We start from the raw sequence: 125,441 nt of genomic DNA, 5'->3' as shown, positions 1-125,441 counted from the left end.
AAATTCCCTGTACATTTTTCTGATATTTACTTTTTGAACTTATCTTTAAATCTATTTCTGCTGCACAGCAGAGATAGAATGGTCATCATGTACAGGACAGTAAGGTTTTCTGTGAGACACAGGGCCAAGTATTGAGTATTCAACCTGAGTAATGAATCCATTTAGCAAAAAGAATAAATAATAATCATAAATGACTGGCTGATTCAATAGACATTGAAGTTAACTCCTTTTGCTGTCAATAGTCACTGGATCATAACTATGATCCTGCCATTTCCCTTTCCAAATGCATGCTTTTACCTTCAACAAAAGAATTTAGATTATGTCTTACTGAAATTCCATTATATAGGTGTATAGAACAATTTTAGCAATTAATTTCATGTATGTACACCTATGTATGTTGCAACTTATAGTGAATTATATTGAAACTTTATCAATCAGTGACTTTCTTTTTTCTTTTCCATTTGATACTGTGGTCTCATTTTTGTAAAAGTAATCAATTTAAGAGCATGAAATTATTACTTTGTGCTCTTCTATCTATGGATACTCATCTAACAATTTTTGGTTCAATGTTTTTGTAAATATTCTTTATATTTTGTGATGTATTGTAACAATATTCTGGATGAAAAAGGCTCCCTAACTTCTGAAAATATATGATAGCTGCAATTCTTCAGAGATAAAACACACACGTTAAAATACTTTTTGGTTAGGTATGGAAATAAGTAACTAAAATGTTCTGAGTTTTATTCAGTATACATCCTTTCTTAGGACTGTTTACCATATAGATAAATTTCTTAGAGAATTTATTAGTTAACAGCTAGAAGATTTGGGAACTTTGGCACTGGAGATGTGTGAAAATCAGTAAAGAAGCACTGAGAGACTATAAATATTTTCTCTCATCATGCTGCTTTTTCCTAATGCCCCATCAGGGTGCATTCAGCCCTCAGGGTTTCCCACCACAACATATCATGGTATCCATGAACATACTCACATTCCCTCCTTTGAAAGCAGGTGAGGATATGGTGTGTCCAGCCCCTGGGCAGTGCTCTGACCTGAACATTTTTGGAGCCCTCCTCTGTAGGTCCTGCATATTAGCAGGAGGAAACCCAGTGGCACAGCTTATGAATAGGGCTTTATACACCAAGCAGGTGAGCACGACCTCAGCACTGGTGAGGATGAAGTTAAAAGCTGCACTGTAAGAAACAAACCCTGGAAAAGCCAGGAGTCATTGCCAGGGGTAAAAGAACCACAGGGTTCCCACAGCAGTATCAGTGGGAATTGAGTGCAGTGACCCACGTGGACAGATTCCAGCTAATGTAGCTTACCAGAACCTGTGAGGGGAACTGTATTTTCATCGTCCAGCCTCTTCCTCATTCTGGCTATGAATACTACTGATCTGAGCTGCCATATTCATGCTAGAAAACTGCTAGCAAAGACTGAAGAAATAAACAAAAGCTTGGAAAATGCAGAGCATTTTTCCTTTGATACAACAGTTCATCAATGCAAGAACGCTGGTTGTAATTTTGATAAAATTTCCAGTCTGTATTAGGTAAAGACCAAATGAAAATGGGCACAGCTTATTCCCAAGGGTTAATTTCAGACATGAAAAAAACTGTCTCAATTCTCCATGGATTTCTGAGAAGCCTATGGCAGAATTATCAATGGAGAAATTTTTTGGTTGAAGTTACCAAGATGATAGGTATCCTCAGACAATGGTTATTACTTAAAATGAATCTAGATCAGACCCTCAGTGAACTTTAGGAAATACATTAAGGTCCCTTTATTTCACTGTGTGATAATTATTTAGGAAAGGACATAGCTATCACAAGGTGGAAGAATTACATACCAGTTTGACTCCCTGTTGCAGTCACTTGGATTTAAACTGCATTATACAGGGATTTTTGACAGAGAAGAGAGGAAGGTAAGAGAGGAACCAGTGTGATTTATAGAAAATAAAACAGGTTCACCCATTTCCTAGTTACGGTCATTAACAGTGGTATAATTGTGCATAATCATTGGTCCCATTCCCAGTGTACATTCCTAGAGGCTAACTAAACTTCACATCTGCATAGAAATTTAGATGCAAATATGAATTGTGTTCACTGGTATGACGAGTGTAAAGTAAACAAAGGGTATTTCTATTTTATATTTAAGGTTGAGAAACCTATTTTGTGAACAGCATGCTATCAGCAAAGACTTCACAGTTATTAAGTAACTGCGAAAGGACATGGTCAGGTCAATGATGGGTAAGGAAAAAGCCATCTATAAAGAGCACAGCAGTGTTGGGATATTGATAGGCACTTGTGGTTGTCCCCATCTGGGAAAACTGCAATAATTCTCTCTCTATATCATGATTTCTGTGTTTTAAAACAAAACAGAAAGGGTTGTGGAGGGAAGGAAAAAGAATCTGAATGCCAAGCAGTAATTTGAGGATGAAGAATACAGAAAAGTTAGAGCAAAATTGATGGTTTAATTTCTCATCCTTATTCTACTGAAGAATTAAATTTGCAAGGTCATGTTGCGGCTTATTCAGTAAGAGGCATATCAGTGAAGGTAACTGGATTCAGATGAGTTCCCACCCAAGAGATATTTAAAGTGAGTTCCCTAAATATATGTACAAAACAGCGTTGTCTAGACTCATGTTGCATATTAAATCAAACCTTGAATTCCAGGAGTTAAAGGACCTTATTGTAGGTCCTTAGCAAAAAATCTAACCTGAGCTCTGAGATCCACCTTCCCAGATTTACTTAATGAGATAACACTGTATTTCATTTGCTATGACTTCCCTGTACTTTATTCTTTTGTTACTTTTTAAATTCTCCACCAATACTTGTAACAGCAGAAGTTTGCTTTATAAAATTCCCATGGCTCACTAATACATAGTCATGGTAAAACAAACATGAAAAGTACTGGTTACCTGTAACCAGGCCTGTGCATCTACTGAACATACTGGATGAGAACTTTTTAAAATTCCTTTATTTAAAACATAGCTTATTTCAGGTGTGTTTGCAATCAAATGTAGGAAGGAAAATTCAGAACACAGAAGAAACAGATGAAGGAGAATGGAATTACTGTAGAAAAGTTCTTCTAGGAAAATTTCTGAAAAATCTGTACTGTAAATTTTTTCAGGTGCTAATAAACTTTCCCTATTACCCTTCACATTTTTATTTTACTAGTTTTCTTGACTCTTTCACTGCATGGCAGAGAAAGCTATCATTTTGGATCTTTTGAACTTCTTTAGAAATGTCTGTCAGATGGTTTTGATTGAATTTGTTGCTAACAGCTCACAGCCTTAGCTTTAGGAATCCAACTGTGATATGTAAAAGTGGTCACTCAGAATTTTTCTTTTAGCCAAATGACCAGTTTACAAAGTCCTAAATGATTCAGTTTTTGTTTGATTTTGTTTGTTTTGTTTTTTTTTTCCCCAAACCTGTCTAGAACTGCTGGTATAAGTGCAGCCTGGATATGAGCAATATGTACACTGCACCCAGATTTTTATCTTCTTTCAAAACCAAATTCATATTAACCTCTGAATGGAAAGCAGAATCCATGTAACATTGAAATGTTAGGTAGGAGGGAAAATATCCATCAGCTTTATTGCTCTGTAACAGCTCCTAATATGCCCTTGTATGGTTGAAACAACATGAAACTTTAGCATAGTTAATGGAAAATAAAACACAAATACACATGGAAGGCAAAATGTGATTACTTCTGTAAGGGGACAGAAAAGATCCCAGACTTTCTTACCTTAACACACCTGTGATTTAGCAATGCACATCCATAACCCTCAGTACTGACTGTTTGGGAAGCATCTGGGAAAGTACTGCTGTATCAAGCACAAATTTTCCCATCCTGTAAGCTTCAAAATCTTAAATTTTTCTTTAGAATAGATAAAATTATGCCCTACATAAATGTCTCCCTCCGCAAACCTGTGTCACTACATCAACATCTAGAAAGAGCTTTTTCCTTCTGGAAAGTGCTGTTTGATCAAACAAATAATTTGAAATATTTACAGAAAACCCATTGGTTAATGCATTCAGCTTTTCAAATCTCATGCTTGTTTGTGAAACCATGGTACAACAGTTCCTCTCCTTTTCATCAAAACCCACTTGTCAAATCCCACGAGCCTTAATTTTGATTATTCTTTGTGGCTCATCTGGTCCATGTGTGCACCATATTTCATGTACTGCATGTCGACACACTGATGTCTTTAGCACAGGGCCTCACTCCTTTGCCATAGGACTCCTTTTGTACACTGTGGCACATGTGAACAACATATTACAAATAAAAAATATAAGAAGCGTACTGGACAAAATTAAGACCCTGTGAAAACCATAAACTATTTTGAGTAGCTTGTTATAGGCCAGTTCACTACCCAAAATGACATTTTAATACAAAAGCTTAAATGCCATCCTGGTACACTTTTTATCAACTGGATCCTTTTATTCTAAAAATACTGCTTTTAGAAAATGAAGAGAAAACAGCTGGGGAAGGTGAGTTCTGTTTTGGTACATAAGTTGAATTCCGAGCATTGGGAAAATATTTATCACCCTAAAAGAGGAGCAATAAGTCCTTTTGTCTATGAGGAGAAGCAGTCTGAAAGCAGTATCCCAGCTTGTACAGGTTCAGGGCTTTGCCTTGTCAAGGTCAGACAAACATTTAGCAAATAGCTTTGAAAAACAAGCAGTTGGGAAGGACAAAAGAAACAGAATGATTGCACTTCTTTAGACACCTTGCAAACAATGAGGAGTCAATTTTATAGGAATACTTGGTGTAAAAATTTTAATCTTAAAAATGTTATACCCATTTGGTCTTGTATATACGGCAATCTGGTTTTCCATTTCTTTTAAAGAAAAATGAAAACATTGAAGTGGGGTTATAGCAGCTTCTTTAATTTTTTTTCTTTATTTTAAATTATGCTTATTCACCCATACATTCTCTCTCTGAGTATTCATTTAGAAGGAAGATTTTGCAATAGTCACATTTAATTTATCAGGGTGCAATAATTTGTGTTTCCCAATCATCTTGCAGACTTTGGTTCATTATACTATTGTTTCACATGAGTAAGTTAGCAAAGTTTGGATTGATTGACTCTAATTAACTAAAACTGGTTCCAGGCTGTGCATCTATTGTCATGGTAGCTAGCCACAAAGCCCCAAACTGTTCAGTAATGGCAATATAACGTACTATCGATATGAAAACTCCGGCAAATGTTTAATGTTGGGCTTGTCAGCAAATGAAAATAGCAATAACAGAGGAGGGAGAAAAGGGACATTAGGACAAGCATGTCTCAGAAGGCTTGGAGAAAATGCAGCCTTTCAGAGCTGCTGGTTCTCTGATCTTTTCACTTATTGTCATATCGGCCTCCAACGTGGAAAGAAATGCAAACCAAACTTACACACTGCTCTGTAAAAATGAACCCAAAATTCTAGACTGAAGTAAGACCTCTTGAATAATGTATGTGGACTTCTCCCTTTGATTTTTTATATGCAAATGCATTTTCCCTTGGTTTTGTTAGTCCACTTGCGTGAAGTCTGAATCTATTCTCTGCTTATTACCACCAAAGAGAATCTAACCAATATTAAATGCATCCCATACACACGACATGGTTGCATTGAAAGCTTAGGATAATAAGTAAATATTCCTTTCTTTGCTTGGTCTTAAGAATCCAGCTGAAATTTAGCATAATTAATGAGGACCTCAAAGGATGAGCTGCCATTGCTAGCAGAGGTGTACAGCACCTCAGCACGTCCAGAATGTGCAAGTCTGAAAGCGTAAAAGCTTCATTCCATCTTTATACCATAGACCCAGGAATAAAGATGCCTCACCTGAAATACCAACCTCTGTATATTGCCGCATGGAAAATGATGCTTAGGAGAACAGTCTTGAAGAGCCAATGTCAAACACAGAAGCTTGGGAATTCCAGGACTGCTTTCCTTTTCTTGAACTCCAATGTCTTGCCTGGGAGCCATTTCTAAGAGAAGACCTGTGGCACGCAGTGTTTACTACTCCCAAGGAGCAATTCCTTAGTGTGATATTAAGTCCTTACTGTGCTACATGGGCCTGTCTTTCCTATTTTCAAAGCATGTGATTCACACCATGATTCAAGAATAGATAAGCCATTCATTTCCCATTTTTCTATGTCCTGTAATTGCAGGACCTGTCTCTTTGCCATGGGAAGTGCACTCTCCCTTCTACAGACACTTCGTCCCAGCCTTGCACTATTTGCAGCATCTGCAGCCTGTGCCTGAGTGGAGATGGCTTCCTCCAAGGTACCTGGGGGTTCTGCAGGAGGGTCACCCCATCACCTGCCCCGGCCCCAGCTGCTCTGAGGCTGAGCCCCCCTGAGCACCCTGGCTGCCTCCCATCTCCAACCCTTTTCCAGGCAAATATCCCCTGCTTTCCCATTTGCCAAAATAAGGACTTGTTTTTTATGGCAAGACTGCTTTAAACCTTTAACACAGATAGTCATCTGGGTGAGAGGCACCTCCAGTTTTTCCAAAGTGGCACAACTCATCACAGGCTGTTTCCAAGAAGCTCTTTGCAGTTTCCTTTCTTCCCCAGCCTGGACAGAGGGATTGAGACCAAGGCTCACAGGCAGGAGTCGTGTGGAGCCTTTAGGTCCTGTTGGGTGTAGGCACACAGCTCCAATCAGCTTTGGTACAATTTACAACCCTGGGAGTGATGGAATTGGGTCCCAGAGCCTGGTGCCACCCCGCTCTGACTCACTGTGCACCTCCAGGCAAGACATTTAACACCAGGCTGTGATACCTCTCATTGCACTACACATTACACCAAAAAGGGGCTCGAGGAAGTCAATGGAGCTACTTGTGGAGCGCTTGTACTTAGTAAGTGTGTCACAATCTGGCCTTCGCTTAAGTTTCCCCTTTTATAGGAAATTACAGACTCATTTCCAAGGTTGTGGGGCTTAATTAGTTTATGTTTGCAAAACACATCTTATTGCTGGTGAAAAGAAATAACCATTATGATGATGATGATGTGTTCAGTGCATGGCAAGGTCTTGGGTCTGTCTAGGTTTTGCTTCATTTATTCTGTATAAAATAAGATTTAAAAAAATAAAATTAAAAAAAAAGTCTTTCCTTTGCAATTATTTGAAAACCTATTTCTAACAATGGTGCATTCAGTCTTCAGTCAGAACTGTTAGGGGACAAACCACCCTCCCCCCCCCAAAAAAAAAAAATCTTCTGCAAAGCTCCCCAGAGCTTGAGTCTATGGCACAAATCCAGTTGCCACTGCAGGGTGATGGAGACTGACCAGCCACAGCAAAGCTGTGATGTGAATGTGGTTGAGATGGACTTGTTGTCTGACACTTTCCCAAACATGAATGCCTTTCCCTTTCCTGCACTCAGAATATATGCTTTTTTAACCCTAAGATGCATCATATCTTTAAAACTTGGCATTAGCAAACAGGGTTTTTTTCATCAGCTGTAATAATTTTTTTTAATTCTGTTTTTTGTTGGGGTTTTTTGTTTTTTTAATCCAAGTATGGTTCTCATGGTGTAGTAAATGACATTAGGCTTTTGTAAATTCTTGCAGAATATAACAGATCATTGATTTTATAACACAGTCACTGCTTTTGCATTCTGATGAGATTATTAGTAGCAGCCTAGAATACAACATCCCTGCATACTGTTAGTTAAAAAAAATAAAAGTTTACTAAATGGTCTCTTGTCAACTGTATCTGAAAATCATTATAGTATCTCTGGTTTCCTTTACGTGGAGGGCTTCTTCTGTCAGCTGTTGGGTTACATCAGTATGAAGTTACAGAATTATTGCAGGGATGCTGTTTATTTCTCTTTAGCTGTTTGTTTTTCTACAGAAAACCAGTTTTTTTAAGTATTTATAAATTGATTGTAAAAATTGTTCACACGCTCAAGGCATGCAATATTGTATCTCAGCTCAGCAAACGTATTTTTCCTTTTGTACTTTAACTGAAATTATATTAGACATTTTTATCTCATGTCAAAGCAAACACAAATCAAGCCATTTTCTGATCTTTTCACACATCCTGTGTTGTAACCTCAAAGCAGGTTCATTTGCCAATGAAGACATGAACCATCTGATCTTTCAGGCCAAATTCCCTCTCTTCCACCCTGCACTGCAGTTCCCTGTTGTACATCCAGTGTGTAGCTGCCCCCAGCTGTGAGCTGGTGACCCACACATAACAGCAACACAGGACCATGCTTCAGACCCTGCTCACCGGGCAGAGGGGAAGGGAGGATTTAAGCTCGCATATATTTTTAACAGGCTAAAATGTTGGAATTAAAATCCAGCAGCTGGCCTGCAGCATTTTCTCTGCTTCCATACTGTTATTAACATACATCTGTATTAGCACCATGACAGTCCACTCTACAAATTGATACAATACCAAATAAAGAGCCTGCACTCTGCACTGTAATGACTCTACAGGAGCCATTACATCTGATGTAGTCAATATTATACATTTTTAAAAAATGTATGAATGCATATTTAACTGAGAGATCTGATCTGCTCCAGCAGTTCTGGTCTATCAGAAACATAAAAAGCATTTTAAAAAACTGCTTGCATACATTTTACATTTTTACCTGAGAAGCTGAATGCAGGGATGTATTTTATTTTCTGTGTCTGCCCATGACATGTTTGTTTCAAAACAAAACTAAGTGGAAAAGCTGATGAAGACTGGTGTCTGTTGCCTCATAGTGCCACCTCCAGTGTCCCCATTCCCTTTGCACCTCTCTCCAGCAGCTTTTGCTCCATGTCCCTGTGGGTACCTTTGCTGTTTGAGCAGGCGTGAGGAGTGAGCATCTCAGCAGAGCATCACTGAGCCTGTGCTGTTTTACACCACTGCAGCTGAGGGCTGTGCCACCAGCCGCACATGCCCAGGGTGAGCTGCATGTGCTGCATGCACCTACGTACATGTGCACAGAAAGCAGAGGGTGTTGAGGTGCCACAGCACTCACAGGCCACCTGAGGTGCACAAGGAGAGGGTGAGAGGCAGGGGACCTCAGCTGTAAAATCCTGGTAGATACATCTCTCTCTCAAATGAGATCACACCCCTTGGTTTTACAGACAGAGCAAATGCTGCTGTGGCCCTGCATTCATGGCACAGGGGCAGCTTCATCTGGGAAGCTGATTTTGGGATGCCACAAGTTTCTCCAGGCTGGGGTCTGGGTTTGAGCACAGGGCCATTGGAGGTTTCCCCTCGGTTTTGCAGACACTGCTTGTGGGAGGCACTGAACATGCTGCATTTCCCCCCTGCACCTGCTGGCCTGTTTTTTGTGTTGAGAGCAGAAGACACAAAAGTTCAGCCATCCTCACCATGAGACACTGAGTGGAAAGAAGTGGTAAAGAGAAAAGACACGTACTTATATTTTGGAAAAGCGACCTTTGCTTTATCACCACCCTGCAAATATTTACATATTAGAAATACAAGCAAGCAGCCTCATTCCCTTTCCCACCTGTATCTGCATGCATAGGTGTCCCCATACTCTCACAGACTAATGCAGAACATGACTGGCTTAACTCTGAGAATTCCTGGGGACTTTCAGGCACTCTTTGTCCCCAGGAAGCATTCCTCCCTCTCACCCTTGCAGCCCTCTTTGGCTTCCTCCTTGACACCTTTACAGAGCTCTGACATTCACACACACGTGCATGAAGAACTAAGTAGTGCAATCTGTAGAAGAGCACACCTTATTAATTACCCCTATTCATCCATGGAGATGGATGTAGTTTTGAGGCTAAATATAGCTTGCCTGCAGAGCGAGGATTTGGACTGCAATGTCACCAACATTGCCAGCTCTGTGGCAAATCTTACTCATAGATTTTCCCTGAAAGCACTGGTTCCCGGATTTGGGTGGTGATGTGAGCAGCTTGGGCTTCTAAACAAAAGCTGGTTTCTGTCACATGCATCTGTGGTTTGAGAACATGTAGCTGAGAGGCTCTGGCACTGCAGTATTAAGAGTCAGATCTGCTTAGTTGTGTCTGTAGTTGTGGTTGTTTTATCAGGCATCATGTGGAGGTTGTTTTATCAGGCATCATTCCATACAGGTGGAAGCCAAGTGTATACTGTGGGCAAAGCAGGCTGGTAAAAGCATCTCTTCAAACATGTACAAAGGTGTATTTCAGAACAGCCTGGATAGCAATAGCAGCTCTAGGTGTTTCAGAGGCTGTGGGTATATGTGGATTTCAGAGAAGCAATCGGTGACAGTAGGGGTTTTGGGGCAGTTTTAAGTGGAAAGGCAGTTTCTTGTTACCCTGCACTTCTTTGCTTCTTGGGTGAGAGGCTCTGGGTGTAGAATACTGTTAAGAATGTCCTGTGTTAATAATAAAATAAAAAGTGCTGAATGTTTGCTCAGTACTGTCTAAGACCAAAGTACGACTGAGGGAGGTTCAACACAGAGATGGATACCAGCTTAAACAAGTGAAAACTCAGGACACCACAGAAGAAATATATTTTACAAACTGTCCCTGACCTCAGAGTTATCTTCCTTTCTCTTAACAGAAGGGAAATTCAGTGTGCAAATATTATTAAAGAAGAAATGTATGAAATAATGAGGAATCATTTCTGTCAAATGGATATAAGATGCTAATTGGTGATGTGCTGAATCCCAGAGATGCTTGACATTCAAAAAGTGAGTGAAGTACGGCAGAGCATTTGTATAGGCCATCTGGAGATGTACACCATACTCTACACTTGATGAGAAAGTGGCATCAAACTGAAATTTCTGATTCCAAGACCTAAATATGCATCAATCCAGGCTTCAAATTTCATAGATTGCTGGGAAGATCATGGATAAACAGCAATCTGGCACATTTCTGACTAGAGTGAGAAAAATGCTTTCTGCTTCCTCCTTACAAAATTATTAAAGATTTGAAGACCATCCATAAACTTTAGTTGCAAAAACTTTAGAGGTCACATTCCCGTTTACACACATTTCTGTCTCCTGGGGTAATTTGACTGTGAAATCCCTGTGCAGACAGTGGGATATCCAAAACTCCGTATCAGCAATCAATGGCACTGTTACAGAAGAAATATCATGCACAGCACAGTCAGAAACCTCATACGAACCTGCATGGTGATGTCCTCAGTTCTTCCATGACTTCAGGATTTCTCTGGTAAGAGAACAAAACCAGTGTAAAAGAAGGTAGTAATAGTATTTGTTGAACACCCTCTTCACTGGTTTTAATCCCTAACACAGGGCACTAAAGAATTTTTGGTTTTGCTACAAGTAGCTGTTACAAGGCACTTACACAGCTTATATAAACCTTAAGATGATCCAGATGGTAGTGTCGGAGACATTACATTGCAGAAGCACACATTGCTACTTACTTTGTACACTTCCATCAGATCTTTGCAGTGCAGGCAGCCCTACAGGCTATAAATGTCCTGAATACACTGTGTTAGATGCTGCCCCAACACAGAGCTGAGTGAATCACAGCCCAGAGAACCTGCAAGCCGAGAAGAGAGAGGCAGCACATGGCTGGAGGGTGCATGGAGGGGGACTTTCAGGTGAAGGCAAGGCAGAGCACTCAGCACAGCAGCTGTAGAACCTGTGCCAATTTTTATAGGTACCTGAGAGGAAAAAAAAAAAGAGAACAACTTAAAGAAAACGAAGAAGTGAATCTGCTGATGTTTGTGTAGTGCTCTTCCCATACCTGAAGATAGCAACAGAGAAAATGAGGTAGTGCTTGCTAAGATATGGCAGCTGGGTGTGTGGGAGCTCATTGGATGGGCCAGGGAGCAGTCAACATCTCACAGGGCCAAGGACATACAGGACATCATGGATTTGTTTGGAAGGCAGAAATTCTGAGAAAATTACATGGATACAGGTTTAGAGATGGCATTGGCCCATGTACAAAGAGCAGTGTCAAAGCTGGCCCAGGCCACAGTGACCAACATCATGATGATGGTGTAGATAAAAACCAGAGCAAGCAGGGAGACATTTGAAGGAAAAAATAAGATCTCTGATTTTGTCATCTGAGCCTTGAACTGGTGGCTAGTTATCCTTAAGGAGATATCAGAAAAGCAGGCAGTATGAAGGATCTGTCTTAGAGATGTGTGAAGGACTGAAAGACAAATTTGTTTGGCCAGGAAAGATGAACAAGAGATCATCTGAGGGAGACAAGGAACTTTTAGAGGAAATCTGAAAGAAGAAGAAAGAGGTCAAAGGCAAAGGAGACTGCAATGAAAGCAGAGGAGCTGCAGGAGATTTCAGGATAGTGCAGTTAAAACTGCTGCCATTGACAGTGCCAGAAAATGGGCCTGAAATCTAGTTACTCCTTAGCCAAAATATTCTTCTCTCCCCACCTCCAAAAGACTGTCATGCTGGCTGGAAAACGGTGTGAGCTTTTACTCTTTGTGCACTCGTGCTGCCCTCACCATGGCACCTGGGCTATGCCAATTCATTAGGGTGAGGTGTGAGGCTAGAGAGCAAAAGAGTGGGGAAAGAACAGGCCTTAAGCAGATTAATCAAGTTCTTTCAGCAGCTGTCAGTAAGACTAGATTGCACAAGAGTAAGCAATATAAATACACAGCAGACTGAATGTGCCATTTCCAGGTGTGTCTGAAGTTGCTCCAGTGTGCTCCTGCTTAGCCAACCAGCCTTTCAATGTTCCCTCTCATTGTCTTGCAAGCTTCCTCAACAAGGTCCATATCTTACATTCATTCTGCCTTATAGAATGGCTTTGCATGGGATGAAGATACAGAAAAAAACAATTTCCACCATCTGCATTGATTCCCAGGGACAGAAATCCAACAGTCCAGCAAAGTCTTAAGTAAACATATGAAAAGCATGGCATGCGACCTTTGTTACTCCATGCAGATCTTTAGAAGCAACATGCAGAAAGGACAGTGTGTTTCTTTTCTAGCCTAGTTGAAGGCCCAGGACAAAGTGCTCAGATCTTTTCACTTGTGCAGGATTTAGGCATGCTGGGGATCCTGGCCTCACAGGCTAGAAATACTTTTCCTAGTATATATTGGGCAAATATATATACTGAGTATATACTAGGTGAGTACCACATCAGCAGCAGAAGGCTGCACAGTCCCCCTCAGGCTCTGGTGCTATCCTTGTGTTGATGATGTCCAGCTCCCTCCCAATCTGCTAGATCAAGGTCTAATCCTCTTCTACACACAGACCAGGTCTGTAGGAGCACATCTCCAGAGATCACCTTGCCTACTCCTCTGCCACAAGACAGAGGAGTAAAACCAGAAAAAAAAAAAAAAAAAAAAAAAAAAAAAACAACACTGGAAAATTTTCCTGACCTCTTCTTTAAAATTCCTCAGTGGTGGCAACTCCATAATTTACTTGAAAATTTTGTAACCACATTTCACTGCTCTTGTTTCCAGAAAGATTTTCCCCAACATCAAAATGTCATCTTCGTTAATACCTGTTGAATTTAGCACTTCCTGTCCTACTAATTAGGTTATACCCTTAGTATTAGGCTTTGATCATTTATTGTTAACACAGATTTAAATGGATTTATAGAGTTGTCAGACACGGTATTAGTGAACAACTTCCAATTGGATAATTAATCATTGCCTCTGTTTTCTGTTATTGTGATTCCAATTCTGCATGTGTATACATGATTGATTTTTAGACACACAAATGGTCCCATTAAAGACAATGACACTTGTGGATTTACAGCTGAGCACGTACTTACAGTTTTGCAGAGTCAGGATGTGGTATTAACCATGTTGTTCCATTAAAATCCTCTAATTTCAGTCCTGGAATTCAGTTATCTCAGGTCATAGGTAGTCCTTAAAACTAGAAGTGCTGAAAAGTCATTATTGATATTCACTACTTTTAGAAGTCAGTAACTGGTTTATGGCTACATCAAAATTATTATAGTGGTGATACTGTCTTGACAGACCATATTGTTATATCCAGGATAGTGTATGCAAAAATAACTTACAAAGTGTTTGTACCCCTAAAATATTTTTATAAATATTATCTACTAGAGGTTTTAAATATTGTTTCATAGCAGTTTCAAATTACAGTAAAAATTTTTGAAAATAAATATATTAGTAAAGACTGGTTTGACCAAGACAAAAATATTATTAGGTTATAACCTCAAATTAGCAAAGTGTTTGACTTTGAAATCTGCATTATTTTGCCCATTCCATGGTTTTAGTTAAGAAATACTCAGACTATTTAGGGATGTTGCTGAGAGAAGTTATTAAAAAGTTATTAAAAACCCATTCTGTTGCTATTTGAGTGAAGACTACAGTTCTATAATGAAATTGCACTAGCTGAATGATCTATTTATTGTCTTTTGTTAAAATCTTATCTGAAATTTTGAATTTCTCGAGAATCCTGGGTTCTTAATGCTGGTGAAATTTGTTCAATTCATAATTTTGTGACAGATGCTACAAATGCTTACAAGATTAGATGAGGTACAGATCCCTTGCTCCCAGCATGAGGATATGAGAGTTAAACTCCACAGCGGAAAATAAAATCCTGGAGAACAACAGGGATGTACCTGAAAACAGCCCTGATTATCCTTGGAGGGGGCTCAGTGACTCCTCAGAAAATGTACACCCTGGGATTGGAAAATTGCTAGAAAGGTTAAAGAACTGTTGATCTAAAGGCTGGCTTATGCAGGGCTTGGGATATAACTCAGAGGTTTCAATGCAGAGAAAGCGTCTGCCAGCACACACAAGAAGCTGCAAGAACTTGTGTTTCTGCTGCTTTTCGCTTCTCTGGTTTCAAAAGCAGGTGAAACCCTTGCCAGCAAGGAGGGACACTACCACAGCAAGAAGCAAGGAGCCAGATCTCTCCTAACCTCCTCAGGTCTGGGAGATGAGAGCACGTGGGCAGTGTTGTTTTCTGCACATTAAGGATGGGCAGCTGCTGGGGAACTGCTTTTGCTGGGGAACTGCTCCGTTCTGCTCAGCCTCAGCTCCGAGGCAGCCAAGGGCACCAGGCAAAAGACAATGTGCATTTCCCTCAGTTTCAGGATGTATCTCTGTTGATGCACTGAGATGTGTGTGCCTGTGCTGAGCTTTAGAAAGCACACGAACAGACTATGCTGTTAGTCTCTCAGAGCCTCAAGGCACAGAAGTCTCACGGCACAAAAGCACCTCACTACTCTCCTGCAGATCCAGGATGCTCCCATCAGGCAAAAATGCTACAGCCCTTTGCCTTGAATGGTGTTAAGCAGGTCACTCAGGCTAAGGAATTAGAAGGACTGACTGCTGCCCTCCTCTTTGTGCAGCACGGATGGTGGCAGCAGGACACGCTGAATCTGCTGCAGAGTAGCTTGGGCTGAGCTCTTCACTTTCCTGACAATTAGACTGGAAACCATACTAAGCTGATCATCTGCTCCCCTGATTACCTCACCGCAGGAAAGAGCTGGGGTGAGAGGGAGAAAATGCCCTTTCTCTAGGGCCCTTCTCTGCCCCACAGGTACTCTGGGACTTTCCACCACTGTCAGGCAGGAGGGGATACTACCCTGCCCAGTTGATCTACCCGTGTAAAATAGCAAACAAAGACCATATTTGCTTCTGTACCACCTTAGCAGCAAATGCTCTTGTTCTGGCCACAAATGACTTTGCTCTCGTAAGTCTCAGGTGCTACTTGTGATGCTGTGATGATTTTTTTGCCTTTTCTTTTATACCCCTTTTATACCTTTTTATAGCTTTTATATTCTTAGGGGGGGGGTTTTGCCTACATTCTTGGACTTGTTTGTCAAATATTTTAGAAGCTTCATAGTGAGGGATCAGTGTGCCCCAGACCCCAAAGTCCTCTCCAGAACACATTCTGTAAACCAAGATAGAACCATCCAGGGGAAGGTTCCTCGGGGAGGGGGCTCACTTGAGCCTCTCATTGGGGAATTTTTGATAGATATGCTAATTAGTAAGACCTATAATGTTATACCAGATCTTTTGTGTGTGTGTGCATTGCAGTGTGCATGGAGGTGCATTCAACCTGGACGTGGTGCACCTAAGGATCCTTAAAATAAATACCGAGGTAAAACCCCTTTTTCCCTTCTAACTGTGTTTGATTCTTGATTTTAAGACCAGGAAAAGGCATCACTTGGAGGGTGCAGCATCTCAGGTTTCCCTCTGGGCTCAGTAGAACCACAAGCAAAGATCCTCCATGTACTTACAAGGCTGAAAGAGTGAAATAACACGATGTCTTGCACAGGGTTTGGTAGAGCCCACGTCCTTCCATGAGCTGTCTGCCAGTGGGGCGTGGGTCTGCCAGCACCTGCCAGCTCACCAGCTTGTCTGCAGGACTCTGTCTTTCCATCACAATCACTGCACAGGATGCAAAAATGCCATGGGGGCCACCAAGTACAACAGAAGCCCTGGCACTGTCCCCCCTCCAGGAAAGCACTGCCCCCAGCAGCACTGAAAATGCCTGTCCTGTCTGCTCCGCAGCAATGCCAACCCCATGGGAATGCAGTGCTTGCCAGGCAGATGTCCTATCCTACCCTGACATTTACAATCTTGCTTTTATCCATGGCTTTCAATGTTGAGATGGCCATGACTGCTGCCTCCATCTCCCTCAGCAATATGCCATCTTAGCTTTCCTTAGTCTGATGCTAACATCCCCTGTGAGAAAGGGGTAAAGTTTGGGGGAAAAAAACAGGCATGAAACGGAGAAGGATAACTGGTATTGTCTATTAAGGACAATATACAAAACTGCATGAATGTGACACTGAAGGTGTGAATGCAAAAGGGTGGGTGAACAAGCAATTTTAAACAAGCAATACATAATGTATTAAGTTGTAAAGTGGCTATACAAAATACTCTGTCTGACATCACCTCTGTTCACGGATTACTTCGGTGCACATAGTTGGGGCCAGAAAGAGAATCACTTGGAGATCTCTGTTAGAATTTCTTCTTCTTTCACCATTGCTCTATCTGCTTTTATTCTGATGTCATTTATACTTGTCTTTTTCTTGGCAATAGTGACACATCATCCATACAAGGTGCAAAAACAAAACAGTCTCCCAGCTTTAGATACCAATGCTCACTAATAAACATCTGAGATTTTTTGAGTTGTGCAGTGCTATGTGCTTCATTTGGATATGTTGGATCCAACCTTGCTTTGGTTAAGGAGGTGTTTAATTAAAAGGACAAAATGTTAGCAATTCAGTAAATATCACATCAATTTAAAATAGTGTAATTACTAAATGTGCACTAATGAAAGATTCATAAATTGCACTCATAGTCGTTATTTTAAAGATTGCTTAGCTCTTATGAATGATTATGCAGTGGTTCCAGTTTGTCTTATTTTGTGGCAGCTTCCCTGTTCATCAGCAGCCATCACACTGCAGCATTTGGGGTACAGCAGCCCCTGCACTCTGGCTGCTGTTTACACCTTGGCACTGCCGTGCTGCCTGCAGCATTCCCCAGGCTGCCTGCAGGACCCTTCCGAGCGCGCCAGCCACGCTCCCGCTGCTCCCAGCAGTGCTGTGTGGAGCCGCCGTTGTGAGCAGTGGTAACGCCTGCAGGTGAGGAGAGGATCCTGAAGGTGCTACAGTGGCATCATCATGAGGGTGAGGCACTTATGTATGGGTTTCTTAATGCTTGTCTTCTGGAAAAATCTGACATAGTGATGCCCCTTTTCACAGGGTGTTTACATCACCCTATGACATCCTAGAAGTGTGAGCTATAAATGCTGCTTGGTTCAATAGGTTAGCTCTTCAGTTCTCCAAAATTTAAATAATTCTGTAGTAAATCCCATCTGTTATTCAGCGCAATTTCTTTGAATCCCATTGGTTTCACCCCTATTATCTTCTCCAAGTTCCACTGCTCATGGTGAGTCAGCATGGTCTAAAAGGCTGAGTGCGAAGAGCCAGAAATGAGACATTTTTCCAGGAGGAAAAGTACATAAGCAGGATGTCCTTTCTAGATGCTGAGTTAGGGAATTTTATCTCGCTTAGCTAAATTCCCCTTGCAGTTTCTGGTAGGTGCAAAATTTTTCTTTATGTTCTGTCATAAACTCCTCTTCTGTTCTGCACTGCTGAATACTTACCTCCAGCTCCAGGTTGCATTTCAGTGGTAAGCAGAGTCATATTGGTTTGTGTCTCTCTTTTTTTTTGTATATGGTTGGAAGTCCTTCTCCATAAAAGGTGCTGCATAAAGTGTAAACTATATTTTAGTATTATGAGCACCATCACTTGCAGGGGAAGCTCTAAATATATTTCACACTCGTTGTAGCCTATCAAATTAATGTAATGATGAACATTAAGGCCTTTCAGAAATCAGCTGAAGGATGTAATTTTTTTTCTCAAATTCATAGAGAATGGAATAAATCCACATGCAGAGATTGTCCAAAAAGCCCCATCTTAGTCTCCTTAAGATCTCTCTCTAAGATTTTTGTTGCGCTTGTTCTTTTCCTTACAAAGTATGAAAAGACAGGTAGCAGTACTAGGTTTACACTCTGGCCAGGTTGATGGCAGAAAAAGTCACCTCTGGAATTCTTCAGTACAATTTTCAAAGGTGGAGACGTGGTGTTGGGTTTGGGGGAGGAGGGTGGGGTTCGTAAATTGGATGTATTCAAATCTGTGAGATTTGGATAAAAAAAGACCTCATCATCCATTCATGACGAAGATGGAGCTGGTCTCTTACTTCATGGTGAGAGGACAGGAGACGACAGGGACAAGCTGAAAATACGATATCATCACACTGATACAAGGAGGAAAATTTCCCCAGGAGCACATGGAGGCAGCACCACAGGCTGCCCAGGGGGCTTGTGCAGTGCCCATCCCTGGAGCTCTGCAAGACTCGACAAGAGAAATCCCCAACCAGCTGATTGGAGCTCGTGGTTGATCCTGCTTGAAGACAGTTGGGTGAGGACCATGCTGAGGTCCCTTCTAGCCTGAATTATCCTATGACTCTATAGAGATCTTCCTGGCAGAAGCAGTAACTCAACTGCATCAATAATTATGGCTAAACAGACTGCCACATCATGTTTACAAAAAATTGTTTTCTGGGATTGGGAAGATTTCTGAATAATTTTCTTTCTAAAATCTCTTTTTGCAATTTGTCCAAACTTGCTAAGAAAAAAAGTTTTCCTGTGGGATGAAAAAGAAACTGTTAGGAAATTGGTTTGCATCGAAAGGGGGGGATGGCTAGAAGAAAATCAAACATCGGGTGCTCAGCAGGTACTAATTGGGTGGTTAGTTGTGAAGAAACTGTTTCCCTCAGGTACTGAGATAAGGCAGCACACAAATGACTTGAAATATGGATGTGACCCAATACCTCCCTTTTAATTCAATCTTTTTCCAGCCCATCGCTGGAATTTACACAACGTTTTATTGACTATGGTATCAGAAGCTATCAATTTGCTGCAGCCTCATAAAAATAAAATAGTGATACAGAAGAGAAACTGCTGTGTCAGACACACTTCAGCTATTCCCAGCTTTCCTCACCCCTTCATCTACCCTCTCATCATAAACATCACCATTCTGTTTGCCTCTTGCTTCTTCTAACCATTAAAACAGGGAACCAAAACCACAGCCCATAGGCTGTTAACATAAGATCCAGAAATGTGTCAAATATTTGGTGTCTGAAATATTTCTTGGCTCCAACTAGTAGGAAGGAAGAAACAAGCAAGCAAATAGCATAAAATCAGGTGTGTCTGTGGGCAAGAGAGAGATAAAAGCAGGGCTATATATTTAAAATGGAGCAAGAGTGTTGTATCACACAATGATTGCTATGGTAATTACCCATTTTAACACATATTAGTGCAAGCAGCTGTGCAAAATTCATATAAGTGGTGAAACATAAGTAATACTCTTTAAAAAAATTACAAGGTTTTTTTTTCAATGAGTTAAATGCATTTCGCTTATTGTGCTTGATCCCTTTTGACATTATTGTCTCACAGGGACCAGTAACAGGATGCACAATAATTACTTACCTCTTGGTTTAATTCCATGTGTATTATAAATAATTTGTTTGGTGGATTCAGCAGTAATTTTTGGAACAATATCTTTGTTTTGGCCCTGAAAATCAGCAATACTGGTGCTGTTTACCGCACAACATGCATGGTCACACATCAAAGACAGAGCATTTAACAAAAGAAATAAGATAGCTTGGATTTGAAGTTATAATGCCTCTGTTGTAACTGTGCAAAGCGACTCTGGTAAAATATACTTAGTGGTGGGAGCTGCAGGTATTTGGACAAAAATTATGGCCCTGTGTGGCTTGAAGCCATGAGGACACCACAACATACTATCTTCCATAAAGAGACAAAATGTTTGGGACAAAATACAGATGAGATCCTAAAAACTGCAATCTTCCCCAGGAAGTTTCAAGTCATTCACTATGGCATTTGCTGACGAGAATTGTTCCCGTAAGTATATGCCCAAAGAGATAAACTTTATGCTGTATGCCAACTTTATGATGTGATAAAAGTTTGTGTTTGAGGTACCTTACTGATTATCTATTAGGTGGAAGAAAAAGAATAAAACAACCAATTAAACAGTAGTTCTTGTGTCTATCTTAGCTAACCTGGTAATTGAAAAATGGCCCCCATTTTTCCCTCCCCCACCCATTTCCATGTAGCATTTCAAGAACTCTGTCCAAGAGTATCACTATATGAAAAAAAAACATCATCTCAAAATTATTAAAATCTCTGTGGGAATTCATGATTAATTTTAAGGCCTGGCAGATTAAAATACATTATTATGTACACTCTAGTGCATCCTTTCAGATATTTTCAGAATCTGATTTTGCTCTCTTGATACACACCAATGATTCTACATGTATCTAGTAGATTGCAAGGAATAGATTAGCATTAAAGAGGCAGTATTGTGTTGTTAGGTTGCTGTGTGTAACTTGTGCTCATACATTAAGAAAAATGTAGCTGGCATTCCCTTGGACATGACCAGACCCCTTAAAAAAAAAGGAGAGAATTATTAGTAGTTGGTTGTAATGCATTTGTAGAGCACTTCTGAAATTCTGACCTTTAGTACATTAACTGGCTGTTTTTACCCAGCTCCCAGGCAGAGTAAGATCTACAGTACCCTGCTTAGGAAATGGAAATAATGGACTTATTAGTAGCACTTGTTAAACTTTCAATTCCTGAACATTCTACCTTTAGCTCTGGACCTAGCTTTCCAATGATTCTATTGTTCTAAACAGCAAAATCAACAGCATTCAACATCAGGAAGACAGAAAAAGGTGGGTTTAATTTGGGACAGACTGATCATTTGCTCATTAGTGCAAAGTCGCTCATTCACAGTTTAGCTTCATGAATGTTAAGGTTCCTGCTTCGGCCCCAGCAGCTGTTTCATTTCTGACTAGAAATCTGAAGACCCATTTAGCATCAATGTTCCATCATTCAGAAACATCTTTATCCTCCATCCTGACAAGGTAAGTAGAAGTTTTCTCATATAATTCTGATGCAATTATCTTTGACGCTCTTCCTCGTTCCACCCACAGCTTGGCCTCAACCTGTGTGAGTTGTGGGCACATAGACAGGACAAAGGACACTGACAGCCTTATGGCTGACACTGCAGTTCCCTGTTTATACACTCAGACACCTCATGGGGATCAGGATCAGCCCCAGCTGACCAGTCATCACAGTTTCCATCTTTTTCCCTGGCTCTGTTATGAAGATGTTCCCTCTCTTTCACGAATTTTCTCCCCAGATACTGCACATATGGCTTTGCTGAAATTACTGGGGTTTTGCACCCATTGTCCCATCAATCAGACCCTCCTGCAACAGAGATCTCTGCAGGTCATTATTTAACATGGCCACAAATGTCACGCCATCTGCAAACTCTTTCGTAATGATTTTATCTTTTCTTCCATGTCACTGATAATGTTGAATGATAGACAGCCAAGAACCAGTACCTGCAGAACCCTTATAGCAACCACAAACACAGGCAGTGGGGATTGTTCCTTATAACTACATCTCAAGATGTATCTGCTAACCAGTTTTAATGCATTTAACAGAAGCAACACTGATTTTCTATTGCTGTACTGTGTTAATCAAAATATTTTGAATAACCAAGTAGAATACTTTACAAAACCTATGTATACTACCTCAATATAATTATCAGTTAAATTAGCAATCTCATAAACATCTTGTAAAGTTAGTTTTACAAGAACTGTTTTCTCTAAAACCATGTTAATTGTCACTAGTTAAACTACGTTATCTATCAATCAAATTCTCTGTCAATAGTCCCATGTCAGAGCTCAGGACTAACATCAGACTGAGAGGCTTGGAGCTAATGGGACCACAGTATTTTCTCTGCTTTAACCACTGGCACAATGCTGCCTTTCTGTTTCTCCTCTGCAACACCCTGCTTGCTTCAAAAACTACTGAAAATCAATCCAAAGAAACAAATCTAAATAAAACATCTAAATAATCTACATGAAACACCTGATGATTTTAAATATTTAGCTTTCACAATGGCTGTCTATCATCAGCATTACATATTGTTGGGAATGCTGAGAAACTGTTCAGCAACAGTTTCCTATCATTTGGATATAGATCTACATTTTTCCCCTAAATGAAAAAAAGACAACTTTTGAATGCTTCCACCATTTTGTATTATAAATTTTTATTCTAAGAGCTTCATCTTCTTCTTTATAAACACCCTGCAAATCAAATTCTTTTTATTCTTTTAAGTCTAAAAAGATTATTCTTTTATTTTTCTTTTAACTCTTTTATCCATAAATTTCCTCTTGTTCACTGGCTTGGATTCAGGTTTTTTTTTCATTTTCTGCTTAATGTATGTTCATTACTATTGGCATCTCATTTTCTAACTTTTTCTTTTTTGTTTCAGTATTAATAGTGCTTATATTTCCATGCTTTCTTAACTCATATAGCCTTTTTTTCTGGACTTATGTGAATTTGGTGAGATAACAATTTCTCAAACAGTTTGCAGCAATCATTCATATTTTTCTGCTTTAATTACACAGCTCAGATATTTTAGGCTGTGTAAAATACACCTTTTCTAAAGCAACAAACAGATGTATTGGGGGGTTAGGCTGTATTCTGTTTTCACATAACAAACACGGCCAATTTACAATCCTGAGCAGTTGTCGGATTTTATTTCAGACATAAATTTCTCTTCTTCTATTAGATGAATTCCTGTATAACTTTCACCATGTTGGATACAACCAATATGAGCTTTTTTGTTGTTTGGGAAGTAATGAAGCTGTCATCCATGCTTTTAAAAAATTACAAGGCCATTTTAGTTCTACCAGCTAGATACTTCCCGCACACGTCAATCCCATTGAAATCTGTTCATGTAATATAGCTTTTTTCATCCTACATCTTATATGAAGAAAGATGTCTAAAGGAATGACCATCCCACTCTCTTGTGTGATTTAGTAGTCCAGAGAAGTTGCCAATTGTCACTTCATCTTATTCCTTACTCAGAAACATTTGAGATTATTTCCTTCAGAGCTGCCAATGACTCAGAAGCAAGTACTGGTGTAGTTGATGCAGAGTGCTTTTCTTCCTGTTCCTTTGCTCATCTGGCTCTTCCTAAACAAAAAACAAACAAACCAAAAAAACCCCAACCAGTCAACCAAAAACCCCACTAAAAACACCCCAAAAAAACTCAAACACCAAAAAGCCTGCAAACAAACCTTAACATAACAGGAATTAAATTCTATTTCATAATAATCACTCAGTCAAATAAAAGAGTTATTTGGTAAGGGGACTGGGTTTGAAAATCACAGTTGCTATACTAATTCACAGAAACATTTCCTACATAGCATTACTTATAGACTCAGCATTCCCAGACCAGGAGGACTGTCCAACATGTGCTTTCATCTCAGTGCAGAAAGACATAAACAATAGCAAAATGCAAGACAGTGCAGAATCAGGCTAAAATGAGGGTAAATTACACACACTGTTGTTTTCAAAGGTGGCTCCCTCTCCAAGTGGCTCAGTCCCTGGCATCTGAGCAGTATGAGAGCATCTGCACTATCAGAGGCACTGCACATACCATGCCCACTGTAACTTACGAAGATCTCTTAGGCTGGAATTCACTCCCTCCTCTCTCAGCCTTAGGTGCCTCTGAGGTAGAAGTCAAGCACTGGCCATGTGGGCTGCACCTCTGGTCCCTACTCATGAGCCCAAATTAGAGGCTGGTTTTGCTAGTGTGGCTATTTCCTTCCCTACACCTCAACACACCTGCTTCTATGAAAGTGGTGAGAATAGTGGGTGTGGAGAGAGAATTCTGTGAGGGCTGTGACATCCTATGGGACACGTGCTGTAAAAATACCATTATGGGACATACTCCTGCAGCTCCATTGGTACCTTCTGAAAAATGTACTGTGTTGCCTGCTGTGAGGGTCAGGAGCACTGACGAAACTTAGCATCTTGTAGACACTGACCTATTGTCAAATATTACTTTTTGTTCATTGGTTTGGTTCATTGTTTGTTTGCTTCCCCTTACCTTGCAGATGAGTTATGTTTGTTTCTTAGTGCAGCTCTGAAGAAAATCTCTCCTTCCTCTGCCACCTGTCTAGTTGCCTGAATCTTGGAGTTCAGTTGGGCAGCCTCAGGATTTTCAAAAATCCCCACAGCTAAGCAGATAGTAGAGGTAGGGCAGCTTTATGTCCTGTCACCCTCCCATAATTACCTGGTTGACTGGATGGGCAAAGGGAAATAACCTGCACCTCTTCAATCAGAGAAATAATGCACATATCTTTTAAAAAGGGTTGGAGAAATTACTCTGCAAGGCATCATACCTTGGGTTAGAACAAATTTTTGACACTTGCTCACTACCCTGATCTGAGACTTGCATCCCTACTACAGTTTTGCTTAATGAGAAGCTAACGAGCCTGGGCTGGTGCAGTATCCTGTGCCACAGGGCTCATCACCTCACCAGCAACCACAGCAGAAACAGAGAATGAGGAAAAACAATGAAATGGCAGGGCAGTGATACAAGATCAGATTCTGTTTTCCCTCCTAGACACAGGAGAGAAAACAGAATAGTATCAACAAACAGAGGTAGTGGTCACTTCTTGAGATGTATCTGAAGGTTTGTTTTGGAGGTAAACTTCAAAATAACTGAAAAGCTCTTTCCTTTCTTTTTATTTTCTTGATTATGTGGGTCAGAGACTGAAGAAATGTATGCAAGAAAGTAAGAGGCAAAACTGAATGCAATTAGTCACAAAATGGAAATGAAGATTTCAAAGAGAATCGCATGAGAATCAGTCAATAATGCTTACAATCACTTTAATTTCTAAACTGAATAACTGGTGTTGGTGAATATTTTACTGCCTTTGAAACCCTTTTTTACTAAAAAAAACCCCAAACCTGCAAGAACTCAAGCAGTTTGCAGCCTGCATTCTTTCCTCAAAACATAAATGGCAGAATTTTTCCTGTGTCAAAAAACCCAAACCATCTCACTTCACCATCTGTCCACTGCACCTCAACAGCAGGACTCTCTCAACTTCAAAGAGACCTCCTCTTCCTGACAAACATGTGAGACCACAGCTTCTCCACAAAGCTGCCCATGTCTGGGTGGGAGGTACCACTATTTTGTGCTGCTGCTTTGCACCAAAACTGAACCTCAGTTTTGTCTGCCAGGTAGGAAGAAGATTAAATATACAGCATCTGCAGTGACTCAATAGGTACATTTAGTGCTCAGCAGCTTAAATATCCCCATAAGGAATTTCATCCTGGGTACTTATTCACCAGTGACCCAGATGGACTAAAGAGGAACCTGGGCATGGAGGAGGTCAGGGTGTGGAAGTTATAGTACTCATGTCAGGAGGTGATCAGAAAGCTGATGCTGTGCACTTTCCTGCTCCTCAGTGAACTGATTCACTCTGAATGGTTCATTTATTTATGTGACCATCTAGGGGGAAAAAGTCTTTAATTGCAGGCTCCATAATGTGTTCTTCACATTAAATTCCAAAGTGCTGATTTCAGTGGATTCTGTTTAGAGGTCCATATAGTTTTGTTGGTGAACTGTACTCATTCTTTAACTCTCTTGGTTTTGTTGACATTATATTCTTTACAACGCTATAAATCACCTTTGGAATGAGGCTAAATACTGCTAACCCCTTTGTACAGAGGAAAAACAAGTTATGACACTAAAAAACATAATATACATCTGCCCCAGTACAATCTCTGTAGGGATAAAGTATAACTAAATATAGAAATGAGAACTGAATTCTATATTTTGAAGTAAAGATCACCTTCTTTAGACCTAGTATGCCATATTTTGGCAAAGGTAGATATATTTCTTTCTCTCATCCTTCTTTCCACCCTTGAGCAAGTTGGAGTTTTTTGCCCCCAAAGACATTATCTTTCCATGTCTTCTGACTGTGCTTTTGTAGCTGTTGTTATAATAAGCAGGAATAACAGTGCAAAAAAGGCCATCCAAATGCTTGCTGTCTTTCATTACATCCAGAGATCAGTCTCAAGAGTGCAGAGACCTTCATGAGGTCTAAACCAAAAAGATCGGTCTTGGAAGACAGCTTTTCCCAATGTTAGAGATTAGTTCTTCAGGAAGTAAACTCATGTCAAGGATTTATCTGACACAAGTGTGTTTTTTATGTGAGTAAATTTGCTCACATCTCTTTTCCAGAAACCCAGGTGTTGTGTATGACACACAACTCATCGTCTAGGTTGTGAACTACATTTTAACCCTCTTTCAGAGATGCTAAACTCATGGATGATGGTGAAAAACAGTAAGGTGAACTTGCCTTGCAGCTAAGATTTTAAAAGCATAATAACTCTACTTTTTAGATAGTCAGAACTTAGTGAACCATTGAAAGTGACCCAGTTCATTGAGCAGAGCTGAACAGATGGAATTCCAGCCTCGCCATGCTTGGGTGATTCTCTGAACAATACAAAATCTTCCTTCAAATCTGTCTCCCCCAAACTTCCTGCCTCATGCACATAATATTTTTGTATGTTTTGGTCACTTGTCAGTTCAGCTCACCATGTTTTGGGATAGAGTAGGTGACAATTTATTGGCCTATTGTTTGGGTTTTTTCCTTAGAGCTTCTAAAACTTTGGCTTTTTTGTTTCAGGCTTTAAAAAACAAACAGAAATGATCCTATAGTATGGTCTTTGTTGGAAAATGTCTCACCAGGCTCTGGTCCCTGAAATGCAGTGGCTATTTTCCCTTTTTTTCAATTGACTTTCCTACCATTGAATGCTGACAAAACATACTTACTGCACTTTTGTGATTTACAGCAAGCCTCTTGCTCAGCAGCTCTAAAGGACATGGTGGCCCTGTGGCCACCAAACAGAAAACACCAGTACTACCTGTGAGCTGGCTGCTGCACCAGGGAAATGAGAGGTAAGGAAGTAATTTTGGAAAAAGTAAGAAATAAATGCAATCAGAAGGCTGCCATCACTTTCTATGGGACAAGAGCAGAGAAAGGTGATGGATGGAAGGCTTAGGGTAAGGTATTGATTTGCTAAATCAGTGCTGAGCATGGCAGAGACCTATTCCTGGAGCTGCAGTATTGTATGTTCTCCTAAAGAGCAAAGTGTCCAGGGCTCTGGTGCTCATGGACTGACAGAAATAAGCAAGCCTGGGTGAGGTGGGCTTCAAGCTAAGCACAGGAAGATGTGCTCAGAAGTACTGTAGGGTATAAATCTTCCACCATGCCTGAACACCTTGGAAAACGATCTCCATTTCAGATTCATTTTGAAGTGCCTGTAGCAAGCTCCCCACTCCTCCTGCTTAGAAAAGTAATAGAGTCTCAGTGTTTGTTTCTTTTTTAGTAAGCTGAGGGTTGATTGAACAGATTTTGGTGTCCTGATTTTGCCTGGGATAGACTTTCTTTTTTCTCAGTAGCTGGTACAGTGCTCTGTTTTGAATTCAGTATGAGAATAATGTTGATAACACGCTGATGTTTTAGTTGCTGCTAAGTAGTGCTTACCTTGAGTACTTAGTTGCCAGTTGGGGTTAAACTGTGACACTTGGGAGAAGAAGGACTCATACTAGTACATCAAAGGGTAACTAAGAAAAAACAGCCTGCTGAAGCCATTCAGCCTGGACTGTATCAGATCACATAGCTGTGGCATGAATAGGGAAATACTCATCCACTGTGCAAGGAAAAGGCATCATCTGTAATAGAAAGGTGACTAAAACGCAAGAAAAATAGCATGGTCTGGGCAGGCACAGAGAAGGGCTGTAAGGCTGGTTGGGGGAATGAAGATCTTTTTGTATGTGAGACCAAAAGGTACTCATTTTTTGTAAAAAACAAAGGCTTTGAAGAGATACTTCCCCGCTGGATGTGTGCATCCATAAGGCAAGTAAAAAGAGAAACACAGCGATGGAGAAGAGTCTACAGGATAGCGTAGGTAGAAGCACACTTGGGTATAGGCTGATTAGGAGGCTTCTACTCAACTAGAAGGTGGCTCTGAAACATTTGAAGAAGGTTTACTACCTTCCTGCTAAATTGGGGTAAGCCAGACCAAGCAGAGCTCAGTGGGTATATCTGGCATGGCTTCACATAAGGAGGGACTCCCTGACCAAGGGGTCATTTCCCAGGTAAAGATGCCTGCACTTGTAACTAGTACTTGGTATTTATCCTAGGAGAAATATCTATGAAAAGAGACAAAATCTCTCCTCTTTTCCCCGTTGGTGTGATGGCCCTCTCCCAAGGCAGTACAGCCAGGTCTGTCATCTACCTTTGCTATAGCCATTTAGCAAATGAAGGGTTGTTACTCAAATTCTTTTCACCTGCACCTTGTTCACTGACTTTTCTTTAACACATCCCTGAAGCCTCTCTGTGTGGTAAAGGGGGACAGTAGAGGTACTTGTAATCTATTAACCACAGCACCAATAACAGGGGTGATAACAGCGTCCTTGGCATGTGGGCACATTCCCTATCTTCCTGGAAAGGTTTTAACCAATTTGTACAAGTGCCTCCTTCTTCTGTTTCTCTGTGTGCATACACCAGTTGGGTTACAGACAGCTCTGCTGCATGCAAGTGGCTGCAGCCACACCTGTAATGGCCCTGTTCATCACACAGACTTGGTCAGCAGCCCTTCCTCAGACAGGCACCCAGTGCTGAGTCATGAGCACACCTGCTGCTTTCCAGAGAGCTGGCACAGGTACCTGCTGTATTACCTCCTGGGTGAACAAAAGAAGGGAAATAAAATGCAAAGAACTTACTGATCATCAAAAATAGTAACTCACATGAGAGGAGTTCTCCTCTGGTAGCTGTCAGCTCAGACTATAGAGCACTGGAGGATGCTCCAGTGGCTGGGTGAGGTTTGTATCCATCCCCTGAATTCAGCAAGTACTGCTGTTTGGGATTTACTAATGCTAGGTGAGCCACACCATAACCCTGTGGCAGGCAAAGATCACACAGGTTTGTCACCATACACTGACCAGATGGGACGCTGGGGTAGCCTGACTCCTGCCTCACAGAACCATTTTCTGTCCTGTCTCAGCTGGGACAATTGCCAGCAGGCTCTCCTGGCTACATGGCTCCATGCAGCCCCTGAACCTTGCAGCAGGCACCCTGGAGTCCAGGGACAGCCATCCCCTGGCCCCCACCACCAGCACAGGTGGAGTTTGACTCGCTGGCTCATAACCCCTTTGATGGGCTGCCCTCACTGGGCAGAGGGTGGGGCAGGCACTGCCGACCCCCCTGGTCTAGAGCACCTTCCCCTCTTGGTAGGATGCACGTTCTCTGCTGAAGGCAAATAATCTTTGTTAAGCCTCTGCCCTAGCCACAGTGGCATCCATTTAACCAATAGAGAGAGGCAAATAGCAATCATCTTGTGTGATCCAGCGGGAAGCTGGACAAGGAGAAACTATTCACAGCATATTAATGCCTCGCTTGAGCCTAGTAAGTGTTATAATTAGGTGGCATTAATTAGTGCTGGAAAAGACTGTCATGTTTTATACCAAACCTTTGGCTTAAAGATAGGAACAGAATAGTTTTCTTGAAAAAAATTCCATGTATATTTTCTTGTTTTACTAGTAAGGATTTTTAATCAGTTGAATGAACTTGTATGTACTAGTTAACTTTGCTGGAGTTTAGTGGTTGTATTTAAAGCAGATTTTATCCTAGAATGATATTAATTTGATAGGATCCCTGATCTGTAAAACCATTGGTTATCTTGGTCTCTCCTGATAAGAAAAAAAAAGTGCCGAGGGTTTCCAGTTGGTGAGCACATTTGGGCAGAATCTTTCACACGTCACAAATTGCAGATGGGAGGCAGTGATCTCGAACATGCAGTCACATTGCGTGACCATCTGACACCTTCCATTTAGAAAAATAATACTTTCCTCACAGCATACGCTCCCTGCTGCAACCAGCACCAAAAATTATGCCTGGGAGAGCTGTTCCTCCTAGACTAAGGTCTTAAATATTTCTTAGGCTGCTTTTAAAAGATTCATGCAGCAGCACCACCTCACTCACATCCTGCTAAACCAGAGAAAATACTGAAATTCTTCCCCAGACGGTGTTAATCACAAAATAGATGAAAAGAACAAAAGGGGGAAAAAGACAGCAGGAAAATTATGTACTCACACTAGCAGAGTGAACAATGGAAGGCTCTTGTTGTATGTGTAATTCAAACATGCCCATGTAAAACAATGCATGGAGTTATTTCCTATTGCTACCAGTTTCTCAGCTGCATAAAATCCCATAACTATGTGTAAGGTAAGCTTTCAAATGCCCTGGTTTTGTGAATAATTCCTTTTGACAATGTGGTGTACTGATGCTCATTCATTTGAAATAGCAATGACCATTTCAGGGTGTCCTTTGCTATATTGAGGTGTCAGTAGTGATAAAAAAAATCTTTACTGTTTAAGGACAAAGCCATGTGAATTTAAAGGGTGACATCTCACACTAGCCTATTGTGTCCTCTTTGTCACTATGTCCCAATAAAAAATCAAGAATAAAAATTAACCAACACTCATTCTTTCTGCCCAAATTACAAGGCTGACTAGGAACATATATGTTAACCCATGTTATTATCTTCTGTAGCTTGGCGTGACCTGAAACAGGAGGCAGCTCCTTCTGTTCTACCTGAAGAGTGTAATCTTAAAGACTTGACCATGTTTTCCTATTCATCTGCCTAGCAGATGTGCCCCACAGCAGCCAAGTACTTAATTTCTGCAGTGTCTTCCTTCCCTCACCACCATTTCAGTCTCTGAGTGCCACTGAGATCCATGAAAAGGAGGCGCCTGTTTAGCTGTTAGAATGTGGGTGTTTTCCTAGAGGGTGGGGCACTGGTTGGTTGTTGTACTGGTGGCATTTACCAAACTGATGGAAGGGCAAACATCTCATCTCATTTTGTACAGGGATATGCTGCTCTGGCTGCTGTGAATGTTATGTGAGCCACAGCAAAGCCCTGCAAGGACCTCTCACATCCACCTAGCAGGGCTAAATCAGGACCTAGGGCATGTCTCTGCCCAACAACCTAGCAGGGACTCTGCCAGCCCCCGGCAGTTTTATTGGCAGTTCTGTGTCACTGCAGATTTCTGGCTGTTTGGGCCATTCTGAACCCCCCGTGGAGAAATATGGGTGTTGCAAACACCCACCATGCAGAAATAGCAATTAGTGTCTGCCACCATGGGCCAGGTGTGAGCTCAGGGATCAGAGAGGAAAGGCTCTATCTCCTTTTCTGTCTTCTGGCACATCTAGAAGAAGTGCCAGAAGCACTGGTGAGGCCACACCTAGACAGTGATGAGGTTGCAGCTTGAGGGCTCTGTCCAGATCTGGGCACTCACTACAGGAAAGACATTGAGGTGCTGGAGCATGTCCCGAGGAGGGCAGTGGAGCTGGGCAAGGGTCTAGAGAGCGCCATGTAAGAGAGATGGGGTTGTTTAGTCTGGAGAAAAGGAGGCTCGGGGGAGACCTTATCACTATCTACAACTGCCTGAAAGGTGGCATCCAGGTGGGGGTTGGTGTCTTTCCACTGACAACCAGCAACAGGATGAAAGGACATAGCCTCACACTGGACTGGGTGGGATCAGGTTGGATATCAGGAAAAGGTAGTTAAGCTCTGGAACGGGCAGTGTAGGAAGTTGGAGTCACCATCCCTGGAAGCTGTTAAGAAATGACTGGATGTGGCTCTTAGTGCTGTGGTTTAGTTGGCATGGTCGTGTTCAATCAAAGGTAGGACTTATCTTGGAGATCTTTTCCAACCTTCATGGTTCTATGATTCTATGATCTTTTCAATGCCCCAAGCCCTGAACTGGCTCTTTGAGACATTAAATTCTCCAAGCTCCTGTCTTGTACTTGCCTGCCCAAGCCTCCACAGACTTCCTCCTTCCCATGGCATCCTCTCCTGCAAGGTCTTCCTTGCTATGCTGCAGCTGTGTGAAGACTCTGTGCTGCTTTCACAAGGCACACAGGACTTCTGGGCACGGTGTTACCCACTGCCTCTCTCCTGGTAGAAGAAGGTGAGCTCCCTCCCGGGCAAAGCAATGTGTGCTGCACCTCTAGTGCATGCAGTGTGCAGTTAGCGTGTCTGCACCAGGATCTACAGGCGAGGGAAGCACTGTGCATGGAAGCTGGGAGGACAAGGAAGCATGGCAAACAGCCAAGATGGGCATGAGGGAGATGTGCAGCTGCCTCCCTCCTCCTCCAGCCCCCAGCGTGGATGTGCACACCATCGTGGCCAGTGCCAGCGTGTCTCTGTGCTCCCTTTCAGGTGGGTGCCCCTGTGTGGTGTTTGGCTACACAGAGGCCCCTCCTGCCCCTTCCACCACCAGCCTTGCTGGATGTGCTGGTGCCTCCTGGTCCCACAATGAGCTGCTCCATCTACCCATGTGGTCACAGACTGCCTTTCACACCTCGTGGAGAACAGGGGTTGCTGTTTTAGGGTGTTGCAGACTGGTTCACTTTCGGCACCAAGACAAAATTCTTCCCCTTGGAGCTAAAAATGTCTGATCCTGAAGCGTCTCCCTCCTTGGACTATTTAAACAGAATACAGACTTAAACCTCTCATTTTAACAGCTTATAGGCATCTATATAGATCACCACAGACTGTGACTTGCCTTGCGAGGATTACAGGCCTCAGGCTTTCTTCCCAAAAGCAAAGATCAAGTGGTGTTCCTAATGTCCATCACAGGAAGAAAAAAATCTAATGACTTTCCAGAATAATCTCCCCAGTGGTAGTACTGCCTGCAGGAGGAGGCCTGGGGATACTCAGAATGGGAGCCAAGTCCTCCCTGTGGCTCAGGACAGCCTACATTATTTTGGGGCAGATGGCTGAATACCCAAACCCCGGACTTTTCCACCTTGAATCCCACTTTTCTGACCTATTAGATTAAAAGTTGTGACCTGCTTCTTATATCTCATCCTTGTGCCTGCCAGGAGTCATCACTGTGTCTGGATCAGTAAGGCTGAGCCAACTGGTGAACTTGTCTCATTATCTCCTCGCCGAAAACTTACAAGCGTTACTTATTCTTGGATACTTGTAATTTTTATGCTTTTCCTACCCAGAAGATTAGCTCAGGCATAGCAGAGCTCAGAGCACAAACCCATCTTTTGGCATTAACTTATCCTGGGCTGGCTGTCATTTTACAGTACTTGCACAAAAAGAGTAACTAGCAACAGCACTTACAAATCATAGATTATATTGTATTGGTTTATCTCATATTGTTTGCCTTAAATTTATATTGTGCTTTAAATGTCACCCATTAAAATTATTAGGGCAAGGTTTGCCCTCAGTTTACAGCCCCTCTCCCCAGCAGCTCATAAGAGAAGCTGCTTCACAGTTGTCCTCAGCTCATTTTAATCATGCCGTAGAAGTCAGAGAGAGTGTCCAGAGAGTTGTAACACAGCCTGGAGCTGTTTCACTTCTGGACAAGATTTCACTTTGTAAACCCAGGTACCAAACCAGGCAAAGTGCCTTAGAAATATGCATTTCCTTTCATTTAACCCCACCCTAAATCCTTGACTTCTATTTGGGTGCAGTGATGCAAAAGTAGATAAGGGAACAAAAAGCCCCACCTTGTCTTTGGCAATAGGTTTTTCTGAGTTCCCATCTAAGCCTAAGGAAGACCATTCCTTTTTTTAGGAGAGTACTTTAATTAATGTATTCCTTCTGAGTGTTGTTCTTCTGTCTCATGTGTTGCTTTGCATTTTCCTGTCTGCCCTCACATTTCCTCTAAAACACAGTTCTTAAATAGCTTCAGCCGTGCATACAGAACTTTCCGTGGATGTTCTTAATCTGTGAAAACAAGATCTGCAGCAGAGACAGTAATGCAGCCCTAAGCACAGAGATGCCAGTGACACTTCTTCAGTGCCTTTAAACTGGTGAATGTGATCTTATTTTGGCTAGTGACAAATCCCAGTGATGAAATGTCAGCAGTGTTTACACAGAAGTCAGACAGTGCAAAATTAACCCTTTCCAGCACTGTTCTCAGGGTAAAACAAAGCTGTTGTTTCGTTCTGTAAGAATCAGGCTGGCAGAAAAGAAGGAAAGTGGTATGGAAGAATTGCCAAAGGCCCATGTGGGGAGGGTCAGTAGAGACCGTGCGAAGCTGGCCATGCTCTGTGTTACAAACTGAACAAGCTATGAGTTTCTTTTGAGTTGTCCTGGGCAGAGTTTTCCAGACACACCTAATGAGGGCAATGTCACAATTTGTGCAGATTTCCTTAATGTGAATTTGAACCAAAATCACAGCTATCTTCCAAGATCATCTTTGCCATTACATACCTGGTGTCCAGGTCTCTCCACTTCTGTAGGACACTTTAGGTGTGATACAAAGCTGGACAAAGTTTAAGTGCAAAACTTGAGATATATTTTGCCATTTAACACTCTGAATGCTCATTAACAGCACGGGTGGTGGTCTAGGGACATAAAGGCAGACAGCAAAAAAGGAGGAAATTGGATCCTTCTGTTAAAGGTCCTGACTTGTGTTGAGCATTAGGTCTACAGTGCATATCATATCACTACCATGACTGAAAAAGTCCTGAAGCAGGGGATATGCAGGAGCAGGGAGTGGGTAGCCAGAGCTGAGCGAGCCAGCAAGTGGCAAGATGGGTGGAATATATAAGTGGTAGTAAAGCACTAACACTTCCCCTGCAAAGAAGCATGTCAAAAGGCCTTGGAGGAAATGGGACCTGAAGATCCAGTTGTAAGAGACAGTGGAGATGTCCAAGTGGAGAGAGTTGAAGGCATCTCTGCAAGGGGAAACAGCAGGTGACAGGTACAATGGTGCCCAAAGTGAGGTCCAAATACAGAGGGAGGCAGGAGAGGCAAAAAGCAAAATTAATTGTGGAGTAACGAGGCAGATGAGAACTTTTCGTAATGGCAACAGCAGGAAAAAAAACCACAAGAAAAAAAGTGGATTTTAGGAGTGTTAGTGGGTAAAAGGGTAGAACTACTCCTTTCCTTGGCCTGGGAGAGCAGAGAAGACACTGTAGGTGTCTATGATGGGGAAGAACAAGGAGATGGCAGTAGACCAGGCACGCTGAGGAAAGATTCCTCTACTGTCTCACACCTCTTGCTAGAGATGGACATGGAGCTCTGGCAAGAGCTTCATCTGGAAACTGCACTGGAAAATCACAGAGCCTCTCCCATACTGCAGTAGATGTAGTTTGTGTCACCCTGAGGTCAGGAAATAACAGAGGCAAAGGATGCCTGGCACAAATCTGGCAAACTGGGAGGCAGAAAACCTTGTGCAAACTTAATGTTTTATTGTTGCTAACCAAAATAGCTGTAAAGGTAAACTGAAAGAACAGGTCAGCTTTGAGCTTATGTGCACAGCAATACACAAAGGATTACAGACTTTGTTGCTTTCTTGTTGGCTTTGTTTGAGGCAAACAGGAGTGCTAGCTGTGCCTGAGAATCTGCCTGCACAGGTAAGGGAGGAAAGTATTAATGAGGAAAAAGTACTTAGTCAGAGCTATTAACCTGTCTCTTTCAGAGATTTTTATTACAGAAGAAACACCTTTCCTCTTCCAGATGTGCTGAGTAATTCAAGTTCTTCTGGAAGTTTAAGGCAGGTGCAGACATTCAGCTGCTTTGAAAATTATATTGTATCGTACACACCACATGAGCTCTGTCCTTAAAACACTGCTCAAACACAACTGCCCTATGGCTCTTGATTCTGAAATGCAAGCTGAATTAAACATAACCACCAAAGACAGACTTACTATGGCCTGTGTCTCAGCTCATGCTTTGGCAAAATGCAGGTACCTTTTACACACAGACAAGTAAGATAAGGCATAAAACTTCATACCTGATGCAAGACACTCTGAAAAGCCCAAAAACAGTGAGAAGAAAGAAAATTAGCAGGAGGGCTCTGAATGTTTGCTTCCTGGCACAGTTTTCCTCTTTTAGGAATTTGGTTTAGGTTTCAAATGCCCCTTATAGAGACAGAAACTGCAGTCCTGTTCCTGAGGTTTTAAAGTAGCCAAACTCCTCTCTCCTTGCTTTTTGGTCATTGGCTGTGCTCTTTGGAGGCCATTTCATCATGTTGTAAGGTAAGACAAGACTGTGACCCAGATTCTGTTCTCTTGGGTGCTGTGGCTCAGCTGTATATACTAATGTTGCTTGGGGTTTCACTGTTTCCACCCTTCCTACTGTTCTGGTAAATTTGATTTCCCACTGCAGCACATAAAGAGCAACAATACATGCTCCGAGGCATCATCTCACACCTCTTTGTCCTCAGCCATGAGAAAGAGTCCCTTTTAAAAGCACTTTGCTTGCATTCATCTGCCTTCTGCTCTTCTTTATATTATTTAACATTTTCATTGCATTTTCCTATGATTTTTTTCCCCAAGACCTTAGATAAACCACAGAACACTAAACAGACTTGCAGTCACTTCCCAGGACAAGAAAAGCTAAGGGTCAGATGAAGGAGAAAACATGACTTCAAGGTAGACCTATAAAACCTTGTTCATTTCAGGGGCAGCACGGGAGTCTGCAGTAGAGATGTCTGCCTAGCAGCTGGTTGCCATGTCCTACAAACACTTCTCCTGCTGGAAGCATGTTGGAAGGCATTTTAAGGGCAGTGCCGGCTAAGGAGAGTCAGCCCAACAGTCAGCATGGAGAGATCACTGGAGTCCTGAATACAGAATAATTCCAGAAGGATCCTTTTATATTTCACGTGACACAGTATTCCTCGGAATTTCATAGTGCTTTAATCAAACAGCAGTATCTCACGTGCATGTGGTGGTGTACAATTTTTCACCAGTTCCTCAGAGGCTCTTCCCTGTCCCACTCGACTTCTTAACTCAAGGGCAAGCAACTGGAATTTCATATCCCTTACACTTGTCAATTGAGAGGACACATTATTGCCTGCACCTCTTGCTGGTTACTTATGGAGCAGGCAGAACAAAACAAGCACAGGTCCAGGCATGGCTTGAGAGGAAAATCCCCCTCTTTGGAGCTGTGGCCACCTCACTTATTGTGATGAGAGACAATAATGATGCTATAAATGAAACAGACAGTGCAGTGCTGACAACGTTGGTCCTGAGAAAGGGATAAAGGATTTGAAAAGGTTCTGAAGTATTTTCCAAAGGAATCACTTTGCCCATGCCAGAAAAGACAGAAACGTGGCGACAGCAGTGGTAGCACGCTAGAGCTGGGGAATTACAGCTCACCGCTTCATTCCAGGGTCTGAAAGGGTCGTATGACCACCTGATTCCATTTCAGCAAATCATCTTCTATGCAAAGCTTGTGTCTGTTTGTTGTTCCTTTCTCAGCGGCACAAGAGATGCTTCTGAATGTGCATGTCTGCCCCACACTAATATATTTTAAAGGCTTTAAGTTTTATGCTCGACATTTTCTCTGCGTGAAGTCCCTTTCTTCAGACAACTCAAGAATACTTTGCAAATATTTTTATTGTAATTCTGGTGGCCACAGCATAGGGAGCATTCAGAAGGACGCAGCTCACTGGACTGGAGCGATGGGGAGGGTGGAATTCAGCCCCCCGCATGCATCACCAGGCTGTGCCCTGCCAAGCTTTCTCCTGCCTTGCCTCCTTGGAGCTGCCCTGTGCTGCTGAGTTAAAACAAAACTGCAGCCGTATTATGGGGGCCAACAATGTGGAGGTACAGTGGAGAAGCACTTGTCACCATGAATAAACAGTGAAATGGGGGGTTTTTTTAAAGTTGCTTAATTCTGCTTGGCATTTCTGAGCCCAGCATTGAAAGCATCCATCTTGTTAAAAAGTGATGTCATTTGTGACAGTAGTAGTATTAGAAGAGACTGCAAATGAGTTTCCAACCTGCTCTAATAATGATTTAACAACCAGGAAAGTAATCAATATTTTAGGGATAAATTTTTGACCGTGCCTTTAGTAGACTCCATTTTTGCCCATACAGAACTGTGTCTACAGATGTGCTGGTGAAAATATCTGAGTGCATGTGTGAAAAATGTACATGGGAAATATTACACCTGCACCACTTACAGCCCAGCACTGAGTTTATACTGTGGATTCATAAAGTGAATCAAAAATCCCTTTGTCTGTACCCAGTCTCTGATAAAACCAATCCTACCTATCTGTCTGATGAATCCACAAAATAAATATTATACCTGTTTTCTCTTACATATTTTTGTGTTTAAAACAGCCAAAAAAAGCTGGCGAGTTTTTGATATAGTGCAATATCTAGCACAAGACACCAAAATGTCATTTGCTTGATAGAATTGGATGACATTTGAATTTCACATCCTGGTCACAAAATGAGATTATGGCATTCTAAAGTGCTCGGGTAATTGATGGGCAGATGCTTTTTTTAAAAAAGTGGATTATCCAAATGGAATGGTTTACAAAGGAAAAAAAAGGAAAGAAGCTCAGTTTTCTTTGTTTTTCATGCTGATTCATTCCATAGCTATGCCACTAAGAACAGAAGCCTTTCAAATGGCTTTGGGGTCTTGTTTGTTTGCTTGTTTTGGTTGAGTGAATTGTTTTTACACAATTTCACTCCTACATAAGAAATATTCTTATAAGACTATTTAATCATAGAGAAAGTTCCTGAAAAGGTAGGTGTGGAATCTATGTCCTCCCTTCTTGTGAGAAATAGACTAATATTTTCTGGACTAAGTAATAATTAGGTTAGTTAGTCTTAAATTAGTCAATATTTTAACTGAAATGTGCTCTGAAATTTTTAAACCTATGTCACTCAAAATCAGTATTCCCCTCAAAAATATTGGTCCTGCAGCAAAATGCTCTGTATGACCTCGGTTCCCTGAGGTTATTTTTAATATATCACCAAGATAGATGAGTTTACTTTATGCTCCAAAATATTCATGTTATTATTTAGAGTAAGTCATACTAATGCTAATAGTAGCATCATGAACTTTGGTTGCTTTATAAGAAGCTTAAAAAGAAGCTTAGATGATCTTTTAGATAATTAGAAAATAATTAGACACAGAATATCCAAATAGGTCGATTTCTAAGGGCCTTGTTTCATGTATGTTCAATTCATTAAGTCACATTCCCACTTTGAAGTTAATGGGAGTCTCTTTACCTACAGCACCACAGGATTTGACCTAAGGTTGTGGATGCCACAATACTGATGAAAAATTTTGCCAGCTTTTTTCTCACAAATAAAGTCCTTGTGGATATTTGTCCCGTGAATGACTCCTGGTTATAATTTTAAATATCTTGTTTATGTCTAGCAAGAATACTAGCCACATTTTCTTTTTAGAGCACATGTGATAAAGACACCTTTGGAAACCAATTCTCAGCTCACCTGGAACTGGATTGGGGTCTATTTTTAGTGGCAAAGCAATTGGATTATACCACACAGGGGCTCAGAACTTCAAAACTTGACATCATATACGATTTTACAGGTGTAAAAGAACCAAATGACTTTTTCCTTTCATTTTAATTCAGACATTTTCAATCGGGAAGTGGCCCAGCTGTCATAAAACACAACAAGGGAAGCCAAGATGGCATGGAGAGGTTTATGTTGTGGAGGCTGGGAGGGCAGGGATGGGGTGGGAGAGCTCCTGGGGAGCTGCTGGAGTCCCCACCTGAGCAGAAAGCCTGGTCCAGACTGCAAGCTGCAGGTGTGCACTTCTGGGCCAGGCGTGGTGGAAAGTGCCACGTGTGACAGGAAAGGGATGTGGCTGTGGGTGGTGCTGTGCACCTCTGTTGCTGTGTGGTGCTCAGCTTTGTGAGGGGAGAAGGGGGTCCTTCACCTGCAGGACAGATGTCAGGTGGAGCAGCATTTCCTAGCCAGTGGCAGGAATTTCTAGGGAGGTGGGGAACAGCTGTGGATAGAGCACAGCGTGTGAAATGGAGTCCCACTGCAAGGGACAACAAGTGAAAATTGGGAAACGCCAACACTGGGATTTTGCTTAAGTGATATGCTACACTAAAAGCTATCTCTGTTGGGGAATCTGAGATGGAAGTTGACAGTAAGAGTCCCAGAAAGCTGAACATTTCCTTTCCTCTGGTCTTTAATATAAATTTATCTCAGATTTGATTAGAAACCAGACCTGTAGGAAAAGGAATATGCATTTTCTGACTACCATTCACTAATCCTCATACAACAACGACTATGACCCTACTAGTCATTCCAGATATTACTGACTTGGAGGATCTGTGTGTCCATAAAAGTGTGCATCTGTGAGAGAAGATATGTGAGATAGTCTGTACTCCCATCCCTAGCACAAAGCATGAGCCCAAGATTTCTAAGCTGACAGATTCTGAAATCTGTGAAGTAGAGGAAATACTTCATTGGGCATGGTGCAGAGAGAACCTTTTGGGAAGTAGAAAGGTTTAGGCAGGATGTCACAGGTATGAAGACAGATGTTTCAGTTGTCCTTATGAGCATGTTTCCAGTAATTTAAGTGGGTGTCTACTTGTACTCTTGCAAAGTAAAGCCTTCAATGAAGCAGGCTGGAGCAGCTGCTGGGAGGAGCAAATAGCCCATGCAGGCTTCAGTGTGGTGTCTTTTTCTCCTACCAATCAATCAGGCTCAGCAGCCAAGCAGGGCATACCAGTGCATACCAGGGCATCCATGCTGGGATGCGAGATGACTTGGGAACCCTTGGTGTTCTGTGATGCTGAGGAGGCTCCAGCATCCCACTGAATGAGAGAGCAATGCCAGGCATAAGGTGTTGCACTGGTGAGCTACTCAAGACACACACAAAAGGAGAATGAAAATAAATCTTGGCTCTCCACATTGGGCTGGTGTGGCTATCCAGTCAACTTAACACTGGAGTAGGATGTTCCAGTCAGCTGGAGTCTTATTCCTCCCCTGAAGAGCCCTGAAAACAGTTATATTGAAATAAACCTGACCAGAACATATGCCAGAAAAGGTTTCCACTGGAATATATTACTTCCATGACTTGATATCTTCCTACAAAAATTGTCCCAGGGGTCTTCACTAGCTTTCCCATTTTATTTTCCGAATGTGTGAACCCAGATCCTCCCAAAGCTACCCATTTGCCCATGTTCCCTCAGTCTACCAAGCAAAACATTTGCAAATCACTTTGCTAAACCAGAATTTTTAACAAATTTTTCTTCTGTGTGAAATGAAACAACAATCCTATACCCCAGCCAGCACCCGTTTGGAAATTTTCATTTTTATTTGTAATAAGAAATATTCTGAAATATGTAAGGAGGCAAACAAAGATATTTCAGATGTTTTTATTCTTAATATTTCCATCATGTATGTGTTCTTAGAAAGGAAGAGGAGTGGGTATGAAGAGGAGTATCACATCACACAGATCTAGGGGCTCACTGAAGGGCAGACAACACTGCGGAGAGGAGAGAGCCACAGGACTATACAAACATACACCATTAGTTACAGGCTGCAACATTCATGACAGGGTCCTGCCGTCTGATTTTGTTGAAGATGTGCTCAGCCTTTGAAAGCCTGAAAAGTACAGGAGCAGTGGGGACAACTGGTTTAACGATTACAGGACAGTACCACCACATCACATGTTCTTGGTCCTTGGTCTGACCCCAACTCCTGACCTGTTATGCAACTGTAAGCAAATTCTTTTACTGTTTCAGTCCAAATCCTGCAGTCTGCATCCAGGCAAAACAGTCCTTGCAATAAAATTCTGTCTTGCTGGAGGTTTTATGGGTAACCACAATAACACTGTTTTCTTCCTCTTGCCCACAGCAAGATCTTCTGGTACCACAGTCCCCTGAGGGACAAGGCTAAATGTGCCATGATTTGGCAACAGGCTGTGATCAAAATCAAATCTAACACCAGTGTATAGCAGTGGTGACCCACTTTCACTCTTTATTTTCTCCTCTCCTCTGTGGTTCTCAAAAATCACTTGCCTCTAGCATTGTCACTTCTTTAACTCCCAGCCTAGAAGATCTGCTGTGCCAGAGCACCCCATGACTCAGAGAGATCCAAAAAGCCTGAGCTTAGCAGCATGCCTACTGAACTGAGACAAATAAGATGAGCAGGTCAGTCTGACGAGCTAATCAGAACTCTCCTCTAGGAAAGATTATGCTTCCAGGACATACTCCACATATTGCAGAAAGCATGTGGAATAGTGCCAAGGCAGAGATACCAACTCCAGCATAACCCACGTTCCCTCAGTCTTGCACATCCTCAAGGACAGTTTTTGACCTAACACTACAAACCTTTAGAAGTATAAAATATCTTCCCTTCCTTCTCAGTGGGGGAGTGTTTCTCATCCCATCCTTTTCTCTGGTCCCAACACTGGGGATTCTGCAGCTACTAAAAAAATGTCTCCAAGTGCCTGAGACAAAGTAGGTACAAGACAGGCCCTCTGATACTCCTCAGTTCTCCATGTGAACCCACAAAGCCTGTATTTGTGACCCTACTGAGTCTTGGAAGGTTACTTAGCTATGGCAATAGAACTGAAGTTATTACTTCCCTGTCTGAGGCAGGAAGAGCACATGCTGTGACAGAAGAGCTGCAGACGGCACCTATTGAGTCTGTACAGCTTCATGAACATCATTTCAACTTCAATTCCAGTAACATTACCTAGACAAACATTCTCAAGCCTGAAACTCATCGTTCTTCTCTCTATTTTTTTCTTAATCACCCTGTGGCACATTTCTCAGTCTTGAAAGCACAACAGAAGATCTCTGTTGAAAGAGCAAATAAACTGCTGATTTACACTCCCATGTTTTCTAATCTGAGCTCGTCTTACCTAGACAACCATATAACGCTTACTGTTTATCAGTAGTCCTGTTCAAATATAAAAAATACAGCATATTGGCTAACTGGTGCTCTGGGACTGACCCACTGTTCACACCTAGCAGCAGTCATATCCATTCCGTGCATGGTCTGGCCTTGTGGGGCTTTGGGAAAATGGCAGAGAACTGATGAATAGCAGCCCTCTTCTGCTGTGGTGTATAATGACCCACATACTGCTGGTTAACAGATTTCTGAACCCCTTTAGAAAAACAAAAATTACACAGCCCTTCTAAGAAGAGCCATTAAATGACATAGCAGGATCTTGTTTTGCTTTGCTTCTCTTATGTTTTGCTTAGGAGAATTAGTGCTAAGTCTCCATTTCCGAATTTTGAAGATTGCTGTTTTGCTTTGGGTCACAAGTGAAACAGCCATTTTTAGTTCCACCCTTCTTTACAATTTTTGCACTGGACAGGAATAGTAAGACTTTGCATACTGATACCCACATGCTAAGGAGAGATCTGTAAGAAGAATAATGCTGTTCTTACCTGCGATAGGGCTTTTTAAGAAGACTCACCTACCACTGTTCTTTGGTTGTTGTAGTGCCAAATTTACATGCAGGTCTAACACTGAAAACAAATAAGCAGTGGCTTGTGTGTGCGTGTGGTGTGTGCAGTGCAGCAGATACTGGGGCAGATCGTCAGCTGGTGTAAATCAGCCTAGGTCCATTGACTTTAATGGAAACTTGCCAACTTACCCCAGCTGAGAATCTGATTATTGTTTTGCAACTTCTTGCATTAAAGATAAGCATTCACACTCTGCTCTGTTACACTGGTGTAAATGGGAGTAACTTCACTGAAGACTCGAGTCTTGCAAGAGGTGCCTTACCCGAAAAGCAGAATTCAGTTCCAAAATTTTTGACGGTTAAACCATTTAATCTCTACTACATTTCATTCTCCCTTTTTCCTTAAAAAAAAAGAAAAAAAAGTAAGAAGGAAAAAATATCCATCTGTCATGGAAAATCTCAACTAAATTTTTTTTTCTCTCACTCTCATTTCCAGGCTTTGTGCAAATAGTTTATTTGATTTGACACCTACTGCACAAAAGGTTGCCCCTTCTGTTCTATCTAAGCTGGTATCAAGAAAAGAGAGAGAAAAATCGCACAGCTGGTAATACAGAGAACCCAAAAATATACAAAGACGTACCAGAGGGAATAGTCATCAACATAAAGTGAACAAGCACCCAGACTATTGATTACATGCTGCTCACAGAACACTAGGCATTTCTGCCAACTTCTTTCCACTCTTACGCTGAGCTGCAGACAGCATGTTGTACTTTGCATCATCAGTTTTGATGAATAATGCACTGATAAACACTGCAGCCAATATTCTGGAGGAGCTGAGAAGCCAGATGTCATCTGGACCTCCAATAGTTTTAACCCTGGGTCTCTGACAGACACTGAAATAAACACTAGACATGCACTGCAGAATGGGCAATGCCCAAATGTGAGGTTAGGCACAATATTACACTGGCAGGTGTATGAAAAATGAAGGGACACTGTAATCCTTTCACTAACAACTTCCCGAGGTACTGAGACAGTGAGAAGGCAGCACCCTGGTGTGAGCTGCTCACTGGAAACACCCGTCAGGTGCAGCATCCCTGTGTGAGTAGGGGTGCCTGGACAAAAGGAATGCCATTATCTGTGTCAGCTTGGCCCTGCAAGCTGCTGCTGGCTCCACGTTGAAGGGACTGAGCGAGGGGCTTGGCAGATTTAGCCCCTGGAGGAAGCAGGATCCTCGTTCGGAAACACGGATGAGTTCCTCCCATGGCTGCGGGTTGGATGTGTTAGGATGTTAGCATGGCAATCAGCTGGGCATCCTAGCAATACACCAGAGTCTTTCTGCTCACGGGCAGTAACTTGTAGCAAGGGTTCTCAAGCCCTTAAGCTTTATTTGGTTTTATTTTTCCCAGTATCCTCACCAGCGAGGCTCAACTGTTTTAAGCACAGGCCCCTTAGGCCCCCCCAGTAAGGCCACTGCTCAGGGGACCTTGAGACCTGTGAAGGTTTCATTTCAGTGAGTCTCAGCAGCACCAGGTTCCATCCAAAATCTCACCCAGTTTAGCAATATCAGCAGTGAGATTATGCAGTTTTGGAAGTAAACTATTCTACCCACCCACCTCAATAATCTAAGATCTCAGCATGCCATGTAAGAGTAAAACTCACTTTTTTTTAATAAATGAGGGGAGAGGCTCTCTCTTTCTCAGAATTACAGTGTAAAGGGCTGATTGCTAACTCGAAATTCTGTTTAAGGAAGATCTGCTTATATAAAAAGCCAAATTAGGCTCTCAAAGGCTGAGTGTATGCCTAAGAAATGGAAGAGTGGTTTCTCTCTGCTGGCACTGCAACACTGCTAGGGTCAGGAAGCCCCCTCATGGTTTGCTCACCAGGAGGAGGGTTGTATTATTTGAAGCATCCTAAATGTTCTGCTTTATTTTACCGCCAGAATTTTCCAAGAAAAACTGCCTGTCGAAAAGAATATATGTGGCTTAAATATGGAAGTGCTTTTCCTCTATTTACATTCACAACTTTCTTTTGCACCTGAGTAACCATAGTTGGCAAATTCTCTAAGACAAGCCCTATTGCCACATTGAGGGGAAATCCAAAAATAGGTAATGTGCTCCTTATAATGGTATTTCTTTTCCATTCAGCTTGTCAAATAATTGACAAATCTGAAGCATGAATAAGGACCTCTTAAAGGTATGACATAATCCAGAAAGAAAACTGGCATGCACATGAGAAGTGGTAAAAACAAAGTAGTAGATCAGGAAACGGTTACATAGATAAGGGGTAAGCTGTAAAAAGGCAGAGGCAGTGACTACAGTGGAATTTCAATTATACTGACATTGATGGGCATAGCAGTAGTGGAGTCATTAAGGATGGATGCGTGTTTCTGAGTGCAGTACCAAACAGTTTTTTCGGTTTGAGGAGCAATCAACAAGACCAGGGGCTATTTTGGACTTAGTCCAAGGAAATGAGACTAGGTGAAATGAATAATATGGAAGATAATAAACCCTTAGGGCTAGGTAATAATATTATCACATTGGAAGCACTTCTGAAAATATTTGTGAATGGTTATAAAAGTACAATAATTCTGAGGACAGAATGAGTTGTAGAAAGTTGATTGGAATCAACTGTTTGTGGACAATAATGGAAAAGCATGCAGTATTTAAGAAATGGAGAGACTGCTATTTCTATTCAGTTTATTAAAATCAAAGTCAAAATGATAGCAAAAACAAGCTAATGTGGCCTAAAAAAATGTAATAAAGGTATCAAAATGCTTTTCTTATTTAAAAGGCCAGGCATCCTTGAAAAATGGGAAGGTTTGGCAGTTTTAAAATGAATGAGAACAACATCGAGAGAATACCAACAATGAATAATATCCATTAAATATTTCAATCAAGACTGAAGCCAAGTTGCTCAAGTGTATGCATGCAATGTAAATGGCAAAGAAGAAGAAGAAAAAAAAGAAAGATGATAGTGAAACATGGAGCACTCATTTGTATCTATTTCCACAAATAAAAGGACCAGTGCTCAGCCTTTTATTCTGAGAGTAGCTCCTGTGGCTACGGCAGAGCAAGGACAGGAGATGGGGCTATTTAGGGAGTGCACCCTTAAGGAAGCTGCTGGCAGTAGGAAACCAGGATAACTACTTTCATACAGAAGGGTCTGATCCCACTCTTGTGGTGCTTAAGACCACTTAGAAGTGGATGCATAAGAGCTGGCACAGGGTCTACCCTGGCAAAATGGGGGCTATTCTCACTTGCCATGACAACATGGAAGATTCAAGAGGAAGAAGTGTATCTTGATCCATACAAATTACTCTGAATGGTTAAATGGTCAGAGATGTGGTTCAAGCACACACATTTCGTTTCACAGAGATGCAGCCAGGTACTCTGCCTCTCCTTGGGTGGCCGCTGCATCCAGGTGGCGGGTGCTGTAACATTTCCCAGTAAGCAAACTCAGCCCTTCCCAATTTACCTACGCTTTCAGCTGCCATTTCTGAGCAAACTGGATCTTCTCCTAAACACCACAGTTTCTCATACTAGAGAGGTCCCTTTTCCTTCTGCTCAACTAGTGGTGGGGGGGGCCAGAGCCATCTGGCTAAATCTTAATCTGGGAAGGACCAGGAAGGTGTTGCCTGATAAGAGACACAGCAGAGAGATGGACAGAGAGCAGGCACTTGTGAAAACAGGAGGCTGTGTGGTGGGTGAAGGGGAATGTGCTGAGGGAGGTACTTTGAGTTTTCCCGAGGAGAAACAGGGTGCCCTTGGTGAGAGCGTGCTGCAGTCAGCAGAGAGCCTGGCCAGGCAGAGCCCAGGCTGGTCATGCCTGGCTAAGCAGCACTTCGTGCCCCTGTAGGGATGTGTTGTTCAGCTGGCAGCATCTCCTGCTGCTATACACAGCCTGTGACAGAGGCTGCTGCTTCTCTCTGGGAAGGAGATACCAGAGCCTTCCTTCTTCCTTCCCCACAGTCCACATCTCAGCCCACATTTCTCAGCCACATTTCTCAGCACACATCACCAGCCAGCTACACCATGAAGCTGAAATCCAACCTCCTCCAGGATCCAGAAAGGCTGGAATTACTTATCTCAGTTCAAACTTGAAAAGTAGAGAGCTCAAGATGCCAGGGTGCATATTATATCCCAGATTTCAAAGCAGGCCTCATGGCTAGCATCCAAGCTCCAAGCAACTCTTCCGATTTTACAGCGTGCTTAAGCTGAGGACAAAATGGTGACTTTTCCTCTGCTGCACTGATGACTATCAAACAGACTAAGAATCTAAAAAAATACCAATTTAATTGTGGGGTTTTCCCTTCACCTACAAGTTTTGACCTCCAGGCTCTCCAAGTACCTTCAGAACAAAAGACTGTCATGTTATTTCAAATATAAAGATGAAAAGTTGTTGATTTTGTCCAGCTACATGTTGTGGTAATGAACCCAGCACAAATTAAGCTTACCAAGTCCCCAAGTAGATGGGGACCTTCTAGTTTTGTGTTGGGGTGTGAAATGTGTCCAGATATGAGCAAAGAACACTCCTTTGTGTGATATCCTTCACCCATCTCTTTGGAGAGAGAGGATGGCAGAGTGTGGAACTAGAGTTTAGTGCATGAATCCTCTCCCCCGAAGCCCCTTGGCACCTATCAAGCATTGAGCATCCCCCACCTCTCCCCACAGCCTCCTCTCCCTGCAGCTGCTGCACCACTGATTCAAATGCCTCACTGGAGCTTGCAGGACCCCTACTAGCCTCTACTCTAAGCTGGCCTAAGGAGATGGTTCACACTGTGCTCACAAAACCCACAAAACTCAGTGGAAATTTCAGCCCTGAGATAATGATCCAAATTTCCATGAGCCCATAAAGCATTCTAAAAAATTAGCAGGGAGAGTGTAAGATCATGCATACCTGTGCAGAATTACTTGTCACCTAGTCAGGGAAGCAGAGAGGAGGATGTAAAAGGAGGAGGTAAGTGCAACAGCAGGGCTACATTTCTCTCTCTAGAAAATTCAGAACTATGGAGGTGCAAACAACTGTTCCCAAGAAAGATGGATACCTTTTTTTATAAGTAAAGTCTGGAGAAAACAAGACTGGCAGTGATCCATGAGACCCTGGAAAGCTCAAATAAGGATGTTCTCCTTTTCTCAAAGCAACCATATAAATGAGGAACAAAGAAAGAATTGCATAACTACAGAAACCAGACTAAATTATTATTTTCATTTTTAAAAAATTCTACCGCACAGCCTGGCCACGAAGAAGAGCAAGCCCCAGCCTTTGTGGCAGTGGAACCTGCCACATATTTGCCCTGGGTAATGAGCTCAGAGGAGGAGATTTGAAAGAAGACTTTGCATTGTTCGAGGAGGCTCTGGAGCAGAGGGAGGGTGGAATTCCATCTGTTCACTTCCGCGCGGTTCAGTGAGCTGCTTCACTTTTAATGGTTCACTAGGCTGTGACACTTAGCAGAAATTACGGTAAATGTTTTTTAAAACCTTTACATTATCATTTAAGAAGCCGCATGACAAGATCACTGAAAAGCTAACCCTTTGATCTCTGTCTCTTGTGAGGTTTTTTTGTCTGATAATGGAGACAATGTACCATGTGCTATTGAGGCTGGATAATGTGTTGATGCGCATACGTTCACTTTGTCCCCTCTCCTAATGACATTCTCTATGGGGTTTTTTTGTGTGCCATTGCAAAAAAAAAAAGCAGACTTTTGCCCTTATAATCTATAGTCACCTCGGCAGTTCCCATATAGCTCTCAGCACGTTAGGAGAGCTGACAAACAGCTCGCACTCCAGCTCAGATAGGAAGTACCCCATGTTACCGATCAGGTGGAATTCCACTTTGCCTGCTTGAGTGACTCTGTGAACAATGTAAATCATTAAGTAAGGCTTTGAAACAGGGCAGAAAGGTGATGGGGGAAGGGAGCCCTGTATCTGGTGCTTGTCCAATATAATTTCACAGGAGGACTGTTTATTTTCCGTAAACCTTAGAAGAAGACCAAGTGGTGGTCAACAAACTCGGTTTAACTTGAACACTGGGACAGGAACTCATGGTAAATGCTTGTACTCTTCTGTGTTTAATCAGCATTTAGGACATTTTTTTCTCCTTACATTTTCTCCTTTCCATCAGAGTTTTCAGCACTTTATTGGTCTTTTCCATCTGGAGAAAAGTCTATGGAGTGCCTAGAAGACTTGGAGGAGCCATTTGGATGTCTTCACTGCTGCAGAAATTGGCAAGAAGCACCAAGAGAAAATCTTTATCTTTCTGCAAAAAAGAGAAACAAGTACAGATGAAGTCAGGCTCCCCACAGATCCATGGCTCACAAAGCTCTCTGCTGCCTTTGCCCTAGTCAAAGGGAAAGATTCACAGCTTCTTCAGACAGATAACACTCCCCCATTAACTACACTGCACGGGCAGCATGTCTCAAAAACAGGCAGTCTGAAAAACAAATATAAGCTAGAAATTCCAGACCTTAGAGATCATTCTTATGTTTTCAGACCTTCGAGAATTAAATATTAAAGACTGTTTTAGTGTTGGGGACAACTATGCACAGGTTCAGAAACACTTTTATGCTTTTGTCAGTTGTGTCTGATCCCAGCCTTGGGCATGAGTTCACAGCATGAATTCAAGCCATCCACTATGAGAAGATATTCCATAGGAAGTAGATATCTCAGAGACATGAGTTCTGAACTGGGATGGTGTCCACAACACTAACTTCCTTCTGTTCACATTTTACCAAGGAGCATTGTTGTCAGCACAATTTGCAAGTAGGAATTTGGCCACCACAAGGGAAAATTCTGTGGCAAAATATAGTTAAATGAACCAGTGAATTCTTGCTATATCTCTGCTACTTTGTTGACCCTCTTGATGAAAAATGCCCATTTTCCTCCTACAGGGGTGAATCTGCCAGAAAAACAAAAGGATGGTCAGACCATTAATGAAAAGCCTGATAACTACTTGCTGAGAAGAGACAAAGAGAGGTCACCAGAGAGGGAGAAGCAAGGAAAGGCTCCAGCTGAATTTCAGGTGGAAGAACATGATACTTTGGATAAACTGGTAGTAATGAAAAGGAAGGAAGTAGATGGGCTGGCTGGGATTCCAGCTATGAGTATCTTAATATTGTCCCCTCTAGCTGCTGACTTGGGTAACGTACTAGTGACCTTGAGAAATTGCCTGGTATCTAAAACAGCACAAACACATTCAACAGAATCAATAAGCTAAATGTTGGTACTACAGGTCTGTTTGTATTGCTCCCACCATCACCTCGGTGCTGCCCTTTGCCCATGATCTGAGATCAACCACACAGCTCAGGAGCATCTAGGCTGGGGAAGCCCCCACACAGCACAGCTCATAACCTCTGGCTGTCTCTGATTTGTCTCAAGAGGGCACAGAGATAGCAAGACACCCCCTCCTACCCTCCCTCAACTGTGCTGAAATGTAATTTCAGATATTTCTTTTCAAGAAGGCAGCAAGTCTTTTCCCCTTGAAGTTTTCTTCCCCTCTTGGGGATTTGCAAAAGCTCATTTGAACTCCAATGTCCCTGTGTTGGTGCAATGGCCAGTGAATGCTTTATTTTGCAGGGACATGCTGCCTCTCAAACTAAACAGAGAATCCTTCCTGCAGATATATCCCTGTCTCGTGAAATTGGAAAAGCATGGGCAATATAGAGCAAATAAATCTATCTGCATGTGGACTTTGACTGGTATCAAACTGGCTCATTTATTGCCACAACTCTTTGCTGGGAGATTTTTGTTCTGCTGTAGAGCTGCTAAATTCCCCTTGAGTACTATTAGTGTTGCTGTTTTTTATGTCTCTCTCCATGACACTACTCAATGCAAGTTATAATTAACTCAGAGAAAGTAGAAGGGGATGGACTCTGTCTGTTTAGGGGGAGATGGGTACAGATTGGGAAAAGATAATGCCAAATAACCTTTGTGCTTTCTCGTATCCCCTGAACCTTGATTATTTTTAGACCTCACCTTTCTACTGAGAAGCAGCCAAAAGCCTGTTGTCCGCTGCAAACTGCAGCAATCAGGACTGATTTTCAGGGCTGAGGGAGGACTCGAATAACTTGACTTTTAAGACCTTTGTACTGGCCTTTTGCACAAGACTAGTTTTTAGCGTTGGAGAAATACAGAAGCCACCCCTGGCTGAGCTCTTTGTATCAAAGGGGAAAATGTGTCTGTTTTCCAGCAACACTGGACAGTCTGGAGACCAATTTACTGCTTAACTACTAAAGATTTAAACACCAAACACAGGACCTACACTACTCCCATAGATCCCCACGTATGTGTAGGCACACACAAGCTGAAGGGCTCTTATGCAGCTGAGGGGTGCAATGGTAGGTTGAGAGACGGTAGCACAGGATTTCTGAAGGTGCATGCACATAAAGAGGAGCCTGGCAAAGTTTCTTGCATTTCTTAAAGTACTGAATTGTGGAAGAATAAAAGGGTAGAAAAACTAGCAAACTAGTGATCATACATGCTTTGGACATAGAAATTATTCCCCTGGCAGCAAACAGTGAGTGCTAACATGGTCTTTGTGCTCAGCTCACAGAATCTTTGGAAGCTGACAAGAAAAAATAAAGTGTCCTCAGTGACTCTGACGTCTCTCCTGGAGGTAAATTCAGCCATAAGCAACTTTAAATAGCTGAGTAAACCTACCGAGTTCAGCAGGACACTTTCATGTGCACATTACTCACATGGTCTCAGTAATGCACACTCACAGTCTAAATAGTTGATACTTTTCAACTATTCCAAAAAAGTGAGTTTCTGAACCAAGAAGCCATTTGAATAACTAGTGTGTTATTTTGATCTGCATTCTAATTTGAAAGCTCATCATTATTTACATGATAAATATAAACGGTGCATTTGGAGTTGTTGTAGTCCATCATGTAAATCCGTATTTAAGTATTATGAAAAAGAGGATTTGTGACTCAGTAGATCATATTAGCTGTAGAGCAGTTATTCCTTTTGATCAAATCTATTTTCTTACTGCCCAATGTGCATCAAGTCTGTGATAAAAACCCCTTATGACATATTTACTGCTGTGTGAAATGATGTGGTCATTTTTAATTTCTTTGCTTTTTCCTATAATATTCTAAGCAGCTTGGCATTCATGGAGGAGAACAGCAGTCTTACTCTAGGTGGCCCTACTTTGATCTCAGCTAGATGACCATTAGCAATGAGCTCCCATAGGTTTAACAAAGATTCCTAGAAATACTTTCCCCCTCACTCGATGATGCCTGTGATGTTCTGTGAGCATGTCCTCCCCCCCAAAAAAAACCCCACGCCCACTCCATATACTCCTTTCCCAGCCAGAAAACATCAACTTTCTACTCTCATTTCCCTTGTTTTGTGCCATTATCCCACTGATCCACCAGCCTTGTTCACCCCAATAGCCTGGTAGCACCTAGAGCTGGTCTCCTTGCCCTGCAACTCTTTCGCGAAACTGATTCAGTAGAAATGAGCTTGGTGGTCTCCTGTCACCACTGCTCCCTGGGGCACTTAGTGCTCCTGCCAACACTGACTCTACAGCAGTGGCTCAGACAACCACTGGGTCTGCACTACCAGAGGAATAGGCAGTCAAGAGGCACACCCATTTTCCTTCTGTTCTTCCCAGACAGGCAGATGAAGGTATCTCCCACATGCTGAAAAATCTCTACAGCTGGTGCGGAAAGAAGGGACAACCTCTTCTAGCTGGTGCACAGCAGCACTACATGCTTTTCTTGCCTCATGCTGGGCCAAAAAGACCAATTTCATTCTTCTTGCTGCTGTTGTCTTTGTGGCATCAAATACATGTGCATTCAGAGGAGGCTTTCAGTGTAAACCAGAGAGATCAGCCTTAGCATTCGACCATTGCTTCCTGTTTCCACCCTCAGCCTCCTGCAGCAGAAGGACTCTGTTCTTTCCACTCTCTCCAGTTCAAGGCTTGTTTTGCCAACAAAGGGATAACAAACTTCAGCCCAGATCATCAAAGATTTCTAGAAACCTACACACTTCAGAAAGCCAATGCTTTGTTATTAAAACTGAGATTATCTGTATAAAGCCCCAATGGTTGTTGCTGATAGCCAAAGCTTGTAAAAGACGCCCAGAAATCCTGTTTCCATCTGATATGAGGACAGCAAAAAGTGGGGTCCCATCCAATGCACCCCTGCGTGTTTTGACCTTCTTGAGCGAAATCTGAAGCAGTCTGAAGCTGGAAGACAGGTCAGAGAATACTGAAGGAAGATGGAAAAGGCAAGACAAATGAAATGTTAGAGTAAGGGCAACATTCTGCCTAGCAGATGTCTGGTGTTCCCACAGTCTTGTTACCTTTGTTTAAATGTTTGAATCAACACTCTTAGTTTAATAAACAAAACAGATGCAAAATCTGCAGCTAAGTGTTAGGAGTGTATGTCAAGGCACAAGAGGCAATCTCCACTGGGACTGTGTTTTTTTGGTCCAGGATGGGAAACTTGTTGTTAGAATTGTTCCCAGATTATATCCCACTGGCCCTGATTACCTTGATGTTGGGAAAATGTCTCAAGGGACGTAAATTGCCTGGAATCGTTTGCAACAGCTGCCAGCAACTGCAATTCTATGTTATTACAAAAGCAATCTCCCTTCCTGGGAATTTGATTTGCAAAAATAGAAGAATTAATAGAAATAGAAAGAAATGTTTTTAAAATAAGATCAGTTTCCAAAAACCAGGCACCCTTTTTGACACAAGTATCCCTTATGCTCTCAGATGGGAATAATTATAGGAATGACTGTCAGCAGATGGTACCTGCTTATGAAAAATAAATCTCTCCCTTGAATTTAGGCAGGCTCGAGTCAATATTTCTTGCAGAAGAAATCTCTCTTTTAAGCTCAGTATATTTTCTGGAACAATGGATATTGAATTGTGTCTGTTAATATAATCACTTGACATCTACCATTTTGTATATTTCGTGTTCCAGTGAAACCTTCTCTGTATTGCTAATGAAATAATTTTTTTATGTTCTCAATAATCATTATTCTCTTTAATGAAAAGTTAGGGCAGCTCTTTCAGTCCTTACATGTGGGAATAATTTTTACCCTCACATTCCTTTCTTGAGTTACTTAAACTGAGTTGAGTGAATTAAAGTTTTGTAGGGATGGCTTGTTCATAACTGAAGTGCTAATTGACATCTATTTCAGAACATGAGATTCTGGAATAAACCCTACTTTAAGACATTATTGCAATTACAGTTTTTATAACAATTAGTGTAATTATGTTTGAGATAGTAACTAATAAGTCATTGCAGTGGAATGTAAGGCAATGTCTCCTACCAGCTGCCTTTGAAAATCTTCTGTCAGAGACAGTGAGAAAGATCTGTCCTGAGTCACACAAAACATCTCCCACAAATGTGGTGAAATGAAAGGAGACACAAGACTTCTGTCTATTAATTTTGAGGAACAACTAATTCTGGTGCTTGGAAATTTCAGAGTTCTGTTATCACAGATGAAATAAATTGTTTCATTTCAATGCCTTTGCATCAGAAAAAGAGCCAGGTCTGGATACAGTGGTCAGTATAACAAGTAATTGGATAGATAAAGTGAGCCACTAGTACTTTATTTCCTATCCACTGCTCTGCCTCCTCTTTTACACCCAGGTAACTGTCAGAAAGGGACCCAGGTATTAGAGATGACAAGAGGTAAATGCCTTCATGTTGTCCTCCAAAGGTTAAGGTTTACCAACCCCAGTTGGAAGCCACAATCTCCAATAACCATTAATCCACTAAACTCCAGTATGAGTGAACATATTTATGGCTGCAGTCACTAAAGGGTGAAATAAAGATTAGTTTTTAGTTAGGAACGCAAAGCTTTTTAGATCAATACAGACCCACTGCTGAAATCAATCTAAAGTTTGGAATTTTTAAGTAAAGATTTACTGGGCTTCCTTGTACAGCTAATTTTCCAAAGGGAGAATAGTCTCAGCAATGTTACATAGTAATCAAATTGAGTAAACACTAGTCAGTTCGTAAACTGACCTCAGTTATGCGCATAGCAAATGAGAGTACAGCAATAAAAATACCCATAATGTGGATAGTAAACTTGCCAATAAACAGGTAAAGCCAAAATGCACATATAGACTAACATGATAAAATATTAGTAGCTACATTTGCCTATTTGAAAACATAAATAATCAATAGACATTAATAATGAAGTTGTTCATGCATTTCCTTATTACTGTGCATATTAAGTGTTTCAATTATTTCTACTTAGTTTGATAGATAAATGTATATGTACATTTTGTGCCTTGAAAAGAACATAGGATTACTCTTCAAAACAACAGCTACTGTTTAGATGAAAGAACAAGTGGACTGGAAATACACAGCTTGTTATACCCCTCTGCTGTTCATGTTTGATGCATGTATACAATTTATTATGCAATTTCTTGAGATTTGACAAAGTAATTGTCTGGCAAACCATAGCTTTAATGATGGTTTTTCTGCTTCAGACAAAAGGTCTGAAGGTAGTGTAGGAAAATGACTTAATAGATCAGTGTCTATAAATGCTGTTAATGTGCATTATATATATATTTGCAATGGTAACCCAAGTTATTTTCTGAGTTACCGCACAATATGTTGTGAGATTCCATGTGGTAAATTCATTTTTGTCATCGGAGCTACTGCATGAAATCTTGTATGTTGAGCTGTAACTTCCAAAATAACTCGGGTCACTGCCCTAGTTTTAGTCTGGGTGTCTGTCACTGGGAGTTCTTGACAGTGGACCCGAGGCTGTGAAAAAGTCTGGATGTTACAATAGTGCCATAGTGGCTTAAAAAAGACAGAGTTTCCATTGTTAACCCCATTTTAAAGGGTTTGTCACTCGGCAGTTAAAATCCATCCAGGTCTGAAACCAAAGCCAATGAGAAATATATAAATTTCCTTTTCATCTTATTCTTTTTTAATAATCATGGCTATTCTTGAGACAAGCACAACAGAAATCCTAAGCTTCTATTGTTTTGAACAATTTTGCAATCTTTTGAAACTAAAATACGTCTAATTTGGAAAAAAAAAAATCTCAGCAGAGGGATGTTCTTCATTTTGCCTGTCTCCCAGTTTTATCATCAGTAAAATACTAGTGGGCCAGATTCACAGCTTGTGTGAGCAGTCTCTGGGCCCACTAGGACTGTCCCTTTATATCAGCAATGGTCTGATGAGCTGTACCCAAATGAAGTTAAAATGGAAGCCTTTTTCCATTTTTCTCCAGTGTTAGTTCTCAGCTCTAGAATATTTGGGATGTTTATTTATATCTTGGTGTAAATGAATATGAGTCATTGGGCAGACAGAAAGATGTTATCTTGTGAGCAATAGGTACCTGAAAATCACCCAGGCAACTTGAGCCTAAGGGAAAAAAAGAAGAGATTCAATTCTTGTGACTGGGCTCCAACATCAAGTATTACTTTATTCTATTTCATCACCATTTTTAAGAATTAATGATATCTACTTTCATACATGCTTCTTTTACCTGGGCTCATGAATGAGCTTGTTGGTATCTGAGAAAACTAAAGTCTCCTCTTAATCCTTTGGTACAACGGAAATAGAGCTACTATTGATTTCCTCACTTTTCGCATTTGATGCTATGGGAATCTTTGAAAAGTTGCAAGGGAACCATTTCCAGCTGTGAATGGCTGGCATATCCTTCCTGAAAAAGCAGACCATAGATGATCTGCTTGTATTCCAAGGCCATGTCACTCAGAGCCAAATACAAGGATATTTTCATACCATGAACTAGATGCTGGGCTGAAACAGCTGGCTGGTGACACACAGAGCCCTGCCAGCCTTTCAGTGATGACTTCTTTTTTGTTTCTACTGCCTGGGCAAGATCTGAACCAGAAAGCTGGACACAACTTCCCACTTTGTGGAGAAGCAGAGAAACAATTCAGCAAAGGCAAGGGATTCTTTTCTTTCTCATATTTTCTACCCAGATTATCTGCTAATAAATTTATATAATCCTTGACCAAAAAAAAAAGTGGTATTTTTACAATGCTATACCAACCTCAGGTTGCTATTTTGCAGTTGGACCTGGTGGAAACAAGACAGAGGACTTGTTTATCTGGATAGTTAGTTGGGTTAAGTTGGAGCCACAGCTGGATTTCACCAAAATCACCCTCACCGACTAGTGAGGGTCAACAGCAGCTAGGGGAATAATGCCTGACCTTTGCTGACTACATAAAGTTAAAGATTACCTGGTTTTAATCTCATGAAGCCCTGTCTCTATGTTTTGTGTTTGTGTTTTTTCTCTCAGCAAACTAACTAATTCGAATTCTGAGGTCCTGACTTTAAAAATACAGTTTGGAAAAGGGGAGAAGCAGCACATCTACTGTTTCACAATGGTGGTAAGTCTGGCTACTGAGAATGCAATGATACATGATCTCCACAGAGATATCAAGAGATCACCTTCTTCCCCTCTGCAGCAGAACAAGACTGTACAATTTAAGTACAGCCCTAGTCTTCAAGCAGCCAGGTCAGAAGGTACTCTGTGTTGCCTTAGAAAGATGGAGTAAAGCAAGTGGAAACCATAAATCCTAACTCACATTTCCTTTGCTTTTTTATGCATATGACCCCAAAACTGCTAATGAATGAGCATCTTGGTAGTCAACGATAACGCCACATTTTATTTTACATCGTTATTTCCTCATGAGGGACTGGACATCCAGTGAGTCCTCTCTACCACATCCAAAGGGACAAGACAATCCTGGGGCAGTTAAAATGGAGCCCTTTGGGTAAGATTTCTGTCCCCAGAGCACTTAGACTGATGGAGAACAAAACTCTTTGTCAGCAGATTTTGCTTGAAAGGGATTTTAAAAAATTGCAACTCCTCTCTCCCTTAAAAACTGATAGTGCTCTCTTGGGGTTTATGAGAGCCACATTAAACCTATGGATTATATATTTCTTCAGTACAAAAATGTACTCTAGCGACTGCAATCCAGTCAGTTCCTGTTGCTCTGAACCTTGCCCTTTCCCCCCTGTGTCTCAAAATGCTGCCTCAAGAAACCAGGTAACTGGGATGGAACACTGTCCCACATGGGGAGGGCTCCTTACAAAGCCTGACTGTGACTTTAGAGCAATCACAGTGTCACTTGCCACCAATGTATCCTCCTCTTAGTTTTGCAATGAGTCCTGTGTGCACCAGGCTGGGAAAACTCAGCCAAACTGACTGGCAAATGCAGACACATATCCCACAACAGGAAGGCATTCCCTTTCAAGAGAGTACTTAAGAATATGGTTTAAGAAATGCTTAAATGCTTTCCTGAACAGAAATGGACTTAAGCACAAGAGAGTATCCCTTAATTGGGAGTACAGTGCAGACACAATCACTAAAGCTCATATTATGTGCCTGAAAATCGAGTCCCAGAGCGTAAGCTTTTCCGAGTGATGGTTAGAGGGTTCCTAGTTGTAGCATGGTTCTGTACAGAAGGATTTGCTTAATCCACCTTGCTTTTAGATTACAATTTCCCCAAGCTTAGCTGCTTCTTTTAACAGTTCTGAGTTCTGCCTCCCCCCTAAGTTATTTTAATAACTCTTTCAGAGGAAATACCTTATATTTTGATATTTCAGAAGCTACTGGTTTTCTACAAACTTTATTCATGTCATCTTGATTGCACAGCATTGCATTAAATGACTTTTTTTTTTAATGTAGTTTACTCCATTGCCTTTTTGTGGACTGTGAAAGGAGGAACAACTTGCCTTTCAGTGCTGTTAGGATCACTCATTTAGGGTCCTATGTAGCAGCACCCAGTCCACCCCCATCACAGTTTTGGGTAAACAGGGCAAAAGTATGAATACTTAATGGTTATTATGACTCTTTGTTACAGTAAAATTTCTGTTTTGTATACATTCAGGCACAGAAACAGTACTTCACAATATATCTGTGAGTGTAAAAAAAACCAGTCAGTACTCCTGGAGGAATCTCAAAGCACTAGGCAAGCATGGATTAACCAGAGCACCACACATGCAATCAAGATACCTGTGACACCTCTGGGCCCAGTTGTGACAGTCCCTACAGTCACAATGTTGCAGTAGCCACTGGCTACAATAGTAATAGTAATAGTAATAGTAATAGTAATAGTAATAGTAATAGTAAACATTCAGAAATACCCAGCTGGGTGTGAAGCTGGGCAGGGCCAAGAGATCACAAGCTGGGAGAGCCTCGGACTGCACTAATGAAAACCCTTTTTAGCATTTGTTAACTGAAGCACAGAGAAATTAAAGAACACACCTGGGTCAAGGTTGTTAACATCTATATTACTAGACTCAAGACAACTTTTTGTTCTCCTGCCCTCCCAGCTCCTTGCAATGCCTCACATCTCCTTGGTTTCCAGGGAAAGGGTTTCCTCATAGAACAACAAGGCACTTAGGAGCTTTGGGTGGTTCCCAGGTGCTAAACCAAAGTGTACAAACCCACGTAGGTACAATCACTGTGTGCCAGTGGTGGGAATCCAGATATCCAGACTCCTGGGTTGAACAACCACTACCACGGCCTCCTGAAATCTTCCACTCCTGCCCTATCCTAGACTGACAGGACCAGTGATGAAGTGAGTAGTTAATCTGTACTCCAGGAACAGTGAGTGCACTGGGATACCAGGTCTTCCTTCAGAGGTGTGAGCTTACAGACTTCCACGTCAGAAGCTTCAGAGTGGATTATACAACAACGTTCAGCAAGAGTAGCAATGTCATTGGTAACAGCCAGTACTGCTCTTGTTCATCTGCTTGTATAGCACTTGCCCCTCAAAATGGACCTGTGTGCTCAGATCTGTCCAAACAATTAGCATGGGATGTTGCCCAACAAAAACAATCCAGCCCACCTGTTTCATGGCCCCTCGAAAGAACTTTCTTTTCTTGTGGTGGCAGATTCCACCCACATCCAGGTGGCTCTGAGAGTGCCAGCACCTCTGTTCTACCATTTGAAATGCAGACTGTTGAGAGAGTTCAGCAGGCCAGATGACTTGCCCAAAAGGCAAATTCTGTACCCCAGAGAAGGGGGCAGCTGAAGCTCTGTTTCTGACAGCAATCTGAATGACAAAAGGGCAGGCATTCAGAATTGACAGTTATTTTATAATAATAACAATAATAATATAATCTTATAATAAAGATACTGGGCATGTAACTTGATTTCTGAGATGTGCCAGGATACCTGTATATGTTGCAACAAAATCTGCAAAAAATCTCCCATAAAATATCCATTGTGCAGAAATATATTTTATATTACAAGCATAGATAATAAAGGCATTCAAAATTTCTCTTTTTTATAAAATAAATCTTAATGAAATGTATTTACCTTGTTTATTTACTGAGTTTGTTCCCTGGGATTTTAATGACCCTGTCTCATCCTGTCTTGATAAAAGCCTCTTCTGCACCAGGACCTCTTCCTCGAATTTCAAGATGTGATTTGGAGCTTGTAGTATTGACCTCCCCACAAGAAGCCTCTGCAATCACTTTGATAAGCTGAGGAATCTGCAGGGATGGAAAGAGCTGAGCGAAAGGATGATGATTAAAAGGACAATACCTCCAAACCCCTGGCTTTGAAAAGATGAAAGCATGGGCCACTGCCCACTGCTCTTTGGAAATCCTGTTTAGGGACAGAGCCCCATAGCTATGATAGGGAAGGCTTCTGAGTTCTTACGTATTCAGTGCCTTGGGAGACAGTCTTTGCTCCCAGTGGTTTCCCTGAAGACTGTGGTTCTTTTAGGTATATAAATTAGAGCTGTGAAGTCCCTGCTTAAACAAAGTGTCAAGTACATCCACTTTTGCTCCAAAGAAAAATAATGGATAACTTTACATGGTGCAGGTCTGGGAGTAACAGAAGAAACAAGCAAGCACATAGTATTTTCTGCCAGCAGCTGCCATCTGTAAGAGAGGGACTTAAATTTTCCACTTTAAAATCAAGCACCCAACTTAGAAACTTTGAAGTTTCACTTCAAAACGTTCAAGACCATTTCAAAAATACCATACCCAGGACCTTTGAAAATATTTGTTCAATGTAATTCATAAGTGACCACAAAACATACATGTAAGTTAAGACTGAACTTTATTTCAACCCAAGTTAGTGTAGCAAAGTTAAATAAAAATTAACCAGGTCTTTTCACCCTTTTCACTAAAGAGCAAAACATACCAGTATGCTACTCCAAGAAAGTTGCTACCAGGATGTATTTTGGCAGCTTACAATGGTATAAGTGTGTGTGACGCATGAGTCAGTGCAAACGGATACAAAACCCCATGGAGATTATTTACAGCCACTACAGCAGTAAAGTTCAGCACTACAAGCATGATATAAAAATTGTTCTTCCCATCTACTACAGTTGGGAGACAACTCACATCACCGAAGACACCAGATACTATCAAAATGGAGGCATTTTGTAATTCACATTTCTCTTCATCTCAACAGGGTCAAAATCTCTGTGGCCAACAGGATACACCAGTGAGGGAACTACAACTAGAGCAAATCAAAGAATATGGTTTTAGAAACAGCATAGGATGGCGTGATTTTGGGAAGAATTCCATGCCCAACAACACCAGCTGCCTTACCTCTCTTGGAAATTCATTGCAGAAATAATTGACATCCAAGGGAGGGGGAAGGGACCTATCTGGCAAGGAAAAAGAGAAAGGTATGGCAGAACTTCTTTATTAAGGTCACCAGAAAATAAATAAAAGCAAAAACTGCCTTGATGCCTTTCAGTTCCAGTCCTTTGCATTCCTGAGCAATCTGACTCCAGCTCTGTAAATGCACTGGCATCCTTGGCCAAGTCAAAGAGAAAGACCATGAGACCTGGCATTCAAAGTCCCACTCCTGGTGTGTGTTTTAATTAACGGGAGCCTGAGCATCATCTGTGAAAGGGGATGGGGCTCGTGGCTTTCACACCAGGTAAAACTTTCTGTGAGTGCTTGTTCCAGTCTCCTTTCATGTGCATTTCATTCAAGGGCATACATTCCACCTTTTTTTCCTTTTCTTGCCTTTTTTTTTTTTTTTTTTTTTTCACAATTGGAGGTTTGACAACAGAAGAACAGAGCTATAAATGTGAGGGTGCAATATATCATGAGATAAAGTGTGGAGAACATGTCCTCTACCAAAATGCCCCTTGGTGGAAAGAAAAAGCCCAAAATGCCTAGAATAAGAATTCCCTCTGCTTCTTACAGCTGTAAAGGAGCAAAAACCAAAACAAAGCCCCAGCCCATGGGCTGTGCTATGCACGTTTCTAGGGTATCAGCTCTGGCAGAAAGTTGAAAGGTTATGTTTGTGAAATAGCAGCTGCTTTCCTGCCATTTGATTCAGGCTTCTGCTTTGCAAAGTCTCGAAACCGAAAGACAAATCTGACAATATGCTAATCTTCCAATAAAAAAATGTGACTTCTGAACCCTTATCTGTTGAAGAGCTGACAGTGAAGTTCAGAGACGGTTGTCTAACCAGAAAAAACGATAGAGAAAATATGCCTTCAAACAAGATCATAAATCTTGAACAGTGCAGGGGAACAAATGTAAAAGGAACGTCTTACCACTAACACCATTTAGTAGCCTCACTTTCTCTCCCTTCCACCCCTCCAGCCTCATCATACTTGCAAGGAAGGAGGATGTATCCTGTCAAGGCAATAATATGAATACAAGAGGATGGGGGGTGACAATATATTGGCTACTGAAACCAGACATTATTTCCATCACTCCTGGGGTGTGGGGGGAGAGCAGAAATACAAAACAAATACTGTGCACCCTGAATACAACAGACTTAACCCCCCCCCGGCCCTCAGCAATACACACACACAAAAAGTTTGCATATTGCACAAGGCCCTTGAAGATCATAAATCTATGCATGAGAAAGACGTAGTGGAAATTTTTGGGGGGATTAGAGTTTATTTTTGTCATCTCTGTGAGACAGCTACTCATTCATCCAGATCACAGCTAAGAAAAAAGCTGGTCACAGAAATTAGCAGTTTCAGCTCAGCAGCAAAGTCGCCAGCCTGTGAAGGCAGAGAGAAATTGACTAATTAGCAATGCGCACTAAAACTTGACGGTTCTTTATAGAGAGAGAGAAGAGAGAGGGAGAGCGAGAGGGAGGGAGGCGGGGGGGGGCTCGCTTTTTCCCCTTCTTTCTTCCAAAGATGTTTGAAATCGCAGTCATTTACGCTCGACAATTTTTACAATAGCCTTGAGCCATAATTTTGCGAGTCTCTCCAGCATCCATCCCCCTGTATGGTCTCTCTCCACTGGCCATGCACGACCGTTTCTCTCCCCAACCGTGGATTTCCTATTACTCTCGTTACGACTCACTGAGCCCCAGGCCCAAGGATAATGATGTGTTGTTTCTTGGTAGCATAATTTGTCACACGTACATTTTTTCTTCTTCTTCTCTTGCAGAAAGCTCTGCGCTCTCTCTCTCTTTCTCTCTCTCTCCTTCTCTCTCTCTCGTACATTTTCTTGCTGTTGCTAATTCACGGTGATCAAATGATGTACGACAAAATAAATTGTAAAGAGTGACTGCTCCGAGTTGGGAACCAGAAGGTTTTTTTTTTTTCTTTCTTTCTCTTCTCTCCTTTTTTTTTTTTTTTTTTTTTTTTTTGGAAGGAGCGAGCAAACCTTTAAAAAGGAAGGACAATTGATTTTTTTGGGGGGGAGCTTAAGTGAACCTTTACTTTGGCAGCTGGTTGTGGAGCAGGTAAGTTTCTGGCCTTGTGTCTAACCGTCTCCGTGCATTTTCTAGTGCCTCCTGATTTGTTTGTTGCTGGGGGAGAGGAAAGGGGTGCTTGTGTGTGCGGGGGTGGGGGGGGGCAGTTGTGTAACGAACGCGTTTGCAGAATAAACTCCGATTGCAAGAAATGGGCAAAACGAGAAAGAAAGAAGGGGAGGGAGAAGAGGAGGAGTGTGTGTGTCTGTGTATGTGTGTGCATGTATGTATGCGTGTGTGTGTGTGTGTGTGCGGTGGGGAGGGGGGGATTGACCGGGTCCACTTAAAGGGAGAGGCTCCGGGAGGTTTCTGTAGCCGCCGGCGGGGCGCGGAGCGGGGCTGAGCGGCGCCGGGGCAGGGAAAGCGGCTGGAGGGAGCCCCTCGCTGTGCCGATAAATGGGGCGAGGCGGGGGTGAAGGGAGGCAGAGGAAGCCCAGTATTGGCGAGAAGCGACTGAGCGCGCTGCAATGGCAGGAGCAGGTCTCGGCGGGATCCCGCTGAGGAGGAGGAGGAGGAAGAGCGGCGACGGCGCTCCGCGGGGCGGGATGCGGTCAGCGCGGGTCGGTGGCTGCGCAGCCTCCGCAGGTGCGGCCGCAGCTCGGGGCAGCCTCGCCGAACCCCCTCCCCGGGCCGGGCACGGGGCCAGGGCTGGGGGGCGTGGCGGGGTCCGGCCGGACTGGGGGGCCGCCAGGCATGGCCCTGCTCCCCACCGCCCACTCCCGCCTCCCCCGTCCTTCCCCCAACTTGAACTTCACGTAGTTACCGGAGTTACGGCCGCGGCGCCGTCTGCTGCGAGGAGAAGCGAGCCGGGCAGGACAGCGCTGGGCGGCCCCTCGCCGGGCCCGGGGCTGCCGCTTCCATCCCTCCCTGTCCCCGCGCCGGGGTGCGAAGTATTGCAACCCCCGCGCTGGGCTGAGGAGTAGGGCTCAACTTCGGTGCCGGCCAGCGCCGGGGCCCCGGCTCCGGGCACGCCGCCCCCCCGGGGAGGAAGCGGGTCCTGGCGCCGCCGAGTTGCCAAAGCGGCCGGCGGGGACAGGGGGCTGGTGGCGAGCGGGACGGGCAGGGCTGCTCGCCTGCCCGGCAGAGTTTCAGTCACTTGGTAGTTTCTCTGGGTATCGCGGAGTTGGGGGGGCGGGAGGGGGGGGGGGGGAGGGTGTTATTTGGGGTGTGTTTGATTGCTTGGGTGTTTGGGGGGGGGGGGGTGGCTCAGCTTTGAAAATGTCCCCGGCTTCCTTGCTCCTCCCCTGGAGAACTGCCCGGTTTGCACCGAGGAGGGAGGAGAAAGGCGGGCGGGGGTGAAGAGGAGAGAGGCAAAAAAAAATAAATCTCCACCAGCCCTCCCAAGTTGCAGCCCCTTCGAGCGAGCCCGTCCGTGTCCAGGGCGGGGGGGCGGCTCGGCTCGGCGGGCAGAGGGGAGCCCGTCCCCCGGCTGCGCCCCCCGCCACCCTTGCGCACACAGCCGGGATGCGCCCTCCGGGCCTCTAAAGCTCTGTGTTTATTGTTGTGTCGTCCCGTGTGTCCCCCCACCCCGCTCTCCTCCCCACCCCTCTGCCCAGGTTGGAGGAGGGTTTAAAAGGCAGGTGTGCCGGAGGCCGCTCGCCATGTCCAGATCCGGGGACAGGACCTCCACCTTCGACCCCAGCCACAGCGACAACCTGCTGCACGGCCTCAACCTGCTGTGGAGGAAGCAGCTCTTCTGCGACGTGACCCTGACGGCCCAGGGCCAGCAGTTCCACTGCCACAAGGCCGTGCTGGCCTCCTGCTCCCAGTACTTCCGATCCCTGTTCTCCAGCGGCGGCGGGAGCGGCGGGCACCCCCACGCCCTGGGGCTGGGGCCCGGCGCCCAGGACGGGCTGGGAGGTCCGCCGAAGGAGCCGCCGCCGCCGCAGACGCAGGAGGAGCCCGGCACCCCATCCTCCTCCCCGGAGGACAAGCTGCTGGCCAGCCCGCGGGCCATCAACAACCTGGTGCTGCAGGGCTGCTCGTCCATCGGGCTGCGGCTGGTGCTGGAGTACCTGTACACGGCCAACGTGACCCTCTCGCTGGACACGGTGGAGGAGGTGCTGTCGGTCAGCAAGATCCTGCACATCCCGCAGGTCACCAAGCTGTGCGTGCAGTTCCTCAACGACCAGATCTCGGTGCAGAACTACAAGCAGGTGTGCAAGATCGCCGCCCTGCACGGCCTGGAGGAGACCAAGAAGCTGGCCAACAAGTACCTGGTGGAGGACGTGCTGCTGCTCAACTTCGAGGAGATGCGCGCCCTCCTCGACTCGCTGCCCCCCCCCGTCGAGTCGGAGCTGGCTCTTTTCCAGATGTCCGTGCTCTGGCTGGAGCACGACCGGGAGACCCGCATGCAGTACGCCCCAGACCTGATGAAGCGCCTCCGCTTCGCCCTCATCCCGGCGCCGGAGCTGGTGGAGCGGGTCCAGTCGGTGGATTTCATGCGCACCGACCCCGTCTGCCAGAAGCTGCTGCTGGACGCCATGAACTACCACCTGATGCCCTTCAGGCAGCACTGCCGGCAGAGCCTGGCCAGCAGGTGAGGGGCGGCGGGGCGGGGGGCTGCCCTCACGGCCACCCCTCGGCGGCGGCTGCCCGCGGGGGCTGCGGGAGCCGGGAGTCCCGGCGGGCACGGACCCCGCGGGGCCGGGGCCGGGGCCGGGGGCGGCGCGGCGGCCGGAGCGGCTGAAGGGGGGCGGCGGCGGGGCCGAGCCGCCCGCCCCCTGCACCACCAAACTTTTCGTCCCCTCCCCTCGGCCCTCTGGCCGCGCGCGCTTTGGGGATTTGGTTGGGCTTTTTTCTGGGCCATAATTAATTTTTTTTTTTTTTTCTCACACAATGTTTTTCCTTAACAAGGAAGTTGCGTCTTCAGGGCGTTTTAAGCTGTAATAGCCAAGTCCTAAGTCTAATTTGTTATTTTCGTAAATAACTGCATCATCTGTGCACACCCTGATGTTGCTGATGGTGGGGTGATGTCCCTGTTTGTTAGTGGAAACTTGTGACTTCATAGTCCTTACAGCTTTGACATGTCAGTTATTTTCATTTAATAAGGTAATGAATCATGATGTCAAAGATTGACAATATGAGGTTGGTGTTAGGAACTGAACGCACAGCACGTAGTTTAACAAGCAGTAAACATATCCAAAACTTATTTATCTTCTTTTAAAATATGTTTGTAATTCATTCACAAATGGAAAGATAATACCCTCTTCTAGTGTTGGTATAATACAGTGGCGCAGTAGCACAGAAATCAAACCACACTTTGTATTATTAAGCTTATTATAAGCTTTTTAACTAACAGGTGCATATTACTAATGATTTGACAGCAGCAGGAAGAAAACTAGCATATTAATAAATATTTTAAGTAATACACTCTATTAGCATTAATGCAGAGGATTCTTTATATCTCTATGCAATGGGTACTCAGATGGTTTAACTTTGGAGATGGTGTGCCCTCTTTTACTATTTCTGGCTAGCTCACTATGTTAGTGTTCTCTCATGCTTATCACCTTGTTGTCTAACTGATTCTCGCTCTGAAATCAAAAAAATCGAATACAAGTATTTTGCAGTGTAAAGTATTTTTGAGAAGCCACTGTTGTAAGTTGGTGCCTACCCTTTGCATTTCAATACCCAAAAGTGATGACTTTCAAAAATGCAAACCCCACCAGCTCCTCAGGCGAGATTCTGCACACCACCGGGGGCAAGCTGATGCTCGTGTCCTGGTGGATTGCTGAGATACCAGCTGGCTTGGTTCAGTGAAGATACCTTTCCAGCTTCAGTGGTCCATGTCATTTGAAGGATATGTAGTGGTGTTCTGACCAGTGAATGCTTACAAGTGTCATGGATGCTGCAAGAATCTGATACTGCTGGTACTGGGAGCTGGCTTTCCCTGTAAATGGGAGCGTACACAAAGGGATTGCGCTTTAAATAGCCCTAGATGAGAGTCTATGTTCCACTTAAGGACTTACAGAAGAAATACCATAAATACTTTTTTTATTTGTAATAGGTCTGCATGTCTGTGCAGACAGTGGTATTTCGGAGACCCTTAACCACAGTTGGTGAAAACATGCTGTCACCTTCCCAACTTTAATGTGTGCCTAATAACAGCCTACTAACTAGCTTCTCTTGACTGGGTTCTTTAGTGGCACTGAAATGGGAGCAAAACCATTCAGATTTATTTATAAGCAGGCATTAGAACTTACTCCAAATGTTAAAGTGTTGGAGATGTTGAAATGCTTAGTAGTGCCGAATGCAATTGTTATATTTTCATTTTTGGTCTTGGATGATATTCCTGGAAATTCATAAAGGTCATAAAGGCCCATCTTTGAATCTTAATGACTTAAGATTTTGTCAGACTGCCTAAGTGTACAAAAGCCTGCTTAAACATGAATGAGGAAAAAAAAGAAACATTCAAGACTACAGAGGTTTCCAGATTTGTCCTTTCTCTTACAGTTTTTCTAAAGTAGCAATTTTAACAGGTTAACATTCATTCAGTAGAATTTTATTTTGAGGAAGAAAATCTGTAAAGAGTTCCTTAAGTGATTAATTTGCAGAAAGAAATTTTGAAAAACTAACAGTGAAGTACATGTGCAAATACATAAAAATTATTACACAGAAAAAGAGTTCAAAACTCTGATTACTTTCTTCTTTGACTAATGGTGACTTTGGTAATTTGGAATTTAATGAAAGGTCATTCGCCAAAGATTCCCATGTCTTTAGAAAGAGATTAACAGTTCCTCTTGTGCAGTGTAATAGCTCCTGCACAGTACAGTACAGGTTGGTGAGAAAAGCAAGCAGCCCAGTGCCATAGCCACCTGCTTCCAGCATGCTGAAGAAATGAGGATTGCACTCAGTATTACAACTTGCCAGTAACTTTTCTGCATTTTTTTAAAAAAACTTTTTGTTTTGTTTTGTTTTTGTAACAAGCTATTTTTAAAAAAGCATCTATGTTCATACATATCCATATGCACACTTTGGAGTACATTGGCCTCAGGGCCACTTATATTTCTTAATGGAAATGAATGTAACGGGAAGCTCAAAATATGCTGATTCTCCTCTGAAATGAAACTATAAAGTTAGTCTTGAGGTCAGGGCTGGGGGAAAGAGATTTGGGCTCATAAGAGCCAGTCTGTGCTCTGTGAGCAGAGGTGGTTATGAAGTTTGTGCCACAAATGCAATCCTGCAGTGAGAGTGGTGCTGGGGCTAGTACGTACCTGCGTTCTCTTTTGTGCTGCAGTGAAAAACACTGTTTACCTGCAGAGAGAGTAGGGGTTTTTTTTCCATGAAATTTCATAAGAGAAGGTAATGCTTGAATGTCCTGATGTATTTTTGTAAAATTAATTTTCAAGCTACAACAACTAAATGATCAGAATTTAAAAAGTTGAGGAGTTATGTTCCTGACTTGTGAGCCTTGCTGTGTACTCTGAGGTTTAGGACTTTACCACAGGGGATGGGTGTTTTGGGTTTGATTTGACATTTAATCAGGTGCTCAACTCTAAGCAAAGTTAGTAATTCTTTTGGCTCAGTGATCTTCACCAGGGCCTCAGCATACAAGCTTCTGTTAAAGCCTCTGGAGGCACAGTCAGTTTTGATGTCACTAGGAAAAATCATAGTTGATTTCGACTTGGAGTGGGGTGAGTGACCCTGAACATTAGGCTTAAATTATGTTTGTCTGTCCCTGAAAGAGACACGTAGCTCTGTGCTGTATCATGCTTTCTGTAGTTCTGGGAAGAAAATGCATTTAGGTAGAGGAAAGTTTATATTCCAGACATTTATTTGACTCTCGGATCTTCACCTGAGTATTGAGTTGATTAAAATGTGTCTCTGCTCTATTGTGTAATATAATATATATTTTATATAATACATGGTATGTATTTTCAATTTTTAAAAAGTTTAGGGGTAAAGCATTACCATGTTTCTGGGAAGAAATCCACTTTTAAAGATGAGTAAGCTACTGAGAATTATTATTGCTTACATGTCTACTTTCAACAATGAAAATGATTAAAAAACACATCACCTAGCTTTTTAACTCCAATTTTGTTTGTGCTACTGCACAATACAGCTGTAGACAGACAATGGATCATTATAGAAAAAAATAATTAATTTATTTGGCTTATTAAGTGTTTTACCTAAAGATTGCAGCCTTTTTATAGAGCACTGCCATGATTTTATGGTTTCACTCGCCTGTAACTATTTACAATGCCCTTCGTTCCAGACAGGCAGGAGAAGGTGGGCTGGGTGGGAAGGGGCAGCCCCTGATGGCCTGGGAGTTGTTTGTGGGCTGCAGGACACCTGCAGCTCCTCTGGCCAGCAATGGGCGTTTGGGCTGGTCCGCCCCTCCCAGGATCTGCCGGCAGAGCAGCAAATACAGCTGCATACCTGAAGGCAGAGGGGAGTGAGGGAAGTAAAACTGGGAGATAGGTGGAAATGCAGAAAAATAAAAGAGTTGAGATACCCCAGGGGAGAAATGGGATATATGTAGCGGAAGCAGGAAAGTACAAATGAGGGAAGAGGTGGGAGAAGGATAGTTTTGAAGGGAGAAAAATGTAAGAATAGAACACCAGACAGGAAAGGAAATTAGCAAAACAAAAAAAGACCCTGGCAGATAAAAAGAAGATAGGGAATGAAACAAAAGGGGGGAAACTAATTCTTGGCAGAAACAGCATCTGTTGTCAATAACAGCTGAGTATTCCAGTTTTTGGAAAAACTCTTTCAGATTTGGGGGAAAATGGATGGGGATCAACCAATTGACATGAGATAGGAATAGTCATAGGCAGAAAATACAGAATTAAAGAGCACAAGAGAAAAGAGGGAAATAAGGAGACAAAGAGATAAGGAGGCTAAGCCTGCCCGTGCTATTTTATGGGTTCAGCAAAGTCCCAGCATGTACAGACTCAGCTGGTTTTTTTATACTTTTGTTCCCTGGACTGCTAGACCTTGGGGAGATTAGAAGTGCAAATTCTGATCTGCTAAAACTTATTGTAGAGGTGGTTTCATTTGCTGTTTGTTTTGTTGTTTTTTTTTCATTTCAGTGGAGAGAGGGTGTCATCCAGACTGTTTGGTGTTAGGCAATATTAGTGAAAGTGATAGCAAATTAAACAGTGACAGGTGATGAAGATGATATGAACAGTTTTCATTCTGTAATGAAACAGTAGGAAGATGATAACTGTTGATGAAGAAGGAAAAATGTAAGGTGTTGATCAGTGTGAGACAGTGGCATTTATGTGGAAGACGTATATACCTGGTCTGTTTTACTATCTACAGAGGAGATTAAAAATTTGAAGAAACCAGTTACATCCCTTGGCAATTAAATAATTTCCTTCTTGCATACACTATTTGTCTCCAAATCTCACAGACCCCAGTTCAATTTGACTTCTTTTTCTACTGAGATTTTTGTAGAATCTCGGTAGGACATGTTTGGTGGTTGTAAAAAAATGTGTGTATTTTTTCATTGAAATGCACTCTGTGTTCTTGTTACAACCACCTACCTGTCCCTTTGTGACCATAACACCAATATTTGAATTTTTAACTAATATTCTTATTCATGATTAATTGCAAGTGAGAAATACTACAGATCCCAAATTAACATCCTGATAAGAAAAACATATCTTAAAATGTATGTGAATTATTAAGTTTTGCATTACAGTACGGATGAGGTGGATGTGAGGCTCTGGTTTATTTTAGTGGGCTTTGGATCAGTTTTTATGTGCCTGAATTAATATCAGGAAATTGTATGTGTGCCAGGACTCTCTCAGCTGAGCTGCAGAAGGGAGACTGACACATTAGAGGCTGTGGGGTGGTGAACCACACAAGCTCGTGCTGAAGTGTAAGTGGAGAGATGTGGAGTTTCCAAAGGATGGGAGGCCTGGAGCTCACATTATGGACAGAGGCAGCACCGTTGTCCTAAAAGGACTGCTGTGGGTCAGGAAAGCCCTTGAGAGCCTTTTTGAAGACACGTATGTCCTGGCTGGTAAAACTCTTGAGAGCTGCAGAGGCACAGGTGATAGCCTTTTTTTTGGCTCAGTTGTTAGGAGAAACATACTTTATGAAGAGCATTTAATGGCCTTTTTTATGGACAACCATCTTTCCAACAGCTGCAGGGTTGAAGAAGGGTTGCTAGGTGCCTTGTGCAGGTACTTGCCCTTCCAGTTTCCCAGTCAGAGGCACTATTTGGAGTAGTGTCCTTTGTGAACTGGCAGTCCCTCCTGATTTATGTCCTTAGATGACAGGGCTCTTCCCCAGATCCAATCTACTGAACTTTACCTCCATCTGCCCCTCTCTTGAATCCGCTGTTATGTGGACTCCCAAGTGCGCCTCCCACCAGGCTCCTGACCTCACACACCCCAATCCCCACTGCTCCAGACCTCTCTGCTTGGATCTCTAGAGGCTGCTGCAGTTCTCTGAACTGTGCTCCTCCTTGGCTTTGTCACCCTGCCCCTTTTAGCACTTGAAGCAGCGTCAAATATCTGCATCTGCATCTCCAAACTCTTTTTCCAAGGGGAAATCTTTCAGTGGGTTTCAAAATGCCTTGTTCTAGAGGCAAAATTAAACTAAGCTTGAAAACAAGTAATCTTACAAAGCCACTCAAACTGATGACAAAGTACCTATTGTGAAAATGGGAACTTCTTCCTCAAATGCTGTAGCAAAAATGCACCTTTCCACCACCTGCAACAGTCTATGCAGCAGCTTTGCAAGTCATGCAAGTCCCTAGAAGCAGAGCTGTCCTCCATGAGTTCCTGTGCTGTTCTTGCTCATCCTTTGGCAACACAATCCACCTCTGTCCTGTTGGGAAGTATGTAGCTCATGAGTGGTGCAGACCCTCCTAGACAAGGAAGTCCCATTTCAGAAAAAATCCTCCTGGAATGATTTATACTTAGGGTATACCTTTTACTAACAAAGTGCTGTAGGATGATGGTGAGCATCAGACATATCTGTCTTGGCTACTGGTCTGAGACTTTTCTATTCACTCTTTGCCTGATGTGCATCCCCTTCATGTGGAGAGAGGAGATAGAAAGGAGAGGGTCTTAGGGGGCATGTTGTGGCCTGGGGTCACTATAGCTTTTTCTTTATAGCAGAAGAATATGGAGGTTCTGAGTCTGTAACTGCTGAGCAGTAAATGGAACAGAGCTGTGATGGTGTAATTGTTTGGATTTGTATTTGAAGATAAAGCACAGTGAGCCTTGGGGGCAAGGGGAGTGAGGAAAGCTAACATAGAACACAAAATCAACAGAAAATAGTTTGCCAGGAGAAAGCTTTGGTTCTGTTAAACTCATGTTATGAAAAAATCCATATAATCTGTAAAAACACTATTTCATCTTTTCAAACAACTCCTGTATTTTAAAAATCCAAGCTGTGTTGTAAGTCAGAGCAAGGTTTGTTATTATCCTTTGCTCGGCATGGCCTGAAAAGATTGAGCAGGGAAGTTAATAGGAATCCTAAAAGAAGGGTTTGAGCTGGACTCTCCTGCTCTGTAAACATCTCTTACGTTGGTTTTTTTGAAACAGATTCTATCTGGTATTACAGCTTTACCAAAGGACCATCTAAAGAAATTGAAGAAGATGGAAAGTTGAAAACTATTAGTAGATCCTTCCTGCCATAATTTTTCATATTTCCTGCCTCCCTGAAGTTTTCTTTAAAGACTGTCATGCCTAGTACTTGGTAGTCAACACTTGCTGTATTCTTGGAAAGCAGACAATAAACTGAACAAATATTGTCAGCTGCCAAGTTCAATGGAAGCAGACGGTTTGCAGTGAAGCTGGAAGTAAATAGAAGTTGGTGCCACAGTTGGTTCTTCCTGCATTCCCCAACTGATGCCTTCTTTCAGGAAAAACAAACAAACAAACAAACCAGTGGAAAAGGTAACAAGTCATACCTTGGGTGAGCTGGCAGCAAGGTGTATTTCTTTCCTTTGGCTTCCTAAGGAAAAGGAGTCTCAGCTGGAGAGAACACAGCCTCTGATGAAGACACCTTCTGTTGACATGGACATCAGATACAGAATCAAACAAAAAAGGACTTTCTTGACTTTCTGCAGTCTGAAAATCAAAAAACAAGAGTTGGTTGAAATTTCCTAGGGAAAGGAAATAAAACAAAAGAGGATTTGACCACTTTGAGGCATTCTATAAAGCATTTCCATTTTACAGCCTCTGTTGGAAAAATCAAATCAAAAAAAAAACCCAAAAAATGGGACCAGCCAACAAACCAAACCCAAAAAAAGGCCAAACAAAACGAGGTGAGGAAGGGAAAGCAATTTGCAAAAGCACTTAGCTTTGAGGTTTTTGGTTTTTTTTTTTTAACATTCAGGATAAAAGGAATTAGTTAAAGGTTTTTTAGAATTTCCATCAGTGAGGAATATCAGTTATTTGCATAGTTTTGCCTATAAGATTCATGCACAGGAGGTTTTGTGTCTCATTCACCAATTTGCTTTGCTAGTAACATTCCTTTGAATTCACATCCCTTACAATGCTCCAGATACTCAGTGTGGGGCTAGTAAGGATATCTTTAGCATTCATGTCTGGTAATACAAGGAGGAAAAGATGAGAAGGACTCTCCTCTGTGTTCTTCCCAAAGGAGCACTGCTGATAGATGTCACTCCTTCAGGATAGCTGCCCGCCCCTAAGCTGCCTATTACGTCAGAGGCTTTTACCCCAAAAGGAAGGGACATTAACTTTAAAAAATCTTCCAGCTAAAAGCTGGAAGCTAACTCTTAAAGATTTACTTAGAGACTAATAGTAGTGGGATTGGATTCATAAAGAAAAATTGGATTTTCAGAGCTTCAAGCAGATTCTAAGTTATTTTAGTGCAGGGGATGGAAAATTGCCTGCCAGCTTTAGAAATAAAGGAACCTTTGACTTATAAGGTAACTTTGTAACAGTTAAGTGTGGCCGGTCAGATAAAACATTCACTTACCCTTAGACTTCTGGTTTTAGAAGGAAAAGGAATGATTATTTTTAAAGCAAACATTAACTAATTTTTTTCTATGCTTTTTTCTTTTTTTAAAGTATTGGACAAAATTTAAAAAAAATCTAGTAGATTCAGAGGACAAAAACAACAATCAATGTCTGCAGCAAATCCTTCTCAGATTAGGATTTATGTTCCTAAACTTCATTCTGTCAGTGGTCAGCAACATGTATTAAATGAGCATCATCTTCAGTGAACATTACTGTGAGCCCTGCTGCAGTGAAAACTGAGGCCTTCTGCCAAGCATGCCTACACTGAGAATTAAAAGATGAAAACCAAAATCTTCATGATAAGACTGGTTTCTGGGTTCTTAGTATTTCTAGAAAGTTCTTTTACATTCTTTCATGGGTGCCTGGGGCAATAGATGCAAATTACAAGAGGCAAAAAAAAATCCATTCATAAAGCAACTTTCAGACATTCAGCAAATTTTTGAACATTCTTTGAACTGAAGAACAAAATAATTTATTGTTCATAATTTGCGAGAGACTTTATTGTGTTTTAGATTTTGACAAAATCAAGATATTCCTTGTCTGTACTTTATCCATAAGGAGAAAGACATTTTGCAGGACTTGGTCTGTTGACTGTGAGAACTCAGGTCCTTCCTCTAGCAGTTCTGTAGGGTTAGGAAGAGATTCTGGATGCCTATTCACCTATAGGTTATGATGTTTGTTAATTTGTTTTATGTGACAACAAAACTTCATACAATTCCTTTGTCCAAAATAAATTTTACATTGTACCTTATGGCTTTCACTGAGTTCATAGTTAAACTCCTGGATAATTAGATTTCCTCTCTATTAAACTTGTGTTACTAATCATGTCTATCTTTGCAGTCAACTATGGAAGCCAAAATCCATTGAAATAAGCAGTTTTCATATGACACTTTTGTTGCACTCAAATGCCCATCCAGGAGCTGGGAAGGTAATTGTTGAAGATCACATCCCATGTTCTTGATGGCAAAACATTTTTTTCAGTCGTGGGCTAATGGATGCTTGCAACATTTGTTCAGATTTGCAGGCTGCAACTAGATTGTCCGCTATGTTTTTGTTGAACACAGCACCCTTTCAGATGCCTTTTGAGAAGAAAAGGGTTGCTAAAGACCATCCTGGTTTCCAAAGATGAAATTAAGTTTTTGGTGCTAACAAACAAAAGGTCTGCAACTGAAATGCTGATTGGGATAGTGTATATCTGTTTGTCTACTGCCTCGAGGTTGGTATCTAAACCTCTCTGAAATAATTTGTTTCTGCTGCAGGTTAAAACAGCCCCCTTTTCTGAGATTCTTGCTACTTGCTTTGACAGTATCACTGTCAGACTCCAGTTCCTCAAATCCTTTGATGTTATGAAATATGAGGATGTAAGTAAAACTCACCACGCATTCCCCTGCCCTTGCTGGGTCTGTGCTGGTCTTATGGTTGGTTTTGTTTGTGCCTGAGTTCAGTGGGCAAACACCTGAAGTTCAGTTTGGCTCTGCTGTGTTTAAGTTCAGGCACTGAAGAAGGAGCAAGGATGCCATCATAGCTGTCAAGTCCCTGCTCTGAAGAGCTACATGGCTCTCTCCATACTCAAAGCCATGGTGATAGCCTATATGAAAAGATAATTAATGATCCAGAATTCTGGATAGTCAATTACTGTAGCCCTAAGTTAAGAATAAAATACAGTTGAATACTCTTTTTCTTATTTTTTTCACTGCTGACCGTGATCACCTGTATGTCTCTGCATTTTTCTTTCTGATGTGTAACACTACACTGGATGCATTAAGAACCACAGGATTGCCCCTTCATGATTGTATTCTTTTCTTTGCGTTCCCTAATGCAGAGAGCAGAGCCTTAGTGCATTGTTTAAGAACTGGAAGAGTCTGGAGCAAACCTGTTGTTGAGGCTTGTTTTCTTGCCAGCTTTTGTAGAATGAACTTCTACTAATTGCCCAGATAAGGAAAACCTACCAGTAGAAGATTGATGGATATGTTAATAAAGAAAAACAATGTACAAGAAGAGTATTTCCCATTCATGCATTTTCTATTAACATGAGGCTATCAAGGTTGCAAAAGAGTAGGAGTGGTTGTCAGGAGTATTGAGGTCTCTTACAGCCTTTTCTGCTGATTTCTTGTGAGTTTATAAACTCTCTTGGGCACAGCCTCTTTCCATGAATATTCATGGTTAGTTTAGACCATGGGCTAGCGATCTGAGTTTTTGAGCTGATGGGCATCTGCTGCTACCTTTGAACTGAGTAGGATTTAGTTTTGTTGATGGGTATCTCTGAAAATGAAGCCACTTCTGTGAGTACTCAAATTCCTGGGTTTATGTGTCTGAGGGAAGCCACACAAGTTTGAAAATGTTGCCTTTGAAATACACTTTGGTTTCCAGTCCTGTAAGTAGACAAAATAAATTTCACACCACATGAGGTACCCAGGAACTTAATTAAGGTGAATTAAGTGTTTTAAAATCTTAGCAGAACAGAAACTGCAAAGTGTGTGCCGAATAATAACAACATGTGCATGTTCATCAGTGAGAACTAGAGTTTTGGCATCTAAGTAATGCTTTCAAGATAACATGTGGATAAATGTATCTTAACTTTTTTGCCATGACATCAGCCTGCCTGTCCAGGGTTTAGCCTTCCTTGACCAAGACCCACCGCTGTTAATTGTAACACAAGACTATCATAAAATCCTTGCTGGGGACACTGTGAACCCCCCAGCATATAACTGAATAGTACATTACACTGTGAAATAAGGACTGTGAAAAAATAAGAGTGTGTCAGATATAATGTAGAACATTTCACATTATAATCTTGAGTTATCCAAATAGCAAACATGTAATAATACAAGAAAGGAGGAAGCTTTATCTTGCTCAATGTATTACATATATTTTTAAATCCTGTCTTCATCACAGGGTTTCACTGAATAACATTTTTATTAATATTTGGGAAAATCTTCTGTGTGTAAGCAGTGGTCACTTACCCGTTTTTCATATTATAGAATATATTGTAGGATTCTAACAGTACTGCTTAGTGCAATATGAAACATAAATATGAAATAATAAAGAAAATAATTTTTCAAAACCTGAATTCCAGCATTTCACATCAAAACTTAAAAACCAGAACTGGCTCCAGGGAAACTTACCAGTTTAAAACCTGCTTATCTTTAGCCCACTGTATTATCTTTACTTGGTTCACTGGAAGAGCTCTCAATATAGATGAATTAGATATTTTGAGTATAAGTATCCATCTCTTCTTTGCCATGTGAGATTTCCCTGTGCTTTTGGCAGAGGCTTTGCTGACTATTAAGTTCTCATTAAACTTTTAGTAAAAGTCTCTGTTCTTGCTACTTCCCATTTTAAACATATTAAAAAAATTAGTATTTTTTAAGCATACCAATATAGCAGCACTGCTCCTTCTCAAGAAACAGCAGCTTCTCAGACGGTTTAGCTGAAAAAGTAATGTTAAGGATAGTTGCAACTGCCAAAGTCAGGAAACTCAGAGTTATATCTGACATTTCATTCTTCACCTTAACTATTGAGCCTTGGCCATTCATTGGATTTTCACAGTGCTTTGGAGTTAGAAGGGAGTTTTACAGATGAAAGATGAAAATCAAAATAAACTCCTTTATCAAGTAAACCTGCAAGGGCATTCTGAATTTTACAATACACAGGGAGTTGATTGTGATATAACATACAACACAGGAGGGTTGAAATAAACAATTTATTCTCTATCGTTAGGGATGGCCATGCATAACTGACTTATGGCTCTGGTTTGCTCTGCCACTTGTTACGTGTGCAGTCATCCCTAACTCATACCAAAACCAGTTTATCATACTCCCATGTTGCATAGTTTTTATCAAATGTTCTCTCATTAAAAACTTTACTGGGGAGACTGAATGTTAAAAGATGCTGGCAGTGCTTTAGTAAGCTTTCCCCAGAGCTTCCTCTCACTACGGAGTCTGTGCCGACAGTGATCATGAGACAGTTCCTGATATCCTACACAGCCACAGTCTGCTGGGCAGGTAACAGTCATCATTTGACAGCACATTGCAGGTGCAGTGCAGGCATCAAAGGCTGGCTTGTCAGAAGGACTGATGGACTGCAGGGGCTCTCCCCAAGCTGGGAGAGAATCAAGGGGTAGGACAGCATGGGACAGTGTCACTGCCCCCATGGCTTAACTCCTGCTCCTGCACTGAGGGTTTTGTTTAATCCACTCTCAATTCATGACCTTCCCTGAGCCCTAAATCTGTTTGAAAACAGACAAGGCTATATGCCAGGTAGTTCCCTGGCCATCCTTGTCATAGATGAATCTGTAATCTGTAGTTGCCTTTCGGACAGCCATTTGACAAATTTTATTCTGGAGCATTGTGTGGATCAAGCCTTCAGCTGTGTGTTCCCTTCTGGAAGGATGTTCCTCGTGGTTGGTGCATGCCTACAGCACAACCTAGTTCATTTTGCCCGTTCTCCTCAAGAGAGGATGCAGTCCTGCTACAAATGTAAATCCTTGGGTCACCAGCTCACATTCTATGTAGCAGCTGGAGCAGCCATGGGTGTGCCTCAGTCATAGAGCTCCCACTGCCAGAGTGCACTGCTGAGGTTGGAGCTCCTGGGTGGTGCTTTGACCCCTCCATGTGCAGCTCTGGTGGTAGGCTTTGGTTGGTGGTGTTCTGTGCCTTTCTTGGCCAGGGCTGTTTGCTGCAGACTGACACACAGAGCGCTACACGGGTGTTGTCGTGCCTGTAAAAATGGTGTTTGACCAGGGTGCTTTCCGTCAAATGCATGGTCCCTCTGCACAGTCATTCATATGGATGGATGTTTTCCAGGCTATGTCACCTTCCTACTTAACATTTTGAGCCTAGACCTTTATTTCAGTGTTATCTCACCCAAGCTAAGTATAACTGGTGAAAGTTCAATTATATGCGAAGTGACTATTAAAGCATCAGGGCTCGTCTGGGGGTCTGGGCCTCCCCTCCAGTTTTCCCTTACAATTGTGCTAAATCCCTTAATGCTGCAGAGAAATTGTACGTTCATCAGGTGGAGCATTGGAGGCCAGGGTGCAGATAACCACTTTTACTGCAGATGAGACATTGCAGTCCTGTTCTTAAGAACTGCCAGGCAGATTGGGAATCACGGTCACGGTTAATAGCAGCGAATTGCCAGCTCTTGATGGGTGGGTAGTCACTCCTTTCAGTGGTTGCCCCCTGGGGGAGAAGGTAGAAAAACAGAGGGAGGGAATTAGAGTGACTTTGCACAGTTGAGCAGGTTCATGCCGCTGGATCAGTGGCAAGCATTGGCAGGGCTCCACTCTGGGGAGGCTCACAACAACATCACAGTCTCATTTTTACCAATTGGTGTTGCTATAGCCAGTGGTGCACAGGGGGAGAGCAAAGAGAAGGGGGGAGCTGAGGGGGAGAATGAAAGCAAGAGTCTGGACTAAATTAAACAAACAAAAGTGCTTGTAAGTAGCATTTAACCCATAACCATTAGCCCAGTGCTGCTAATTGTACTAAACTATATATCTGAAGTTGTGTGTGATTAAAGAGTTGGCTCACAAACTCTCTGCATAACCTTAATTTTTTCAAGGTTCTTTGAGTGTAGAATGGCTTATAATAATGATTTTGACTAATACGATTTTTGACATGCAACTTTAATGCTTAACCTTAGTACAACTCCAGAGCATTTCATGTGTATTCAGCTGTAAAGAGTGATGATTTAAAGGGATAATATAAGAAAAAGGTCGTTCTAGAATGAACCTCTAACAAATTGCATAAAGGAAGCTTATTATTCCATGAGTAGAGAGATACACAGCTTTTCTGATCATTTTTCTGCTTGGTTCAAGAGATTGTTGAGACATGATTGGGAAAAGAAACACAAAAAATGAAATAGAAAACTGCAAGCAGTGAACATTCTTTTGATGGTTATGATTTTGTTGCCACTAAAAATACTCCTCAATAATGTGGTTGTTCATCTTTCCTCTTGTTTTGGGTGAAGAATTCGTTCCAATAAGAAAATGCTGTTATTGGTTGGAGGATTGCCTCCTGGACCTGACCGGCTACCCAGCAATTTGGTTCAGTATTATGATGATGAAAAGAAGACGTGGAAAATACTGACAAGTAAGTGGTTTATTTTTGTACAGTTGTCTTGATGAATTTAAAAACATGGTTAATCAAATTAGACACTTTATTGATTTGTTTCTCTTCAGAGATTTGTTTATGTATCACAAGGGGCTTCACAATGGAGCAATAAATTGAGATTGCAGAAGATGCTAATTTTATAATAGGATAGGCCTAAATTAACATTGGCTTAAAATCATTCCAGTAAGTTTTTTTTAAGTAAACTTGTAAGTCTTTCAAGCTGCAACATGAACCCATGCATATTTATGTATAGATGAATAAAATCTGGTTTAGGAAAAAAAGAAGGCAGTTTTTTCAAGACTTTTTTTTCAGAGTCAGATCCCTGGTAAGCCATAGTACTAGAGCACACCTTTGATTCTCTTTTGCATTTTCATTTCCTTCTTCCAGCTTTATCTGTTGTCCACAATCATTAAAGAAAGGTTTCCTCTGTACTACCCTGCGTCCATTGCTGACAGAAGCATTGGTGGAATATATCAGCTACAATAAACAGTGCATGGAGGCTGCTATCACAAAATTCTTTCCCACCTTCTTTTAATAGTGGATTGTGTTTTAGAGTAAGTATTTTGCCTCGAGCATCGAGATTTGGAACTTATTGTTATGTTGGTTGCGATTCCCAGTCTGACTTGGTCATGGAATCAAATCATAGCTTCTTGAGTGCAGCAGGCTGTGTGTGCATTAGTCCCCTTGTGGCTAAACTGGCTGCATTGGTCAATAAAACTAAATTTTAACTGTCAAAATTGCCCAAAGCAGTATAGATAAAATAATAAATGAGCAATTTTGATCCATAAATCAAAGCCATACTTCTAAAACTGGACAACTGGTAAAACCTGGATTTCCTATTAGACCTGATTTTTTTTTTCCCCCCAGTAAAATACATTTTATAGAATTCTGTTCTTCTCTCTTATCCAAAGCCCTGTAATGGTGTACCTCTGTGTTAATATTACATGCACAGGTTAGGATGAAAAAATTTTTAAAATTGCTATGATGCAGGACTTGAAATAATGCCTTTGCAGGTTGTTTTTTTTCCCATGGAAGATTTAGGAGCCTTTCACAAAGTGGTGCCACATAAAGACTGTTTAGTTATAGATGACCTGGGCCTAGTTGAGGGTGTTGTGTAAGAATGACAATCACAGAAGGTTGTATGAATGGCACATTATAAAAGTCTACAGCATCTGTGCTAGGGAACATATTACGCTTCACATTTTTCAGAATAATGAGTTACCATACACTACTTCTAAGAAAATACTGAAGATGGTAAGTCAGTGAAAAATCAATGATACTGTCTAAGGCAGAATTTTCTAGGTGTTTTTTTTGTTTTCTGTGTATAATCCAGTGGCTCAACAGGAGAGGCAGGAGGAATGGATCTCTTGCTTCAAGATCTGAACTCTCAAGTGAATTAAAATAAAAAGCTTTTTTCTGAGTCTTAACTAGCTGCGGATTGTCAGATTTTGTAAGAATGGAATTTACTCAGCTCTTGGTTATTTATGTTGTGTTGCTGTCTCCAAGACTGTGGGAAACTACCCAGAGGTGGGATAGCCAAATGCTCTGGTTAAATGTCCGTCTCTAGTATTGGAGTAACACCACTGTCTGTGGTGGCGTTGAGAGACGTTTCAGAACAATTTTATGTCGAGAATTTTGTCTTTTCTGTGTTACCTCTAAGAAATAGGGAAGAAAAGTTATCTTTCTGTTATAGTTAGTGCACATAACATTCTATACTGTGGTTAAAAAACAAAGCATCTGTTACGGTCCTGACTTGCTCGGGTTCAAGCACTCACTGCTCAGCACTGGAAGTCCTCAAGGTCCCAGGATCTGTTTCAGTGTCAGCTGAGACAACAGCTGTCAAATACACAGCCCTCTCTTGACATGGGTAATCCTGTTCTTGCAAATCCTGCCAGAAAAGAGTGCCCTCTTGGCCTGGGCTAAAGTTTGAAGAACACAGAGGAGAATGCCTGTCTTTTTGCACTGAAAAAGACAAAATATTAACAAGCATTATTTCTTAGAAAATGTTTTACTACTCACAGAATGGTAGCAATAACTATCTTTAAAAAAACCAAATTGAAATTAGAGTTTCAAGTGTCCCCTTTTTTTTTCTGCCTTAAGAGGGAATGGGAGACAAGTCCAAGTAGAACTTCTGTCCTTTCCGTGAAACACTGGAGAACTCTACAGCGTAGGAGTGCAGGGACTTGAAGAACTGTGACTGAGAAGTCTTAGGGAAGACAACAAACTGTGCAAGCTTACACAGCATAGTGGTAGTTCAGTGCAGCCATGGTGTGGTAATAACATACTGTGACATTTAGGGGGTGTGTGAATTTAAGAGCATAGTTCTATCTTTATTTATCATGTACTTTTTGCAATTTAGGAAGAAGTTTTCTTTCTTTAGCCATTTACCTCTCTCTCAATCCACAGTTGTCTTATCAGAGATACACAATCAGCAGCAAAGGCAGATTTTTTGGGAGGTTTTTTGTTTGGGTTTGTTTTTTGTTTTTTTTTTTTCACTTACTTAGGTAGTGCTGTCAGCCCTTAGGTTGCAGTTCACTCTCAACTTGTCAGTGCAAATGAGGAGTTTGCTCCTAAGTGAGTAGGGACAGAGTAAAAGCTATGTCCTGCTCATGAGGTTCTGTGATGGGAAGAATTTCACTTCTTGTAGTCTGATATTGTAAGATGTTCTATTTTATTATCGCCTTAGGTGTTTTTGATTTCCTCCTATTACAAAGTTTTTTTCTTTAACCTTCTGCTCGCCAATAGGCTCCCCCACACACCAACAAAATGCCACATTTTGCACTTAGAGGCTTACTGATCCAATGTAAATGTGCACAGAAATTCCCCCTCCCTTCTTCCAAACCCATTTACATTCCTCGTTTTCTGCTCTCTGTGCTAGTGGCATTTGGGGATAGGGGGGCTGGGAAAGAAGCTTGGAAACACTTAATCCTGGGTGCAGTGGCAGGGCCATTGAAGAGGAGGTGGATGAGAGGAGCCTGAATCTCCTCTTGTCACTCTCCACTGAGAGTAGCCCCAGAATTTACTCATCGAGGCCTGCGGACCCATTTGAGAAGGAGCTGCTTGCCTGTTTCCTTCTTCCTTCTCAGCACAGAGAGTGGCTCACTTCTCTGCACTCAGTAGCTTAGGGCTCTGTGTCCTGCCTTGTGTGATGCATAAGGAACAGGAGAAGATCAACCATCAGGAACTACTGACTCCATGCAAGCCGTGGCACTGCAGCTGGAGCTGCGAGGACAGGTGCAGGTGGAACAGCACAAGCTATCAAGTATGACAGCTCAGCAGAGGAGCAATCTCATTTTGTTCCCTAGACAAGACTAGATCTATTGGCAGGGGATCCTGCCCACCTCTCTCTGCCTGGATAGCCAAAGCACCAAATGCATCAGTACTAATGGGAGTAATTCTAAAGGTATCAGGAAAACAACTTGCCTTGTTCATAGACCCAGGAGAGGAGGGGAAGCATGCACCCATTTCCAATTTTTTAATGTCATCATCTATAGGCAAGAATGCTATGGCTCAGGGGATCGGTAGATTTTTCACAGTCTAGTATTACTGTGTATTTTTTCTATCTGGTGTTTCTCAGAGAGTTATTGTTTCTATGTTGACAACATAGAGGCAGAATAAAGAGGAAAAAAAAGGAGGCAGTAAGGGGCATTCTACAAACATTTTTACCACATAATTTTGCTTCATACAGGCACAATCCTAATCTGAGATTATAAATAATAATATGCACACCATAATGTGCACGTTGGTGTTTAATTTGAATCACTTATTGCACAGTTGTGCCGGAGCAAAGTAGAGGCTTTTCTAGACTTATGGCAAAGTACAGCGAATATCCTCACTGCATGGTTTCTTTTCAGGTTCGCCTACGTGTGCACAAACACCAGTTCCCTTTTTAACTGGGTACTACATAGGTCACGTAGCAGCAACAGGCTACCACTGCCCAGTGACAGAAATGGAACAGCTGATGGGTGTATGACAGTCCTCAGTAACTGCAAAAGTTCTGCTCAGTTAATGGGGTTTCATTATTCTGTGATATTTTGCAGTCTTCATAACTACTTGCTGGATGTGGGGCAGTGAGGGGATCTCTGTGTCACCACCTCATGCCTCACTGCTCAGAACCAGGCACTGCTGCTTGGGTTTTAATTACCAGTTATGGTCCTGCCAGGAGTCCGTGTTTAATTCTAGAACTCCTTTGGTTGGTTGTTTTAACTGCAACGTTTAAGATTAATTAAACTTTAAGGAAATGAAACAGTGTTTTATTTGTTAGAATTATTTTATAATCATTGCAAAATCCAGAGCCTATAAAGATTTTTTGTGTTCAGAATTGCGTAGCTTTCCCAAAAACCCTACTGCTAAGGCAATGATGTATTACTTTCACTTTCATTATATGTTTTTAATCAGAGCGTGACTTCACAGTAGACAAAGCGATGCTTTATGCATGGTCTCTCTTGTTTTTTGCTAAAATCTTTTGACATGATTAATTTTACTTTAATGCTTTTGTCTTGTTGTAATGGTAAGGATGATGGGTATAAACCAGGGCAAAAAAATACATGCCTTTCTGTCATAATGCTTCTAAGCATTTAAAAATATATTAAATGAAAGAAAAAAGTATCACAAGAGAATGATCTAACTGGAATTAAATTTTTTGCTATGTGAACAGAGAATGCAAGAAATAAATAAAAATGATGCAGTCATTGTTTTACGTGAGGATTTTTTGTGGTTTTTTCCATAGCAATTTATCCATCTGTCTGATTAGAAGTGATGACTAGAAGAGAAATTGTGTCTTACAGGTTTCTAGATATACAACGATTCCTTGTTTCAATCTAAAATACCTTTTTCTATAAAGCACGAAATGTAAAATGTTGGAAGCATTACTAAAGTCTTATATGGCATGTTTCATCCATGTGAAGCTGCAGCTGCAGCAGATACAGTTTTCATATCAGTACTTCGTTATTTAATAAGATGTTAATAGTTAACATTCCTTAACCTCCCTAGTTCACCACAGCATCTGGGTGAACCACAGAGAGAGTTCCGTGAACATCACAATAATGGGAAATATATGTATGGGGCATAATGCATTTATGCTTAGGGATTGCACTAGGTTTGGATTTTAATCCAGCGTAAAAGCCAACATCATTGTCCAATGAGAACTGTCTCATATTTGTATAGGAAAGACAGGGAAATGTCCAGAAAGTTGCCAGACTGGAGAGTTTATTCAGGGTGACCAGCATCTCTTTTCAGGTTAGTTTTTCTCCTCAGGTTACTTCCTAATCCTTAGTCTTTTTTTCTGTTTATCTTGGCCTTCCTGCCCTTTGCTAGGTGTATTTAAGTCTGCTGTGTTTGGTCAATGTGTAAAGACAAACAATGAATCAGGCACTTTGATTTCCTTCCCAATCCCTCTCCTTCCTGCCAGCAGCAATCACACAGTGTTAAAGAGTTGTCATTTACTCATCTTCCTCTGACTCCCTGATCATGACGAGCAGCCAGAAACCTTTCCATCCTAGCTGCTCTGATAAAGGCAGTCCACCTTTTCCTTCCTTCCCCAGGTTGGCTGTGCTTTCATTTCTACATGAAGCAGTCTCCTGCAGGTATTCCAGTCTGCATACAACATGTTTTATTTCTGTCATTTTGACTTTTTAAATTTCCCTTGAATATGTTCTGTGACAGTGCAGCAGTCCTCCATCTTCAGTAACAATATTTTGAACGTCAGCCAGCATTTAGGCATACTGATGGTTCTCAAAACCCTTTGAACATCATTATTTATGTATTTTATCCAAAGGGAAGTCAAGTAAAAGGAACGTAGAGTGGTTTGCTTCAAAGTCAGCATCAGAGAACCCAGGTCACTCCACTCCCCAGCCTGCATTGTTTCTGCTGGAATAGGTTATATTTCTTTCTTCCATCCATGTTTTCTTTGGCAGTTCTGTGGTGCTCAGTTGTATCAGCCTTTCCTACACTGAATGATACTTTGTCCTTCCTGAGAAAATTAATAACAAAACCCATGTTTCACTTTTTCTGAAATGTCTTTGGAGTCTCTGAGAACTTCTCAATCCTTCATGTGTTGGAGTGTTTTATCTAGTTTTCTATTTTCCAGGTTGGCTCCTTATAAGACTAACAGTATGATTATAGCTCACATCAGAGGTTCTTGGAAGAAATTTTCAAAGGCTTAAGTGTCAGCTTGAGTACTACTAGATGCCTGGCACACATTGTCCCTTTGGAAATTAGGTGTCTTTCAAATAAATACATTCCTTCACTGTAAAGCTTTTACTTTTTTGAAGAATGGCAGTGCGTTAGAAGCAAAGGTTTCCTCCTTCAATTTACCCCAAATCAATTGTAACTGAATAAAAGAAGTGCTGTTTGCAAAAAAAATGTGTCAAATCAGATGGGCAGGTTGTCTTGATAAATGCTTGTTCTAATTTCTTCCTCCTCCTCCTTTTTTATTTTTTTGTACTTGGAAGAATAGTGCACACTTAAGTTAGTCAAAGAATGTGTCTTGATGAGCAGTTCTTGGCAGCCCTGATAAATTTCATCTCTCTTACTCCATTTATCCAGCAGTTGGGGATGATGCAGCTTCTGCTTCAGTGCTGTGTCAAGAATGGTTTCAGCACTGCACTGAAAAGCTTGAGCAAGCATTAGCATATTGCTAAGCCAGTAGTCTTTATATTACCCACTAGACAGGTTTAATGTGTGGTACATGTATGTAGAAGTTGTACATGTACACATATACACATGCTTATATGTATCCTCCTTAAAGAAACACATGGATGGCACTGAAAACTAATTTTAAACATAAATTCCATCTATGTTTTCCATCCTTAGACCCTTTTAAAGGGTTCAAAAGCAGGAAAATACAGTCACAAAGGAAGAAAGATTCACACACAGAAAACTTCACTGATTGGTATGACTATCCAGCTTTAAGCCTGGATTTAGGAGGTTGATTCAAGGTGGTCATACACACTGCCAACAAGCCACATGTTTTACACCTACAAGGAAGTAAGAATATATAAGTGAGAAACAGAAATACAGTGAAGAGTATTTTTTTACCTGTGACATACCAGAGGTTAACCACAGCTCCCATTCTGAGGATGATGCGTGGGAGTTCAACTGTGCAAGTGCCATTAATGGCGCACGCCTGCGTGTCTGAGAGCAAGACAGAAGTCTGAGAATGAGTAAAACATAGTGGGTGAAAACGTAGTGGGTTCTCAGAATGATTGCTTTATTTATGTGTTAAATATTATTTTCTTCTGCACTGCCATTTGAGATAACTTTCAAGAAATGTCAGCCTTCTTTGTGCACATTTTTATTTTTGATTGCAATCTTGTCAGCTTCTCCTTTTACACAAGTGTTACTTGATTGTTTCCTCTTTTCCCTGTGCCTTACTTGTAAATGTGGTGTGTTGTAGATTCTGAATGGCTTTCTATTCCAGTGTTCCTGGTCCCTACACATCTTGCTATGGTGTATCTTTGAAACAATGACTCTTATCACTGCACTGTCTGTTTGTACTAAAGCCCTCAACAGTCTTTCAGCTTCTCTTGGCTACTTTCTGCCCTTTGTCATGAACTTGTGAACACCCACCTCTGTGGAAACCAGGATGTTCATTTCCTCTTGCATATACAAAGATGTCTGAGTTTGCCTACTCATCTTCATCCTCAGAAATGCCTTTGGCAAACAGTTACTTCCAGAGAAGTGTTACCTAAATGTCCTGTTCCCTGCATGTGCTCAGCCAAGGACCCTTTGTGGTTGGAAACCTGAGTGGGATGAGAGAACAGGACACAACCTCCTTCCAAAACACTGAGGAGTGGCCCTTCCCCAGGCAGGGCACTGAGGCAGTGGAGAGCTGAGTAAGAAGGCAGCAGGTGGAAGACAGATGAGTTACCCTGTGATCAGTGCCATTTTCACAGCAGATGCTGATGTCAGGCTTCTGTGGGGACACCTTACAAAGAAAGGTGCTGGCTCCTGGAGATTCCACTCCTTGCTGTATCCTTGCCAGTGCATCAGAACCTTTGACTCAAAGCCTTCCTCCTGGCTCACAGAGCTTACCTTTGTCCAAGTCATCTTTCAACTTGAGTTACATATCTTTACAGATGTCTTGAGGATGACAGTTCCATTTTGCAGCAACCTCTACTTCTTAGTTCCAAAGCAAAATGAAAAAAAATTATTTCAAATGTTTTGGCAGAATAATAGTCATATCAGAACGCCCCTTCTCAACATCTCTTGTGGAAGAGGGTTGCTGTTGGAGCACAATTTTTTAGCTTGTGAATTCTTCATATATGTCCCAATGGGTATTTCACAGCTCCACCAAAGAAAGTTTTGTCAAGCTGTGCAAGGCTAACTGCAAACCAGAAATTGCCTACCTACAAATGACAAGTTGCTATGACTTCACCAGGTGATCACCAGAGTGCAGATATGTAGGCATAATGCTGACCTGGAGGCTCTGCAACATTTTGAGTCCATCTCAGCCTATGGCATTGTCTGTCTGCTATGTACACACGTCTGGTCCAGTAGGAACTGGGAGCTGTGTTGTCCTGTCTTCTGTCCAAAGAAAGTGTCCCACCTGGCTGGATACAGATTTCAATAAATTCACATAATTTCTAGTGAATGGAAGTATCACCAAAATGTTCTCACCAGACTTGTTTGTGTAGGTCCCTCAATACTATTTGGCCACTGTCTCTAAAAAAATCAGCCATCTGAATAACTTTAACACAAAATTATATATTACTGTGCAAGTTCAGTGCTCTTTGCAAACATTGCTTTCTTCTTTTCAGATGCTTCCAGGTAAAATTTGTGTGTTTATTCTTACCTGTTTGCTCTGGGATTTATGTAGCATTAATGGGAGCTAGCCACATATGGAGATGAAAATGAACTCAGGTGTGTTTCTAGTTTCTTGCTTTGGGAAGCATTCCCTTTTCCAGTGGCAAATGTGGCATTTATGTACAAATGGGTTGCAAACAGGATGGCAGAACACTGCTAGCTGGGTAAAGTGTAACAATAAAAAACTCATTGAAATCCTCAGATTTCTTTGAGAAATTGGTACGTTTCACGAATTTTCTCCTCTCAAATGTTCTTAAAAGGCAGTTTCCTTCTTAGAAGTGTTTTGTACACAATTATTTGCAGTATAGATTCCTGAAGCCTGCCTTAGCTTTCTCCATTTTTCTGTGCTTTAGTGTTGAGAAGTGCTTTAGTGGTGAGAAGTAAACATTTTGCATCCTTGACTTCATTTGTTGTTGTATGTTCTTACTGTGTTGTAGAGGCTCATTGTTTATAGGAAGTCATTCTCCTTTCAGTTTTCCTCTATTTTGTCACAGCTTAAATTCCTTTCTCCCTTCCCTTCCCTTCCCCATCCCTTTCCCCTTCCCTATACTGTCCCCCCCTACTTCCCTACCTTCCCTCTGTTTAAGACAGAAATGAAATTTATTACATACTTGAGGAGGGTTTTTTCTAAGCTTTCTGTCTCATACCAGGTGTTGTATGAGCCACTGCTTTGATTTAACCGAATGCTGGAGTATCTGCAGGAACAGACTAATATGTCTTTACAGGGATGGGTTCTGGTATGTTGTTTTGTCATATTTATATATTGTGATTCTACTCCCAAATGGGGGTTGTGCTACTATACAGGGTATGCAACTGCAGAATGACTTCACACTGAGAAAAAAAGTGTTAACAAATTGAATAGTAATGAATTAACCTGCAGAAAAAGCATTTTGCCCTAGTACACAGAAACCCTGCATAACTAGAGCATATAATTTTAAATGAAGCAGGCTCTAGGAATGCCTCAATGGATGTGATGTCGACAGTAGCTCATAATTCATGGATATGAATTATGGCTGGATATCAGGAAAAAACTTCCTGACATTGAGATCTATTAGGTTGTGGAATAATCTCCCATGGGAAATAGTGGAAATCCCATTGCTTAAGATCAGACTGAGCACTAGGAAAGGGACAAATCCTGGCCTGGCCTCAATCTTTTAGGGCAAATTAATTAATTGCTTTAACATATGCCTTCCCATCAGTCTAGACAAGTGGTGTCTTCTGGTATTTGCCAGGCAGGAGCAACAATGGCAGCTGTAGTATGAGCTGCCCTACCTTGCCCCATGGCTGTGCTGCCTCTGCTTGTGAAGAGATCACCACCAGGGCTGAAAAAAAGGGGTGGCTTTGAGCCCCTCCAGAGCTGTTCCAGAGAATCACTCTGCTGGCTTCTTGGAGGCCAAGTGTGAAATAAACTGGGCTGTCTTTTTGGCATGGAGGAGTGGCTGGTTTCCAGCTGCAGTGCCCTGGACTAACCTGCATGTGAGGGCTTTGGTGTGTGAGCAAGACCAGCACCCAAGCTGCTGGGCATAAGAGATCCCACTCAGGATCCTTAAGACCAGGAAAGGGACTAGGAATCTTTTCCACAGTGTGAACATCTGTTTTCCATGAGGTGGGTAAGCCTACCCGAGCGTTCCCTGAGCTCAGCAAACACCCTGAGCGGCCAGTGGCTGATGCGAGCCTGTCGTTTGCAGCGACAAATTATCTGTGACTGAATCATTTTAAATATTCCCATTTTATTACAAGTAGATAATGTATTTAATGCACACGATTTACCTTTAGTTGGGGAGGGGGGGGTGTGTGGAAGTCTTCAACTCTTGGCTGTAGCTAAAACCATTAAATCAAGCTCATTTCCTTGTGAGCAGAAACTGCAAGTAAATGCAAGTAAAGTGATGGTTCTGCAGTGATGACATTAATGTATATGAGTAGGCCAATGCTTTGAGTTCTGATTATTAAAAAAAAAAAAAATATATATATATATATATAAAAGGATTAAAAACAAGGTTTGACTCCAAAAAAACTTGAACTAGAAGATGGTAAATGTTCCTCCTAGGCTAAGCAGCAAAGGAAAAATTGAGAGAGAGATGTGCTTGCATCACTTTGAGGTGGGGAGGCTTGGCAAATTATGTTGTTAGAAATCATTAAAATATATTTAAATAGAATTACCATGATGAGTGATGTAAGAGCCATGTTTCTTCTCTTCTCCTCCCTCCCCCCCCCAATTTTACATGCAGAATAACAAAGTGTGTGGCTCCAATCGGTACTCAACAGCAGCTGCTTGCTTGCTGGTCAAGAATTGCAGCTGCTGTATGTGCACAGCCTTAACAAACATACACACCATATGTAAAAGATACTTTTCTGATTGAAATTAGATGAAAGGAATGTCAAAGAGCTGCAGGATCGGAAAGAAAGAACCAGATTGGTTTTTTTTCTTGATTATAGACTAACAAAAAATAAGTCCAATTAAAGAGAAGTCTTCTGCCCTCATGCATATGAAAGGTATTGTGGAGGCATAACTAAGGCAGAATTTGACTCCCAAATTAACTCATTTGCTGGATGCAAAACGGAAAGAAAATCCTTATGTCCAGCTTATAAGTGTATATAATGAAAAACTGCAACAGCAGAAAAATGTATTCATATTATATCTCTAATTCAGGAAAATATTAATCACACTGATGTTCAGCAGCCTGTTTAAATACACGCTTAAGTACTTTACTAAGTACTGCCTGTAAACAACTCTATATGATGGTGCATTAACATAGTACAGACTTTATCTATATACTCTCTCCAGAGGACTGCAATTATTTTAAGTACCGTGGCAGCCAGTAGCACAGAGCTGGATGATCTGTGGTGTCCAAATCCCAGCCTTCTGGCTAGTCCCCATGCAGCCCTTGTCTCCCAGCTGCATTACCACTAATGTGTGCACAAGCTCGTTTTAACTTTGTTTTATTCAGCAGAATCACGACTGCTGGAATCAGCTGGACATTTACTGGCTCCCATTAACTTCAGCTCCAGGAAAGAAAACCATGTTCAGGGCCGAGATGTCCCATGTAAGGGTTTATACAATACTCAGGCTTCCAACTTGAGTCCTGTTAATGTTCAGGATGTTTCAGGGGCTTTCTGCACCAGGGCATATTTCACCCAGCAAGACTGGAGCCACTGTCCTGTCAGCTCCCAGGCTGTCTCTAGCACTGCTTCAAGAAATGATCACTTCAGCACTCAGAAATTTGATTTTTCTTAACTGCAAAGATTTACAACATCAATAAAGCCCTGACATAGCATCCTTTTTCCTGAAGCCATGAGTTGGCTTCACTCCAGCAGCTTTATTTTAGCAGCCTGGCTTCTCCTCAGAGAGGCAGGGCTGCCATGGAAAGGGGTTCCCCCCCAGGTAAAGCATTGGTGCCCACCTGAAGTAGTTGCAGTCACTTCAGGGCTTTCATTTGAAACTTTCAGTATTGGAAAATAACTCATTGTCATCAGAGAAAATAATTGAGGGAAAAGTGTGCTGGCTTTACATGGCACAAAGCAGTGCTGTTCAGTGGGAATGAATCTACCTCTTGATATCATGTTTTTTTACCTCTTCTTTCTTGAAGTCCCTAATTACCTTTTTGCATTGTGCAAAAAGTGTTCTTGAGGGCTCTGTGTTTCCCCTGCGGCTCAGAGGCTTTGCAGGGTGCTGCAGGGTTAATCTTCAGTGGCTGCCCAGGGGTGCAAAGCCGGGGGTGGGGATCCTCTTCCTCTTCACAGAAGCAAGGCTTCAAAAATAGCACTAAAGTGGGAAGTGAATGATTGCACACCAATTTTGGGTGTCAGGAGCCCCACAGAGGGTGCAGGTGGGGTTGAGGAGTAGCCGGTTTTGGTTGGTTGGGTTGGACAATGAGGGCAGACACCAGAGCTGTTCATGAGTCCACAGCTTGAATCCATCGTGCGTGGCCTCCAGAGGCTGGTGCAAAAATGTCAGGCAAGTGTAGCAGGAAAAAAAATCCCACACAAGCAAAGGAGAGTCTGGGCTGTTAGAGGTAAGAAAAGAGAATGGTGTGGACCAAATTCATATCACTCTGTGAAATCTGTGGGTGAATTGTACTAAGAATTTAATGTCTGTTCTGCTTAAAAATGATTTGGGGTTGTCCAGTAGAGCAACCCACAGACAGATACTAAAAACGGTGACTGGGAAGAAATATTCAATTTACCAATTTTTGATCATTTATATACACCTTTTTAATGCATTGTTTCCTGCCACTGGTGGATACAGAACCTGCTGAACTCAGGCCCTTGACCAACTGGGACCTTTAAAACAAAGGAGAACTTGAGAGCACACCAGTTGGGGCTAGGTCAGTAACATGAAGTCAGTTCAGTTATCACTACACCACACCATAACAATTTTGGTACTCACAGTTCTGCCCTGGGACTGTCCCCTCAGAGCACAACAATAATACTGCCCTTTGTCATGTGCCCAAATAAAGTGTAACTGAGTACCTAATTCTGATTACTTCAGGGAACTTGCGGCAGAGTTACATCAGCTGTGTTGCCAACAACTTTATCTCTGATCTTGCACATTTAGTATATTAAGACAAAGCTTTGTGATTCAACTGATTGTTTTTCAAATGGGAGGTTTTGATCTTACGGTTGAAAATTAAAAGTCAATTGAAAGTAAATTGAGGAAAGTCAATTGAAGGGGCATTTGAGCATATGTAGTGTCTTGGATATAGTGGTCTGGCTTGTAATTTTTGAAAGTGTTTTGGGTTATCGGCACTTATACTGTAGACCAGAGAACAAATAACTAAGCCTTCAAGGTAATATGATTTGAAGACAAGATTTTTGCAAACTTGCTTGGTATTCATTTTTATCAAAACTGTTTATGCACCCTGGTGCTGCAATAAGAATGAATTTCTATGTGAAGATATAGTGAAATGGATCTCAGCAAGTGTCCCAAACAGGTTTTTGCAGTCGTTCAGATGTTCCACATATTGCAGAACACCAAAGAGTACTTTTTGTCAGAAAACAAAATAAATTGGAGGACTTACCATTTGGAAGCCTACATACAGCTGATCATACAGAGCTGTCTTTGCAGACTTAATGTCTAAAGTTTGACTTTAGGGACACTACAGAATTTTAATGAAATTATTTGTGTAATAAATATTCCATCCTGCTTCTTGGGATATGTAGAATCAGTGCGAAATTTCAGTGTTTTATTACTGTGTAAATAGGGTACAGTGGCATAAAGAGTAGGTTGCTTTCATCAGCTCATTTTACATTGAAATTGCATTTGAATTGGTTTCTATTCTTTGTTTGCCACCTGTGGAAGTTTATTGAGTCTGGATCTTTTGTAATTCTGTTGTGGCCAAAGGATTGCAAGGGATCCAGCTGATCTGCTTTTCCCCGAGGTAGCACCCACTAGTTGAGCCACAATGCCTGCTAGTGCTGGTGTTCCTAAGTGGTTACAAATGTAAGGTAAAATGTGCTCATTTACACAATGTAATCAGTGCTTAAGGTAGTTTAAGCTAGTGGCTTCTTCTAATTGTAAGAGACTACAAGCAATTACCCCAGCCCAGCTGATAAGTGGTGGCTTCCTCGAGCACAGTGCTACACCAAAGCAATAATGTTGATCATCTGTTTGTGCTCTGTAGTATGAATCAAAACTGTTTGTATCAGTGGTAACCTAATTTGTGTAAAACACATTTATTTTAGCCAGATGTGGATCAGCAGTCTCCATATTAATATATATGAACAAATGCTCTGCACTTGGGATTATATGCTGTCTTTATTAATTTATATAAAGACTGCAAACTCCTTAGGCAGGATTGGTCTGCATTAATGTCCAGTAGTGATGTGCTGTGCATTTTATCAGCATTTTTGCCATGAATTAAAGAAAGAACAGCTCAAATGCACTTTCTTATTTTATTTCCTTTGTTCTTCTTTTTCTGCCACATTTTTTACATCTGCTTCTCTTTGTGAAAATCCAAATTCATCAGGAATGAAAGTTAAATTGAGTTTTCACCTGCAGGGTATGTGATGGGACATACAGTTAGGCAGGTATGTATCTGTCTGCCTGTGCTCCTCTCCCAGTTCACAGCTAAAGTGTAATCCTGCCAAATTCAAGTGCTGCAGTGCCACTTGGATATACCCCTGCATGTGGCTCTTTCAGGGTGGTTTTTGAGACACTGGCAGGGAAATCAGTCTGTACAGTATTGTCTGTGACAGGCTGCAAAATGCAAGTTATTCCACTTCTGGGGTAAAGAGGAGAACTGAGGGTGTGCTTACCCCTACCAGTACTTCTGCCCTGTGTTAGGAGCATTCTCAGCAGCTGCTCTCAGGTAGTTTTCCTCTGCTGAGCAGGAGGACTTTTCCCTATTCGTACCATACTAGGAAAAGACTGACTGCAAAATCATCCTGGCGTTTTGGTCTCCTTCTCTTGTCCATGGAGAAGGAGTCTGTAGGAGCGTACAAGGCTGGGTGAGGTCATGAGAGGGTACTGTGCAGGGGATCTAGGATGTTGGTATTTTTGTGGGAAGCTGGAAGAAACTGGTTGTTGGGAAGGAGTGTTTGGTTGTATTTTATATACAGGTTTAATATAAGTAGTGTTTTTGGGATGGACGGTGCCTTCAGAGGGACAGTTCTTCTTGTGAGCTGTTGGGGAAGAGTGAGAGAAGGCATAATTCAGCAGCACTGGAAATGCAGGTAAATACAAGTCCCTTCGCTCCTTCGTGGATGACTAGACGTGCTTCAGCTTCATCATGCCTTCCCCAAAAAATCATTCTTTAGGGAGGTGAGGAGAGAGCTGTAATCTGGCCACCATTATGCAGTTCAGTTAGGGATAACTGAGTAAAGCACTGTCTTTCCATTGGAAAGGACTGACACTTTTAGAAAGTATTTTAATTCTGTAGTTGTCTTTTTGTGTCACAGTTTCCTCACGTCCTCTTTCCTCTTCCTTACCCCTGTAATGAGGAAGCGTGCTCTTTGTTAAAAGCGAGGATGTTGTTTTTACCCAGCTTCCAGATCATTATTAAGAGAGAGAGGGAGAGAGATTTGGCGGCGTATTGGTGGGGACGGGAACTGTGCCTGCTATATTTCACTGGGACTGGCGCGTGGAGTAGAAAAGCAGATGTGTGTGGACTGCCAGAGAAATCGCTGACTGATCCTTGCGCAGTCTGGGTTCGAGGAGCTGAGACAAGACGAGGCAAAGCAGGTATGACTGATACCCGTGCCAAAGCCTGAGCACCTGCCGTGCCCATTGCAGGCAGCGGGAGCTCCGCATCCGCCAGGATTGATGCACCGAGCATTCCCCGGGGTCTGTGTACTCCGTTTGATTTCTTCCCTTTCACGCCGAACACGGGGAACAAGCAGAAGTTAACTGCTTGGGAGGAAGCTGGCTATGCCTTTTTCTGTGCTGCGTTTCACCTCTTTTGTTTTTTGGTTGGCTTCAAAACCTGAAGCCAAAAGATGATTGAAACGCCTCACCCCGGGGAGGGGGGAGCCGAGCACGCCGCACCCCATCTAGCGGCTTAGCCTCACACTGCCGGCGGCAGGGAAATGCGGCAGCAGGAGGAGGAGGAGGAGGAAGAGGAGGAGGGCCCCTGCAACTCCGGCCATGGGCTTCGGAGACTTCGGACTCCGCGGCACCTCCGTGGGTGATTCAGAGATGCTGAAGCAGCAGGAAGGTGTTAGCTGTCTGTCAGACCTGGGGTGCATCACACACGAGGGACTCGCACCCAGCTTGGAAAGAGTGTTAGGCGCACGGCAGTACTAAGCCCTCTGGAGTTAAGAAATGTGAGAATTAAGCTGCCTCTGCAACCTTAATTCGGCCTCTGTTTGCATAAGCACTAAGATAAAATCTCCAGTGATATCACACACTATTCTTTGTCACACGTCAGTGCACAGAAGGGACTGCGCTGAATTTCTGCTCACAGCATTTCTCCTCTGTTGTTCAGCAGGTATATCCTGTCTGTCACGTGCTTCTGAAATCTTCAGAAGACAGTTTTTTCACAAGGTTTTCTTCACAGACTTCACAACAACAAAGGCCAACTGCTTCATGGCCATTCATTGTGGTATTTTTGTACCATCCTCTTTGTGAGGAGTACGGTCTATCATTGTTCCCATTTTGCAGATGAGGAACAGAGGTGCAATGTGGTTAAAGTCAAAGGTATCCTTTATTTTGGGGTGCCTATTTCAAGACCCCTCAGACCATGCTTTCCAGATGGCCTCTCCCACCTACTTCTGTTATAGCAGTGAGCACAGAGCGCTCCTGCATATCAGGCTCTGGAAATCAAGCACAGGTAAATTAGTGTTCTCAGAACAGGAGAAATGGGTAGCTGTAGAAAAAAAACAGCTTAAACCAAAATGAAAATATACTTTCTTCTTTTCAGGATCATTTTTCTGCCAGATTCTTGCTTTAAAAAGACTCACTGGGGGGTTCCGAGGAGAGGCTGTGCTAGCATGAGGATTGGCCTGGATTGCCTGGGCTGTAAGAGAAACAGGGCCGCAGCAACCCTGGGTTAAACCCATTTTAATGGCTTGGTATTATGTGCTGAGGTTGAAGTTTCACAACCATTACAAGCTGATCCAAACTGGTGCTGCTGCTAATACATCAGTCCTTCCCTTCTTCTCATGGCCTCGCACTCCTGCTCACTCCAATTTGTGAGGCCAGGCAGGGAAGCCTAGTGGGGAACAGATCAGGGTTAAATTCAGTGCACCTTAAAAAAATAATGTGGTTTCTTGATTGTTTATTTCTTGGTTTCATGTGTGCATTGGCCATCACAAAGAATGATGGATCCTGAGACAAGAAGGGGCTGAAGTGCTTTTTGCAGTGACGGTTTCCGCAGACCTCTGGTGTGCATGGGACTGGACCTTCAGCAAAAAGGTTCTCCTGGGAACCAGGAGGTGTTAACATGACTGGGTTCCACCCAGATGTGCTGACAGCAGAGGAATGTGAAGACTGCAAGTCTTAGAGTTCTGGATCAGTATGTGCTGCTGTGTTTGCAGATTTTGCTGTCTCTTCCTCCAGTTCCAATGCTTTTGCCAGGTCCCCTCTGACCTGTCCTGATCCATCCCTGCCATTTTCAGTTTCATTCCATTCTTCAATTCAGTCTCCACCCGAACCTGGTCCAAGCCATGTTTACTAGCACAGTGAGTCCCAGTTTCGTTCATGCAGACTCTGTGTCTCAATCCTTGCTTTCCTTCCCCTAAGTGAAGATTATACTTCCCTGAACAATGCTCTTTGCAAAAAAAAAGTCGTCAACAAAAGATGCAAGCCAGTTGAAGATACTTTGTTATGTATATTTTAAGTATTTGGGATTCACCACAACAGCTTTACTTTAGTCTACTTTCTATGTTGAGTCCTGCAGTGCCAGCATGGCCAGTGATTTGAATTAATATGACCTTTCATCCTGTTTGTCAGCAGTCCATGACCATGCACTAGTGTGTGATTTGTGAATTATTTGTGATTCCGTGTGAATGTGGTTCAGCCCATGAATTTTGACACCTCTTGATTTAAATAGCAGCTACTTGTGCTGTGATACTTAGCTTGGTATTCAGTTTTGAGAAATGCAGTTTTCCGTCTGTTTCCTGACTGCTTTCTAAATCCACAAAAGGTTTTTGAGAACACAGGACAAAATTTTTGGTATGAGTACTCATATGGAGTGAATTTTTTTGACTGTTATGAGTAGGCATCACAACACATTTTTCACAGCTGCTTTTTATGAAAATATTAAGCGGTACTGTTTTCATACAAAGCAGAAGAAAATTAGCATAAATTTAGTCCACATCTATTAATGGATTTTTTTTCAGCTATACATTCTCATTTTGTCTTCTATGTATAGATTTACAAAGTAAGTAATCTATGCCAATTTTACCTAAGTATGTGGTTTTGCTGTGTCAGTCAAATTTCCTGCCCTGAATTTGAAAATTGTCCATGGGTCTGCCATTCCCCTTCCTTAGGAGCTCATCTGTGGGGAGAGGTCTAGGAAGGAAGCATTTCTGCCTGGTTTTTGTTGGAGAAACCAGCCTTTGGTGTTACCTAATTTATGTGGATCGATTCCTGTGCTTCCTTCTGTATTTGTATTTGTATTTGTCTAGCTCCCACGTGGACATTTCTGCTTCTGCATGCTGTGATTGGGCATGCTGGAAGTTAAACATGTTGGCGTTCCAGGCTTTTCTTCAGATACCCATATGAGGTATATATCTTGTGGGAAAGGAAGATTTTTTTTTTCCAGATGGTAGGCATTGGACAGATCCTTCCACCATCTTCTGCTTTAGGTCTTTAGGTATGGGCTGGACTTCCTTGTAAACAAGATCTTTCATTTGCAAATACTGAAGTATTTAAAAGGAAAATTTGAAAAATGAGTAGCAGTTAATTTTAGCAGTGAATTCAGTTTATCTACTATGAATGAACTTAGGTGTGTTGAAACTGCCTTTTTAATAGGGTGAAATATGGGTACACCCCTCCTCTATGTAGAGTTTTCCAAATGGAAGATCACATTTTCTTCTTCTGGAATAATTTCCAGACTTAGTGGGAAAGAAAACAAAACCTTTTGGTAACTCAAAAATAGTATGTTAGGCAGGAATTGAGAGCAGAGTAGGAAGTAGTGAGACTGAGAGAGAAGACTGTGAAAGATTTGGGTTTTGGGGCGGTAGGGGCCAAGTAAGATATTGCTGCATGTGATGAATGCCTTTAAAGATATGGGTCCCCGAGGAGCATCAACAGGATCCAGCCAGGGAAACATAAGGAGGGGCTGTGATTGTCCTCAGCTTGGAAGGTTGCCTTCAGAGGAGACCAGGAGAATGTGTGCATCTCAAGGTCAGGTAGAAATTGAGCCATAAATGAATACAACTGGTCACAAGCAGTTGGGCATTAACACACCATTCCTGGTTACGGTTTTTTGCCCCGTGGCACTGTTGGAAAAGGGAATGCATGTCCTTGAGCTGACATCTTGGAGAATATGAAAGCCCCCTGTGGGACAAAACAATATTTCTTTCCAGAGCTCTCTAGCAACTCTGCAGTGGTTTTCTCCCATCAGGGACTACTCATCATTTCGTCCATGAGAAGCTTTTGTTGTGCAAAATGTCACATCATGAAACTGTTATGATGTGACAAGATGTCATTTCCCAGGAATACATGTTGGGCTCTACTTCAGTGATTGTAAACCCAGGCCTGAGTAGGTACACAAGATATTCTACTGGGGAGCAACCATCACTGAGGTAACATTGCATAACTCATGGTGGTGGACAAGTGTCTCTTGATAAATGGTCTGTGGAAATCCCTGGGGCATCTGGATGGTGAGGGGCAACCTTTAGCAGGTAGGTGGGTAAGCAGGGAGTAACAAAACAAGAAAAATTGACACTTTGAGTCTTTCTACAGGACCATGCATTACATCCTCTGCTCCAAGTAATGCCAAGGTGTTAGGTGTATTCACTTTCATGAGCTTCTCAGAGCTGCATGAGCAGCTCAGCTGCACAGAGTCATTCCCTTGGGGAAGGCAGCAGGGGAGCACAGCAGAGTGTGTATGGGTTTTCTATGCACTTCCTGGGGAAGATTGTGTCAGGGGTTTGGTACAGGAACATCAGTTTTTGAGGTGTGAGTGCAGTATTTTTCTACCTTATTTAAACATTGTTGATCCAAGTAGGCATCTATTACTCAAATGAAATCCAAATGGGTGCTTGTGGCTTTGAAAGTGTATGGATAAAATTTGTTCATGCAAACAGCCAAATGTATATGTTGCTGTAAACTCAGTAGAATGTTCTGCCATTGGGTGAATTTCACCCATGGAAACAGGTCTGTACTCAGAACTTGCATCCAGGTAACTTTAAAGCAATTTATCTCAGGAGGGAGCTGAGCATGCTAGCTATTCCTGATGTTATGTTTGTCTGGTTGGTGTCTCAGCATGAATTTAAGTGTCTTATTTTAGATGCTCACATATGAAAATTTTAGCCCACTAAAACAACTAAACCAAGAACCCCCCTGACCTCTGGAAAAACCTGGCTGGTGTTACTCCAGAGAATGTATAAAAGAATAACTCTTGACATTTGAATGAAAAAGATTTTTTTTTTCATTATTAAGAAACATCTTCACAGTGAGAAATACCCTAATTAGTACAAAATATCATTCACTGTGTTGTGAATGGGCTTTTGATCTGCTCAGATAACTCTTTGGTGCTCATGTTATCCTGTAGCCTCAGCTGAAGTATGAACAGTGTCCTAGATGAGCTCAGCAGCTCTGTGCCCATCCTACTTGAGATGGCTTGAATGAAGTTGCCACAAAACTGGCATGGGAGAGGTGGTGAAGTTTCCAGCTGAGCTGATGGTGTTCTCAGTGGTGCAGCTCCTCAAAGGTGACTTTGAGGTACAGTGCTTCATCATAAGACTTTCTGCTTGTGGTAACTGCTATTGGATTGTCCCAGGCATCCCCTAATGAATTGAGCTCAGACTCAAGGCTGGCACTGCTATGCTACTAGAAAAAACATTTCACATGTATTTGCTTGAATTTGAGGTGACAGAATGTAGTTTGGCCAGGAATGTTACCGGGTATTTGCCATCTATGTTGATTGTTCTCTTCTTTTAACTTTATTTTATTATCTTTGAGCATAAAATACCAGTGGTTGAATAACTGATGCCTTTATAGCCAGTGCAAAACTACCACCACGTTCACCAAGGATAGAATTTCATACTTGTCGTGGTCAGTCTTTCCCCACAGTTACTAAATAACAAACAATTGAAGAGAACAATTCACAGAGGAATCCCAGTGTTCATTTATATAACCTCCTTGGTCAGAAATAACAAGTAGCATTCTGTAATAAATGCATAGTCTTTCTGCAAATGATGTATGAAACACAGAAAGGTGAACAGTACCTGATACTTTGTTCTCAGGAAGTAGTTGGACCAGCTGTGGTCTGCCCAGCATGTTGCCGATAGGGTTGGGACTGAAGTGAATATTGTGTCTCTGCATGAATATTGCATCTGCCACGACCAAATCACAGTCTCCTTAAGTGAGTCTGTAGGTGCCTTCTGTACTGGAAGGAGACATCTCTCATTGCTCTGCCCTCTTCAGCTGCAGAAATAACCAGTTTTCAAGAAGCAGTATTTGAGTATTATGTAGTCAATAGGATAGACTGTTAATATTGTGGAAGGTCATAATTGACTCCATATGTCCTCTGATAATGACATCCTTGTTCTGGAAACACACTCTTCTCTTGAGTCATCTGCACAGGTCATTAGAGATGCTGAGCATGACTTCTTGGTGTGTACTGAGTCTTGAAGGGGCTATGCTCAAGATGTGCAGTAGTTGAGGAGGAGATTTCTTGGCTTTCCTTACAGTACCTCCTGTATCTCAAGCAGCTGAATGCTTCAGGGAAGTGAAAAATTTATGGGGTTGGGTTTTTTTTGTTGTTGGGGTTTGGTTTTGGGTTTTTTTGGTTGGTTTGAGGGTTTTTTTTGAGTAGAGGAATCAAGTACAATTTCTGAAAGGAGTTTTTAGCAGAGCAGGGGAATGGCTATAGGCTGTATCACAGACTTCAGATCTCCTGGGACCAGAGCTCATTCTCCTCCTGTCTTGAGAAGTGCTATTCCAGTTCTCCCTTCTTCCGTGGTAGTTAGTGTTGAAGGGACAATAGACGGGAAGGTGTAAGGAGGAGGAGGAACCGATGACCCTTTGATTAATGTATGGAGCACAACCAGATGCTGTTTCCTAAACATGCAGTTATTGGCAGAAACTAAGCAAAACTGGGTAAGACAAAGAGCACACATTGTTGCTTGTTAGGTGTGTGAGGTGTATGATGGAGGTGCCTTTGAAGCATCGTTGCATCTGGTTGACCTCACAGGCTTCATAGTTGAGAGTGTTTGATTTCATGAGCATTTGGCTATAACCTGTAGTCTCTGATTTTGGAAGTAGGTCCCAGAACACTGGTACTTTTTGTTAGCTGAACTTTGGCATATGTGAGGAATTTCTTCTTGGGATATCTATCCTGATATGCAGTGCTGCTGTGTCTTCCACCTGCATCTGTATCTGAAGAACAGCTGAGTGTCACCTCCTGCACAATGTCACTGATCTTTGTGTAGTGAAGTGTTTCTTAGCAAACACCACTGCAGCCTTCCAGATCATTCTCAAGTATAAATCTTCCGTTTGATTTTCACCTAGAATGCTTTGCATGTTACATATCTGTACCTGAGAAATTGCCTTCCACTTTACCAAGGGTCTCCTACCAATCACACATCAAATGCATGGGAAGGAGGCTGGTGGGAGTGCTGTCTTCAGCAGGGCTGTTTGGACCTGTTTGTGCTCTTGGTCTGGGAGGGCATGGGCATCCTGAGGTTTTGGAAATGTGTGTGAGGGGCAGGGACTTAGAAGAGGTGGTTTTTCCAACTACTCTATTTATATCTGTCTATCTCACATATTTCCCTGGCACCTATCACCTTGGTATCTAAACATGTTTCTCAGATGACCATGGCTTTTATCTTCACCTCTGTTTAATAGTGTTTTCACCTTCTTTTTAAATCAGTCTTTAATAAAGTTAAGAATTCTTGCACAGGGTTTTATAAACATGTGTTATTAAATTTTAAATCTGTTTTGAAAGTGCCTCTATCCTACTCCCTCCTAGTAAAGTGACCTTTTTAAATGGAGGGAAGTGGGTTTAGATGACAGTCATGATAAATGCGGTCATGTTCACTCAATAAAATAAGGCCCAGTGCATTTGAGGATAAATCAGTGAAATGTACAGCCCCACCTGTCTGTCTCCATCATTCATTTCCACTGTCACTTTCACAGTGGCTGATGGATCACAGTTGCTGTAAAATTAGACAGCCTTTAATCTCATTTCATCCTGATTAGCTTCTCCTTACCCTTTCCCTCTAACTCACTGACTGACACGCTAAAAACTCACGCCGGGCTGTGTTTGAGCGTGGCGTACAAACTTCTCTTCAAATACCCTTTTCATGGGGCAGGCAGGTGTTCCAATGAGTTGAAACTGAAAAATGAGAAGATGGGATTTTCACACTATTAAAGCACAACAGCAGACAAAGACTCGTGTAAAACTAACGAAAGCGGCAGCCTGGCCAGACCATGTGGTGGGGCAAATTCTTCCTGTTACACCCTGGAAAGCCCAGTGAGTTTGACAAGATTGCTCCTACTAGAATTTAGCATGCTCATTGCCATGTAATTTTGACTGTTGTCTATGAAGAGTTAGGTCCTATCTGGGTGTATGTTCACAAGAATCACAGCTTACTGTGCAAGTCTTCTGTGCTCTCAAGTGACATTTTATAGTGGAAAAATTCACTCACGTAGTTTTGATTTCTGTGTGTAACCCATGATTGTGAGGGGTCAAGGAGAAAGACTGTGAGGTGGTTGATTTCTCAGTTAGAGTCCCTTCCCTCTTAGATGTCCACAGTGTTGCTCCATCCTCCCTGTTTTGTCCAGCTCCCTTCAGCCCCATGGGCAGATTCATGAGACTAAGAACAGAGTTTTCCCCAAAGCTCTGAGAGAAACAAAGGTCACAGTAAAGGTCTGCAGTGTTTTATTGCAGTCACCTTTCTTTCTGAAGGCCAAATACCACCCTCCTTTCTAAGGCAAGCTTCTTTTTAGCTTTCCTGTGAGTTATGGATGGTAGTTTGGGTCATTTGGGCCCAATCCTGTATCAGTAGGAATGTTGCCACCAATTTCAGTAGGAGCCAGGATTAAGCCATTAGTTTTCAAGGTTTAATTATCATAATAATTATGGGAGTCTTACTGCATACCTTATATGCATGGGAACAGCAGAAAAACTTAAAGCAGAATTTCTTCCTCTACTGACCCTGTTAGTGTCAATGTGGTGGATAAATAGACACAAATCTTTGCAAAAGTGAAAACACAATGTGAAAAATATGCATGTATGCTGCCTGCAGACAGTTTTTTTCTGTAAATGCTAGAGCTCTCCAGACTGACCAGCAGAAGAGGTTGAGGGTGCAACCACCAGCTTGGACTTAATTGGAAACCATAATACAGCATTCTGTTAGTTAAAAATTGAAGCCCTTCCAGACTGATCCTGGGGAGTCTTGTCTTAAGAGGAAGGGTCCCAAAAAGCATCTAGGGAAGGCAGCAAATTTCTCATGGGAGACCAAATTCCTTATTTACTACAAGAATCCACAAAATCAAGAAAAGTTCTGTAGTTTTGAGAGAGATGATTTTAAAATAGGGAAGTGTCTAAGACTAAAAGTGAGATAATGATGATATGGTGTCTCAAAAGATAGCAAAAACCAACTTCATTCTTTCATCCTACTGTAGGAATCTCTAGGTAATATCTTTTGCAATGTCTAGTATAGGATTAGTTCCCAGTTAATATAAAGTGAACCAATAACAAATAACTTTAATGAACTTTCACTGTACCTGGCTGCCTAATTTAAGAATTGCTTCACTTATGTGACTTGTAAGAGCACAGACTATGAAAAAGATATTCAACCTTTACTAGAAACTAAAAACATGCCTTATTTATTCATCATTGCCTAGGCAAAAACTTCAGTAAGAGGCTTAAATGAGCCCACTTGATCTTTAAGAAAATATGTCCTAAATAGCAAAGCTGTGCGTATTTCTTATTATTATTATTTGCATATGCTATACTGCACAACTGCATTCCGAGAAAAATAAAAGATAATAAAACAAATGAAATGAGAGATATATCACCCAAAATAATCCAAGTGTGAGATAGGCTGGCTCTTTTTTTTTTTTTTTTTGGCATTGGCAAAAGAGCACAAAGTAAGAGCTGGCCCTGAGTCATATTGATTTCCCACTGCACTGGTTTCCTAAGTGCTCTGTTGATCCGTGTCAAGCAATAAGTTCCCTGCCTGTACATGCACATCACCTCCCCATTTGTCCTCACCTAGATTTAAGGTGCCCATATGATGAGCTGAACAAGGACATAATTTTTCCTACTGGTGTCACTGGGCCAAAACTACTCTATGTGGTATGGTAACTAATGCTGTGTAAGTTTACATTTTCCATATTATATCATTATAGTGGGTATGGCACACTGCAATAATATGTGTGTGTTATGTACATGTAATCCTTACTTTTGCATTTTAGCATTTGCAGTGGAAAACGTAAATTTTTAGAAATAGATGTTTGCATCTGTAGCTGGTCTGTAGTAATCACAATACCTCCCCCCCAAAAAAGGGATACTGCAAACCTAATGCCACAGTTTTGATCTTTGTTAACAAAGGGCTTCCTGATTAGATGAATAGAAGATGTGTGATTGTGCTGCTAATGACATTGTACAGGAAATTAAGCGTATACATTTGGAAAAGGCATTAAATCAGCAGGACCTTAATTTAAAAACTTAAAACTGTATGGAAATGCAGCTTGTTCATTGCTGTGTAATAGAAAGCTTCTGAACATACTGACTCTTCTTGTGGAAACATTACCAGCAGAACAAAGCTGGGCTGAGGTTTTTTAATGTTTTCTAGCATGCTAGGATTCCTAGCATCTGCTTATTTTCAGGAAAATATCATGCAACTTCACCCCTTTTTACAAGTTCTTTTTAGAGCTGCCTGTATGGCACTTGGGCAGGTGAGGGGGCACTGAGGGACCAGAATTCCTGATTTTTTTCCTTAATTATTTGCAAAACTGAATTGCGTAAGTTTACTATAAAAGTAGCTTTGTCTGCTGCTAAGTCAGTGGATGTACATGCTTGGGGTGACTCATTCTCATGGTAAAGAGGAAGTATTTGATAAAATCAGGATCCTGAGCTGACAAAGAATTCTTATTTTGCTTGCAGTTATGCCATACAACAGTGCCCATCACTGTGTCGTGGAAGTGGAAAACTTCTTGTTCGTGCTGGGAGGAGAAGACCAGTGGAACCCTAATGGTATGTACAGAACACTCAAAGGCAGAGGGAGCATCTGCCTTCCCGTGCCTTCCTGTCTGTCAGGTCAGCTGATGTAGTGATTAGCAAGGGATTTTGAGGACCCTCAGCCTAATTGTTGAACCTGAGTAAAGGCTACTCTTCGGTATTGATGTAATAAATATCTGGTACTTGAGCATTAGCATCTCTGTCATTCATCAGCTCCCACATCCCTTGAGAAATGCCACAGGCAGCAGAACAGACTCTTTCAAGTGCATGCACCAGGCAGCAGCTGTTAAGAATTTTAACCTTCATTTCCAGTCTCCTTCCAGTCATAATATAATAATGCAATTGCAGTAGATGAATGCTTCTTTTCTATTGTCAAACAAGATACTCGCAGCTCAAGTTGTTAATGTGTTAATTATCTAGACTTTGAGATTCTCAAACTGATCCTTTTTTCAGTCTTGTGCAAGAGCTTCTCATATAGATTATCTGCTGCTACCTTCTTTGATTTGATTACTTCATAAATTTACCGCAAAGAGAAATTAAACAATTTAACAGGCTTCTGAGCAAAGCAAAAGGAGAATACCATGCCTTGCAAAATTCACAGAATTGTCAAGACATTGTTAAAAAGCTTGCACATGAAGAAAGAGTTGTAGTTGTAGCAGTCTGTGTAACAGAGATAATTATGACTGAGAAACCATAAAACAGCTTGCAGGTACACATTTTTACTTTAAAACACCAGAGGATCCAGCTGAAATTACGTATACTGCATATATTTTATTGTGAATGCCCCATTTCAGCATCTGCACTAAACCAAATTATAGAAAATTGTTACATCTGTTCACTCCCTAAAAACTGAGACAAACAATCCAGGCCACCCTATAAGCATGTTTCTGGTGTAGTTAAGAATATCACTATATGTCTTAGGAGAAGGGCCCTTTAGTTCTATTGTTGAATGCCCTTTATTTGAAACAGGAGACAGTGCAGTATCACTAATGACAATTTCTTTTAGGATCGTTGGCCACATCCATCCAGTGAGGGCCCCTGTTGTATTTGGTGGTAGGCATATGGGTAGGCAGACCTTGTTCCAGACAGTTTATAATTAAATGGCCATGTCACATGAAGGGTAAAAGAAAAGAAGTATAATTACCCACATTTTAAAGATGTGGAAACTGACTTGAAAGGTGATGGAGAGATGGTAGAAGGGGTACATATCCTGCATTTGACACAGGAATCAAACACAATTGTTTGTGAGATGAATAGCACCTAAATTCTGAGATTGCTTAGATCTGGATCAACTCCTGAACTGAAGATGTTGCTGAAGACATCTACCAACTTCCCTGTCCTGTGAATACCAGTGCTGGGATTTTTTCTGTAGAGAAGATAGAAATAAAAGAGATACGAGCATTGCTATACTAATCTCTTTATCAAATGGATCTTACTGAAAGTGGACCTGAAATCATAAACTAACTACCCTGTGCGACTGCTGGGCATATTCTTTCTTGAAACCAGTTTGCTCTAAATGTGCAGCTACATGGGGGCAGTTCACACATACCCACTTGAATTTATGTGCAGGCCCTCACCTTCTATCCTTAGAGCACAGGAGGGACTTCAGATGGACCTACCTGGAACCATCTTGCCAAGGCTTCACAAAGCTTCTACTTCAAATGAGAATGTTCCAGGTGTTTTTTCCAGTGTTAAGAATTATCTTGGAGATGGTGGCAATGGAAAGGCATTGCTTTAGCCATCAGACCATCTGGCTCTTGAGAAACTGCGTGGACCCTAAGGAGTGCTCATGCCTCCTTCGTGCTCCGCTGACTTCCTGACAGCCCAGAAAGTACGGGAGACATTTTTTCTCACTTTTACACATCCTCCCATGGCTATCCAGTCACAAGGGTTCTTGCATGAGTAGACACTGAGGAAAGCAGGGTGCACAACACAGGCATGGATTTAAGACCAACTTCATAACCTTCAGAGCCCATCACCCTTTGGCACGGCTGCAGAGCAGAGAACAGCATCTGCCTCCTTTTGTCCCATCATCCTGATTTGTTAATTCTGATTTTTGTTCACTTGTCCCAGGTTCTCTATTCTGACAGGTGCATCTTAACATGTGCAATCTCCTGACAGGTGAGCGAAGGAGTAGATAAGAGTTCTCTTTCAAACTGAAGTCCAGATTTGCAGTCAAAGCAGTACACCAGGCAGATTAAGTAGGTCATCAGTTCCTTTTCCTGCAATCACAGGAGTCATATAGTCCCATTTTGTAAATTTTCTAAGCTACATTTGAAAAGCAGTTGGATTTTTGGCCCCCACTACTCCTGTTAGAAAGCTATTACAGAATCCAATTGCTCTAAATGACTAGGAGCCTTATTCTGGTAGCCAGTAAAATTTATTCTTTGACTGTCTAAATCACCTTGTTCTCATGCCAAGGCTGGCCTTCAGTTTAATAGTTTTTCCCCTCCTGGAGATTTGTTCCTCTGAAGTATTACAGACAGCACTCCTATCCCCTTTCAGCCTTTGTATTTCTAGGTGCAACAGGTCAAGTTCTTTGTCTCCTGCCATAAGGTAAACTTTTTGTTCTTCCTGTTGCCATAGTAGCTCTTCTCTGTGCCTGTTCTAGTTTGATTTCGTCTCCCTTCCTGTGGAAGACCCAGATTTGGATCCTGCATTCCCACTCTAGGGTTGCTAAACCCTTCTTCTACCCTGCACTTCACAATCTTCTACATACATGGTGTTTGTAGTGAGCATGTGTATGACGTTGTGCTAGACAGCCAAGGTCCCCAAATTATAGGTTTGTATGACAACAGTGAAGAAGCTGCTGTATAACTAATGAGCACTGAAGTCCCAGTAGCTCTGAAAGATGTAGTGAATACAGCAGCATTAAAACCTAGAAAAAAATGAAAAATAAATAGAAGTTTAAACTTAGGATCAATATTTATATTATTTTGACTTTCTGCTTTTTGAAATACAAGTAGATTAGTAAATGTCTTAGATAGTGAAACCTAGAGCCTGTTGCTGTTACTGTTTTGCTGCTCTCTGAATTTATAGCTCTCGATGCCTCTTTTTCTAAATTGTCTGTGTAGACTAAAGAAATCCAGATAGGAACGAAGAGCAAAAAAGCCTCACTTCACTAAGCTCAGTGGCAGGATGGCCAGTTGCCCTTACAGTATGGGGATCTCACCCTTTGTCTGGAGATGGTGCTCAGATGGTCATGTCTTTGAGTGGTGCTCAGCATGGTCCTTGTTAGGCACCATGCTGGATTAGAAAGGAAATGCTGCAGTACTCATCAGTCTTCTGCTTTACCCTCCTCATATAGAACGTGCTTATAACATAGCAAGGAAATCAGTTTACTTCCAGGGCGGTCAGCATGGTTTCTTTCTCTGTTTTCTTGTAGAACACGATCTTAAATTATTATAAATACAAATTCTAGCTGTGTTGTTATTCTTCTCTCCAGTCTTGATGGTCTATTTACACATGCTGAAGTAAGTGTGGAATGAAGCAGGCAAAGCAAGCCAATCCTGCAGAGGCTTGTCTGATGCAAAAATATTCACCTTGTAGAATGCCCAGTGACCATTTATAGAACTGTGACATACGCAGTTAGGTTATTCTGCTGGCCTGTGAAGCCTCTAATTCAATTTTTTAGTCACACATACATAAACAAAGGTTTCTGTTTTCAAAATGCTCATCTATTGAAGTCTCAGGTGTTACAGGAAATTGCCATGCACTCTCTTGCTTCAGTTTTCTTGCTTTGATGTCAATCTGCATGTAAAATAAGGTGAAATCTTAATATTGTGAAGACATGAACACAGTTCTTGGGCTTGACAGCAGGGAGAAGCTAGTTAGCTGGTGTATGTTGCTCATGCTTCATATTTTAGCTAACACACTTGGAATAAAACTCTTAAGAGTGTATTCCCCCTTCGATGCACATCTGTAATTCCTTCTAACTTACACTGAAAGTACATGGTAGAATAAACCATCTAGTGCAAACACTGCATACCCCATGCTGATGGCTTATGCAGCTCCTGGTTATTTGCACAAAGGGTTTTTGCCATGTTCCACACAGAGATGATGTGAGGAGAAAGAAAAGCATGTGTTCTCCCTTTAATTTTTTTACCTGACACAAAATATTCAAGGCACAAAAATACCATGGGGATGCCCTCTTTTGGGCAGTAATTTTATTTAGTTCTGTGATTTATTGTGGCTGTGAAAATACCACAGCATGTATAAGTAAATTTAAATACACATTTTCAAGATCTTATTACAAAGACCAAGAATAATCGCTATCTGCTTTTACTGCTAGTGACTGCTAATTCAAACCTTGCAGTGCCCCATTTGTTGAATTATTACTGTATACATAGTGTAATCATACATTGTTGTAAAAAGGGGGAACCCTTCATAAAAGGTGTCAACTTGTGAACTATATGTAATATATATTACAATCATGATGTTAAATACATGAAACAAACAGCTGAGTGTCAAAATAATCTATCTTTACAGGGAAGCACAGTACAAACTTTGTTAGCCGATACGATCCCAGGTTTAACAGCTGGATACAACTTCCACCCATGCAAGAGAGGTAAAAACCTGCTATGTTTTTCAATTTCTGTTTTCTCATCCTAGGAGCAGCTGAGGTTTGGCTTGGTTCTGGGAGTAAGGAGGCCTGTAGAAGCACCTAAAATACAGATAAAACTGCAGCACGCAGTTGTGTCCCATTTGTCTCCTAATTTTTAAAACTTTCCAAATTCAGAACTCCAGATGCCAAGTCCTGCAGTGCTAATTCATGCAAAATAGCCATGGACTTCATGCAATTACTGGTTGCCTGAGTACGGTCTGAAGGATTTTCCTGAAGTCTCCATAGTGTCCTGTCATGTTCCCTGACTGAAGTGTCATGATGAGTTTGCAGTAAACAAGCAGTAATTATAGTCAGATATCTTAGAGGGAACTGAAATCTTCACATGTTGACTCCATCCTGTTTCACCACACCAGCTATGAAAAGCTTTCCTGAACATGTCTCCACTTGTCAGAGGACTCTTAATCCTGGGTGGTCTTTGAGTGAAGTTGCTGTCAGTAAATGCATATTAGAGTAGCTCATGTTTTAATCTTGCTGTGAACCAAAAAGCAAAGATGGACGTGGACTTGAGCAGTGACTCGTAAAGATGACGTAAACTTAAGTGTGGATCCCAAATCCTACCCTGACAGGAAAAAAATCCCATAAACCTGAACTGAGTGATGCATGTTTCGTAAGAAGAATCTCAAAGGCAGAAGATCCAAAGTTACAATGTTCTTTGAAGAAAATATTCAGTGTCCATCCTTCAGTTCAACACCCATCTTCTCATGGATCCCATGTACAAAAGATCTCACAGTGTCTCCCTCAAATGCTTTCTTTATTCTATATTAGTATTACAGTTTTTTGTTGACTGTCTACAGTATTCAGGTGTCGGGCAGTCATAAATATATTTAATTCAGTGCAGCCTTGTGATTCAAGGTGTGTCTTATGAGATGCTTGGAAATGTGGCTGTCTTTTCAAATTTCCAGGGGTAAAATGTCAGTCTGCAGAATTTTTGAAGGACCTTTGTTCAAGGTTCAGTTTGATTGACCTAAGTCCCTGCTTTGGCAGCACCCAGCCTTCTCCCTCATTCCCGCCAGCACTGTTGAATACCCTTCATGGCTGTGATTGTTTAAAACAGAGGGACACCTTCCCCTCTGGTTCAGCTTCCTAGACTGAGTCACTGCCATCTTAGGTGTTGGCATGGGGGAGACAGGAGGTGAGCATCAGGTTGGGCATCACCGTGCCAGTCATCCTTGCTGAGCTGGGAGACTGACTAGGAGACTGACTGATGTTTGTATGGAGCCTGGACCTCTTCTGTGGAGCCTAATCTGAGTCCTAATTAGGCCCTCTGGGTATCTCCAAGCAAAATTCCTGAGGGGCATTGGCGGCTGGCTGAGCAGTTGGCTTTATTTGGCTGACAAACTACAGAAAGCAGAAGTAGGCCGCTGAGGGTTGGAGAAAGGAGGCAGTAGGAATTTTTCCACCTCCACATTGGCCAGTTGTGTTTCCCTGGAAAACCGTGTGGCAGGTGACTGGCCTTGTGCTCTGGTGGGAGCTGCTGCCTTCAGCCAAGAGGCAGAAACTCAGCTGTGCCTTGTGCTCCTGCCCGTAATAAACTGTAATGCACGAACACCACAGCTCCTTACGGAGGTACTGAAATACAGTGGTCCATTCCTACATAGTTCCTTCTGCAAGGGGCTTTGCTATGACAACGATAATTGTCACCTCTTTTGTTCAGGATACATAGCTCATGGGCTTGCCCATTGTTTTCCTTTAAAAGCTCCTAAGCATTAGGGCTGTTGTTGGAAAACAGGGATTTTAAAATCTCTTTCTAAAATGTTTTTGATGGTTTGTTTATTCAGTCCTAATGACTTCCTCAGAGTTGTTGCAGCTTTCAAAGGTATGGACTGGCCCAGTTTGTAGAAGATCATACGAACAAGAGAGAGCTTTTATGCAGTTTTCTTTCCCAGCTCCTTTAGTGAGATAAAGTTCCCATTAAAGTCAACAGGCTATTTTCCCCCTGCTAGGAGTACAGGGTCATGCCCTGTCTCTGCTGGCATAATGCAGGCACCATTGACAAGACAGACTGTTTAATGGGTTTTTCTGAGTCATTATGGTCCATCAAGTCAAAACCTACTTAGGAATTTTAGTCTGAGAATAATTGGCTGGATAGACTATAATAGCTCCTTTGAAATGACTGCCAGGTAAATGTGGGACTCGTTCACAGGCAGTATATTCTCAGGTCGAAAATCCGTATGAAATATTTGATAAGTAAACTTTTATCTCACATGCCAAAATCCATATCTGATTGATTTTACTGTATGAGCTATAAAGAAAAGTCTAATCCCATTATGGATTCAATGTCACCAGTGTATTTTCTTTAAAGCCAAGTTTGGTTTCTTTTCATTTGAAGAACATCTCAAAAAAAGATGCTTTTGAAAAGCATGTACAATTTCAGGATTTTATTGTTCAGAGGACCAACAAGTGACTCATAAGCTTTGGAAAAACATATCTGCCTGATGATGCCATAACAACAGGAAGGTTTTTGGAGAGCAGTTAGTTAGACTATGATGGCTACTGAAGGAGCAGTCTTTGTAGCAGCTGTATTTGAACTTGTGGTCTGATCCTCAGCTGGACATCTCAGTCAGAACTGTTGCATCTTACCAGCTCAACACAGAGCTTTTCAAGGTGTTTGAAACAAAACAACATTTAAAACAACTTGCTTTTTCTTATATTCGGAGTTAAAAGTTACTGTTTGAAGACCAGCAAAAAGCATGGCATTGTACCAGGTTCTGAAGAAGTGCAAGTGGAAGTGGGAAGTGAGCAGGTCAGTGTACTCTCTGAGGCTGAGTGAGCTGAGAAAAGGCACAGAAAAAGAGATGAAACAATTTCACATTTTATTTTTGTCTGTGACTTCAGTAATAGTAATGTCAACCCCTCTTAAGATTATTTATTTTTTAAAAAGCAAAGCATGCACTCTGTAAGTGACACTGAAATCAGGTCCAGATATTGCGACAATCAGTAACAGCATTGGTAACTTTAAACCTCAGACTGGTAGTTCTGTTTGGTGTTTCAGGGCATAAATTCATCATGTGTGAAAATCACGAGGAAAATCTTCCCTTTTATATGTGTATACTTGAAAGAAGAAGTTGGTTGAGTTGGTGGTTGGGTGAAGGGGTGTGAAGGAAAAGCATTTCAGAGACCAGTGAACATTGACTATTTTCAAATCCTGAAGAAAATCACAAAATAATTATTATCCATATTCAGATCCTGAGGTACATTCTAGTTATCTAATTAGAATGGATAGTGTCTTCCCAGTATTGAGGGGAAAGTTGTCATGCAAAGATTGCTGTATTATAGTTTAATCTGAATCATATTTTACAGCAGTTTAAAAGTCATCACTCGACAGCATGCCTTTGCACACTGTAACAGCATGCCCTTTACACACTGTATCACTGAAAATGAAAAAAACCCAAAAAGCTTAAAATATTTGTGACAGAAGCTACTGAGTGCATGTTCACATCCGAGCAGGAGTGAAGTATGCTGATGCTTTCATTTTTGCTCCTTACAGTGACACTGTGTGGATGAAACCAGGAGTACATGTACAGAATACTGTCAGTGAAATCCTGGTTAAGAGAATAATGCATGCAAGTTGTGTCTACCTCTGTTTATTAAACCTGAATTAAAAAGAAAGGCAAAACATGCTGAGAGCAGTTTGTTAATGGGTTCACCAGAGAAGGTGCACAAGGACAGACGAGTGGATATGGGAGCACTGACAAGAGGCACCCTGTGGGTTTGTGCCTTGTGGCTGCTGGACACAGGAGGGTTGAAAAATGTGTACCTGCCTATGCAGGCTCTCTCATGTCTAATAGGAGGTGACCTTTGCAGCTTTTCCTACTTTTGGGGCAGCTGTGGGCTGTGTTGCCTCAGGCCCATCACATATTCTCAGAAAGCTTATATAGACTTGATGGCCTGTAACACCTATAGCCTCTGTCAAATTGGAGTGAAATCAGTCACAGGCTTTTTTTTAAGAGACAACAGTAGGCAGACATGGGTACATGTACAGTGTAATCAAATTAGCTTTGTTTCCATAGAATATCAGGCTAAAAATATAGATGCACAATTTGCTGCCCGACCATGCAGAGCAAAATATGCCATCAGCTTCTATCTGCCCACTGACAGATAAATTAAATGGTCTTTTCTAATTCATCAGTTGATCTGGAGACACTTGCCAGTATTCCTGTCCTCCTGTTTCCATGTTTTTTTTCAGAAGTCTTCCTTGTGGTGGAGTCCCAGCCCCACTCAGCAAGGGGTGCTGTCCCACACAGTCCAAGTTGCCCATGTGCAGGCAAGGTGAAAGCAAAGAAGTGAACAGGAGGTGCTCAGTGACCCTGGCTGGTGAGGAGCCCTGTCAGGTGTGCACCAAATCCAAAAAGTAAGGTCAGAAACAGGCAGTGGTGCATCAAATCTGTTCCCTGAACACCCAGCCAGCCCTGCTGTTTCCATGGCTGTATCTCTTGGTGTCTGCCTCACTTCTCTTCCAACTTATAAACCACCAGCCAGTCTCAGATGCTTTTAACAAAGAGGGAGATTTCTCCAAAATGTTAAAGGATGCAGCAAACTTCGTGAAAATAGGTAGCTGTGCAAAAGAGCAAGAACTTATTCCTGCCTTCACTGAAGGAAATGCTCCTGAACATGCCTGGCTATATGTCAGGTTTAGGGACAGGGCACACCAGACTTGGCTAGTTCAGCTGGTCATGGGATGGCTCTCGGGAAGCCTGGGGAGGAGTTGGACATACCAAAGCTGTTCATTGAGGATGCTGAGCTCTGTGTGTACCTCTGCTCATCCAAATGCTTTGCAGTGGTCTGCAGGTTCAAGTCCCTGATGGTGCAGGTGACCATCAAGCCCCCAAGATTTACTGCATGATTCAGGACTGAGATATGCAGCTGCTCCCAGATTCAAATTAAAGTGCCTGGGCAGGAACCAGAGTGCATTGAATCAGCCACAGAGCAGGGTTTGGCAAGCTACAGCCACACTCCAGAGTGCCTGCTTTGCAGGAGCTGTCAGAGCTACACTTTGCTGTACCCGGCCTGCCTGCTTATTTCTGGTCTCCCACGTCATTCTGGTTTCACCCAGGAGAAAACTTTATGTTGGGGACTGGCAACTCTTGTCATTCAGTATTTTTTACAGATCTTCATCCTAGCCCAGCTGTGCTCTTCTGCAATTTTCTTTCTCATGTTATTGCAGCTTAAAATTAAAGGTCTCTACTCCAGCAAACCTTCCTGCTGTTGAATGATCCAGGGAGCTTTCCCTGAGAGTGGGTTACACCAACCAAGGTCTCTCAAAATCGTCTACTGCTCAATTTCTACTTCAGCAACAAACAGCAATAATTTTGGAGTCACGAGGAAGACAAACTAATACATGCCCGACAGTCCTGGCCAGAAAAATTAATTCTTTACGTGCACACCTGAGTTGCATGTAAAAGCAGACAGGTGGCTAAAAGTTCTCTCAGGGTTAGCTGAATGGAGACAGACCTCTTTTGAGTTAAAGGGTGGAGATGTAGTGTTGTGGCTAGCGTAAGGAAAGTTGTTCTATTTGCAGTACTGCAGAAGGAAGAAAAAAATGATAATTGAAGAAAAATTTTGATGATGTGGTTCTCTTAGTAAATTGGGAACAATGACCCTTGAAGGACCATAAAGAAAGTGAATGTCAAGATAATTTATTATTGTTACATTATCTACCTCATTTTTCACTTTGTCTTACTGAGTTGTTATATCCCTTACAAGGTAATGCCCCAAACATTAATGAGCACCTTTTTATCTTTCACGGCTGTGAAAAAGCAACAAACAGCTTTGAAAAGGGGTATTTCCTGGCAGTTTTATGTGTGCCTAATTGTTTTGACACAAAAAATGAAGTATTTTTTTATGTGGAATGTGTTTGATTAGCGAAGCAGCCACAGTCTCTAGGACAGCTGTAAGCGTGTGAAGCTCCTGGACACTTCTCTCTGATGTAGCATTTGAAGGAGCAGCTCTCTTAGTTCAGGGAGTCAGCTGGAGAGGGGGAAAAAAAAGTTTGACATGGCTAATTGGTTTGTTGTTGACTTGTTCTGTTCTGTTCTGCCCTGTCCCCCAGGAGAGCCAGTTTCTACGCCTGCCGCCTTGACAAGAACTTGTATGTCATCGGTGGAAGAAACGAAACTGGCTACTTGTCCAGCGTTGAGTGCTACAACCTGGAGACAAACGAGTGGCGTTACGTGTCTTCCTTACCACAGCCCTTGGCAGCCCATGCAGGAGCTGTTCACAATGGCAAGATATATATTTCAGGCCAGTGTCTTGTATAATTCCTGCTATATGACAAGAAAACCAACCCAAAACCACCATAAAAGAGCCCAAAAAATCCGCAGAACCCCAAAACCAGAGAGCTGAATTCCTGCTGCAGCTCAATGTCTTTATGGATATTAATTAACTAATGTGTATTTACTTTGCAGGAGGTGTTCACAATGGAGAATATGTCCCCTGGCTGTACTGCTATGACCCTGTGATGGACGTCTGGGCCCGAAAACAGGACATGAACACAAAACGAGCAATCCACACTTTGGCTGTAATGAATGATCGACTGTATGCAATTGGAGGAAACCATTTGAAAGGTCACATTTTTAATAGCAAAAAAGTACCCAGTGTCCCACATCTCTGATAAAGACTATTTTTGTAAGACAGTCACTGTTAAATACATTAAAAACCAAGCAACACAATTTAACAGGACACTTGAGCCAGCAATTTTAAAAACATTTTATACAAATTATTTTAAAATTATAACAGTACATTAAATATATGAGTAATGAATGTTTTAGATAATAAAAATGGGAGCTTCCATTACTCAAAGGCATGGACAATTTGTCATTACCAAGAATTCAATGAAACAAACAGATTATTCTTTGACCCGAAAGTACCAGCAATATTTTCCTCTTTAAATCATTTTCCAAAATGTGCAGTTAAAGAGAGCTTTATTCAGAGCAACACACAAAAACAAGCTCCTGATTTAATGAAGAGAAAAAAAAAAGGAAACTTTCAGCCATTAAATATTAGGACTAGGCTCTTTAAATCCCTTTTTAGTATTAAATGTAGCTTGTTTATTATAATTCTTTTTAGAGGTCTCTTGTTTTCATCTTTCAAAAAGGTCTCATATTAAAATAACCATTGCTTAGGCATCTGGTATTTTTATCTTAATACCTATATATCATTGCTGTTAAAGATGCTTCTTAATCCAGCCACTTAGACAAAAAGCACACCTCCTGCTCCTTTGTCTCATGATAATATTTAATAGTTTATATTCACTTTTTTTCTTCTTTCTCCTTTAAAGTTTAAAATGAAAAAAATAAAAGACTCCCAACAACAAAAGAGAAAATCATAATATAGAAGAAAAAGTGAAAAAATATTCTAAGTGCCAGTAAGACCAGGTCATGTCTGACTCTGGTACCCAGGGCCCACTGTAAAGCCACAGGCTGCTTTTGGAGGTCTGAGTGTCTGTGGAGCATGCAGGGGACCAAGTCCCGGCTGTAAATTTTCCCTGATAAACAGTACTGGTGCATAAACCCCTGCAGGCAGGTTCAGGGCTGCTGTGCCTCCACTCCCCTCCCCACCCTGTGATGGGTGTTTATGGACTGGACCTTACAAGGTGAAGAGGGCAAAAGCTGCTTGCACATGAACACCTGCAAATTTTGTAGGTTTCAGTGCTTCACAGTGTTGGCTTTTCCTCCTACAAGACTAAAACCCTTCACAGCTCTCCTCTAGCTAAAGCACATGCTTTGGTTTGCAGAGGCTTGAATTGCTTCTATTCTGCCACCTTCTTTTTTTTATTTTCAAATAGTTTCACCTACTTCTAATAAGCCTTGCATTTTGGCTCTACAGCTGTTGCCCTGGGTGCCTTTATAACGTTTGAGCTGCTCACTGTTGTGAGAGGTGTTTAACATCCAGGCTGTCTGGTAAAAGGACTTCTTGGAAAAAAATGGTTTCACCTGTACAGTGAAACAAAAGGAAGAACTGCAAGGACAGAGAGGAGGGAGGGGACTGAAGTGTGGATGAAATGTTACAAATTCTCCAGGGGCAGGGAATAGCAGGGGTCCATGGCAAAGCCCTCCTTTGTGAAGCTGGAACTGTGTAGTAGTGTTAGTAGTGCCTTTACCACATCACAGCTAATCGTGTGCATACTGCAGTTTGTTACAGAGCTTTGATGGGCTCTGGGTGCACAGCAGTGGCCTTTTTATGGCCCCCTGAAAACCTTACAGCAGCAAATAATTATTTCATATTATTATGAATGATTTCATATTATTTCATATTCATTCCAGACATAAATAATACTCCAGCAAGCAGCTTCCTTGTGAAGTACTGATATCACCAAATATCCTTTTTGCAGAAAAAATACCCTTTGCTGTCATACCTTGAAGAGAAGACAGAAGGGTTAAGTAAAGCATCTCACATATTAAGAAAGTCAAAATTTTACTGCAGTGCTCTGATAGAGAAGGTAGATTGAGGTAGGGAATTGCCTAAATATTGGAGCAGGAACCGGGATTCCTGCGTTCAATGCCTGTGTTCAGCTCACTTAATTCATATTCATTGACACATCTTGAGAATCCTGAGGTGAGACCCCTCTGCCTTTTGGTGATCAAACAGCAGCAGTTGCTTGGACATTTTTTGGCCTACCAGGGAAGGATGGGACCACCGTTTTTGTGGTTACATTTTTTGTTGCCTTAAAGATTTTACCCCAGCTGTGTGCTTTAGGGTATACCTTAAATCAGCTGGAAAATTGCAACTGGTCCTGCACATCATGTCCATCATGCTAAGCACTTTGTCCCTCTAGAACCAAGTGGCATCATTTGTCTAAGCTCTCCCTGGACTTCTTAGACATTGATTTCTGAGAAAAATTCAACCTGTTCATTTTTGAATAGATTAGATCTGCTTGCTTTTGAGGAAGACTGCCAGGACAGTCTCTTCCTACGAGTTCAAACTTGTATTAGTACTGAGAGACAAGGAAGAATTTTGCTTGAATCTCCTTGCATCACTGATAAGTTATTACTGAGTGTTTCCTGATATAGTCAGGTTTTCTATGGATTCCTGATTTGTAGAAGACTAATGGTAAAAGCCTTCAACAGATTTATTTGAACTGAAGTAATGAAGCATTAATGTTACAGAAGTTGGGTTAGATGTATATGAAGATATTGTCTAGAAAAATGTTTAACAATTATGTTATAATTGTAATATTGTAATTGTAACTGTAATTTAATAAATTTAACAGCAAACCAAGTAATAAAACAATATGTCATAACACATATTCTCTTTTCTCAATGCCCTCATCCAGGTTTCTCCCATCTTGACGTAATGCTTGTGGAATGCTACGATCCAAAAGGTGACCAGTGGAATATCCTCCAGACTCCTATTCTGGAGGGTCGCAGTGGCCCTGGCTGCGCAGTCCTGGATGACAGTATTTACCTTGTAGGAGGCTACAGCTGGAGTATGGTGTGTACCAGCGTTCTACAACCAACTTTCTATTCCTTTTGAGTTCTTGTGGCCAATCCATATAACATGCAGATGGGATGGAGAGGAGATGAGAGGGGAAGTAGCTGCAGGGGAAGGTTTGGGTTGGTTTTCAGCTTGTGGAGAGCATGGAGTGTTTTTTCACCTTTGTGCTTTCTATTTAGATAAGTTATTATTAGACTATATTCACAAATATGGAGTAATTTAAAAATCAGAAGGAATTTTGGAAAAGTAATTGATGGGACTGTATGCTTAGAGCTCTGCTTATGAGGAGTCTGATTTTCAGAGGCTGGGTGCTGAAAAACAAAACCAACCCTCTTGAAGAGCTTCTAAGTTAGAGTGACCATGGGTCATTTTCAAATATCTTTAAAGCTGACGTGTGACATGGATTTTACAAAAGCCACATTTAATATGACATTTTGTTCTACTACAGGGAGCCTACAAATCTTCTACTATTTGCTACAGTCCTGAGAAAGGGACTTGGACAGAACTGGAAGGAGACGTTGCGGAGCCCCTTGCAGGACCTGCCTGTTCGACTGTCGTATTGCCGGCCTGCGTTCCGTACAACAAGTGATGGGCCCGGAGCACTGACACGAACACTGACTGCATTTGGGAAAATAATGACGGGTGACGTAAATATTTTATTAGAACAGAATTCCTGTTAAAACAAAGCTACCATAATTGACCCCTCATTCCATGTTTATGCTTTAGGAGCAAACTAAAAGAAAAGAAAAACCAAGTGTTGTCCCATCTCAGATAGGTGCCGGTGTCTTACGAAGCAAGTAGCTAAAACACACCGAACATTACATGCTGACAGACTGCCATTTCAGACTGATTTAAACTTTTCCTGCTGCAGAGACACTCCTCACGTCAAATTTAACTTAAGAAAAAATGATGGCTAACTGTTCAAATACAGTCTGAAGAGACAAGATCAGTATTGTGCATTGTATCTACGTGCATGTGATCTGTGTTGAAGTCATGAGGATGTTGTTTTCATGAATGCTTCAGAATTCAGATAGTGAAAAGCTCACACTGCATTGCAGAATTTTCTCCTCCTCTGTAATCCTAACCTACAACTACTTCATATGCTCTGCAAGCAAGACAGCATCAGAAGATTATAAAAGGTAAAGAAATATCATTCAGTTTTTGCACAGCTTGGCAACTAATACACTCTGCCTTCAAAGTCCCCATGTGCAAGTGCAGCAGAAAGCAGACTACAATGAAAGCTATGCTTTACAGAGCACTTCTTGCAATAGCAGCTTAGGGATTAGGATCAAATTCTTCTAATCACAGTTGTGTAAAGTCAGAGTCATTTCACTGAAATCACATGGAATGACTGTTTCTGCATTAGTATAACAGAATTTGGATCCTACGGCTTAAAATCTGGCTTTGTAAAGTAAGTTATTTCTATGACCACTTAATGAAGCACCAGAGACCTTACTTCCTTTTCACTAACCTGTTAGGTATCAGTATCTGTGCTAGTTCTTTCCAAAGACAAGAAGACTGCATTTAATCATAAATTTATTGCTTTGGACTCTGAAATGCTTATGCACATTTTTGGAGAGACACTGGTAAGTAGTTAAAGTAGTCCTGTGTGGTTAATCTTAAGATGCACTCTGAGAGAGTTTTACTTTTGATCCAAAGTAATATAAGGCTAGACTTTCCACTGCCTTATAGCCTGTGTAATTATTTACACTTTGCAAAGCGAGTTCAGAATGCCCCCACACGGGACCAATAGGACTTAGGGCATGCTTCATGAAGTCATAGTTGCTTGCACAAATCAGACTGTCTACATGTTAAGCTTATGTCTTTCTGTCCTGGCTTTGCAAAAGCAGTGACAAAATCTGAGCCTGATTCTTCACTACCTTCACTACCAGACATAATCATCTGCAGCTCATTAAAGTATGTGCATAATTCTTCCACTGTGGTTTACGAGTGCTGCATCCATTACTCTCAGGACCATCCTCTTCACTGGTGTAAACTGACATCACTCCATTGAAGCCAATGGATGTACTTTATGTCAGCTAAGTATCTGGCCTTTAATTTGCCTAGCTGTAGCTGGCTGCCCCAGATAAAAGGCAAAGGACACTCAGATCCTGCATTTTCAGCCTTGCACATACCTTTCACGACAGGACTTAATGCTAGTGCATTAAGCAAGGAGCAGGCAGCTGCTGGAGGTTGGTTCTGCTGCAGAGGCAATAGATGGGAGAAAGACTTCATTATTTGCTTTGCAAAATAGAAAAAGGGTGACTGTACACAGAAATTACACTATATATTGATGCTTGAGAGCAATATAAATAAAAGAGAGCAAATACCATGGGACTGTTTTCTCTCTGGCATCAGTCCAGTTTTATCACAACTCCCTTGCTTGCAGCAGAATTACACAACTTGTAAAATTGGAGTAATGCAGTAAAGACTTACACCACACAAATGCAATAATCCAATTGATGAGGTAGCTGCACGCCTGGAAAAAATGTTTAAACAAAATAATTATCTGAAGATGCTAATATTTGAATGTGCCCTTGGGGAGTTTTCCAGTGAGCATCACAAAGGAACTCATAAAGGTGGAGTGTATATCCTGAAACTCAATCCATTTCTCCTATATAGTGCAATCTTAGTTGGTTTTGTATTTATTTATATTGTTCAGATCCAAGGGATCCCTTGTAAAATATATTTGGTGCAATCATGACTTTTTTTTCCTTTCCTGTTGAAAGTATATATAAATATAAATATATATAAAAAAGGAAACTGTTAAGATACTAAATGAAGAAACCTTGTATGACATTTAAAAGGTCTGCCACTGAACACTGACTGTCACCTGTCTCTACTAAAATGTACCATTTTTAAAGGATACTTCTTATCCTTTTAAATGGTTCCTTTTTTTAATCAAGATAATTCAAAGATTTATGAGGACTGTATCTAAATCTTTCTGTCTTTCAGGAAGGCATGACCAAGGAAAAAGTGCTAACTAAATAAGTCACACAAAGAATGTAAATTTTGTACAGTACTAGACTGTGTAAATGAAGCTTGCTTGTAGGGGGGAAACTTTAAATAAAACTTTATGTACTAATTCAACTGTCTGCCATATTCCTACTTATAAAGTGTATGTATAAATAATATCTACATTAAATTCTTTGGAACTTTTTTTATCATGTAGATGTGTGAACTTCCTTTATTTTGTGGTGTAACATAACAACCTCATTGTTTTCCAAGTGTCACTACTCAGTGCTTGTCAGGGCAGTGACCGCAGTAAAACACGGGTCTGTAGTGAGTTGGTCTTCCCCGAAAGAAGGGAAAGGTGCTGCCTGGGAAAGCAGCACCTTTTTCCAGCAGGGAAAGCTCCACCCCTGTGCCTGCTCTGACTGGAGAAGCCACTGCATGCCTGTGAAATGCCTCTACCATGCGCTGCTCCCTCTGTTCCTCTGTCCCATGGTAAGGTAAGTGAAAAGGACACTGCTTTGTTAAGCCCAGTCTTGCTTTGGGGAATTTAGTGCTTGTTGTGGCAACTTCATACCTCTTAAAAATGTTCCTCCT

At 41.8% G+C, this 125,441-nt stretch overlaps 1 protein-coding gene and 1 long non-coding RNA gene across 3 annotated transcripts; one reads left to right on the top strand and one right to left on the bottom strand.

Annotated features, from left to right (window-relative positions):
- Positions 1–22,997: 22,997 nt before the first annotated feature.
- Positions 22,998–24,552, bottom strand: LOC138105904 (uncharacterized). Of its 2 annotated transcripts, none has more exons than XR_011148783.1 (2): positions 24,373–24,552; positions 22,998–23,453 (listed from the first exon to the last, which is right to left on the bottom strand). It is a non-coding gene; the product is annotated as an uncharacterized lncRNA (long non-coding RNA). The 2 variants fall into 2 exon arrangements; XR_011148784.1 differs by lacking the exon at positions 24,373–24,552 and adding an exon at positions 23,939–24,074.
- A 40,652-nt stretch (positions 24,553–65,204) lies between these two features.
- On the top strand, positions 65,205–125,041 carry KLHL14 (kelch like family member 14). Its single transcript, XM_069004676.1, has 9 exons — positions 65,205–65,270; positions 65,728–66,710; positions 81,091–81,212; positions 107,762–107,851; positions 112,325–112,403; positions 118,510–118,700; positions 118,865–119,023; positions 121,732–121,889; positions 122,341–125,041. Exons 2-9 carry the CDS (start codon positions 65,773–65,775, stop codon positions 122,479–122,481), a joined length of 1,878 nt encoding a protein of 625 aa, XP_068860777.1. The 5' UTR covers positions 65,205–65,270; positions 65,728–65,772; the 3' UTR covers positions 122,482–125,041.
- Positions 125,042–125,441: the final 400 nt, after the last annotated feature.

The sequence above is a fragment of the Aphelocoma coerulescens genome, chromosome 2, assembly GCF_041296385.1.
Source record: "Aphelocoma coerulescens isolate FSJ_1873_10779 chromosome 2, UR_Acoe_1.0, whole genome shotgun sequence".
Taxonomy (NCBI): Eukaryota; Metazoa; Chordata; class Aves; order Passeriformes; family Corvidae; genus Aphelocoma; species Aphelocoma coerulescens.
The sequence above is the reverse complement of the archived record's forward strand: the minus strand, read 5'-3'. Positions and strand labels throughout refer to the sequence as shown.

Excerpts from the sequence above, each read along its gene's own strand:
- KLHL14 (XM_069004676.1), top strand. The coding sequence starts at position 65,773 with ATGTCCAGATCCGGGGACAGGACCTCCACCTTCGACCCCAGCCACAGC. Across the intron at positions 112,404-118,509 it reads CTTCCACCCATGCAAGAGAG|GAGAGCCAGTTTCTACGCCT; the intron begins GTAAAAACCTGC and ends CCTGTCCCCCAG. Across the intron at positions 119,024-121,731 it reads TGGAGGAAACCATTTGAAAG|GTTTCTCCCATCTTGACGTA; the intron begins GTCACATTTTTA and ends GCCCTCATCCAG.